Source organism: Coturnix japonica, chromosome 1 (assembly GCF_054131305.1).
Source record: "Coturnix japonica strain WE chromosome 1, WE-NBRP24, whole genome shotgun sequence".
In the NCBI taxonomy this organism is placed as follows: domain Eukaryota; kingdom Metazoa; phylum Chordata; class Aves; order Galliformes; family Phasianidae; genus Coturnix; species Coturnix japonica.
Genome location: NC_140663.1, coordinates 152,466,416 through 152,571,148, shown reverse-complemented (window position 1 = coordinate 152,571,148; position 104,733 = coordinate 152,466,416). Strand labels below are relative to the sequence as shown.

The following is a 104,733-nucleotide window of genomic DNA, read 5'->3' as shown; positions in this document are numbered from 1 at the left end:
TTTTGGCCTGGTCCAGCTTGCACTCTTCCAGGCAATGCCTCACCATGGTTAGCAGATGGTTAATTCACTGCCAGCAGTGGTTTGGGCTCAAGAGATTTCAGCTTGAGGAATACATGAGTCTATCCCGTATCATCCCAGCCACTAAGGCCTGACTGACAAAGCCCTAAATCAGATCATCTTTTAGCATCTCTTGCCTTGCCCTCCTCCTGGCTAGTAATGCCTCCTTTGAGGCCAGCTGTGAATTACTTGCCAGAGGGAAGTTCTTAAAAAGCTTTATGCTGGAGCAGCTCGCCTTATGTTCTCCATTAGGCAGTCTTTATTCCTCCCATGTCCAGCGTTACATCAGCAGAAGTTGGATTAGACGTGTATTTCCTAGCTAAACAATGACTAAAGGAAACACGATAACTATCTACAAGTACTTGGTGGGTGTAAACTTCAGTGAGGAAGAGGGATTGTTTAGTGTGGTTTTTATGGCCAAAAGCGATTAGATTAAACCAAACAAAGCAAAGCATATACTGAATGCCCTCTGTAATATCTTGTGGGCTGGAAGCACAGCTCCCAAGGGATGTGGCAGAAGCCATGTCTGGGTCACTGAGAACGCAGCAGGGAGCAGAGCAGTGTTTACTTTATTTGCATGGGAACTCCATCCCACGAACAGCCTGTCTACTCTCCCTTCCGTGCCCACACCCACGCTGCTGTGTCTACGTGAGCACACATCCAGCCCAAAGAGCGTCAGAGAAAGCTTGATTCAGCCCCTCCCCGCCACCACCCCACACCTGATCTGTCACCATATATTCTAGTGGTGTATGATGATAACCTAAACAATAAGGTTTTTTTTGCTGCTTATTGGTTCTGATCTTGAGACGTTTAAGCTTCACTTACACTTTCTATACTGATCAACAAGGGAGTTTTCCTCAGCACCACAGCACCCAGTTTAGCTCACCTCTACCCCTGGGTTATCACATACCTAACGGGATGCTAGCAGCATTCCTTTCAGATTATGCTCCTGTCGAGTGGTAGGACATTATATGGGACAAATAAACTTTGTACAAGGATGAACTAAAAGGAGTGTAAGGTCATGACAGAACAAGGGGAAATGAGTTCAAACTAAAAGATAGGAGATTTAGACTAGACATAAGGAATGCGTTTTTTACAATAAGGGTGGTGAGGCAATGGCGCAGGTTGCCCAGTGAGGCAGGTAGTGGATATCCTGTTCCTGGGGGCACCCAAGGTCAGGTGGGTTGGGGCTCTGAGCACCTGGTGGAGCTGTAGGTGTCCCTGTTCATTGTAGAGGAGTTGGACCTGATGTTCTTTAAAGGTCCCTCCCAATCCAAATGCTTCTATGATTCTTCTGAGAACACATGGGCAGTCCCTTATTAATCAGAGGGCAAAATAAGCTGCCTTTCACACACAGAAGCATGTCGTAATCCCAGCTACACATGCCTTTTTCCTCTGAGAACCAAGAGTAGAAGCCTGCGATCATATCTGACAGGAGTTTCTGAAGGAGAATGTGAGCTGACTTCAGCACCAAGAGCAAGTGACTCAATCACTGCTGAGTCTTTCAAAATCCTGCAGCCTCTTTGGGAAAAAGGAGCAAGCGTATACGTGATGTTCAATGAGTCAAGATGCTGTCCCTTGGCACGTCTGTTTCTCTGACTAATTACACAGACACAATAGCAAAGAAATTAGATAAGCCAGGTAAGGTCTGTTGTGGATGTCCTGGTTGTCTAGGAGACAAGAGCTTTATTTACCTGACGTGACTTGTGGGCAAGTGTAGAACAAGCATACCCTGTTCTTAAACAGCAGATTGCGTCCAAATTGCAGGTTATCTGTTCTGAAACACCACCACTTAATGCTTTATCTTTCCTTTTAATTGGTACATTAAATCCCACTTAGGACAAGTAGAAGAAGCGTCCTGCTACTGGCTGCCAGCAGAAAGAAAAGGAGGACGGATGCGTCCTCCCATGGCACTTTCAAAGAAGGCCCTGATCAGTTCATAAAAGGTCAGGAAGGGAGGGAGTGATTTAAAAGCCTTAAAAAAAAAAACAACAGACCAGACTGGAGTGCGTCATCTCAAGTTTTCTTCTCCCAGGGGAGTAATTCCTTAGATGTTTCGTGTGCCCCTCGCTGGTGTCTCTCTGTTCTGTTTTTCTATGGGGGCAATTGGTCTATTTTTGCATATTCTGAGCCTCCTCCCATCCCACAGCAGCAGAGTTACCAGACATCTGAGTACATGGGAGAGTTGAGTGGGGTTATCACCACCTTCCCTGAGCGTCCACAACCCAAAGCTAACACTACTTTGTTAGATGTACACATAGTAAACTACCCCACAGAGCTGTCATGGCACTATTGCAGAGCCCCTGCAGTGCTGTTACATCCTTCTCAAATTTGTCTGGCTTCAAGTGGCTCAGACTGTAACATATTTTCTACATTCTAATAGACATGGAATGTCAGTCTTCATGGCTTCATTAAAAATGTTATGCTTAAGGATAATTAGTATAGTTTCCCATTCTGAACAAGAACTTATTTCACATCAAAGACTGGCAGCAGGTCATGCTTGTGATAATGTTTATAAAAGATTAATTCTTTTTCCCAGACACCTGCTGTCTTCGCAGATCCCAGTGAAACCATGCACGCTTTATATGAGCAGTGAAGAGGAAGAAATAAGAACCACATGGTTTCTGTTGCTTCACATGACCGTACATATGGACTCTCGAAAGATGCTACCAGTGAGTGCTCCCAAAAGCCCTGATTCATGGATGTTTGGCCTATGTCACAACAAGCTGTGACTCCTGTCCATCTGTACTCCACATCCAGCTGTGATGTAGGCTGGCCTAGAAACTAGGGGCACTGCAGGGAAGTCCAATCTCCTTGGATTTTCACTGTTGGCACTGTAAACTTAGAAACTTTGGAGCACACAGGCTGTCTTCGAAGAATAGCTGAGATCCAGTATGAGAAACTCTGGCCACCAACCCCCTTGGAGGAGGCTCAACTGGTAAAGTTTATATAAGTCTCTTTAAAAATAGCATTTAATATAAAGTGTATGTTGTCATACCTTCTCTACTCTGTGTTGAGGACACTCTCCAGAAATGCAATATACACTAACACATGAATTCTGAGAAAGTCAGATTTCAGATATCAGATGTAGGCAGCTCTAGGCAGTAGTCAGAGTCTTATGGACAGTATTATGGATGCTGTCAACAGTACTGCCAGAAGTTTCACAGATATATCCAATGTAAATCATGGTGTTTTTTTCTAAGGTATGCTCTTTGCTCCCTGTTCCTGCCCAGACACACTCTCATGGAAGTGCTCTGGATTTCTCTTACAGTGTCCTTTAATAGGAAAAGCAATATGCAACCAAATAGATAAACTTGCTAAGCCAAAAAGTGTTTTTAGCATTTAATTAGACTCTCATTTCAAAAGTACATAACCTATAAGATGTCTGAGAACATGAATCCTCAAAAACACAATTTTCCATGGCAATTCTCTCTTCCCAAGGCAGGGACTCCTCTGTTATTGAGCAACCAGACCTCTGCTTGTCTGTTGTCTGTCTGAGGCTCTGTGAGACTTGCATATCAGTAAAGCTTCAGCCCTGTTCATGGAACCCCAGCACGGCTGAGGCTGGCAGGGCCCTCTGGGTCCCTCTGTTCCAGCTGCTGCTCCAGCAGGGACACCCCAGGGCCACATCCAGGTGGCTCTGGGAGATCCCCAAGGAGGAGACCTCACAGTCTCTGGGCAACCTCTGCCAGTCTTCATTACTGCAAGGCACAGAAGTGCTGGTGATCAGAGGGAACCTCCTGTCTGAGGTTCAGACTTTGGTCTGCACTGGAGACTGGAGAGATGCTCCTGAGATGGTGGAGGACCAGAACCAAGTCTCCTCCCATGGGGTGCGTGCTCATCCCTAGCCTCATCTGAAGGATGCAGGTAGACTCTCAGGTACATCTTCTTTCAGGCTCAGGAAATCTTCACAGCACTCAGCATCATGAATCCTCATTCCATGCCTTTGGCTTCCCCCTTCCTTCTCTTCTTCATCTTTGCACTATGAAATGCACATGTTGCAAGGTGTCTGCCTCATTGTTGTTTTTCCTTGCATGATGGCCTGAGAAAAGGAGTACCTCAGTACAAGAGACACATCTGTAAACCGGAGGAAAGTCAGAGCAATAATAACAAAAAAAGCAGTGCTCTTGGAAAAATCTGCAAGGCAGCAACTTAGAAGCCAGCTATTAGCATGCTAGGAAAGGTCTTGAGTGAAACAAACAAACAAAAAAAAAAATGAGCTTTTTAAGTATTTCTAAAACAGGCAAGTAAAAAGTAGTGTTGTCTGTATGTAGATAGCTTGTGTAAACAGCCTCTTCCTTCCCCACTTGGGGCTATGTCTCTGTAATTATGTATTATTTGCAGGAAGACAGTACAGTACAAAGTGTGAGGAGTGAATATGTTCCAAATGTGTCTGCACTCTGACCAAGAGGCTGTGATTTCAGGGAGAGGAGAACAAGCCTCTTCCTTTTGTTTACTCTCCTCCAGCTCTTTGTAACAACTGCAGTTTTAACTGGAAGTGACTCACCTGGCAAAGAAGATAAGAAACCCCAAAGTACCGCTGAACTAAAGCACAGTGCTGGAAACAATCCTCCAAATTTAAGGATTACAGTCCTTTTGAAACTGTAATGATATTCAGACCCTTCAGGCTTCCCTAATTAGCGAGAGGAAGAGCTATCGCTCTTCTCTAAACGTGGTGTCAGCATTTGTTACAAGCAACGAGAATAAATTATCCACAAACCTCCTGATGACCTATAAACCTGTAACTTGATATGACTCACCCAATTTTTATGCTGGAACAAGTGAATTTTTTTTTTCATAGATTTTTATAGTAGAGACTCTTTCATCTATAAGGCTCCACGTAACAAGATCCCATGGCTGGAGGCTGAAGCTAGCTCCATTTCAGTTAGAAGTGAGGTGTACAGCTTAACAGTCATTAATTAAGCATTGAAAGAACTCCTCAGGGAATGTGACGAATCCGCCACCTCTTGAAGTGTCTGAACTTTGGCTTTCCAAACCTCTTGTTACTCCTGAAATTCAAAGTGTGGCCTTTGATTTAGGAGTTATGGGGAAGGGCATTGCTGTGTTAGTTCTCAGTGACACCGAGAAGACCTTTTCAACACTGAAAGTCATTCTATTTTTTTTTCTTCTTTCAATTGCACAACATGAAAATCGTTCCTTCTTCTGGCAACAGCCAGTTAACTTCATCTGAAATCAAGAGGCCACCACCAATTTAGACCAGTAAATAAGGCCAGACTTCTGAAAATCAGCTAAATTTGCAGTTGCCTAATGGGCTGCAGTATAGCATTTCCATTCATCCTGCTGCCTGCTCCTGTTTCTTACCAGTGTCTCTCTTTCACTGTCACTCCTTCCATCACAGCAACGATACTCTATGAGTCACTCGTAATTCCAATGGATTTTAATAAAAACTTCCAAAATACCTTAAAATAAGGGGAAAAAAAAAAAAAAGCCTCCAAAGCCCCCAAATGTTTCCCCTTTTTGTACTTCACAGGAGACCTTCTCTGCCTTTCCCTTTTCATTTCCCGTCCACTCTTCCCCTGCAGGGTTATGCCAAGGTAGCTGCGAGGACGCCCAAGCTGACATACTCTGTTTGCATTCTTCAGCCTATTTGGGTTGGCCTCTCTTCTGTGTATGGGCTTGGCGATGTGAAAAAGTGACCTTGTGGCAAACTTGGGTGTGACCTTCTGAATCAACAACAGCTCCCAGTGTGACAGCCAGGGTTCCTACTCTTATTCCATGGAAAATGTGAGGCAGCTTATCCCATTTCCACCAACAAATAAACTGTTTTATGTTTATCTTACAGTAGGAGTATGTGTTTATAGTGTTATCACAGCGTGGCTAACGCCATGGTATTGCCACATCTTGTCTGCCTTCCTGATAGGTCGTTGCAGAAGCTTTATGTGTGTGCCCTGGCTTTGCTGATGGTGTTATTCTTTCACAGAGCCAGATCTTTGCCTTCCACCTTGGCATTCCTTCTACCGTAGAACCACAACAGTAACACACATTCCTGCCACTTCCATGGTTCCCATGGTTCCCACTCCTTTAGATCTGAAGAGGGGAAATGGTTTCAAACTGAAAAAGGGGATGTCTGGACTGGATATAAGGAAGAAGTTATTTAAATTAAGGATAGTGATGCACTGGCACAGGCTGCTCAAAGAGGTAGTGGATGCCCTGTCTCTGGAGACATTCAAGGTCAGGCTGGATGGTGCTCTAAGCAACCTGCTCTAACTGGATGTCCTTGTTTTTTGGCATTTGGGCTATATGGACTTTAAAGGTTCCTTTCAGCTCAAATGATTCTATGATTCTGTTTTCCTCAGCATTTCAGCACAACCTGAGGCTATGGTGCAACTCAAAATAGATAAGCAGTGGAAGAAGGTAATCCTCCATTTATGCCGCTAGCTGCCAAACCATCTCATAGCTCCACAGCTCTGCATTGGTGGCACTGGGTATTACAACAACTGCTTGGGTTGGGTGAGTCTGGTGTTTGGGGTGTCAGAGAGACTGTCCAAGACTGGAAAGATATTATGGGGAAGAGAGAGGGAGATGTACATTTCTGACTGAGCAGGACAATAGAGGATGTCCCACGTTGTGCCATATTTGCAGTGACTTTCCAAAATGAATAGACTTTCATCTATAAACAAAGAAAAACTTCATTTTTCCTCTGCTATTTGAAGTATTAAGTGGCATACATATCTATATGAAGAATAGTTACAGTTTTGTTTTTATTCTTTCTGAGGCTCTGGTAATTCTGACAGCCTGAGGTCAGCACACAGGTGCTGTGGTGGGCTGGTGCACATGGGTATGCACACAAACAGTTGCTTTGACTGCTCCTTCCCACTCTCCAATCCGCCTCCATACGCACACTGCTGCACTCCTGGGCTGAGCTGAGCAGCTGCGATGCGGCAGCTGTAGCACACACCTGCCCTTTGTCTGCAGCCCTGCTCCGTTACATGCCTTAAACTTTGCAAAATAGAGTAGCTATGATGTAATATAAATACATTTATTTCCTCTACCCGCTGTTGTGGATCAATCAGCAGCTTGAAACAGCAGGAGGGAAATGAAGTGTCAATGCAGGGGAAAAAAAATGCTGAAGGTGTAATTAACCAACTAAGCACCATTGGGACACACTGTCCCACTCAGTGGGCCTCCAGCTGCTTTGGGCCATAACCAAATCTATTAATAGACCGTGTTGAACAAGGCTACTCACACTTTGGAGCTCTTGTTCCTTGCCTGTAATTTCAATATGCATTTGGATATTTCTGAAGCCAAGTCTTCAGAAAGAAGATGAAAAGCCTGACTGATCCCTTCAGAGGAAATCCCACTCTTCATACCACACTCAAACTTGAAGACAGAAATAGTGCTGAGACATGAAACTGAGCCCTAGTATAGACAAACAGCTGTCCATAGAGCATCTGCCTTGCTGCAGGCTTGATGATGGACATAAGGGACAAAATGTGGGGCTGAAGGGGCAAAATTTGGCTTGTTGTCGCTATGGAAAAAGACCTGCTGCATTCCTGCAGCTGATCTAAGAGTATCCTACACCCTGAGGACAGGCATATGTCCACGTTACTTCCCAAACCATCTGTAGCGTTCTTGTTTCAGGATCCTCCTCCTGCAAAGCAGCATGCACACCTACATGAGAAACCATCTCTGTGACCCTCTTTTTATGAGGGCTGAAAGTGATAGGAAAAGAGGGAATGGTTTTAAACTGAGACAGGGGAGGTTTAGGTTAGATAGGAGGATTAGATTAGTTAGATTTAGGAGGCAGTTTTTTACTCAGAGGGTGGTGATGCACTGGAACAGGTTGCCCAAGGAGGTTGTGGATGCCCCATCCCTGGAGGCATTCAAGGCCAGGCTGGATGTGGCTCTGGGCAGCCTGGTCTGGTGGTTGGTGACCTTGCACATAGCAGGGGGTTGAAACTGGATAATCATTGGGTTCCTTTTTAACCCAGGCCATTCTATGATTCCATGATTCTATGATTCAGTGATTCTATGATGACTGTCTATAGCCCTACAGCAACAACCAGATAATTCCAAACATTTAAAAGTAAAGGTGATGATTTCTATCTGTCCCCATAGAGTCACAGTAGCGGGCAAATGTGTCAGATCAGACGTTCAGCAGGCTCAGAGAAGACAGATAGCTCCATGTATCAGGGCGCTGTGGACCCATTACTCCATGAGGATATCTGTGACACCCTTGGACTGCTCATGTCCCTTTCCCCTACCAAAGACTGATCTGTGGCTGAAATCAGAAGTGAGTACAGTGATTTTGTGATTAATTCACATCTTGCCTGGGACTGAGGAAGTGATTTGTGGTCCCCGAGGGCAGTGGTTGTTTTCTGAAGGACACGGCCCTGGAAAATTGAAGGCTGGTGAAAGCCTGCAGCGTCGCCTGAAACTTGGGAGGTGAAACCATGATTGGTGGGAAAAAGCAGCAGCTCTGCAGAAGAGAAATGCTCATGGGAAAGGGTGTACCAGGAGAGCTGCGGAGGAAGTGTGTGAGGGAGCAGCTGCAGAAACAGGCTGTAGGGAGGTGGCAAACACTTTGGGAATGAGCCCTGGAAAAGAGAAACAGGGAAAGAGGAAAAAATGCAGTGACAGGAGGAGAGATTAAACGAGGGCTGCCAATGGAAGCAGCCTGAGGATGAGCTGCATAGGGATAGGAGCACTTGGAGATGGTGCTATCCAGGTGCTTCAGTCACTGTGGGTTCAGACAATGTAAGGAGAACCTGAGCAAAGCCACTGGAGCTGCATGGGAAGCCTCTCCAAGCTCACCTCTCCTGGTGGGACTGTCAGGTCCACCACCAAATGACTTAACCCAGAACAGGGTCACCCTTGTGGTAGACACATGCTGGTAGTCCTGTAGGAAGCTCTTTTGGTGGTCAGTGGAGCAACAGAGCAAACAGCCTGCAATGACTCGGCCCACTTAAGAGCAGAGCTGCCTTCCCCAAGCATGTACCTCCTTGCTCTGACAACAGGAAGACCATAAAGCTGAGACAGCCTTAACTTAGGAATCTCAGCCAAAAGCTAGAGAGGATAAATCTTGATATTTGAATAGGTGGAGGATATATATGGAAAAGTTGGCACTGCACAGCATAGTCAAGGAGTGCCATAGTGAGAGCAGGTGAGTCATCTCAGGAGGCACCAGAGATGACTGTACAGTCATATATGCAATCAGCATCACTTATTGCACAATTAGAAGGGCACACAATGTGCTAGCCAGCGTGTTGGCTGTGGCTCCCCATATTATACACTTCAATTAAACTGTCTTGATACAGCTATCTTTTGCTATTAGTTATAAGGTAATGCTAGTGGGAAGTAGGGAATGACAAAATACTGCTGGAAAGCAATCAAGCTGTTAAACAAGCACTTAAATGCACATGTTAGTATTTCCCTTAGTGTGTTAATTCTATTTTACAATTTAGAAATAAACATACAGGTTTCGAGGAATACAAATAAACCAACGTCCAGAATTTTATTCATAAGATCTATCCAAAAAAATTCAACTATACTTAATATTTGTATACATTTCAGCAACTTCTTAGCTGTTGAAAACTTGTTTATTGCTAGTTTCCAGGGGTAAACATACTATTTTGGCACTGTCTGTTGAGGTTTTATGTTAAATTTGACACAGATGTTCTGTAGTCATTTTGAAGAGTAAAAATATTTCTGAAGGCAGTAATAAGGCCCAGTGAAAAAGTAATTGCAATCAAGTCAAGACTGGATTTAAAGGAAAGGCTTCCAACCTCTCCTCTCCTCTCCTCTCCTCTCCTCTCCTCTCCTCTCCTCTCCTCTCCTCTCCTCTCCTCTCCTCTCCTCTCCTCTCCTCTCCTCTCCTCTCCTCTCCTCTCCTCTCCTCTCCTCTCCTCTCCTCTCCTCTCCTCTCCTCTCCTCTCCTCTCCTCTCCTCTCCTCTCCTCTCCTCTCCTCTCCTCTCCTCTCCTCTCCTCTCCTCTCCTCTCCTCTCCTCTCCTCTCCTCTCCTCTCCTCTCCTCTCTTCCTGTCCAACCTTCTCCCCACTCCTTTACTTCATTTTTCAGTTGTTGGGATACTGCATGTTAAAAGGAACATCCAGCTCCACATGATCTGGCTCATGGGACATACAGATCCTTTATATTTAAAGCAAAACACTAACAGTGTTTCAATGGAGAGCATCATGGGTAAATGTCTTCTGTCATGACCTGTATTAATGGTACTAATATCCAGCTGTTAGCAGACTCCTCTTCCAATGAATGTTTTCTTTAAATGTATATTACAAATTTATTTTCACAGTGGCTTTCTTCTCTTTAACAAGATGTGACATATTGGCTCTGGTGTAGCACCAAGTTGTTTGTATAAAGCTTTGAAACATTTTTTTCTTCTGAATGCTGCTATGTAAGTACTGCATACATTGAATTGTACTGTTTTATTGTGCAACTAAAAGGTTTCCTGTTTTATGCTGTAATACAATTTGTTATTTTTCCAGCGCACACATTAGCCTGCATTCAGCTTCTGCACAAGGTAGAAGAACTCAAATTAAATTTACAAGCACACCTGAGCAAAGCTAGTTAGTTCTGGCCAGATCACGTTTCCATGATTAAATAATGCTGGCTATTATAACACATTGCAAGAAAATGCAGCTATAAATCCCTGTATGATTTTCCAATGCTTCATTGTGCCATAGAAATTCTACTAGACATTCCCCTAAGCAACAGGCTAGATGTGAGACTGAGCCACCCTGAGCAGATGTGTTAGCTGCTACATCTGATCAGATAAGAGTAGCAGTGCTGTACCCTTGTGAGTTTTCCCCTTAAGGTCCTTATGGTCCACAAAAACCAAACTGATCTTTGCTGCACTCCACTGCAGAGTTTATTAACTGAGGAAATTGGCTCTCCGAAAGATTTAGCAAATTGCTCAATGCCAGAGAGCAGATCTGCAGCAAGGAGAAAGAGCTAAGTGACTGTGCAGTAACCTTCAGTTATTGACATTTAATGTGTAACATTAACATTTAACGCAGTGTGCTGAAGGCAATGAAGTTCTGGGTAGTCACCCTGACAGAAGTAGATGGGCACTGATTTTGGAGAACAGCGCACTATGCGCTGATGGTGAGGCAAGCCCGTAGTTATCACAGTGCTCATTGCCACATAGTCTGGGGCACTTGCAAATGGATCCCTGAGATGGTGGAGCAAGGGACCATCTCCTGTTTTCCTGAACAGCTGCTTCAGGACAGGGGTGAGATAGCTGTGTCTCCACTACAAACCATGTGAGTGGTGAGTCTTGGTAGTGACAACTGCCCATCACTTAGGGGTCAGAGCTCAGGAGGTCATGGTCACACTGTTTTCATTTTGATGGTGATTATGGTGCCAGCGGCAAATGAGATGTTGGTGTGCACCCAGATGTGAACTGAAGATGCTCAAAGCATGGCCAGGACACGTCTGATGCAATGGAGACTAAACTCTGTATGGAGTTCAAGGTTTTTACAGGTGGCTCTGATGGTTTTACATTTCTTTATGATTTCTCGTTTCCAGTCACTTTCAATGTTGCCAAAATATGACCATTTGGAGTAAAGTTATACAATCCAGGTGTTTGCCTCAAGCTGAATTATTTTAGATGGAGTGGGGAGGAGAATTTCATTTAGAACTGTTCCTTGTGGCCAAGGTTAAGTCTGAAGGCTTACATTTAAAAAACGCTGTTACTTACCCACTGAAGCTCTCCAGTTCTCTGTCAGTGAAAAGATTGGTATGTGAGTGAAATGAAAACAGAGCAGCCAATGAATTAGCCTCTATGGAGACAACTCATATTGATGGCATGAGGGATGGATGACTTGAATGGGGTGAACTAGCACAGCATACCATAGTTGGAAGTAGGAAGATAGGCTGTACTGGAAGGGAATGAACTGCTGAGAATAGGGGAAGTTTATAGTGGCGTGAATACCAAGTGAAGCAGAAGAAGATTAGGACATGGGTAACCACTGAAAGGTTTTTGCATCCTAAAGAAAGCACGTGTTTATTGGTGGTTTATTCATGTATCCCAAAGTCCTTTGCACTAGAAAGTCACTACTAAGATGATGATCACCTACTCAGTGCATTATTTTCCAGTATATTCCTAATTTATACCACAGTCTTTGAATCATGAAGTATTTTCCCTATGGGGTTTTCTACAGCATTGCCAGTGCAATACAAGAGCTCCATAAGTATTAGCTGGTTCCATTCTGCAGCACTTGTGATGAGATACGATGATAAGGACCACCTCCTTTGGCAAACAGGCAGCTATGTCAGTGCTGCAGCTCTTCAGTTTGAACCCACCAGGACTTGATTTTTCAGTACACTCACTCTGTGATATGATGCAGCATCTCTTTCCCTGACTCACTGGAGTCTGAGAGCTCAGCACTTTTTCACATCAAACCACTGGTCTTGCAAATCAGGCAAGAAAATAAGAAGACACCGTTAAAAACCATCTGTGAAAAAGAGTGGCTGAAAGATCTCTTACAGCACTTAGGAGCAAGGGAGGAGACAGTGTCCAATATATCTTCTTACTCTCTCACTGTACTACTCCTCATTCACTTCTAGCTTTTGTGAAATGACAAAGTAGAGATCCCACCACAGAATGGGTCCAATTTGTGTACTGAAGGAGGGAGCTGTGTGGAAAAAGGCCGTCTGGTCGCACAGTTAAAACAGTCCACAAATGCTTGGGTAGAGAATTCAGGTAGGAAAGGCAATTTTAAGTCAGCATTTTCTAATGTTTGTTTTTGCTCTGCCAAGCTTGTTAGTACCCCTTCAAAGCAAGGTTCTGATTTGTTTTGGAATGAAATGTATTTGCTCTAACTCTTTATAAGGAAATAGCCTGCTCTTTCTTACAAAATATTTTTGCCAGTGGTAGGGTGCCCTTCCTGTGACTTTCCTCCCTGACTTGAGTTGAGCATCTGAAGATGATAAATGCACATCAAACTCAGCATTTCTTCCACCACCTACCTGCTTGACTCGCGTTTCATTAGAATTTCAGCAATGTGCTGGTTCATGGCAGATAACCTCCTCTCCCTTTCTGAGCTGTGAGCATCTGTGTGTGTTTGTGTGTGTGTAAGGGTGAGGGAACGGGTACATTTCTCATCTCCTCAGCGTTTATTGCATTCCTCTTTCTCTCCCTCCTCTGCAGCAATAAATCAATGCTACTTGTTATTGTCTGCTCCTTGGGCAATGTCTCAGGGTAAGGGGAGAGAGAGTCTCTCATGGTTGTATTGTTGGATGTTTTATCTAAAGCTAAAATGCAAATAAAATCAAATCACAGCCTTGTTTTCACAGATTCTGAGAGGAAGGACCCTATCCTGGCCATCTCAGCTGGATCACACATCACAGCTGATGCTTTGTCTCACATAGACTCCATTTGCTGACCCCGGCCTTAATCTGCCCACATAGGCAGGAGCAGGCAGCAAGGCAACATTTCTGCTTCCATCGTGGAAAGTTTAGGGCTTGTGGTGCTGCTGCCCAATTCCTGCATCCACAGGCTGGGGTGCTGGATGCCCTGTCCCCCTACACATGCTGAGATGTACCATTCTCCTACATATGCTGAGATACGCATGTGCTCCTTGAACTTCTGCAGTGGGTCAATAGCAAGCGAACCCCTAAAAATAGGTTGTGGATAGAGCAAAATATAGCCTGAGTATTGTTTACTCTGACAAGAGCAGAGGCACACACACTGCTGCCTGGAGAATCTGTAAATCAAGAGCAACATCACAGTGGGTCTGTGACTTGTAGCTACTCCCTGGAGAAGATCTGACCAGAAAACTCTTGTCTTCTGATTTGTTGCCTGCTCTCTCATCACAACACACTTCTTTGCTCTACACAGACTTCCTGATTTTCTACAAGAATAATAAAAAAAGAAAGTCTCTCCCATATCCCTGACCCTATGTGCAGGCATTAGATGCTCCCTCTCTCCCTGAAGTGACAGGCTGGAGAAATGCTCAGAAGGGTAAACAAGTGTAGTGGAGGAACAAGCAAGCAAGGCAGATGGGAACCTTTTGGAATAGAGGCATTTAACTAATCCAAGCTCAGGAACTTGAAATAAATACCTGTCCCACCTGCTTGAGATACAAGCAGGTTTAAAGCCAGGGCTTCATCTGGGATTTGTTCAGCCTTAACCCCTTCCAATGTTAACTGGGGTAACTCATCTGGAAACCCTCACGCAGCAGCTACTGAAGGCTTTTTGCAGGCAGATTCTCAGGCTCTGAAATACAGAAAATGGCCCCCCAACACATTAGCATGTTTCTATTGTGGCTTCATTGACATATTTTACATTTTCTTTCTTTAGTGGGAAATGGGGAAGAGTTGGACCCCCCAAGCAAGAAAAGTAATTTATCAACACAGTTTGTCAGCAGCGGCACTGGTAAAAGCATGCACACACATGTGTCTCTTCTTTCTCTGTGTCTTCTTTAAAATTTGCCTATTTTTTTATTAAAATGGCTGCCTCGAGCTACTGACAAACAGTGCCTGAAACATGAGATGTGCTGAGCATGAAAAGAAAGCAAACAACAACTTCTGTGCAAGCTCCAATTCATTCTGCTGATCTGATTTTGACTATTTCCTAGTGAAAGACTTTCCCCATTTTCTTGCTCTTGTTTTTGAGGTCATGATCATTGGACATGATGTGATTTTCAGACCCTTTGGGGAAGATGACACCCTTGAACTGGGGTATCCCTTCTCTGCTTGGGGAACTGCTGTGCTGCTCACAGCACCAGCACACTCAGCAGAGAGGCAACCCTGGCATGTACAAACATTCCACATCTTTCATGTGGCTTTCTGAGGCCCTCAAATGCATGTAAGGATAAGTAAATAAAAAATATTATATGTAGGAAGGGGAAAGTTCTGCCTCCGTGTGCTTGTTTGCTCCCCCTTCCTAGATAAAGAAGGTCCCTCCAGACTTCAGGCAGTTGTCGGGGGATGGACACATTAAGATGAGAGGTAATGGCCTCAGGTTGCATCAGGGGAGGTTCAGTTTGGAGATCAGGATAAGTTTCTTCTCAGAAAGAGTGGAGATACACCAGCAGAGGCTGCCCAGGGAAGTGATGGAGTCACCATCTCTGGAGGTGTTCAAGAATGGCGTGGATGTGGCACTGAGGGATGTGGTCAGTGGGTAAGGTGGAGATGGGCTGATGGTTGAACTAAATGATCTTAGTGGTCTTGTCCAACTTTACTGATTCTATGTTACAACAGACATCAGCTGGGTTTGCAAATACAACAGAGATTTAGGGGAAATCTCTGCTTCAAGTGTTCTCCTTGCCTTGCTGCAAGGCACAATGGAGGTGATGGAAAAGGAAGAGCTTAGTATAGAACTGGGGGAGGAGCAGCTTGGGGACAACGAGAATTAGCTTGGGAGCAGCTGGATTATGAAGACAATACGACTGCTCCATGAAGCTGAGGTCCTCAGAGTTCTGGCCTGTCCTACTGGTGCACCTGGGGCTCCCTTGGGTTTCTACATCTTTAAAACTTGCCCTGTGTGGGGAATTGGTGATTTCTCTTCCTGCTGAGCTCTGTACAGCAATTCAGCTTATCTCCAACTAAAGGAACCCACTGAGACAAATAGCTCTTAAAGAGAGAATGAATTATCCTCAGTCTTCCTGTCTTTTCACATCTCATTTTTCCACAACTCTCTTATTCGTTGATTATAATTGCCCCTTAATTACTCGTATGATTTCAATTACATAACAAGAAGGCTGTACAGTAGCTGCCAAAAGTATCTGTTAGGTTCTTCTTTTTTGATGATTAATTGAGTTTAAATAATTCTACAACTCTGTTTTCCATAGTCCTGAGAGAGCAGCGAGTTCATTCAATGCACGGACTTTCTCTGCTTGTTATCTACTTAATTTGGGTGCAGGTTTACCAGTTTCCTCTATGGAGATTACTATTTAGATCTGATAACGCTGACCAAGCATTCTTAATGTGGCCAGAAGGATTTCATCTCTTATGCAATTAAATACTGTAGGGATATCCAGTGGTGTGAATGCAGTCAACAGCCAAGAACAGACCATTCATCACTGTCACTAGCACTGTTTCTGCTTTATATACCAACTAGACACTGAACTGGAAGAAGTCCAAATATCCTTGTGGGGTTGAGATGAAGACAGGACCAGCCCTTCTCAAGGACTTTTATCATGTTCAAGACAGAGAGAGATCAGACCCTGGGTCATACTAAGAGAATTTGCTTGCATAAAGCAACAATTAAACAATGAGGATAAGTTCTAGGTGGAGGCTAAATGTTGTTTCTGAAAGAAAGCATGAATAATCCCATGTGAAGTTACTTTTATTTTTTTTTCCTGTACAAAATAGAGACAACAGCAATGAATAATCTTGCTGGAGATCCTCCCATACGTCAGTAGGGAGCTGGTATGGAGCTTTCTTTCCAGAAACGTCACACTGGATTCAGATGATTTTCTCCAAAAAGCAGGCTGACAGTGATGAGTGATAGAGATATTCAAGACAGACAAGGCTATCCATAGCTCAGAATAAGGCAGCAGGTGCAATTAACAAACCCTGTGATTGAACCTATGGGGATTCCTTCCAGGATGGCAAGTTTTTAAATAAGGCGTGTAAAAGTGAGAATGTTTGAATCACCATATGAGGAATCTTATTCTGTGTTAGATATTTTATCCTTGTTTTGCATTCATGCTTTTTTTTCTTCTCTTTTTCTTTTAAGTAATGTATGTTCCCATTGCTTGGTAAACACTAAGTTAAATCTCTTAAGTACGGCATAGCTCTTTTAAACTAAGTTTTGATCTTTTTGTTAATGTTATCCAGAAGCCTAAGAGGTACTAGAAGATACACAGCATAGGAGTCTGATTTGAACAGTCATGTAGCTTAACAGACATTTGTATGGAAACTTCACTTTTATCATTTTTGCTGTACCAAGAAATGGTGGGTGATTTACTCCATTAAAAAAATATATTATTCAATTTATGTCAGATTCTACTCCCACAGAAAGTGGAAATAAATGAAAAATGAAATGGATGGAATTTCTAAAACATATTTATTTTTAAATGACACATTCTTGAAAATGAAGCAATTGAATTGCCCAGGTCACTTTAACTTTCAAGAACTTGGATTTACTTCATCGTCTCACTCCATGACTAGAAGAGGAAGTTCTCCTGGTTCTGCAGCTCATTCTCATCTGAAAGCAAATAAGATATTCAACTGAACTGCATCCATCTGTCAAAAATCCATGGACATTTTATACGAACTGCAGATGAACATTCCCATGGATGTAGTGAAACAAACTGTATCAGTGCAGAGTGGTTTATCAGTTCAGATGCAGTTCCATGTGAAGTTTGCATTAGGATTTTCAGGTCAGGGAGCTTTCTAAAGATGTGTAATTGTGTTTGCACACCACTGAGCCTAAACTCATAAATTCTGAGGGGCTCAGTCTGGCTCCCTGCAGATCAGCACAAGTATCCCATGCCACACACTGGAGAACATGCTCTGGCTAGTGATTTGGCTGTTATTATTATCATCCAGAACATCTCTGTTGCCATAGCACAGATAATGTGGATGTTGCTAGAGTTGAAAAAGCAAGCAAACAGATTTGTTTCAAATAGTGTTTAAGCACACACATAGATTCTGCTTATTTGAACTTTTACAATTCAATGTTTTCGGCCTTTCCTCAAAAGATGTTAAATTAACATTCAGTGCATAGGACAGAGAACATTTTTGCATTATAGTTGAAATGCACTGATAAATAGTAGCAAATTTATACTCTAGCATGTGTTCATCACAGCTTTTTCAAGGCTTATATTTAAAATAAACAATATTGCCATTTAAAGAAATAAATTATTTCCACTTTCATCTTTTATCCTCAGGTAGGCTCTGTATTTGCAGAAATTCCTATAGCTCATGCTTTTCTACATCTGCCAATCTTTGTGCCACTGACAACTTTATTTCTGCCTCTTTTGGCTTTTGTGTTATCATGAAAAACTCTCTATGGACACAAGGAATATTAAATGGAAAATAAACAATATACCAAAGAACTGTCAAAAATTTCAGTGTCCAAATTTTCCACGCTTGCCCCTTTCAAGATTACGTGTTCATCACCAGACTCCATTTCTCTTTCACTAATGATCCTTTCCTTGAGGGAGTGTCTGATTATCTGACCTCTCTGACTTGTCCTCTCTTCTCCTTTTTCCCTTCACTGGCTAGAGGATTTGGGGATGGCCATAAATACTACAAAGGTCAATGGTTCCAGCTTTCCTTGGGAAGTGGAAACAAAAGCAAGCCCGCCCAATCATTCTGAACACTCTTTAAAGTCTTTAAGAAATAGTGGAAGGTACAAAGTGAAGTTTCATAACCTGTCTGAATCAGGATACCCTTCTTTGGCATATATCAGGAGAGGAAACGCAAAGTTTGGCCAATTTGAGTAGGACTTTGATGATAATTTGCCAAGAGAGAGAAGTTAAAGTAAGTGGTACAATATGAAATAACAGAAACTAAAATTAATGGAGCTGTAAATGGGATTGCACTGTGCGGGGCCCCAACATATGGTTCAAATTCAGCGCTTCCTCTGTATCTGACAGCATTCTTACAGCAAGAATGCTTCTGAAGAACCGCCGCTGCACCCACCATGAAAACACAGAGAAGAAAACCTCACCCCATGATGTCTCTTCACCATTCTTTCTCCTCCCATGGTGACTGTGGTTTTATTTGTGCTCGCAATGAAATGCAGGTCTGAGTTCACACTCATAAATGGATTTATCTTATTTACAGTATAAACTTCAAGACAAACAGTTGAAGGTCATTGTGTTATTATTGTATCATCATTGTATCATTATATCACAGAGTTCAGATATACTCCACAGCAAGAACCATCTGAAATGTAGACTGATAGTAGGCTGAATGTAGGCAGCCTGACAGATATTGGTGTCGAATCTATAGGAGGCACAAGCATACCTGAAGAGGCAAATGGAGCTCAACCATACTATTGCAAAACAATTCCATTGGCCAAGTTTAGGAACCTTAGCATACACTTGTTGACAATAAAAAAGACGGATACCTTAGCTCCGAATATAATCAACTGAAATCTAGTCGGTGCAGTCAACAGTGCCTGGATAGCTATTCATAGGAGTAAATGTAGAGATTCAACTCAGTTGATTCAACATAGGTATCAGTGTTCTTCTGCAATATCCTCCTGTATTTAAGGTATTTGCGCAAGACTGTCAGATACATTTTGACACTAATGGGAAATAAGTGGTCTCTAGAAGCATCAGCTAGATACCCATCAGGATACCATAGATAGATCTATGCTTTGGCAACCAAACCTCGAGGTGATCTGCAATCACAGGAACACACTCTGTGTGGACTTAACAACAAATACATCGAGATTAAAAGCAGCCCATCAGCAAAAGTCTCAACCTCAACTCTTCCGTGTTAGCTATGAAGAGTCTACAGCACACAGCATGAATGAAAAGCATATGAGTTTCAAAGTTCATGAGTTAACCTATTGCCAAGTTAATTCTTCACCATGTAGACTAGACTAAAGCTACAATTCTTCAGCCTATGCCAAACACAGACCAACATTTTGGCCTCATTCTAAGTAAGGAGAGTACATCACAATAACAGAAATCTGGAAGGAACTAGGCCGGATAGGAACTTCACTAAAATGAAGAATTCATGTCTATGTATTAATTCTACAATTTCCATAGCATATAATTATTACCATCAGAGTGAACAGTGAGCTATCCCCCTTCCTCAAGCCTGCAGTGAGCTGTGTTTAATTGTTGCCAGGGATCCCTGTAGCAGCATTACCCTGTTTAATATTACATGACATGAGAAAATTAAACGATCACTATCAAGTTAAGAGCCCTCAGTTGTTTCTTCTTTACTTTTGTAATTGCTGGTGTGATGAGAAAATAATTATGATGTTGAGTTTATTGCTATTCTCATTGTCCTCTGTTAGTGATTTTTGCTGTTCAGCTACGGACATGTCCAATTTGAATTGTCTATAATATTGTTGCCTTGGAAGGAAATTGAAAGGAAAGGGGAAGGGATAGGAAGTAGGAGAAATTAAAGGCTGATCTAAGATTAACATAGTGTTTACTTTGACTCTTGGCAAGGTCTGTTTGTAAAAGGAGACTCCCAAAGCAAAAATCATCTAGAGAGGTTTTGTTTAAAGTGACGCTGTCAGCTTAAATATAACACTTCAAGATCTTTTATAACTTTATGTTGTTATAAGTAACGCCCAAACGAATTATATCCTGTTAATACCATTGGAACACCTCAGATTATTACAGCTGACAGAGTAAAGAAAAATATTTTTCTCTAAGTTTTCATTTGTTTTCATTGCAGTTGATAGCTCTCTGTCCATGATCACTGAGATATATGGAAAGCCTATATACAAGAAGTGCCATGTAAAACATTGCCCAAATCTTCCATAGCTTTTTATTGATGTGAACTCACCAACAGATGAATTTTAATTTTTAATGTCATCACTTCTTTCTTCATGTGTTAGAGCTCTTTCCTGTTGCTTGTATGACTTTCTGACAGAGTAACAGGGAGAAAAAATAAAATAAAATAAAATACCATCAATGGATTTAGAAATATAATTTTTAAAACCAGAAGGGAAAACAGAACAACAGAAATCACCATCAGACCTCAGCGGGAACAGGTCTCCTAAGGGACCTTGCTTTCAGCCATACAAGAACAAGGATACCTACCTCCTTTAGAAGCCTGTGGGAGAGGGCTGATAAAGAGATCCTTTAACGGTGATGTTTAGGAGTCACTGGTGTCAACGCTAGGAAATCCTGGGAGAGAGAAAGAAACAAAACTGGTTATTCATTTCCTTTGTTCAGCTGCCTTCAGAGGTTTTGAAGGAGCTGAATACAAAGACACAATGGCATATGCCAACTGTTGACTCTATCAAATAATAAAGCAATCCCAGTGGATATTAAGAAGCGTGGAATCACTCTAATGAGTCTGGCAAAATCTCATTAGGATGAACAGCAGGTGATGACAAAATATTTGCTCTGTATGCAAATGACTTGTTTCCTTCTCTGTCTACACGCAGTTACATGAACACTCAGAGTAGGAGCTATTGGATAATTACCCACTGGGGTAAAGCCCTGCATATGCGGTGGATTTCAAATGCATCAGTAGCAAAACTGGGAAAAACGCTTGAGAAAAGAACTGTGTTTTAGAGAAAGAGCCACACTCAGTCTCCTACCCTGAATAAAAGGCAGTTTTTCTGGACTTCCAGACATTCCATCTGTCTTTTCAGTAATGCCTTCAAAGCAAGAAGAGAAGAACTGCAGGTTGTCCGAACTTCTCCAAGAGCTGCTGTCATAGGAGGCATGGTGTTTGTGGGGGGAATGGAAATGATGAAAAGAAAAGAAGGCCAAGGCAGTTCCAGCTGTCAGGTATGTTATGTGCACAGTCCTGAGTCTGGTCTGTCTTCCTAGTTCAGAGCAAGACTACTAATTAAACAGGAAATATTCATCTGCGAACTCAAATATTGCTTTTTGCATGCATAGTAAATCACTTTTGCCACCTTTTGCTGCCTTTGCAGGCTGTGCAGCCCTTCACATTCACTCAGTTCCTGGTGGTATTTCTGGCATAGCACTCGTCCATTCTCTCAAGTGCGCCATTAATAATTCTTCATACATTTGTTTTTAATCACATTGATATTTATTTATTGCCACAGTTCTGTTCCTACTCCTCATACGTGTCAGAAGCAAAATTCTTGCATGGAGGAGATGGAAATCCCCCAAGAGCCCCACTCTTCTGTGTGTGCCAGAGAAGAGGAGGACACAAGAATTGAGTCAAAGAACATTCCAGACTAAATAAATGAAGCCATGCAAATACAAATGTTCCTGTAGATATTCTCTCTAGAACCTGGCATTCAAATGCTTTTGTTATGCCTTCTCCCTGTAAATGTCTTTTGCACACACAAAAAAGAGTCTGGAATGTATTTAAAGCCTCCTTTATAAATAAAGAATAGGATCCCTAAGGTTGTGTATAACTCCCAACTTTGATAGGCAAAGGACTATTTCTGTGATGACCTCATGCTCTCGTTGGGCTCATCAGCTCTTACCCGAAGTCTTGCTTACCTGAAGTCAATATGCTATGGGCTGTCCATCAGAGAGGGAATTTAGTAACCTAACTGGAGGAAAGAGCCATGTAGTCAAGGGTGAAAACAAAACACCAAGGAGCAAAAAAATGTCTTTCTCACTATTCAGCAACCTCAGATCTTTTGGAGAGCAAGGACAGAATACTAATCTGACAAATTGCTCCCTCTATGAAAGAAAATAAACATTTCATTAGCAGAGCTTTGGTGGTCCAAGGATACTGAAAAAAACCTGTACCTGATTTTAATAATTCTGTTTATTTTAAATTACTATAATTATGGTTAAATTTTAAGAATATTAGGGTCTTTAGTCTGCAGATGTGCTTTACATCCCAGTGGCTTTTCAGATAAAGCCAATATGATAATTTCTTCTTCCATATGATTAGGAAGCCTGGAAGGGTCCCAGACCAGGTCAGCAGGGGAACTGAAATAAAGTCCCTCACCCTCCTGATTTCCAGATCAACACCTTGTGATCTGTCATTTTGGTTCATTGTGTCATTCCTGTGGATCTGGGACCTATGGATCTACTACAGATCTTTCTGTTACTGGACAATTTGTTATAACTGGGCAAACATCACCTGGACTAGCATGGGGAGTGTTTAAATCTCTGAGCATGTGGACTGGCAACGTAATATCTCATGATCCAGACCTCCAGTCTACAATCTGATGACTGGTGTATCCTACATGGTATTTGTCTTACATCTAATAATTGTATTAAATTGAGGTCTGCAGTTCAAAGCGCTGCCAAAATGACAGCGGGCCAAGAATTACATTAAGCATTAACATGCAGGCTCGGCAGGGCTTGCAGGGCAGTGAGGCTTGTTCTCACGCTTGGGTTACGCACACTGAGGTGCTGTGTTCCAACCCAAACCCACAGCAGAGTGGAGGGGCCACAGCCTTCTGTTTCTGCTTAGCAGGTTTTGCTGACCAGCCAAAAGCAGTGGAAATCCCAAGCCCTCAAAAAGCAGCAGCTCTTAAATAACTACACTTTTTGACTTTGTTTTGCTGTTGCTTTCATTTTCTTGCTTAGTTGGTTGGGAGAGAAGAACAACAATCGAGTGTTTTTCAGTGAAGCCAACTTCAATAAGAAATCTGGACAGCTGTGCCAGTGACCCATCTCAAGCTAAAATGTCCATATGATGGCAGGGGATGGCCTGTATCAGCTTACCAATACTGAAAAACATGTTGATCTGAGATAAAAAAATATTGTAGATCCCTTCAAAACACAGTATGGATAAGACTTCACCAGGTTTGGCCCCCAACACCCAAAACAGTCCACCACCACTATCCCAACAGCGCCTATGTCCTCAGACTCATCCTCTAACAGCATACCTCCAAACATGCAAAAAACATTTGGGGACCCTCTGTAAAAATCTAACTTGGGTGAGCAGAAGTGCAGCCATCAGGGCAACTCACGTATTTCCTACCAAAATAGACAACAAACTGTATTTCTCTCTCAGGATCACATGGAGACCACACAGGCTTCAGAAATAATCCAGGATCAAGTAGAATAGACAAGACAGGACAAGCCCAAAGCAGTATGGGCAGCAGTTTGCACTGCTTGTCCTTGGCAACCATTCTCGCCTTCTGTTTTTTAGCAATATAGATGATATCTTGCAGAGGCTAGGAGGACAGCTTACCCATGCAGAGGTATCTAGTGCTATCTGAGATGCCAAAACAAATACCACATGGCTTTCACCTGTTTCTCCCAAAGGGAAAGTTTGCACATAATACCTTATTAGTCTCTGACAGGATGCAGAGACCTCTCAGATACTCTCAGGGGTCCAAAACAGCATGGAAAGTCTGTATTTAAGAAACAAAATCCCCTGTGTGTCTGTGTTGCAAGGTGGTCCAGCTGCTCAAGCGCTAATCTGAATTTTTGCAGCATGAACTGAACTCTGAGCTTTCGTTTCTAGGTGAGTTTGCAGTTAACAGCAGCAAGCACAGTCTCATCAGTGCCTATAGAGCAGGCCTACCCTAAAGGAGTGATAAATACCTTTGGCTATTCTTGTTTCTCCTGTAGGCCAACTGCTTTCCTTTGTGAAGACCTTTGAGACCTAAGATAAGGCTAAAACATTGATCATAGTAAAACAACAACAAAATAAAGCTCTGTAGATGAGCATCTTCACCTACCAATAGAAAGATCCTATACATTCATGTCTTTCTACTCATAAAAAACATTCTTGTCAAAACCAGGGGAGGAGAGCACTACCCTTTGATTTCTTTGTTCTCAGCACCTTGCCTTTGAGGGCAAAGAGCACTTCTTCACTTTTTTCTCCCTCACAGTCCCATTTATGCTGAGTTTTGCCTTTCAAATATCTATCTGACGAATGTCCTTTTACTTGAAATATCTCAGAAGGCTAATTATTCTCCTTTCCCATTTTTCTCCTTCTTCTTTGAGTAATAATTCAAAGTGGCAACCACTAATTTGCATAAAATTAGGTCTGTGGAACATACAGTCATCTTGTTTTTCAGCCCTTGCTGAGGCACTTACGCCAGTAGCCTAATTACCCTTGGATACTCCCACTAATCATTGGAGGACAAGAACAGGCACTTCTGGGAGTTCTACTCAGTGCAAGTGAGTGGGCACTTAGGTTAAAACACACTCTATATGTGCTTTAGCCTGTCTGTTCCCAGGCCGGAGTCTACCCAAGGCCAAATGTACCAGGTGTGCTTTGCTCCATGATGCTGTTGCACCACAAGACCTTTATCCTCAGCAGATCCAGAACTCTAGATGAAACTGGACAACAGGTGACTTCATGTCCTATAAATGTGATTATTTTTTGGCACCTCCACTTTGTGAAACCTTGGGATTTTCAGAATTAAACTGTTCGCAATTTAGCTGAGGGAACATCTGTGGGTTATTTCTTTATCCACTGATTTCCAGAGTCTCCATAGAAGACAGAAATTTAGAGTTTGCTGTATACTTGTTATTACTTCACTACCACACAAAAGTCTTAGCAGCACTGGGAACAGTGTCTTACCAGGCTTTCTCATGTAAGAGAGCAGTATAACTCCAGGTCTTGTATATCTAAAGCTTATGCAAACTTCAACAAGATTTTTCTTCTATTAACTATAGAAGAACAAAGCATCTACTCTTTCATATAAAAAAACTCACCTATTCTAGGAATCCCAAGTCAAGGTTTTTTTCCTGTGAAAAAGAACTTTGTGGAAATGATAGCAGAATATCAGATTACTGACTGTGTAACAGTCCTCTCTTTGGCTTCTGTCTGCTTCTTAACAACATCTAGCGAAAAGCTGAATGCCTTCCAGAGACACCTTTAATTCAGATGTTAAGAATGTTTATGCCTCTCAAGTGGTCAAATTAAATTGTATTAAATGAACCGTATGGACTTGATGTAGGTTCTAAGGCCTTCTTTAAACTGTTGTGTGTTCGTGAAACAATTAAAGCTGAATAAACATTGCTAAAAGAACTTTAGAGCGGATTAGCTCAAATGTTTAACTAAACCAATTTCTGCCACGGTTGGTTTCCATGGGCACTCATTTGATCTGGCAGAAATGGTCTTTCCTTAAGCATTTAACCAAAGTCTGATTGTAAGAGCTGCCTTTGTTCTGTCGATAGAGGTGAACAATGATTTTGCTTTTCATGATCATTTATAATGGAACAGCTCTATGTCAGACCCCTTGAATAAGAGATGTCTAGCAGCCAAGGAAGGAACTAATCACTGATTTGGATACAATGATTGGAGTGCAAGCATGCAAGAAAGCTCTAAATTTGTTACTGATGGCAAAACGTTTGGCTGGCTCTTAACAAAAATAATTATCTGTACATCAACTGTTTTTACAGACCACAATAGTCTGGGCCTAAATATCTGAACTTAGACTTTAGACTTGTTCAATTAGTCATGACTGGACTCCTGAGCTCTCCAAGGGAACCCACTGACATTACACCAGGACTTGATGTCAATAGGAACAAGTAAGACATCCAGTCTGGTTGGCTGAACTTAACCAGCTCTCCACACAAACCCCTCACTCTCCTTCCTTCACTCTGCTCTCCAAAGTATTCAGGAAAGCCTTTGAGAGAGGAGTTAGGAGTGTGAATATAAGTGAAGGGGGAAAAACTGGCTGTGGCAAGGTTATCATATTCCTTCAGTGTAAATCACTTTCAGCCTGCATTCACTGACAGTGTAAGCCTGAAATCCAAGCTATAGCTGCAGCAGGACTTAATTGTTTTGTTTAGTCCTGACATAAGTTGTAATACCAATTGCGTATGGAGGAAATTTTTAAGGTGAGTTATCAAAAGCTACTTTTGAATGCAATGAAGAAAAAAAAAATAACAAAACATTTTCCCCAGCTTCCCACAGAGGTGCTCTATTTTAGATCTAGCTATAAACACCAGTGGAACTTGGCTGGAAACATATAGCATAAGATCAGCTAGGTCAAACTACAGGGCTGTCAATTGGACTACCACAGTCAAGACATGACTCTGTAGCCTCTGTAGAACTACTCAGAGATGTCATTATCTTTATTTATCTATGTAATAATGACTGTGTTTTTAATAGCTACTGCCACTAGCTGTGTGGAGGGTGACCTACTAAGCATAAACAGTAAATATTTATCCTACTGATCCATATCTTCTAATCCATCACCAGTCTTCGGCCCTGTGATCTGATACTCCTCTGTGACACCACCCTCACATACTACAGAAAGCAACAATTCCAAATGGTGATCTTTGCACTGTACTTAACAATATCGGGAAGTAATCATGGCTAATTGTTATGGCTGTAATTCCAAACCTGACAGCTGGCAGAGAATCAGAGGTCTCAGTCACATTTGCTGAATGTCTCCCTGATACATTCCCCCAGACACTTTATGGCAGCACTCTCCTTCGACTACTTGCATTTCTTTAGCACTCAGGTAGTTGCTGCCAAAGCTATCCTCCTCTAGGGTAATTATTTGCACAGTGTAATTTCTTGGCAGCACAGCTGGCAAATGTTGCTCTCACGCAGGCTAGACTAGATCTGTACAGAGAAGGGCTGACAAGGTAAAGATTTTAGGATCATCTAGAGTGAATGAATAAACACTGGTTATAAAGAACAAGCAGGTGCCATCTGCTCCCTCTCACATAACTCCTGTTGACTTCAGTGAGAGCGTACTGATTTTCACAGCCAGTTATTTATTTTCTGAAAGTTCTTTCTTTAGTATTAACAATGTCTCAAAATGACAATCCCAAAAGTCTGAGGCAGCTAGAGAACTGAAAATGTTAGTAATGGAGCATGGATCCATTCTCATGATGGTCAGCAGAACAGATCTGTTGGCACCTGAGCTAAGATGGGGGAGGTAGCATTTTCCAAATGGTTTTGAGAGTATAAGATCAATTTTTCTAATGACCAAAGGAGAACATGAGGGAGAATTGACATGTTGTGAAACAGCTTCTGGATCCACTGGCACATGGATTGGAATTGCGCTGAAGATTGTGAAATGCTTTTCACTTCACTAGCAAAGATTGAGAACCGTGTACACTCTGCCATATATTTTATCCTATTGTTCAAAATAGGACTATGACTTTGAGTCTAGAAGCAAAACTGAGAAGTGAGTCCATCTGTGAGTTCAGTACATTGTTGTAGACTTTCACATAGAACCTTTGGCCATTGTGGTTCTTATACCTCCTTTGGTGTATGCATGTGCTGGATAAATGTGGCTTGCCTCTAGATTTGTCCAGCTGCAGCCAGGGCACACGCACCTGATTGAGTTACCGTGCCTGAGTCATCAGGTCACAGCTCCCTGCATCCCAGCTAAGCAGTTGTAGCTGTCTGAACACTCAGTGCCTGAGGCATGAGTGAGGTAATTCAACAGCAGAAAAGTCTGACGGTAAGGCACTAGCACTTTGTCATGTGTAGGAGCCTTTGCACTAAAACCTGCATATCAGCCAGTAAAGTATACCTCCTTTCTGGTGTTTCTGTTGAAGCTGATGCTCTAAAATCAGTAGTGTGTACATGAGCATAGGAAAGGTCAAACTGGTGTAAGCAAACCAGCACGTAGACAACACTTACCTGAGAATTCAGGAGGGTGCATTTACCTTAGGTTAAGATGCCATCTTGGAGACCCAACTCTGTTCTAATGATTCTTTCTTATAGCCTACAACTGTTAACAAAAGAATTTAAAGTGTGCCTAGCTCTACAGTCTGACACTCTGGCATTCAAAACACAACTCACATGCTGGCTGACTGGTGTAAGCAGACCCGATGACTCTTACTTAATGCCATTGAAATGTAGCCTTTCCCTGGAGTTGTCCAAAGTTCCTTCTAAGTTAAAACTTAAAAGTTGCCCACTAAGAAGACAGAAAATCTTTTTTCCGCCTCACCACACTGCCTTAGATTTTCAAGAAACATGAAGATGTAGCACTGAAGGACATGGTTTATTGGGCATGGCAGTAGTGGTGGGTGGATGACTGGACTGGATGATCTTAGTGGTGTTTTCCAACCATAATGATTCTATGATTCTACATTTCTACTGCCATTCCTTCCTCCCCAGTTCAGTTCTGGGCATCAGTACGAAAAGGCGATTACAGTACAAGAGTACAACCAGCAGTACACTGTGGCGGGGTTGGGACAAGCTGAATTTGTGACTGCTCTCACAGGCTTAGGAGCATCTAAAATGCACAGCACGCCAAAAGAAAACCAATTTAACAATAAGCTCTTGAGATTTATGGCTTGTTATTTATTTATTTATTTTTCAGGAGCTTAGAGAAAGCGAGGAAGAAAGGAAAAACTTTGGATGCTCACAGTTCACCCGGCACTATTCAGCATCTTCACATGGCTGTGAAGAGCAAAGCACAGTGCACTGCTGTGCTGGACCAATGAGGCAGGGCTTTGCCAGTAAAAGTGAAAAAGAGTAGAAGACTTCAAGATAAATAAGACAGAAGGAAAAAGTAATGAAGGAATTAAACTGACCTTCTTTAGAAATGGGTGAGACGGGGTAAACAGGGAGAGATCTTGTTTTGCTTTCATCCTGGAAAAAATAACATTTCTTCCTTTCCAGTTCAGCACAGTTGAGTGATTTGGAAACAAATCTGTTTTCTCTGGAAAGATTTATTTGCCCAACAGACTTAGACTTTTTTTTCTTCTTCTTTTTTTTTTTTTTTTTCTTTTGGCAAAAAGCAATAGGTTGAAAGAACAAGGCTCGTCTTGTTAGCAGGTTTAAAGGGCTCAGTAATTAACTGGTACATTTGGAGGCACGGCATGCAGGATACTTGCTGCAACCTACTTTATTACAGTGCTGCGAAATGGGCAGAAGCTTTAAAGAACTTTATTTCTCAGGCAGTATCAGATAGCTGGATTATTCGGTTATGAAGTTAAGCCAAAGCATTTGCTGAGGTAAGGACACTCTGGTGTGACCCTTGAGAACACGCTTTAATCTGAGACATCCTTTCTCTCTCCCTCCCTTCCTTTCCCTCTTTTTTTCTGTCTTTTCTAGCTTGAAAACAAAGTGACATTGATTTAGTCTGGGGATAACATGCGCTTTTTCACATCGCTCCCTGCGCTACATAGTAGGTGCCTTCAAATCACAAATTGACATCCTGTGATCTGGGGAAGTCGGTCACAAGGGTCATTTATCCCTGAAGTCATCTCTTTTTGGTGTACAATGTGTAATAGAGTTATTCACAGTAAAAAACAACCCTCTCTTACTCCCTTATCCTTTTTCTGCCTCTTATTTCTTTTTCAAATTGGTATGATACTTCAGGCAATTGCTAGCTTGGCACAAACTTTTAAATGTTGGTGGCCCAAAATAGGGCTCTAATTCCATGCTGCAATGATTTAAATCCTGGCAACTTGACCTTGTGAAGCTCTAAAAATCTGCAGCTTGTTGTAACTTATAGCATGGAGAAGTACAGTCCTACAGTACAACTACTGGTAGCCTGGTCCTTGAATCTGGGAGCCAAAATAGATTCACTCCTGTCAGGAAATGCAAAGCTAGTAAATCTCTTCAAGCACTAAACAGACCCTTGGAGATGGTGACATTGCAGAACAGTACACAAACATTTCCCAGCCTTGTCGGGAGCCCTTCAAACTGAGAGCAAGATCTGACACTCAGTTATCAGTGTGCATTTGTTGCTATGTCACTTTCTTCCTTTCTCAGCAAATCACAGAATCATAGAATCATTTGAATTTGAGGGGACTCTTGAAGGTCAGCTAGTCCAGCTCTGCCATGCACAGGGACATCTACAGCTAGATCAGGTTGCTCAGAGCTCTATCCAGACTGACACTGAATGTCTCCAGGAATGGGGCATCTATTTTAGATCCTGACCTGCTTTTGTCAGGTAACTTCTTCCCGCTGGGAAAAGAAACGTCACAAACTTCTGCGAATAAATGTTTCTATATACATGTTTCTCCGGGAATAAACGTTTCTATTTACTTTGCAACTACGGTGTTGCTTAGTACATAAACTGAATGACATTTGTCCAGCAATCTCTGTCCTTCTTTCCATTTGAAAACAAAGTAATTGATTTTCAACTTAACCACCTTGGATGCAAATACTGATTTGCTGAAACACTGCTTCCTCCTGATTGCCTTGCTACCCTGGAGAAGGGCAGAAGCATCTGCAACCATTCAGTTTCTCCAGCAGCCTCTTCTTATGGCTGCTCTGGCATTAATACCTTGCGATAACTGGATGAGGCCATGGGCAGCTTGGCCTGGTGGTTAACAGTCCTGCCTTTGGCAGGGAGTTGTAATTGGATGAACTTGGAAGGTCCTTTCCAACCCAAGTTATTTTATGATTCTGTGATTATGGTGCTGCCTTTCTTCAGCTCCTCATATGATACCAGGTTGGTATAATAGTCTTATCTGCTACTTCTGACACAGAAGACTCAGCCTTGCAACTCAGCAGGATGAAGGAGGAAGATCCAGCTGTAATCAGTAGGAATTTGCTTGATGCTGTCCTTCATAGGAGAACAGAAGTGCAGAGGGAAAGGATGATACTGAAAAGATCAAATCAGATAGGGAGGAACGAGTTAATGAGCATGCTTCTCAAAAGAGATATTTATCCTGACATCTCAAGAGATGGGTGAAGGGCATATTGCCTTGTCAGTTAAACACAGCCGTTAGTTTTGAGCCCATAATAATTAGCCAGCTTAGAAAAACATGCAGCTCAGCAGTTCTAAAAGCGGACAACAGCTTCTGCCACTCCTCAGCACAGATATATTTGTCCACATCCTCTCCAAGTGACATGCTGGTACAGAGGCGGCTTGGTTGGTAGTTAAAAGAGAACCTAGGATTAAGTGAGGCCTCATCCAGTGTTTTTCTCACTTGCTACATCCAGGTCAGTCTAGGACAAACCACTGGGAAGGAGTGGAAAGCTTGCTGTATGCTGGGATCCTGCTTGAACAGCAGAGCACATCACAGCCGTGCTAACATCCAAGTCACTTCCCTTTTACTGCGCTGCCTTGCACCTGCATAAGCAACAGTCATGGTCCATAATCTCTGCAGAGTGTAACTGGAGCAGAAGGGAGGAGGGGAAAGCTTCATTTTGCCCTGTAGTGAAAAGGGCATGTGGGAAGAAATGGCAATATTAAACCAAGGGTGGAATAGACGAGATAAAGTCTCAACTTTGCTTTATATGGCTTTTAAAAAGATTCACTTTCCCTCCTGGCCCTTCAGTCCCTACACTACAATTCCCAGCTGCTAAGATTCAAATCAATAGAAATGAAGCTGCAATTCCAGAATTAATGCCTATTGTGGTGTGTAATCTTAGTCACTTCTCACAGAGTAAAACAAGAGGCATCTGTCTACCAGGACTCCAGACAGTCCCAGCTGAAGCATGACCTCCGCAGAGACCTCAGTCCCAGGAAAGAATCATATAATCATTAAGGTTGGAAAAGACCTCTAAGAACAACTTGGACAACCATTGAGCCATCCCCACCATGCTCACTAACCATGTCCCTCAGTGCCACATCTACACCAGTATTAAACACCTCCAGGGATGGTGACTCCATCACCTGTTCCAGTGCCTCACCACTAATTCTGAGAAGAGATTTTTCCTAATATTCAACCTTAACCTCCTCTGGTGCAACTTCAAGCTGTTGCTTAGCACTAACGCCTTAAGCCTTACCCACAGAAACTACATCCTTAAACTGAAATCATCTTTCTTGCATCATTGTTTTGCTGCCTCATAAGACCCTTCCATCACATCATGATTTTCATTTTTCCTTCTTTGCAATCCCAGACAAAGTGGTTGGGTGTTTTGGTCTCAAGAATCTCTCACAAATGTATGTTGACTCCAGTGCCTGGAGATGAGATCATGGTGCTTCTGTGTATCAGTGGACACCATATTAGAGAACAGAGAAAGATGTTCTTGTAATGCACATCTCTTGGTCTGTTCCTGTGTTAAAGGCACTTCCAGCACCTCATGGTCAATCTATCATCTGCTCAGTTTTCAGCAGTTAGGGATGAGGATCAAGCTCTGTACCCTAAAGGTTACACACCAGCTCTCCCCATTTCCTCCTGCTTGGAGACATCCATGTGTCTGGGGCAAGCATGCATCTGCACTGCCAATGATGCCCAGTTCAGACTGTTCTCCAGTCTGAAGCAGCTGAACCCCTGTTCTACCTGGATCTTGCAAGAAGGAGCCTGCCGTTCCTCTCACTTTCTTTTACCAGTGTGTTTAAATATCTATACTCCAAAAGTATGCAAAACAGAACCATTTGACTTGTTGTCCACAATGAATGCAATTCATAACTTTACAACAGAAATTTACAATCCCCTTTCGTGTATAAAAAGTTTCCTGTCATGGTTTTGCATCTACTCTATAGCTCAGCTCTGGATGGAAACACTTGGTGTAATCTCTTTAGAGATAAATAAGCCTTCTGCTGAAAGTTAAATGATGCCATTATTTTCTGCATGTTTATAGACATTATCCTGTCTCGCTCCCATGCCTGGATCCAAGACAGCCTGAATCTTTGTTTTCCATTTCTGAAAGCTCTGGAGGACAGAATGAACACAAGCATGCAGGAGGGGCACAGCAAGGCGAGCCAGCGCTGGGTTCATGCACAAACGTGCCTGCTCTGCAGAGCCAAGTGGCAGATGCTGGACACCCCAGCTGTTTCCTTGGCCAGAAGAGTGTTTAGTCTAGGATCCATCTCCGGGCTGCAGTGGGGCTGGGAAAGGGGAATGCCACAGCATTGAAAGAGGCATGGGGAGCAGGACCCAGACTTGTGGTTTAACTTGGCAGGTGGCTCAGTACCACATAGTTGTTTGCTCACTGCCCCCTTCTCAATGGGATGGGGGAGATAATAAAAAACAATATAGAACTTATGGATGGAGATAAAACTGTTTTGTAGGAGAGAAAAGGATAATAGCTATGACTATACATATAAATGCATATAACAAATGATGAACAAGTAATTGATTGCCTACCACCCCCCAGCCAATGCCCAGCTCACCCCCTGATTGGAGGAAGAGAGAGAAACTAACTTCCATCCCCTTCAAAACTCTTTCTATTTGATATCATATGGTATGGAATATCCCTTTGGCCAGTTTAAGCCAGCTGTTCTAGTTATATTCCCTCCTAGCTCCTTGAGCCCTTCACTGAGAATGGCCTCGTCTCTGTACAACACTGCTTAGCAGCAACTGTAAATATTGGAGTGTTATCAATATTGTTTTTCTCCTAGAATCAAAAACACATCATCATATCAGATACTGTGAAGAAAACAATTCCAACCCGGTTAAAACTAAGACAGTACTCACCCTTTATTCCATACCATTTGCATAATGTTCAAGTGCCACAATTTCTACATTCTAACTAATTACCATCGGCTATCTTTTAAAAACTTGTATATATACATATAGTTTAGGGACAATCCATTTAAATTGTCCATGGTATTCATTTAGTTCATAACTTTAACCTCCATCTATCCTTCAGTGCAGGAAGGTGATTTAAATTGTTCTCTTTCAGCATCAGATCACTCAAGTAAGCAGGAGTTTGAATAAAATAAATGCCTTGGATATGTGAAAGAGAAATCAGTGAGGAAAGTTGAAAGACAGGAAATCATTGTGACGAGAGGAAATGTGGCATCTTTGCTGGAGTGGGAATGGGAATGAGAATGGAAAGGGGAAGAAGAGGAAATAACAGAAAGGGGAAGGGAAATTGAAAAGTAAAGAAAAAGGCGAAGGAAAAATAGAAGGAGCAAAGATGGGTCTATGGAGAAAATAATAACAGCACTGTAGTTGTCTGGGTTGCGGCTATCCTGCAAATTCTCATTCTAGTAAAATGCTGTTTGTGAAGGCAGCACAACCTTTTGTTTATGGGAGCTCTGTGAAGGATTTTCTCCATACTGTTTTCCCTCCAAGATTTGACACAAACTTGGTCTTTGCTGTGTTGGATACCGTAGGGAAGCAGAAGTCCTTTAAAACCGAGGAGCCTAATATTCTAATCAGCTGGAATTCAATGAAGTGTATCAACCTTATTTCACAGGCAGAGACTTCAGTCACAGGGAGACACTAAGTGACATGTTGGAGTCATAGGCAATGGGAATTGCAGACCAGCAGTCTAAGGAAAAAGCTGCGTTCCTACTGTAGTGATACAAACCATTTGGACAAAAATGCATGCATATGCTTAAAAACTGGAATAATTTGAACTCTAGGAATAAAGAAGTCTTAATAAGCACCAGCTTTAGTTTTGTAGTGTAAAGAATTGCTGCCATTGCTTCTGTGTTGCTGAAGAGATTAGCAGGGTATTTATTGCCTTTTACATTCATACTCTGGCTACAGTATCCTGGTGTGTAATGTCAGACCTGGGCAGTTTCATTGCTCTGTGTCAGGCAGCAGGAAAGGAAAGCAGCACAATAACAGCATAGCACTGAGAGCAGTTACATGTGCTTAAGTAACCATCTGGGAAATGGAAAAGGCTGCTCCAGCCAATTAGAAGTATTAGACCAAGCCTCTATTTAAGTTACAGAGAAGGTTTGTAAACTGTCCAGGCTTTTGGGGTTTGGGTTTCCCCCCATTCCTTGTATTAACGGCTTGCTAGGAACTAGACAGCCACAAACTCACAGCCATGTTTTTCATCATCTTCCAGCAAACAGAGAGAATTTGGCAAATGCTGGGGGCAAATCCAGAGCTGGATTCCAGCTGCTGAATGGCTAAGCCCCTGTACACACTCCTGCTCAGCAGGGCAGACCATTCCCACCTCAAACCAAGCTGAGACTCATGCGTCAGAGCTATACTGAGAAGCAGAGAATGGGAAATGGCACCATCAGCAAAGTGCTTGGCAAAGGGATGCTTCCCAACCTCCTCTGCAAAAACAGGGAAGCAGATGTGATTCTTCCTCCCCCGTGATGCTGTTTAACAAGCGGAGGAGCTGGGGCTGGTTTAGCTTCACTTTCTGCCAGCTGCACCATCCCTGGGGTGCAGGCAATGCCAACAGCCAAGCAGCAGCACTTCCTGTGCCCTGGGAGAAAGGAGAGCCAAGATGATCATGAGATGTGGCCATGGGGATAGGACTTCTCAAGTTTATGAAGTTGGCTCAGGCACTGAATACTTGGAGGGCATCCAATCTTTCCTGCCACCTCAATGATCCCAAGGAGGAGCGATGGTCACTTATGAGTGATAAGGGAGGTCCTGATGCTGGCGGTGGCCAGGATGATGGTCCTCATAAACCTGGAGCAGAGACATACGCTGTCACTGTAGTGCTGCTTTAACACATAACATTACAGAAGGAAGAAAACAGTTCTGTAGATAAATTTCAAACCTATTTTGGCCTTTTAGAAAGTGCAGATAAAGTTTAAGCACAGCCTCCACCTGCAAAACTAATTTAACAACATATCTGCACGACATTTTGTGGAAACCCGATGGCTTGTGTTGCCCAGCACTCAGAGGAGTGCATTTTTGACCTCCTTAAAAGCAGTTACCTCATTTCTGGGTATTTAGGTAGTCGGAAGCACCAGCTGGGCCTAAACAAACATCCTTTACCCTAACAAGGAAAGTTATTGTCTAGTTTTTCAGGACACAGTTTTCTGTAGTATGCAATGACTCTAATGTCTATTAATTATTTCTAAATGGTTTAAGCATTATCTGCCTTTGGGTAAATTCTTTCTCTGTAGCGTAATCTAACCTGTGGGAGAGGAGAGAAAAAACAACAGTGCTTTGCAATTTCACCTCCACAAACATAACAGATTTTTCTTTTAATCATTATCACCTTCACCATCACACACCGAATGCTTAAGGACTTGGAAAAGGTTAGCAGGATGATTTCCCGGACTCCATCTCACATGTCACTGACTCACAGGATTTAAGGACCATCAATGCATGTGAGCCTTTTGGGTTTCATCTCCCCCACCAGCAGCAACAAGAAGGGAACATGCCTGTTTGCACTTCACCTTTACAGCAATTAAACTGTTGTTATTCTCAAGGTTGCGATCACAAGGTAATGAGTTAAATGAGATTGTACTTCAGGAAGCTGACATAAATGTCTCATGAACAGACAATCTGGAAACCTTAGACGTATCTACTTATGTAGAGTCGGCAGTTTTGTTTTAAAGAAGAAAAATACCTCCAGGCCTCTAGTTATGTTGTGTAACTGTAGGTTTTACTTGTGCTCTCTTTGCTTCATTTCGTCAGAGTTAAGCCCAGACACTATATTTTTTTACTCTTGTGTGTCTCCATTAGTTGAACTGCTCATCTTCACTGCCGAAAGAGATAGAAGTATAACTACAAGTAAAACAATTTGGGATTATCTTTCTTCTCTATTACTACACCTTCCTTGCAACCGCAACAGATAAACTATTCACTTTGAAAGGACAAGATGACGGGAGAAGGCAATATGGAGGACCAAAGAAAACGTGCAACCCACAAATTGGCTTCCAAACAGAAAACTAAGCTCTTCTCATGGGTACACCGATGAAAACAAACTGAGCTTGATTTCTCAGTATTCAGCAGCTTTGTGTCCCTCAGGTACAGTTAGGTGGACAGAATCAGTAATGTAAATGTTACGTTGTTGATTCCAGAGGAGAGATTCCCTGTTTACTTCTGTCAGTGTTTATTAATACTTTGCTTAAGAGAGAAGCAGGTCAGTGTTATGGAAGATAGCATTTAAAATATCAGAATAGTGTCTTCCAGTCTACTTAAGCCAAAGGAGTTTCCACTTTTCATGGCAGTTTTCTCTTGAAATAGCATAGCTACAAAGGTTCCCTTATGTGACCATAAAGCACCAAGCATGTCTGTCAGCACTCAATAAATTCAAATTAATAATTAGTCCTCAAAGGATTACATACTGCTTCCAAGATACCTCAGCATGTGGGCAGGAGAATGGTCTCCCCACAAAGAATGAGCAAGTTCTTTGCTTAATGGGACTGCTATAAATGAAGCTGTTTTCTCCTATGAAAGACTGGATTTATAACTTAATGTGTTCACCCAGAAGTCAAGTTTGCCCCCTCCCCCCAAAAGAAAGAAAGAAGAAAGAATAAAAAATTCCCCTATGCAGTGTTTGCAGCATATAGCAAAACTGGGAGTCACGTGGAATACAAACAGGCTTCATCTCTTCTCTCTTTCACCTATTATCACTTGAGTAAGGAGGACTACAAAGGCCTGAGTCAACTCTGACTCATCTTCTGGGTCCTGAGAAAGAGTTCACCCCCATCAGCGATCCACGCACATTGTACAGACACATGCTGCAGCTTGGGAAGGGCAGCTTCTTGGGGAGTTGCCTCACAATTGCTCAAGGAGTGACATGGATCCACCACCTCACTCCACTTGCTTAGCTCAGCCAACTCCCTGACTAGTCTTCCCTCTTCCCTTCTAGCTCTCCTGAGGCTAATTCATGCCCCCTTCCAGTCCTGGCAGGACTGATGGGATCACACATCATTACGGCACAGCTTGAATGACTCCAGATCCACCAATTTGGCCTAAGATGGATTAGAAACAAGATCATTTTCTACTTATCCATCCTCAGTCCACCATGCAAAAGACCTGACGTGAAAGACCGTGTCCCTGGGGTATTTATGTCTCTGTCACTGTGTGTTGAGTGTTTGTGTGAGTTAATGCGGATGAGTTTGACTGGACATCTCCAAAAACATGTATGCTTCAAACACATAAGGACATAGCATTAGTCTAGCCTAAAGCATACCTCTCCTTTCCAGCCAGTCTCAAGGCTTTCATTCCCCTTGGGGTAATGGGTTCCTCTTGACAGAGTGGTTACTGCAGCCAGAAAACATACACAGCATTTCCTCCTGAGCCTTAGGAGGCAGTGACATGGCTTGATAGAAACCATGCAGGATGGGCCACACAGGCCAACATGGAACCACAGAGACAGCTATGGCATGTGGCAGTCTGACTCCCATGTCTAGTCAGGTATTGACATCATGTGAGGGACATCACACATCACTCCCTGCATGTCAGAAATGTAACCTTCCCTACAGACAAGACAACCCTCTAGGATACTGTCAGGATCCGAACCCTTACCTTGCAGAAGCAGTCATCCCATCCTAAACTCTACAGAATCATAAAGTTTCACAACCAGATATCTGACTAGAAAATAACATGTAATCCAGTAATCATCTGTCAGGGCTACAAGGCTGCCAGAGCAAGTGCAGACCCTGCTAAAGCATGTTTGCTCGGTCAGTATCTTTGCGTGTTTCTCAGTTCATGTTTCCAAGTGTGGCCTCCGGCCAAATCCCATCTGAGTGCAAGGACGTGACTCAGAAAAGGTGTTTCCAAGAAGGAAGTTGAGCATATGCTACAAAGGATTTAGGGCATGTTCAAAAAGGTACCCTAGTCTTAGAGGCTGCAGGGAGCTGGAAGTGTGAGTGGTGTTATCTACCTCATGGGGTAGGTAGATCCAACAGGTTTTGGAGGCCCCCAAGGAAAAGGAGAACAGGCAAGATTTCTTCATGTCAAGTTCCTAGTTTCACAGAAAACACAGTCATTAAATTTTTGTTAGAATAACTTTGCATAAGCATTTGGGAATATCTTAGTCCTTTGATGAAGGTGGTACGTGGGACCAGAATAAAACTATTTATATCTAGTGGATGTAACCTAAGCCCATGGAGATAAAACTGAACTAGTCTTGACCCCATTAACAATTTTACTATGGCATTATGGTATTTGGGATAGCCTGAAGAAGCCATTGAAGAAGATGAGAGTGTAATTTGTTTTTAAGGCTCTGCTATGTTCAGGAGAGAGTATAAGATTCTGGCAGACTTGAACTTAACCTAAGAATTCACACGAGGCTGAGGCTGAGAAAATGTGCTCCTGCACTGGGAATGGGAATCTGCTTAGACAAAAAGACTGTGTGACAGCGCTTACCTCATCTTCCAGCCATGTTTGCAGAGAACCATTCTTCTTTGGTATTATAGCTTTTATTACAGCATCTCACCACCTGTGCTTATCTCAAACCTGCATTTCCCAGGTCAGATCAGATGTTCCTACAGTCTGCCTGCAATGTTCAAATGATCATAGAAAAAAGAAACATAAAATCATGGTTTGGTTTGGAAGGATCATTTAGTTCCAAACTCCCTGCTGTAGGCAGGGACACCTCCCTCTAGACCAGGTTGCTCACAGCCCCATCCAGCCTGGCTTTGAATGTTTCCAGGGAGGGGGGCAACCACAGCATCTCTGGGCAACCTGTTCCAGTGTCTCACCACCTTCACAGTAAAGAATTTCTTCCTAATGTTTTGTCTAAATCTACCCTCTTCCAGTTTAAAACTATTTCCCTTCATCCTGTCACTACCTGCCCTTATAAAAAGTCTCTCCCCAACTTTCCTGTAGGCCCTCTTCAGGTACTGGAAGGCCACTAGAAGGTCCCCCCTACAGCCTTCTCCAGGTTGAACAGCCCCATCTCACTCAGCCTGTCCTCATAGTGGAGGTGCCCTCTGATCATCTTTGTAGCCCTCCTCTGGACTCGCTCCAATAGTTCCATGTCTTTCTTATGTTGGGGGCCCCAGAACTGGATTGCAACAGCTCATTGGAGTATAGGAACAGGATACAATTAAAAAATAAACCAAGATTATTAGACATGTATTTTCAGGCATCTCCTGGAGCAACAACTAGGAGAAACAAACACACCTGAATTTGATGCTTTTGCCAAGTCTGGATTCACTCTTGAACTTCAAGTATTGTTATCCTCAGCAGGAGTTTGTTCTGCCAGCTCTACAAAATTAAGCAACATCATTAGAAATCAGAGAGTCTTGACCTAAACTGCAACCTTCCGCAAAGATACAGAACTACACCACCAAACCCTAATCTTATTAGTGAGATCTAGCATCTCCTTGCAATAATGAACCAGAGAAATATGAACGAGAGGAAGTCCTGCTGGCAATGGCACCACACAACAGCCCTGGCTGGGGTGAGGCTACCACAGCTTCAGTGTTTGGGAGAGCAGGTGTGTTCTGAGCTGTGTTAAGAATCAGGATGTTTGTCAAATCTCAACTGGAGGAATGCTCTGTGTATGGGGAGTGCCACAGAAGAAGTCACAAAGTTCAGTCACAAACCAAAAATAGACTGAAAGGCAAAGGGAAATTAAACAATTGAAGCTGGTGCAGCGTTAGGGTTCACTGCCTGCAGCCCTGGTGAAGAGTGATGTCAGGGCATACCAAGGCACAGAGGCAAGAACCATGTCACCTGGCTATCTACAACAGACTTACTCAGATACGAAGTAATCACTGTTACTTCTCTATTGAGTCAGTGAACGGGAATATGTGGCAAATTTTGAAAGTATTTCAGACAATATGTACCACTTATTGTTGCACTTTTGTGATGATTCTGGGAGATCTAGGGTGCCCAGATGTAGATGTCTATATTTCTTCAGAGGAATCTGGCCCAGAGAAACTCTGAATGAGAAAATGTTGATGTCACTCTTAAAATGTTCTTCTCTGTATCTTCCTTGTTCTTTATGGGCAAGGAGGATGTTTTTCCTGAATTCCAAGCTCTCCAGGTGTCCGCATCTCATGGAACCAAACTTCTGATGGAAGACTGAAAGCATCTATCTCACCATTCCTGGAGGTGTTCAAGAGCTGAATGGATGTGACACTGAAGGACATGGATTAGTCAGCATGGTGGGGATGGGCTGATGGTTGCACTAGATGGTCTTAGAGGTAACTATTCTATGATTCTATGATCTCAATAGCTCCATCACAGTGGGATAATCCAGACTGTCATGCTATCAAGCTTCTTTTTAAAGGTTTGCAATGCACATGGATAGCTGCTTGAGGGGGTCTTTTGGGGGAGAGTAGGGAGTAGAGAAGGGAGTCATGGGAGCAGATGGAAAAGGGAAAAGGAAAAGGGCAAGACAGAAGGAACTAGAGAAACAAGAGGGAGAGGAGGTGTTGTCACCTACCTCCTGCTCTTGGTCTGCTTCAAGAGATGCTTCACAGATGTTTTTGGCTCAGGCCATCTACCTCATCTCCATTACATAATGGGAAGGTTGCTGACAAGCAGCATATTTCACAGCGCTTTGTTCATGTCCGTGTTTACCACTCACCCTCTGCGACTCCTACAATCTCCCCAGGAGTCTTAGTCAGCAATCTAACAAAGTTCAGTGCAGCTGGAGAATAAAGCTGAAAGTTTTCCTTTGCTCCTTGCTGCTACTCCAAGTTTCTCATCCTGCCCCGTCTCAACTCTCTCCTCACCTGGTGTTTTCTCCCTGCTGACTCCTCAGCCAGCTTTGTTGCAATCCTTGAGAGCACCGGATGCTGTTTTAAAAACACACCCTCAGGACCTCATAGGTGTTTACTCCTTTCTGCTAAAAAGAAGATTTGTGGGGAATGACGTGTCCCTTGCACAGTTCAGAGGCAGGGCATTTCCCACATCATAAAAGAGTGGACTGAAGCCGCAGAACCTGAAACGTCATTTCAGAATGTTGTTGTTTGAGAGAGAATTTCTCATTGCTGTTAAAAATCCAAAAACACAAGGCTACTCAAAAAGCCAAAAATAAAATCCCCTGGCAATTTGTGTATGCTTCAAAATGTCGATGGCTTTTTAGAAACCCTTTTTAGACCTATGAGACTCTGTGCCAAACTAAGATTCAGCAGTAAAAACAAACAGATAGTGGAATAAACACTGTGATGACAAAAAAAAAAAAAAAAAAAAAAGGAGGAATTGTTGCAATAACATACTTTTCCGGGAAAATTAACCATAACAACAGTGCTGGTGAATCATTAGAGTTTTCTGAACCATAACAGCTCCTGCTTATAAACATGATTGTGAAATCTTACAGTATTATTATTTCCACAGTAGCACTGGCAGTAGCTCTTTAAAGGTTTTCTGGCTTAGAGAGAAATTTCTCATAAACACACTGAGATTTTTCTGTGCTTCTCAGCAAACTACACTGAATCAATGGCAATTATCTGGCCTAATCATTTACAAATCTTTAAAGGTCTTCTTCCAGTTTCATCACGTGCAAATACATACAAGCTATGAGGCTGCTCAGAAGAAAATAAAGAGTTAGTATGCTTGTAAGAAGAGGACAGACTCATAACTCAGATTGGTGCATGTGAAGAGGGAGAAACCTTTTCTTAATGCATTGCCTTCAGTTTCAAACAGTGTAGATCACATATAAGAGATTTTGGTTTAAAGGAGGATTTCAGCCTTTCCTCCAAAATCTCACCAAACCCTAGATGAAGTCAGTTTTATAGTCTGAAATCACAGAATCACCCAGGTTCCACTGTAACCCTTCTGGGGAACCACCAGAACCAGGTGGTGTTACCAAACTGTGGTTCCATGTCTACATTATGATGTAGGCATCGAAGCAGAGACACCGATGCTCATTTGGGGAACGAGGATGAGGTTCACCACTGTGTTTCAGCTGTGTTCACAAATTACACTATCTGAATATGGCACCTAACCTGCAGTGCAAATCCAGGCTGTGCCGGTGATTACCATCATGGAGCAGTAGCTTTCATGGATTAAATTGTGGTGATGTGAGAACCCCCAGCTCAGTTTTCACCTACACGCCCTGCTGCAGCTGGTGGTAGGCAGCATTCCTGCAGACAATTTCAGCAGAAAAGACTGGATAAAATGTGAAGGATTAACTGTTCTCACTTAGCCTTTGACGTATTCCCTCTGCATCACGGCTTTTGGCACATCCGTGCTTCTATGAGCAGTGGTGAAAAGTATTCTTCTAATGTGATATCCATTGGGAACTGTGCCTGTGATCACACTTAAACACATACACAATCACTGATTCAGAGTGATTTTCCCTGTAAACAGCAGCACAATTTCAGTGGATTCTTAAGAGCCACTTGCTCCTACAATACAGTGTTAACTCCAGAGTCATGCTGACCCTCGCTATGACTATCCAGTAGCTTACTGACCTGACTGGTGGAACTGATGGAAACCTGTAAGAGTATAACTAAGACACCATGATTCCTGTTAGTGGAGTCAAGACCCTTTAGTAAAATTAAATACATCGGAAGATGGAAGCGGATAAGTCCTTCTTACCCAATAAAGAGCAGATGGTGGTAGTGGTTTGGATGGTGACCTGGCCAATGAGGGATTGAGAAGGAATTTCTTCCAGTAGCTCTCAATGTTCCTGGAAAATGAATCTTGGGAAATTGTGGGCATGATGTCTCTACTGGAGGAAATACTACTTCCTTCAAGAGAAGACTCAGACCTACCTTCTGGAATAGTGTAAGCTTGCCCTGAAATTTGCCCAATTAGATTTCCTTGTCAAACATTTCTCTGGTTATGACAGACAAATGAGGAAAAAAGGTGGCTATCATACAGACAACAGCAGATGTGACATCCTCACATGACTTCCAGCAATCTGGAAAAGAACATATAGTAATAGTTTACATAGGTATGAGAAAATCTTAAAGGGATGGAAGAGTATTGACTAAATGCCTTGCATGCCCGCCACAAGAATCAGATAACTGGCATATCTATCTGGTATTTCAAGGAAGCTAGACAAGGTTCTGAATGTATAATTGCCCTACCATTGACAATGACTGTATGAATGTTCTGTTCATGGCATACATGGTCACAGAGTCACAGATGCAGTCATCCAGGCACAGGGATGTGTCCACACATGAGCTGGATTCAGAAGAGATGGAATGTGTAGCAGTGTCCATTTGTGTAGATGAAAATAACATGGATATGCTTGTCAGCCTATAGAAGCACGGATGAGAGACGGTTGTCTCTCTGAGTTGACTGCAAAGGGGCCTACTGAACTAGATTAGATTATACAGTGACTGTTCAAAAGCTAAGGCCTTACAAATTGTATCCTATACATGAATGACTACATGGATAAGGAAAATATGAAAATGGTCTCTTCAACACAGCTGATAATGATATAATAAAATCCAGAGGATGAAAGCAGAAGCAAAGCAGATTCAGACTAAGAGTGAGGAGCATTTTTTAACCACTGAGATAATTAACCATTGGAAACACTTACCCAGGGTTGTGGTTGATTCTTCCATCACTGACAGTTTCCAAACTGAGACTGGACTGCTTTTCGGAAAGAGATATTCTTTGCTCCAAGCAAGAGTGGAAGCAGGAAATTCTTTTGCAGAGGCCCAGTAGAGTTTAGGCTAGAAGTTACTGAAAAATAGGTAGAACAGGCCTGGAGGCTCAAAAAGAAGTATTTGTATTACAGAAATATGCTTACTTTGCATACACTGTCGTTATTGCAAAGATGAAATGCTTGGAATCATCTCTCTTGTACATTCACCAAATGCTTGGACCCCAACTCCAAGCAGAGTTCAGTTTCCTTTGGGGCTTGTGTCAGCATATTGCTGAAACGATATTATCTTGAGCTTCAGTTTCTAAAGGTAGCTTAAATGATCAGAGAATCATAGAATCGTTTGATTTGGAAGAGAGATTTAAAGGTCTAGTCTAGCTCCCCTGCAATGAACAGGGACACCCACAGTGTCTGCTCAGAGCCCCATTCAGCCTGATCCTGAATGTCTCCAGAAAAAGGGCATTCACCACCTCTCTGGGCAACCTGTTCCAGTGTCTCACCATTCTTACTGTATATAAGGAAGAGGTTTTCTACATTGTAAATCTCCCCTCTTTTAGTTTGATACCATTTCCCTTCATCCTATCACAACAGACTGTGCTAAAGAGTCTGTCATGTTCCTCTTACTGCCCCCCTTTAGATACTGAAAGGCTGCTCTCAGGTCTTCCTTCTGTTCTCCAGACTGAACAGCCCCATCTCTCTCAGCCTGTCCTCATAGAGGAGGTGCTCCATTCCTTGGATCATTTTTGTGACCCCCCTCTGGATGCACTCCAACAGCTCCATGTCTCTCTTGTACTGAGGACTCCACATCTGGACACAGTACTCCAGGTGAGGTCTCACCAATGCAGAGCAGAGGGGCAGGATCACCTCCCTCACCCTGCTGGCCACATTGCTTTTGAAGCAGCCCAGGATACTACCCTCTCTCTGTCTTGTGATTACTGCAGGGGTTGTCACATCCCAGGTGCACTTAGCATTGAAAAACCTCATGAGGTTCATCCGGGTCTACTGCTTGAGCCTGTTTAGATCTCTCTGAATGGCATCCCATCCCTCGGGTGTGTGAGCTGCACCACACAGCTTGGTGTCATCAGCAAACTTGCTGAGTGTGCACTCAATCCCACTGTTGATGTCACTGATGAAGTTACTAAAGAGCACTGGTTCCAGTACAGACCCCTGAGGGGCACCACTTGTCACTGATCTCTACCTGGACACTGAGACATTGTTATTCATCTCAAACACAAACACAGTTTCACTTCAGTTGCATAATGATGATCTTATGAACATGCTTTGCAATTACTTCCATGCATAACAGAGGAACTTACTGATATCTGATGGCTCAGGCTGAATGTGTTCTTTGACTTCCCATATTGCAGCAGGAATCTAGAGAGATCTATAGTGCGAATGTATTCAGAACTGTTCTGCTTCTTTAATGCATTGATATTTTTGTGTTTTCTTGTAGCTCATTAACAAAACCAAAGAATTCATAAGAAGAATGTAGTCAGCAAAAGGTAATATCATCCCCCCTGCTGTTTTTAAACCCCATTATTTCCAGATGTGTGCTGAAAAGGAATTGTAAAGAAATAAGTAATTGTCAATTTGAGAATTATTTTAGCTGGTACTTGTAAGGGAAGAGGATAATCAAAAACCTTAGAGCAAAAGAGCAAAACAATTCAGACAAAAGCTCAAATCCTTGTTCTAGTTATTTATTGAAAGGTAGTTCCTCACAGTTGCAGTTAATCTCACAGCTAAATCAGTAACTGCTGTTACTGATAGGCATTAGTTCATTCTGAGACTTCCACTGTTAGGTAACGTTCAACTCACTTCAGGATCTGCATCCTAATTTGAGATTTCAGCTGACACCTGAATTAATAACACAAAATAAAGTTTATTAGTAGAGATACTTTAGCTGTGATGATTTGAAAACGCAGATCTATGCAGTTCATAAAAAGTGGTTACATTTTTGTTAAGCCAGTTTCCTTTTTGAAAGACCTATTTCATTCAAAATTCCTTCTTTTGGTATGAAATTGAATGAGGTTTAATTTCCCTTAGACTAATCACCTTGTGCACTGTAACAGCTGAATTCGGCTCATACTTTATTGTATCATCTCTGCATATATCATCATAAGTTGTAATCATCTACACACACAAGAAAACCAGAGTTATGTTTATGCATGTTCCCCTGCTGCTATGGTATATATAAAATAAGAAGAGGTGAACCTACAGGCACCTCAGATATTCTGCTGTTTGTAAAGCAAGGAGTGCCTGAAAGCTCAGAGCCCATTTAGTTGGGATCTACAAATTACCCTACACTTCACTAAACAGAGTGCTGCTATTCCAAGAAGTGTCAGAAAAATCCTTTGTTTTTAAAGGAAATAAACCAAAGCAGCTATATCAATAAGTGGAGTTAATTGTTAAAGCCAAATAACATCAGAGAGCTTAAAGAATGACAGATACCCCAGGAAGGGAGGCTTTGCCTTGCTTGAGTGGACACACACTGTAAACAGTAAGACATCAAAGAGTGATTTAATGCTAAGATCTCTGGGCTTCTTTACCAAGTTCTCTGTTTATATTACTTTTCATATAAGCAGACTCATCTGAGCATTTCCAGTATCGCAGCTAAGATCCAGCCCCCGAAAACAACTAAACATGTAGGTCACTTTATGCTGCAAGATTCACTGACCTGGATCAGCGGAATGAGAGGACACATTCAATTTATTCTCTCAGAAACCAAGCCACATCTTGTCAGCACAGAGAGGCTCTAGACTATAGAATCATAGAATCACAGAATCACCAAGGTTGGAAAAGATTTCCCAGATCATCCAATCCAATCTCCTATCACCAATATTCCCCCACTAAACCATGTCCTTCAGTACAACATCTACATGGTTCTCAAACACTTAGCTGCCTCCCTGGGCAGCCTGTTCCAATACTTCACCACTCCTTCAGAGACAAATTTTTTTCTAATGTCAAACTTGAACCTCCCCTGGTGCAACTTGAGGCCATTCCCTCTTGTGCTATCTCTGTTACCTGGGAGAAGAGGCTGACCCCCCCCCCCCCCCCCCCCCCACAGCCTCCATTCAGGCAGCTGTAGAGAGTGATAAGGTCTCTCCTGGGTCCCCTCTTCTCCACACTAAACAATCCCAGTTCCCAAACTTCTCATAAGATCTGTATAGTTGTATGTAGGTAGCAAATTCAAGCTTGTCCCACTTTTTCCCATGTATTTGTATTCCGGTGTCACAACAAATATAGTCAAATCTTAGTTCGTTTATGGGAATTATTCTACAGGCAACTTTTCTCCTGCTGGGAATGATGCATCAGAACAAAGCAACTGGAAAAACTGAAACCTCAGGCACAGAGGATTGGTCAAGGATTAGTCAAGGATTGGTGCTACAGTCAGGACAAGTGTTTAGTCACCCTGACACAGCCCACTGAGCCCTTGACCAATAAGTTCCAGCCTTTCTTGTTGTCCTCACTAAGGAGTACAAATATATATGAGAAATTCAAGTTCTCCTGTGGAAGATGTCTGAGTCAAGCGCTTGCCACATGGCTGTCACACCCACTGGTGTTTACTCAATTAACAACTCTTCAGTATATTGCGTGGATTACAGAAATGCTGTAGCTTTAGATGGGTTGGAAAAAGCATCATATTGCTCTAAAGTAATGGACTGTAATCCTTCCAGCGGACACAGTGGTCTCATGATCGATCCCTTCATACTGTAGGTTTGTGGTCTTTGCCCACAGAAATATTTCTGACGGAATATGTGATGATCCTTGGCCAGGTCTATATAATAATTTTCTTTCCCATCAGAAAGTTTGACTAGTAAGGGATTTACTTTCTATGTGAAATAACCATTCTGGTTTCCTTCTTTCTCCTAAGCTTGAGAAAATCTATCAGGGTTTGATTGCACATATTTTGAGAAAATTACCTCACTTGCCAATTTAAGAAGCTTTTTTTATTTTAAATCTGAAAGCTTAGACACATGAAGGGCATGAAGTTGCATCCTTTTAGAAGATCTGGAAAGAAGACTTAGATTTGTTTGGACTTCTGGAAATTTCATCCCACTCTTTTCCATGCACACCAGGATTCATGAACGATGTTGCAACCAATGCAGATATTACTTACAGGAAAACTGGAAAATCCCCAAGCTTCTCCCCTCATTCATGACCATTATTCTGTGATGGCAACAAATTCAAGAGGCTACTGAAGTAATTTAACATTGAAAAAACACAATCTGCATTCCTAGTATCTGTATATGTATGTATGTATGCATGTATGCATGTGTGTACCTATCTACCTATGTATTACACATATTCTGTAATATCATATCACCACAGGTTTATTTATTTTATTACGCTAAGTACACCCAAATAAAAAAGCAAGAAGGACGTAGGAGAAGGAAGTATTGATATCTCTTCTGAAATGAAGCAAAGAAAGATTGACTGCTTTTTTTCCAAGCCATCTCTGAGAACTATCTTACTTAGATGCCTCAGTGACTGCGATGCTTAAACTCGAAAGAGGAATGAGTTTCTGAGCATGTAATGAGTCAGCTCCCACCTTCTTGTCCTACTGGTAGAGACAGGTAGTAAAGGATCATAGCAAAGGATAACATCACTTGCCAAAACAAGAATAAAGAAATGAATACTGATTTATATGTCTTTAGCCAAAAAAAACAACAACAATAAAACAAACAAATCAAACTAAACAAAACAACTTCATATTTCTGTGACTGCTGAGCCTTTGAGTTCAACAGAGAGAGGAGAATTAAAAGCAAGTTGAGTGATCTGTCTCAGGTATGCTATCAGAAAAGTGTCATGTACATGGGCTATGAGCTCTTTTGAACAGTTACCAACCTGTGAACAATTTTCAGCAAGAGTCCTCCAGCCCTACAGAGGGGCTGGCAAAACAGGAGGTGATTAGAAGGCAGAGTACAGAGAGATCTGAAATGCCAGTTGCCAGCTGCCTCATTAGCAATGAGGGTCAATGAAGATGATGAGGTGATCAGAACGTATCTCATAAAAGGAGGGACTGAGCTGTGACTGCTCAGCCTGAGGAAGGGATGGTTCAAGGGGATCTTATCCTTGTGGATGAATACCTAATGGCAGGATTGAAGTATAGGCTCTTTTCAGTAATATCCAGTGACAGGACAAGAGATTATGAGTACCAACTGAAATACAGGAAATTCCCATGGATAATATTATTATTTTTTTTAACTATGAAAGTGGTTGGACTCTGGTACAAGTTGCTCAATGAGGTCATGGTGTTTCCAGCCTTGGAGGTATTTAGAACCCAAGTGGACATGGCCTTGGGCAACCTGCTGTACGTGGCTCTGAGCAGGGGTGCATGCCAGCCTCAGCTGTTCTGTGATCCCGTGAAGTGGAGCCAGTGCTCAGCTTGTTCCCCCTGCGCTATACAGACAGGAGAGTCTTCCTTCCCTCAAGTCAGAAGGTCACAACACCCATGGGAGTGTCTACCAAGGGGCCTCATCCTTCTCCACCACTGCAGAGCAAATGCACAGCCACATTTCCTGGCTGTCTGTAATGTGGTTTCCCCAGCAATAGTGTTGGTTAAGGGGAAAGGAGAGGGAAATGTGGCCTCCCATCCCTCTTGTTGTGTTTTGAATGCAAAAGCATGCCCCAGGATGCTCTGAGAAATGCAGCAGCAATGACATAGCTTCACTCCTTACAGCACTGCCATGCTGCCTTTTATTAGCTCCAATGAAACACAGTGTAAATAAGACAGAAACAAGAAGGATCAGCACCCAGCTAGTTAATGATGTTTTGAGTGCAATGAAAACTCATCAAAAAGACGTGGGAGTATAAGAGGAAGGAACTGCCCTTTCAGAGATGTTATAAATGGCCTTACATGCATACAAGTGTCTGTGCACTTTAGAGTGGTAAAAAGCAACCCGTTAGAAACAACTGCTCATCGACGTGGGCGTGATGCAAAAAAATGTCTCGCTCAGATTTCCTAAAAGGCTGCTTCAACACAATTTGCTGGCTTTCCTGCTTTGCAATTTTCCATTCTACATCTTGTTAGCTAAGGGGGATTAATGAGAACAGCCTGTAGCCAGCTACACTGCCTTTCTGGCAGAGTTTTGTGAGGAAGCTGTAGAGATCAGTAAAGAGAGCTGAAAGCATGGGTGGCCACGAGCTGCCTTATTTTTCCCTGTTTGTGTAAAGGAAGCAAAAAGTACAGCAGCCAGCCCTGTTGGACAGGGGAGATATTTCACTAGAAATAACAGATGGTTTCAGGCTCATATCTTTCTTGCAGAAAACAGTGCTCAGGTGTCTTGAAAAACTGATGATTCAAACTAAATTGTTTCTTTATCTTTGGTACACTGAGGTAAAGTTCAAAGCATAGAAAGAGAAAGCTTGGGCCTTGTTTGTTTGTTTGTGTTATTACATGTACCCCTTATTTTGGAGGACAGTGGATAACAGAAAGTTCAAGGTCTCTGATAGAGACTTTGGTTTGGCTGCAAGCTTCCAGGAGCATGGCAGTGACTGCTGGCTGGGGAAGAATTGCTCCTTGCATTTAGGAAAGATTACTCTGAGTGAAGCCCAAACAGCCATATTGTTAGAAAGGACTTCCTTGGATGCTTCATCTCTGGAGGTTTTCAGGATCAGGCTGGATGGGGCCCTGGGCAACCTGGTCTCACACAGAATCACAGAATCACAGAATGACAGAATGAGCTGGGTTGGAAGGGACCTCAAGGATCACGTAGTTCCAACCCCCCTGCCTGGCAGGGCCACCAAACATACGCCCTTACTAGATCAGGTTGCCCAGGGCCCTGTCCAACCTGGACAGTGTCTCCTACTGGATCTGAACACTGGTGGCCCTGGCTGTGTCAGGGGGATTGGAACTTGAAGATGCTTGGGGTCCCTTCCAAGCCAAGCCATTCTATGATTCTATGATTCCTATTTTAGGCAGTGTGCGTCAGTGCACAGCCCATGTGAATGATGAGTATGTGAATTGCTATCAGGAGCACAAGGCCAAGCCCAAGAGAATGAAGTCTGTCCTTGCTGACTTGTCACACATTTTGGGATAGTCAGGAGCAGGTGCATGTTACAGTGGCACTCGGAATGGTCATTTTGCCACCCACGATCTTAACGTCTGTCTGGTGACATGTCCTTATGCCCTTCTGGTAATGGAGGTGGTGATGCACCCCAGGAAGACCTCGCAGTGGTGGTCCAGCCCTGTCTGTTCTCCATCCCTTCCAACCACATGGGGCAGCTCTTGTCACCTCATTAGTCATCATACAGAGCAGAGGGTGGAAAACCAAAATAACTCGTTTCATGTGATTGCTACTATCATTTAGGTAAGGCCCAGTGTTCAAACCCAAGGCAGACCCAGAGATCACAGCATCCAGTGGGAGAAGGATGGAAGGAGAGGGCAGCTTGTGAGGTACACCCCCCTTTTCCTCATCTTCCTTGGGGTTTTGCACACTGAAAGCCTTGCTTTCATTCATGGCATACTGCACAGATGTAGCAGTGAGGAGAAAAGCAGCCCTCTGGCATTTCCTGCTGATGGCTAACATCAGATGACTTGCAGTCACCCCTCCTTCTGCTCTCAGCCCTTGTGGATACTTACTCATGCTGCCTGTTCCCTGAGCTTACTCCATAGGCATAACTGGAGTGGTTTGCAGATGGAGACACTGGGAAACAGCAAGAACCTCTTCCCCAGCACTATCAACCCTGCCAGATCTCTAAGATTTGGTGATAACATCACTGCCTGCCTTGTCTGCCTGTTCCTAGATGTAGTTTTCCTTCCTATCAATCTAATAGTCACCACATGTAACTCATACAGCTTGTTGAGAGTTATATTGATTTTTTTTTTTCAATAATTGAAAAATATAATTGATTTGATTCATGGATTTATTTGATAGGGCTTTGCAAGGGTCTGTCCTAAATCACATCCATTCAGTACCTTTATTAATAAAATAGATAAGAGATCAGAAAGAATGTGTTAACTTTGGAGACTTAAGTGATGGCAAATGTTTTGAAGGAAAGAGTTAAAACCCAAAATAACCTTAAAAAAACTGGTCTTAAACTAAAAATCCAAATAGTATTCAGCAGGTACAGAAGGTAGCACACTCAGGCTGAGATAATCACCTTTATGACAACATGGTCATATAGCTTCCCTGACTATAGAAGGGAAAATGAGTTAACAGCAGTTCTAACGAAGAAATAAAGATAACACTGGATTACTAGCTGACCATGAGTCAAAAAGATTATGCTGCTCCTGCAAAAAAAAATAAAAGAAAATCTGGCATCATACTGATATAGCCTGAGGGGAATATACCTAGCAAAGTGCATTAAATAATCCTTTAGAAGCTCCCTGACAAAGCATCATCTGGAATACCTGGGCATTATATTTTCAGAAATCCCGGAAAAGAACTAAGTGGAATAGACTAAATAGTCTTAAAATACTGCTGAGAAAAAGATATCATCACTCTATTCTCCTCCTGCATTTGGAGAAGAAAGGAGATGCTCAAAACCAGCTCTGCAAAAAATGTGATGAATTGTGAGTGGGAGATCTGGGGAGGCCCAGGAGCATGTGCTGCTGGAGATCTTTAAGAACAGGTCAGGCATGCATCTGTCCGTGAGAAATGATTCTGAGAAGGAGGGTCCTGCTGTGAGCTAAGTAGCCTTCTTCGTGCCTTGAGGCCCCTCCCAGCAATCCAGCTTGCTTCCTGCCCAGACGTCAACCTACATCCTCTGCTATTACCCCTATCCTGCTGGTCTGACCTCAGCCCAGGCTCACCCATCCGCTCGCAGGAGCACATTTGTCAGCTTCCAGTGGATCACTGACAACCATCTTTATTTCTGTCTCTTATTTTTTCCCACCTCCTTTTCCCCATTGCCTTTTTCCCTTCCTTTCCCCCAGATTTTTCCCTCTTCCCACTCACCGAGATCCTTCATCCTGCCCCAGGCCCTGACACCAGCCTTGTCCCTCTCTGCTGGCTGATCAGCCTGGAGATGGTGAATGTCACTGTTCATGGTAGTGCTCACACCAAGGAGATGGATGAAAAATCTCTGCTACCAGGTCTCTGTGTTGTTGCTCCAGAGTTTGTCTGGAGCAAACTCTTCGGCAGGGTCTACTGTGATAGAACAAAGGAAAATGGTTTCAAAAAGAGGGAAGATTTAGATTGGAGATCAAGAAGAAATTTTTTTTATGATAACAGTGGCGAGGCACTGGAACATATTGGCCAGAGAGGTGGTGGATGCTCCATCCCTGGAGACACTCACAATCAGGCTGGATGGGGACCTAAGCACCAGATCTAGCTGTGCATGTCTCTGCTCATTGCAGGGAACTCGGACCAGATGGCTTTTAAAGGTCCCTTCAAACTCAAGCCATTCTGTGGTTCTGTGGTTCTATGATTCTGTGAATCTCTGGTCTGCTGACCTGGGTATTCACCACTGATGGGTTTACACTTGCTAAAGGGTTGGTTGTTATTTTTCCCATCTTCTGATGACATTCTTTTGCTTGTTTTTGAAGAGGGTTTTGCTTTGAGCTTGATGACCAGGCAAGACAGACTGAATGATTTAACCCAATCTCATTATTATTTGTCTCATCTTTTATGACTTTTCTTTGCTTTCATTCTTAAGCTTTTCACATGTGCCTCCAGCTCAGCCCAAACCCAAATGACTTCAATTCTGAGAAGTGTTTTTGAGCACACAGTGCCTAAGGAGTGGGTTTAAAATTAAGCCAAATGAGCGAACATGTCCATAAAAGGAGTTCTCAGTGGGCCAAGGCTGTGTGTAGAACTGCAAATCCACTCTGGGATTTTGATTCCAGTAACAAACTCAGCTGAGATTTGCTCTCGCAGTTTACTCTATCCTCCAAAAGAATCCTATGGAGAGCATGATGCAGCAGTAACCATAGCAGCCAGCACACGAAGAGTCCATTAAGTGATTGCAGTCCTGTCTCAAAGTGAATTAACAGGCTGCAGGCGAACTTTTGCACCTCCAAAAATGTCTCTTGAGACAAATATGTTGTTGTGTGCAATGGAACAAGAAAATGCCAATGGGTTGCTCTGATTTGCCGCTGCATTGTTATCCTTAATTATGTCTGTGCTGATTTTTGAAAAGCATCGCACACGCTTTTCCTTTTTCCTGTCAGGTGGTTTTTGTTTGTATGTGTGTTTTGTTAAAAGGATGAGACAGAGTACCCCAGTCGATAACTAGTGAAATGTGCTTCAGGCCTCTCTGCACCTCACCACAATTGGATTGTCAACCATCCCAAGAGAGATGCCATTATCTGTGTGGGCGTGGAGAGTGATCTATCACTATTAATCATTTATATTAGAGTCGCAGGTAGTGCTTCAAACTTATCACCACCTCATCACAATGGCTGTTTTTCACACATGGGATGTTGAAGGTCTTCTTGTATACTGAGTACAGAAGGAGTATATAAATGGAGTTGGAAGGTAGAAGGAGGATTATAACATTACAGGACTTTAGAAATATATAAGCATATCTTTGAAATCAGCCTTGCTTTCCTCAGTGAGCAGTACCTAATAGCTATGAGAAGCCAAGTAGGTTTTCCCACTCTCCTCATTCCTCTGTTACACCCTCAGTGGTTTTTCCTTTACTTGGAGAGGGTCATTTCAGTTCAGACCTGTGGGGGAAACCAAATTTGCCATGAAAATGATGCTTCTCCCCCCATCTTGTAAGGCTGAGGCCAGTTTGGAAGCAAGGAAGTTGGTTGCCCTTCTGTAGCTTGGGTGGCCTTGGGAATGCTCTGCTGTATAGAGTCCTAGAATGGCTTGGGTTGGAAAGGACCTTAAAGACCATCTAGTTTTAGCCCCTCTGACTCGGGCAGGGTTGCCACTCATTAGATCAGGCTTGGATCCTAACTCAGATATCAAAAGCAATGTGCATGACAACATTGATCTATCTCCACTGCTCATGTTGAGACCCTGGAAGCACAAGAAAACACTCTCTTTTCAGTATCCTCTCAACAGCACAGCTCCTTAGGTAACCCCCTTAGACAGAGGGGTGGCTGTCCTTCCAGAATGTGTCAGGGAGGAACTTGGTCTTGCACACAAACTCCTCATGCAGACCTTGCATGATTTCTTCCATTTATCTCAGTACCTCAAATGAAAAGCGCAACCACAAATACTGACATCTTGTCCCACTGAGGATGTTTTTGGGCTTGCAAAAGCAGAAGTCCCAGGTTAAAATATCAGAGTGGCTTTTTAACTTCACCTTGATGCTCTTCCATAAAGTCATTTACAGTCTTTGAACCCCTCCACACTTTGACAAGCATAAAAGCCACATGAAGAGTCATTAAAAACTTCCTATGAAGGAAGGCAATGAGAAAGTTATACCGTTTGGGAAAAAAAAGAACAAACAAACAAACAAAGTCCTCCAGCCTTCCAGAGAATTCGAGTTGAGCTTGACCTCTGTGAGGTATCATTCAGTTCCTGTTTGCTACCAAAGTACAATGAGGTTTATAGTCTGGCCCCACCTTTTAGTGTCTGGGTCTAAAAATACAGCAATGAACTTGTGACACAAAGGTCGTATCCCCCAGAGAAGCACAATTCAGATTTAGCTGCAAAGCACAAATTCACCACTGTATGAGGCAGAATGAATTCTAAGTAGGTGGATGGAGGGTTTTTTTGTTCCTTTCTCCGTCTTTCTATTTTTAGGTTGCCAGACTTGGTAGGATTACATTAGGATTAGGCCTGACTTACGCAGCTGTTTGTTTTAAACGATCGTGACTATAACCATTTTAAGGCTGTTGTCACCATGGTTACCCTGATGCTGTTCTCTGAGATGTCTGAGCCAAGACACAGCTGAGAGGGAGCAGGGGGCTACCTTGGTGGGAAAATGCATGGATGTATAATGCATAAAGCTGCTTCTTTCCTTAAAAGAGCTGAAACTCCCATAAACGAAAAAAGGATGTGAAAGCTTGCATTTAGCCTATGCTCACATGCCACCATGTTGACAACCTATTGAAGCTGTGAAGGGTCTGGAGCAAAAGCCTTATGGGGAGCAGCTGAGGGAACTGGGATTGTTTAGTTTGGGGAAGAGGAGGCTCAGGGGAGACCTCATTGTTCTCTACAACTGCTTGAAAGGAGGTTGTTGTGGGGTGGGGTTTGGCCTCCTCTCCCAGGTTATAGCAATAAGACAAGAGGTAGTGGCCTCAAGTTGTGCTCAGGGAGGTGCAGATTGGATATTAGGAAAAGTCAGTGGTGAGGCAGTGGCACATGCTGCCCAGGGAGGTGATGGATTCACCATCCATGGAGAACTGTGTGCATGTGGCACTGAAGGACATGGTGAATGGGCATGGTGGGAATGGGCTGATGGTTGGACTAGCGATCTTTTCCAACCCTAATGATTCTATGTTTCTATGATTCTGATGGTCCTCAGACAGCTCTTTAAATAAGGAAAATCTTAGGTGATGGTGAGGGAAGTGGGGGTGATGGACAAATGACATTCGGGGAATCAAATCAAGGCCTTCACTTCAATACCACCTGAAAACTTACTTTTAAACATAATGCTGCTTATTACTGTGCTTTCATTTCTTCTGTGAAACCTACCACTCATGTCTGGTGGGAGTTAGACCAGACGCATTCTCTGTTTCTCAGCAACAGGCTGGTTAACGCTGACATTTGCTCATCTCTGTCTCACTTGTTTCATCTTCATTTTCCAAAGTTTGTTGATGTATTCTTTTCCTGTTTGTTGTTGTTGTAGTTTTTGAAGAATTTCATCTTCCCATTCACCTTAAGTTCTTTTTTTTCCTTGTTATTCCTTATGCGGTTATATCATTAGTGATTAATAGCTGGATGTAATTTGCGGATTATATGGCATCTTTCAGAAAGTAGGGTTGTTTATTAGTTACACTTGTCCAAGAATCAGAGTCTCTTTCAAATCTCATCTCACTCCATGAGTCCCCTGGGAGGTGTCTGAGTATGAGCCCTCCATTTGTGTACACAAGAGCAGCTCTACATCACAGAATCACATTATAGCCTGGGTTGGAAGGGACCTCAAGGATCCTGGATCTTCAGCTCCCCCCAGTACAGGTGGGACCACCAACCTCCACATTTAATACTAGATGTAGTAGTAGGCTGTCCAGGGCCCCTGCCTGGCCTTGAACACCTCCATGGACGGTGCATCCACAACCATTCTGGGCAGCTTGTTCCAGCACCTCACCACTCTCATAGTAAAGAACTTCCCCCTGACATCCAACCTATATCTTCCCTTCTTCAACTTAAAGACAGTCAAACCTCCTAAAAAGACATCTTGGATTGTCCCCCAGACCATTGCACAAGAAGCTGTAGGAGAAAACATTTACAACTAGGAGACACAAAGACTGCTGCACAAGGAAGGGATCATTACTCTGCCCACTCTGCCTCTTGCCAACCAGAAGATTCCTGCAGTAGACATCTTACTGTAGGTCCAATCTGCAACCCTGCTCAGTTCTGGAAGATCCCTGGGTATGATAAAAATGGAGTGCCTGGCATATGGCAGTAGAGATGGTATGGCTGGATAACAAAAATTATGGCTGGATAGCAAAGAGGTTGCACAGTATGGTTGGTTAGCAAAAAGAGTATAAGAATTAGAGGAGCCAAGAGAAACAGCAATGTGCCTGTAGGGATTTTTGCATGGTGCTGATTTGCAATACACCTGGTGTTAGCCACTGCAGGTGCAAAATGCTCCCATTGTGTTCACACAGCTTAGTGAGGAGAAAGTTATAGGTCTGAACAAAAGTGTACCAAAGCCAGCATGTGTGTGAGACATATGTGAATATCAGAGGTGTTTATTTCCAGTCACTTATATGTGTAAAAAAACAGCTTATTCCCAGAGATAATTTCTCAGAACAGCCCAGACTCCTTTCCAGCCAATGTGGGTAATGCAGTACTTTAAAGCAGATGATGGTCTCACGTGCTTCAGTATATTCCAGAAGCAGTGTGAAGGGCACAGTCTAAGTGACAACTATTTCAGTGTTCAGATACATCACACAGGCCACAGGAACCTTTTCAGTCACTGGTTAAACAAAGATCCTCTCTGTTCCAGAAGGCTCATGAAGACATCTAAATAGTTTGAGCCAGCATGAGCCAGCAGTGTGCACTTGCAGCCTGGAATGCCAGCTCTATCGCAGTCTGCATCAAAAGAGGGTTGGTCAGCAGGGCAAGGGAGGGGATTGTCTGTAGTACTGCATCCAGACCTGGGGCCCCCAGCATAGGAGGCATGCAGAGATGCTGGTGTGGCTCCAGAGAAGGGCTGTGAAGATGATCAGAGGGCTGGAGAACCTCTTCTGAAGAAAGGCTGAGGGAGCTTGTTCAGTCTGGAGAAGAGAAGGCTCTGGGGAGACCTCATTGTGGCTTTCTAGTACTTGAGAGCAGCTTATAAGCAGGAAAGGGAGCAACTTTTTGTATGGGCTGATAGTGATAGGACAAAGGGCTTTAAACTAAAAGAGGAGAGATGTAGGTTAGATGTTAGGAAGAACTCTTTACTCAGAGGGCAGTGAGACACTGGTACAGGCTGCCTAGAGAAGCTGTGGGTGCCCCATCTCTGGAGGCATTCAAGGCCAGGTTGGATGGGGCTCTGGGCAGCCTGAGCTGCTGGCTGGCAATTCTGCCCACAGCAGGGAGATTGGAACTAGATGATCTTCAAGGTCCATTAAATCCAAGTCATTCTATGATTCTGTGATTCGATGATTTCATCCATGTTAGCTTCCACCAACCTACCAGTACTTTGTGATTCCTATTAGCAAAGCTGAGGGTGAGAAGAATGCCAACTGGAGAAGGGCAAACGTGGCCTTAGAATATGGGCAGCTACTTTCTGGGACTGGTGCTATGAAAACCTGATGAGGAGCACGGGGCAGGTACTGAGGATGAAGTTGGCCTTTGGTATGATTAAACTGGGTATACTCAGCAGTGGTACTGCTGTAACACGACTCTCAAATATTTGCCTGCATACAAACCTAAAGTTGTTTCTCTGCCTTGAAACACCATGTACCCTTTACATTAGCTTTCTTGTATACCTTTGCAGAACTGTAGCCCAGAAGGCCAGCCATATCCTGGGTTGCATCAATAGTAGTGTGACCAGCAGCAGGTCAAGGTGATTCTGCCCTTCTATTCTGCTCTCATGAGACCCCACCTGCAGAAGGCTCCTAGGAGATCTTATAGTGACCTTCCAGTACCTGAAAAGGGCTTACCGGAAAGCTGAGGAGGAACTTTTTATAAGGGCAGGTAGTGACAGGATGAGGGGAAATGGTTTTAAATTGGATTTAGACAAAATATTAGGAAGAAATTCTTGACTGTGGAGATGATGAGACACTGGAACAGGTTGCCCAGTGAGGCTGTGGATGCCCCTCCCTGGAAGCATTCAGGGCCAGGCTGGATGGGGCTGTGAGCAACCTGGTCTGGAGGGAGGTGTCCCTGCCTATAGCAGGGTGTTGGAACTACATGATCTGAAGAGTCTCTTTCAACCTAAACCATTCTATGGTTCTATGATTCTACAAACTTGTGGTTTATAGAACAAGATTTGAATTGTTGAGCGTACGTTGATTTTGCTCTTCTACTTCAGCCTTGCCATTCTTCCTCACAGAAACCCCAAAGGCTGTTTAAAACAAAAAATCTAACCCTCTGTAAAATGTGGTCTGCAAAGGGAGTGCAAAAGCGACAGGATTTGCTTGCAAATAGAATCCCAATCCAAAAATTCAGTAGATGTTGTATTTTTCTATAGAGAGGTCCAGCAGCATGTTTGAACAGCTGCTGCTGTTACACTTTTGCCAAGTAAGTTTAAAAAAGCCACCTTCTAACTGCCATTTTCACAAATATAAAAGATTTACTTCAGTGCTAACCTGAAATCTTCTTGTGGCTACCTTGAGAGTTACTTTCAAAGTATTCAAAACCTTTGAGCAGCATTTGCAGTCATTCTGCTTGTCATGGGTTTATACCTTTCCTTTTCATTTTTTTTCCTTGCATGTTTATCCTGAGGTAATACAGATTGTAAATATGGTAGTGATGTATGGTCTGCATTTCCATGTGTATATATCCAAGAATTTTGTTTCAGAATTGTTTTTGTTTCTTGGTTTGTTTCTTGAAGCTCACATCAAATAAATATTTCATTTATTAGATTTTTTTGTTGTCATTCTTTAGAATTTACTGTGAAATTACACATTTCAGAACTACAGATGTAAACGAAGAATATCTGCCGCAAAACTGGGCACAGGGTGAGCTTAATTCCATGTAACTGAACAGCACCAGATGGACTTGGTACATACTCATGGTTAAGAAAGATCTGTTCAGGAGTATCTTACCAAAGACATGTCCTTTGTGTGCTATGGGCAGAAAGGGCTTAATTCCGCAGTACAGGAAGCGTGAGGGCCTTAACACTGGCAGTGGAGACAGAGGGTGCAAGAAGACATGCCCCTAGGCTTTCTTCCATTGTGTCACTCAAGCCATTCCCTTAGGGAGCAAAGTTTATTCTTACATTTTCTGAATGCTAATAACATTGCACTTTCTGTTTGCCTTCAGACTCTTCCATTACCAGTTGCAGTGCCAGAGTATAGGGCAGGGACCCGGTGGGAGGAAGTGAGGCTACAGCTGGAGGCATTAGAAAGCATATTGCTTTAGCACTTTGATGCTGAATAAGATAAGTTATGGCATCTTTGGTTTGATTCCAAATTACAATGGAGAAGGCAGCCTGTCTTCATGTAGCAAAGATTTTTCTTTTGACTCCATCCTGAGTAAACATCAAGTAAACATTTTTTTCCAGGTATATCTATAGTCTATTGATTTCCTTCCAGAGGAAAATAACACAAATGCAGAAGAAGAACAGCACACCTAAGCAGAGTTTGAGATTTTTTTAACTCTGCATACTCCATGAGTGAGAAGGTTGCTCCATGTGATCCAGCACAGATCTTTTTTCATCATCTTATAGCTGCTTTGGAGACTGGCATTTTATTTCATGTGTTTACCTGCTGTTAAAGAGTTCAAGCAGCCTGAACACGGGTCAGGTAGCATTCAGACACGACAGGGCTCTTTCTGTGCTCTGGCAATCATCTACATATGCTTTGAACAAATGGTATGCACAGTCTCCTTCAGTTTCACATCAGATGTGGAACTGCATTCATAGTGTGTGCTGACAGCTATCGGTCCTCTCTGGAGGGGCTGAGATGTTTTGCTCATCCTCCTGTGTGGAAAATGGAATGAGCAGGAGAATAAAGGGCTGGAAGGCATTTCTGAGAACATATAGTCAATGTGGTTTAGATCGGAATCAGAGGAGAAACTTATTTTGGCAGCAAATATCCCACTTACTTTATAAATAGCTGTTTAGATTGCAAAATAGTCTTCATAAGTAATACTGCTGATTTGGCCTTGGTGAGAGACAAAACGTGATATTCAGAATGGAAGAGAATAAAATAAATGTTCCCTTGATGGAGTTGACATGACCTTGGCCCCAGATGGCATTTTCTGCTTTAGGACCCACCAAACTAGCTTACCATGTGGTCAAGATTACATTAAAGATTTCTACAGTCCCAGTGTGTACAGTAAGACGTTCCCCCCTCCAAGGGAAGTAGCTCATCCTTTGGAGGTGTTTGTATCATTATTACCATGGCAACTAGAAAAGATGAAAGTCTGAACCCGAAAAAAGAACTGTCAGCTGAGCTACGGATGGGCAGTCAGATTGTAAAACCATGCACAGACTGTTAAAGGAAATGACTGTTATGCATTAAACAAACCCAGTCAAGTTCCTGGTGCTGTAGTCTAAAAATAACACCGCATCTTCATTAAGTGCAATGGCTTTTATAAACCCCTGTTAAGGCAGATATCAAGAATGGGGAATACTCACACTGTCTGGGATGAGGCTTATTCATCCTGACTCCAGAGAAACCTGTCCTATAGCACAGACTGCTTCCAAAGAAGACCTTTTGTGGGAAGCTGGTGTCCTTCCCACCAGCTTTTGACATGGGTTTTATGAAACTTGGCTTCGAACAGCTATGACACTCAACTTGGCAGAGCTGAGCTGTAAAAGTGAGACTTCAAACAGATCCTAAAATCTGAACCCATGGGAGATTTCAGACCTGGATACAGTATTTTGGATCTGACTCCAGTAGAATTGGTTGAAACTCTGTTTTCTAATTTGGTTTGGAAGAAACCCTTTAGTCAGCCAGGATAACGGTGTCATCTCACATGGACAGTATATATGCCATGCTACCTAAACTGGAAAAAAAATTAGTAGAATTCTGCAGAAATTATTTTCAGGAGAAGGAATAAATCTATAGTTTCCACTGATTAGAACAGGCACTTGGTTATTAAAAAGTAGCTAGAAAAGTTACAAATTTCCCATACAAATATTCCATTAAGGCATGATTTGGCCTTACATTTGAACTGTAAGTCCTGGTCTAAAATTAAACTCACTCTGGCTCAAAATGATGCCTCCCCACTTGTTCCCAGCTTCCACTGTAAATGAGTCTGGCAGAAGTAGTAACATGAAGTTAGTTCTCAAATCCAGTTGCAAACCCAAGCACAGAAAAAATTCACCTCTTTCACCATCATATTTGAAGTAAGAGGATTTGTTTGAATTGCTGTGAAATATTGTTTCGTCTCATAAATGGAAGGCTGTGTAGAACAGGCCCTTTTATTATTAAACAGAATAAATTCAGTAAGACTCTTTCAGGTCTTCCCCCTTACTTATTTATCATAGGCTAATAGGGAGCATTCTTTCCCCTTGGTGAATTTAGGGATTAGATAAATAGAGCTCAATGCCATGAAGTCAGATGAGGACTCGCTCGTTAAACATTAACAAGCACCCAGCATTTTCAAGCGTCTGCTCATCGATATCTTTGTGGCAGGGTGCAGGGCTTGTTTTTGCATGTTTTTAGTGCACTGTGTTGAGTAAACACGACTGTGTGTGATTACTGGGATAAGACTCATCTAGCTCTATGGGAGACAGGCTTCCTTGCTAGCAAAAGCAGGCTGTTGTTGTCGTGTCTCACCACCTCTCACAGCCTTCCTAGTACCTTGCTTCTGTGTGCTTATAGCCTGTCTGAATCAGCTGATTGTTTGCTTCAGAACTCAGAAGTGCAGGTTCTCTCTCACTCTGTTGGCAGATGACAGCTTTTTAATGGAGTAAAGGCAGCAAGGAGCCCTAGTAAATCCAAGGTTCATTAGGGAACTCTGTAGGGAAGAAATAGAAGATAGGCACTCCTGTGGCTGCAGCTGCCTCCAGATCACTAATATTTTTCCCATGATGGAAGGAAAAGTGGAAGGAAGAACAGAAAGATCCAAAGAACAGTGAGATTAACCACACTTTCTTCACCACTTATGCCCTTCCCATCAATATATCTGATGCGCATGAATCTAACTCTGGGAATAGAGGAGAGATGGTCCAAACATCAACTGCAAAATCTGCAGTGCAGAGAAAGAGAGAAAACAGGAGGTAATGACACATTCTTGCTTGGGTTACAGGGTGATGCTTGTGTTTAGGGTGCATTTGTCCCTCCTTTCACAAGTGTGGCTTGGTTTGCAGGACTTGCAGAAAATTTGACACTTGTGAAAATGAAAGGATGCTGGAGGAGGACTTGTCTGCATAGACAAATGAAGATAGTCACTTGCTCATTCTGCCCAGTCTCACCAGCACAAGTCCACTCCAGGGTGGTGGGTGCATACATACACATTATATGATGGTAAAATCATGAGGAGCACTCATCCTTCCACTGGGTTAAGGGAATAGCAATTGTTCAAGTATCTGCACCAATTTTGTAGACATCACTTGGGCCAGTACCCATTCTTAATGGCCTTTTGTCCTTTATCTTCATGCTTCACACACAGATGGCCTGGTGTCTTCCCACAGAGCAGAAGCTTCTGTCCTCACACACAATCCATAAAAAAGAGACAGTAAAAAAAGGAACAAATTGTGTCAGAAAAACTGAAAGCTTAACAGGAGCACAAAGGAGGCAAAAGTCTCTATATTTGCATTTATTTTCACTAGTTCTCAGATTTACAGGAGATTCAGCAAAATGTAATTTGATAGTAAGCCCAACTAGTTACAGTATCCAAGGAGAGTGAAAATCCCCTCAAATTGGATGAAACTTGATGCTGCCAGCATACTGCTGAATCCCCTCCAGTGCATTTCCAAATCACATTCCTCCTTTACACTGCTGAGCGCTGCCCAAAGAATCAACAGTAAATCAAGTAACCTGCAATATACTACTTTTTTATGATGCATCTATAAATTTCATGGAACTATGGATTTCTTCTTATGAAATTTAATTTGAGTCACTTGGGGAAACATTTCCATATTGAAAGGAACTCCTGGCTTTCATTGTACTTATCCTTTTCTTTTTCTGAATTACAAATGATTTGATTTAAAGGGACATAGGCCAGGCAAAGCTTGCCTGTGCTGTCTGTAGGACCCATTTCCACTTGGCACGATGAAACAGGGCAGCTGTTGAGCGGAGCAGTTTCACCTCTGCCAGTCACTTGGGGATGGGAATAGGGCTTATGATTGGTGCTGGCTTTTTGTCTCCTCATTCTTTGTGTCAGCAAGAGGACAAGGCATGAGAGTGGCTATCATTTCCAGCATGACTGAGTCAGGGACAAAGCTGTTGCTCATCTGCCTCGTGCACAAGTGCTCTGAGCCAGCACCAATTTCTACACTGATGTTCTGGGATTTCTGTGAACAGCACTTCTTGAAGTAAGTATGAGTGAAAAAATGGGTGCCCAGCATAAATTAGGCAAAGCCTTCATGATACCGAAGCTGGCTGGAAATGACATTCAGAAAATAAGACTGTTCCACTTGCTGTCCAGGTGCAATTTGGTACAAAGCTCTGTTCCCATGGTGTTCTGCAACACAGTCTCAGGTGCAAATGGGTCACATTTTGCTCCTGGTAAAGCAGAGAGAAGAGACCAGTGCAGCAGCTTATGGCTCATAAACTAATACTAAATGACCTGTGAAAAGTAGTTAGGAAATGCAACTGTTAAGAACAGCAGACTTCAGTAAGCACAGATGCAACAGAAAATGTTAAGAGGGCAAATAATTAGAAATGGCTGAAAGCATCAGGGTTAGGGAATGGAAAGGGTGTATAAGGGAGGAGGTGAGACTGAGGCTTATACTTGAAAGCCTCTGCAAGTGAAGAACTGGAACAGGTCGCCCAGAGAGGTGCCCTGACCCTGGAGACATTCAAAGTTAGGCTGGACCAGCCTTGGAACAACCTGATGTAGTTCTGTTGTACCTGTGCATTGCAGGGGAGTTGGACTAGATGCCCTTTACAGGTCCCTTCCAAATCCAATGATTCTATGATTCTATAATTCAGGAAGTAAATTCAGAAAGCATCCTTCAGTAGTTAGGGCTAGTCATCAATGCAGATTCTTTTTTTTTTAAAACAAAACAAGAAAGATCATATTAGGTTCTTGAAAGGTATCACTGTGTACAGGTGTAAAATGGAGAACACGCTGACCTGAGCTGGTTTTCCAGTCCCAAGAGGTGTAGGCATTGAGGTTGCTGACATGACTGAAGCAGAGCCCATGGGAGCTTAAGGCAAAGATGAGGGAGATCAGAGAGAGTTGTGTTGGGCAGGATTATCTGTTCCTCTCTCACAGTGCAGAGACCAAACCCACCAAACTAAGTTGCTTACTGGTGCATCAGCAGAGCAGGAACACACAATACAATTCAGGGATATCCCTAACGAAGAAACCAGTCTGAATTCCCTGCTACCACTTTTCTACCTGAAGCTCTAAGAAAGAGTATCAGCAAGAAACGTGTTCAGAAGGAAAAGGGTAAAGTAATACAACCATCTCCTTTCATTGGTTTTTCTGATGTTGCAGCAGCATCACAAGCAAGAAGAGTGTTGCCTCTGGCCTTTTCTCCTTCTGTTATCAGAGTCATCCACTCAATTAAGTTTCTGATGCCATGCTTTCTAGACTCCCACCATCCTCACACACTCGTAGCATCTTTAATGTTACTCGTTATTCCATATTACCTAGTGGTTTGTTACAACTGCCTAACCAGATGGGTTTATCCCAAGAAACAGGTGATCTTCTCTCATGAGCATTCCAGGAACAGCTCGTACATCGTCAGTGATAAACATCTTGATGTCCTGGAGCACTTGACCCAGAAAACATCTTGAGATCAATTCTAGTGCTGCATATCCTGGTTTCCATGAAATAATGGCATGCATCCACATACCTGAAAGTACATTCCACTACCTCAATGGTCTTTTTATTTTCCAAGAAAAGCATGCATAGTTTTATTCAATTCACTGTTTGCATTTCCAGTTTTTTATTATTACCCTTTAAAAATCTAGTTAGAAATGAGAAATATGGTTCCTATGGAGCAGATATGGATTTGCCAGTACAATCTCAATTTGCTTAGTTTTGGAAATCTGGAATTATTTGCTAAGTAAAGAGGGCTTTGCTGTTACATGATACATTAAATATTCCCTTAAGAAATCCTTTAATCAAGGAAATGCTTTATTTCAGGGTGGAACTGCTCTGTGGGCTAAATCATCATACATGTTAACTGGAGTTTAAAGTGTCAGAGGTCTGAAACACATAGGACATCATTTACAACTGGTAAAGTTGGCGTATAGTTTCCTCGAGGTCATAAATTATCCAACTACCCACCCACCATCTGCACATTTATTGCTTGTGTGTCGCTTGAATAGCTTTTGAATGTAGTTCAGCTTAAATAAAATCAGCAATGGGCAAAACCAGATGAATTTAAATTGGCTGTTCGGTCCAAAATTGTAACGGGATTTTAAAAAGGCTTTGGCTAATGACTTTACACAGCCTTGTTTCTCAGTCTCCTACTGAACGCCGCATTTTCTCATTGGAATCACAGGTCATCCCCAAATGATGGAATCACTTAGCTAATTTGGTGCCTTTCCAGTCTGCAGGTGATTGAGAGCTGCCTCAGTGCTGAAGGCCTTAAATAATACAGCTGCAGGCTCCCAGACCCCAACAGCAGAGCTGGTCCTTTCTGCAAGTCACCACTGAGAACCCAGCGGTATAAGGAAGTCAGGATAAGACCCTGAGGTCCACAGCAGTTTATTTCACAGGAAGCCTGCTTCTAAACTGTAAGAAAGCAAGACTGGGGCTATTTGTTTTCAGCGCCTTCCCCTGAGGAATTTAATGTGCATTCACTTCTGACTGCTTCGGAACCACACAGGCGTTATGAGCAATTCCAAGTGCCTTTCCCTCAGCCGCCTTTAATTATTTTCTAGCATGCATGCTCCAGCACCCTGTACAACTCCCACACTGCTGTACTGCAACAACATCCACACATAGCTGACTCCACAGAAGTCCCTCATGTCTTCCCATCGTGCAGCTCTCCCAGCACTCAAAGATCTGACAAGATCAAGGTGCCAGGCCATACTTCTCTCAGGCTGACACTACCACCTTCCACCCCCACCAAGCAAATTTTAGGCATCAATACCTCTGCCTGTGCTTTCTGTGTGCAACAATCTGCATGCACATCCCAGTGCTGGATGGTGGATGATTTGTGAGGTGACTGTTACACTGTGGATAGGTTGGTCAGCGGCTCAGGGCTTCCCCACACAGCATGTGAATCATACCCTCAGGCCTGATCTGCCAGGATGCCAACTTCAGATTAGCAGGATACACATACATTACACTGATATTTGTTTTAGATGCCTGAAGCATGCTCAGAAATGCAGTTAGCCACTTGAACCTGCCCAGATCCTCTTTAGAGACATCACTAAAATAATTGCACCTCCTTAAGGTGCTTTCATGCAACAGTAAGAACCCTCCAGGTCAGGGTTCCCTGGGGTGCTCAAATCTTTCCTCACTGCTGAGGAACATTTAAGGGATTTAAAATGGGATTTGGATATCAGTGGGAATCTCTGTCCCTTGCTGCACCCTTACAGAGCCTGCTGTAAGGCAGACTGGAAGCAGCAAAGGGCTTTTGTAATAAGAAAACCCTTTTCCTTCCCGTTGTTTATAGCCCCATATGGTATCCTGTGGTAATTCTTCCCCTTGGGTAGTTGGATACATGTACTAGAATTACATAAAAGAGATGACACATTTTCAAAATGCAGAAACTTTTGCTTCAGTGAAAGAAAAATTGACAGCTGATGCTGCAAACTTCACCCCCCAAATGCCGGTAATTTTTGTCCATCTTTATAATAGATAGGCAGGGTGCCACCAGCAAAGAACTATCTGTTCTGCACAATTAAGTCCTTTACTTTATAGAGACTGACAAGGAGCTTTGTGAAGTGCCAGAATAATAACTCCTGGGAGAATCAAAACAGGGACACGGAAACACTTGTAAAGCAGTTGAGAAGTCTGCAGCTGTGAGTTACTTTTGGGTGGATGGATGGATAGATAAATCAATAGGCACATAAACAACAACAGACAAAGACACACAGTTCACTGAAGTTTATAGTTCTCCAGAAAGGTAAATCTTGCACAGCAGCTCTGAGTTTTCACACAGCAGTACGTTGCATTGTTATTTGCTATCTGTTGTGGCAGGTGTATCAATCCTAAACACAGCAGTACTTTACAGCATACAATAGAGCCACAGAGTTGGAGTTTGTCATCCTACTCATCTTCTTCATTTGGTGGGGCTGGTTCTTGGCAACCATTCCTTGCTGGTCACCCCAAGTCTGATCCCGTGTACTTAGGTGCTTCCTCCTATTGGATTATCAGAATGTAATTTCCAGTGTTCATTCTACCTCAAACACATTTGCCAAGTAGATAAAAGTTATCCACATCGATTTATGTAAGATAGATCAGCCACAAAGGATCAAGTAACTCTATAAAGGTCACTTAGAAAGCTTTTTACTCAGCCAGAAAGTAAACCTTGATCTCTCGGGCTCTGTTTAAGTTGGCCAGTGGGATGGTGTGTGGGATACTCTGGGATCACATTCCATCAAAAGCACAGATGAGAGACTTTGCAAAATATGCTAGGGCTTCTCTCCAGCCCACACACTTTCGGGGGACATGGGACCCTGGGGTTGTAGGTGACACATGCCAGTGTCTCATTTCAATGTGGCGTGGGAGCACACACCTCAGGAATGCTCCTGGGTACCACCACCACATGCATTGCTTAAACTCCTTTCCAACATCATTTGTCCTCCCTCACATTCATTTCAGTCATAACGTCCCATCAGGACAGGAATATAATCTTTTACTGGTTTGATTTTCTATTAAACAAAAGAACACTGTGGTGCTTGTCCTATTCCTAAAGCTAAAGATCCATGGGTTAATGTGTAACTAGTATATTCCCGAAGTATTTAAGTTTCTGTTTCCTTTTTCTTTGCCAAGGTAATGAGGTGTTTGATGAAGGGAGTTCAGCTGCAGATCTGCAAATGTTCATTCTGTAGGCTCAAGAGAAACCACAACAGGCTCTCGCATTTAATACTCTGATAAATTGGGCACTTCTGCACCTTATATCAGGCAGTGACACAATGCAGCCTTGTTAATCCAAATAGAAACTACTCCTTTGGTAATGGAGTCTAGGTCTGTTTCAGCAAAATTAGATTTGCATCACTAATTCAAAATACCATAAAAATCTGAAGGATGCTCTGGTTATCTGCTCATCTGTTCAGATAAGTGAAGCATAAAGCCTCAACAATGCGAGAGGTAATGGAACAAGCTGATGCCAGCATACAGCACTGGTTAGTTAGATTAAATAAGCATATCTATTGATGATTGTCTTCTGAGAAACACATCAAGGAATGTATTAAAACAGCTCAGGATCACTGATGGGTTTTTGCTATCTACTGCCTTGTCGCACATTGCTGATAAGTCCAAGGCCATCCTTCTTTTCCAAGACTTTGAACAATGTAATTAAGGTTTCTTGGAAATAAATCAATACTCAGTATCACCTCTGAATAGCGTGCTGGCCAGACAATCTGCCTTCCTTATTGAGACGTGGCTGAGAGTCACTGGTGTCAGAGTTTAAGCTCTCACCTTCTGTGTTTTTTTGCTGGGAGGTTTTCTGGTGGCAGTTAAAGCCTCAGCCCTTTCTCTCACAGTCTACAGCCTTTGCACTGCAGCACTCAGACACTCACTCCACTCTGGAGGATGGCTGTGATTGACTCTGATTTCATTAACCCTTTGCAAGTCTGGGTGGAAAGTGTAAGGCAGCAGATTGACTGCAGTTTTCAGACCGCCTTCAAGTGCAGCTCGTTACACTTTGCCTTTCCTTCATCTTCAGTTCCTCGGTAGTAAGCACAGAGGATGAGAAAGCAATAGACTTTCAAGCAGCATTACTCAACGGGGAGGGGGAAGGCACTCTGTGGAATTCTAGAGAGTTATTATCCAGAGACAGTTACGTCTCTGCTTTCAGCTGTCTCTGGTAATGGTAACATCTCTCTTTCAGGCAACAGGGTGGGAAGCCATATTAGTGAAAATTATTTACCTTTTTCAAACATGATTAATTCAGAGTCTGGGAAAGCTTAGGTAAATTCTCTGGAGGCTTGAAACTGTTTAGTCTGAATTTTAAGAGAAACGAAATTGCACTTTTGAGCAGTTAGGTCATAAGTAAGCCCTAGGACTCATACTTCAGCTTTGAAATGATGTCAAAATAGGAGGCTTTACTAAAGCTTCCGGAGTCTGGAGTTTCTGTTAAAAAAAAATAAGAAACCACAGGGGCTTCGATACTGAGGTAATTCATCTGTCTGTGCTTCCTGACCCTTTTCTTTTAGTGAGGGACAGGAAAGGCCAAATTCTTGATGGTTTCTGTTTGAAGTTTCCTTGGGAAGAACCCTCAGTAAAGACAAGAGCATCCACCAGAGAGTGGCAGCTCCACTGTGCCACATGTGCGGGACAGCCAGATTCATCCCAGGTGTATCTCTGGGCAGTGGAACATCTCAGTCTCCCTATGCTTCTATACCACTGAACAGAGCTCCTTGGTCTTTCCTACCAGTGAGACCTGGTCTGGGAGCCCAGGAACCCCTCTGCCCCTTCATGTCCTTGATTTCAAGAAATATCATACACAAAACTGGTTCAGACAAGCCTCAACCAGTGTCACTTTGTCTTCCCAGGAAATGAGGATGTGGAGAACTCTCCACCATCAGGTGATGATATTGTTGATAAAAGCTTCTTCAACAGTACTATGGTAAGGGCATAGAGGAAGATGGTATTTTTGGGGGTTGTACTCTGCTAAAAGAGGAAGAAAGGGTTGGTTCAGGTACTTGATGTTAAGAATTAAATTTCTTCTGTAGTGAAATCTTCTGGCAGCTTACTGACAGATTGATCTGAACTGTTTCAGCTGGGATAGACTAGATCTGAAATATATCTTGAGGTAGAATGGAGGAAAATAATCATTCTGATGACATAATGGAGGAAAATCAGGGTCAGCCAGACAATGTGGTGATCACTGACACACAGAGGCTATCCATAATATCTTTTGGTCACATTCAACAAAGTGCTGTATACAGTCAGATTGCTTTCCTCTGTGCACCCAGAGAACAGTGGTAAAGCACTGAGATATTAATCTGCACTCTCATATGGGTGGACTAAGAAAGATGCTCTCCAAAGAAGCAAACTTTAAGTTACTTTAGTGCAACTCATTGGGTGGGCCTGCACTAGGTTTCAAATAATGTCTTTGTCCACATTCTTGGATGAACTGCCACTTCGCCTCTGACACTCAGAGAAATTCCCTAAAAGTTTGGCATTCATTTTTAAGAACACAGTGGCTTACACTCTCTACAGTGGCTGTAGAGAGTGAGAGACCTCCAGATGGCATTCTCCATTGTCATCTTCATAGAATCAGAGAATCAAAGAATCATAGAATCATAGAATAGAATCATAGATAGAATCATAGAATGACCTGGGTTGAAAAGGACCAGATGATCATGTAGTTTCAACCTCCCTGCTACATGCAAGGTCACCAACCACCAGACCAGGCTGCCCAGAGCCACATCCATCCTCCTCAACTGACCAAGGCAAAGGCTACATGCCATTTCTCCCTTCATGTCCCACTGTAGCGTGGGGCTTTGATGGAGAAAAATGCACTTACTTCACATCCTCATCTTTTTCTGTAAAACAAGATGCAACACGTATGTATTGTAGTAGATAGAAGTACCTAAATTAAATAGAGGAACCTCAGATAGATAGGTTTTAAAACTGTGAAAGATGCTCTGTACTCTCATTGCTGTGATGCCTAACAGAAACTATAAAAGCTCCGCACAGGGGTCTCAGCCTTCTGAGAAACACATCTCCCCTCCTGTGGCAAAGGAGATTTGAGGAGCTGGTGAGCGTGAACTGGAATTTTCCATTGAAATATGGCATGAAAGCCTTTCTTTAAGAAGTTAAATGGATAAAAACAGTGCATGAAATTGAAGTTGATAATTAGCAAGTCAGCCCCAGTAAGGAGCTCATAACCGCTTTGACCTTCGGGCTTTGTGCAAGGGCTGAAAGGGGAAGCACATCTCCCCAGCAGTGCAGCACAACAGTCCATAAGGTATTACCTGAGGAAATGGCAGCACAGGGACTTAAGCCTTTAGGAAAAAGATAAAAAGAAAAAAATCACGGATCAAAGGTAACGTCAAAAGAGATTGGTCCTAATCTTCCTGCCAGAAAATTAACCTGAAGAGCTAATTCTCTGAGTTGCTCACTGTCTTGTCAGCAGTCCCAGCACTACACCTGTCCCTCCAAGTGTTGCCACAGGTGAGGTGAGATTTTCCTAGTTTTCCTTGGCTGGAAAAATAGCACTGATCTATATTTTATGTTCTGAATCTCACAGCCTTACAAGCACAAATACTTTTCCGGCCACTACTGATATTTAATACTTCTCTAAGCAGTTATTGCTTCCCTTGCATGTGGCCTTGGCCCACACATACAGCCATCAGTGGAAAGCCTTACAGAAGGCTTTTGCTATATCTTCTGGTGATGGACTGGAGCCCAGCAGGAGAAAGACCTTTGTACCACATTCACCAGGTCACCCATATACTCTGGCACCTGAGCCAGGGACTTGCATTTTTCGAGTATTTCCTTTGATCTCATGTCACATATAGATAAAAACACCTTCTAGTATCTGGGTATTTTCCCTCCATGCAATTGCATGTTCTAATACAGCCACTTCCTAGTCCTTTCTTTGTTAAACTAACCAAATATGAGCTCTCTCAGCCATTTGCAGGCAGATTTCCCAATTCTTAAGTCATTTTTTGTTGCTTTATTGTCTTCTCCCTTTTGACATCCACTCTGAAATTACATCTGCCAGCACTAGATATACTTTCTCCAGGGGGAAATCATGTTCCTTACTCATCGCCCACCTGTTTATACAAGTAAGAATTATGTTTTTAGCTCTCCTTACCACACACTGGCAATGGGAACTCATCTCAGCCTCCAAGAGATAGTTCTCTGTTTCTTAGGTGGGGCCCATGTTACTTGTAGCTTAGCTTTTGCTCCTGGCTTCAGTTTCAGTGCTTATTGTTTTAGGAAACCTGGTGTATCGGGAGAGCCAGATTTCCGTAGATTAATATCCTGTAATCTACCTTTACACCAAATTCTGTGCCAGCCATTAATTTCGTCTACAGAGATTTCATAGCTGTTTCTAGCCTGGCCTCAAGAGTCTCAATTTAAGGTCTAACGCCTGGAAACATCTTTCATCTCTTTTTTGCTATGAAATCATTCAGGAACCACTATCACAACTTAAATTCACCCACTAAGATTTGGTAGCAAAGATTTTAGGATGGCTTTGTGGTGACATGCCATTAAGTCAAACAGTATGCAACATGAGCCAAGGTGGATTTTCTTTTCTCCTGCAGTGTAATATGAGGGTATGATGGCTAAGCAAGAGAAAAAGAGAAGGACAAAAGCCTGAATTGATAGCCAAGCCTAGAGCTGCTTGCATGCTTCAGTTGTACTGTAATCTGCACCCCCACCCTTGTAACGCAATGAATAAGGGAGGCAGGGACACTTTTAAAATAACTTTCACTGCAGTCACAGTTACGATGTGTACTTGTAGAATCACTCATCAGCTATGATTACCACTACCCAGCCAGGTCACAGGCGATAAGCAGGATATAAAACTGCACAAAGCAAAGGCAGGACAAAGGTGAGCAGCTCTCACAAGGTAGTGCTTGTGCTGGCAAGGGGATGTGTGTGGAGAGATGAATTTGGGTCACAGGAAGAAAACTGGGGAAGTGACACCACCTTTGGTTGAATAAAGTCTAATGTGCTCTCAGACATCCTAGTCATCTGTCTTTAACTAGGCTAAAAATCTCTTCCTTACAGCTGAGATACTGCACTTAAAATTTCACTGATGTCTTTTATAATAGAATACTTCCTTTTCAATACTTTGTTGGATGTATCGTTCAGTAATTCTAAAATCACATTTGTCTTTTTCATGGCTTCTTCACTTCAGTGGTTTCTAATTAGCAGTTTGTTTGTTTGTTTGTTTGGTTTTCCCTTAGCTGTTCACTTCAGAAAGGTTCTAAGCAGAAACCCCTCTTACTGGAGCCTAAGTATTCTTGAATTCTTTCCTATTTCAATAAAACACTACGATTCCCCTCCGCATTGGCAAAGTTATTTAAATCACCAGCCAAATCAGAGAGAGTGCCTTCCTTATAATACCTCTACTTTCAATGCTAACCCAATTTTCATCTTATTGTTATCCACTTCTTTATAACATTTTGTCTGCTAATTCCCTGCTTCAAGTCACATAATTGCCCATGTAGCTCTCTCTCGAATATCCCACTTAAGTTCAGATAGGTATTGTTGACTTAATTTTCTTTGTCTCAGGAAAAGAAATATCCTATCAAGGAGAGGCCAGTTTAGGCTGGTAAGATGCATTTATATAATTTACTTGTTATCCACATCTATTTACTTCATTCTAAGACCTGCAGCAGATGAAGATCAGATTAACAAGCCTACAGCTTCCCATTGTGTTTTTCACAATTCTAAAACATTGGTATTAACTTTGTTGTTCTCCATTTGTTTAATATCACCTCTAAGCTGGAAATTTTATTGATAGGTTTTACTATCCCTGGTGTAATTTGTCAATTCTTTCAAAGCCCTGTGATGGGGATTATCTGTTTATCATTTCAAAAGCATCTGAGTTCCATGTAGATAACTTCATTTTCATTAACCACTGCCTTTCTTCCTGCATACTTGAAAACAGAGGCAACTCATTTGCTTAGCTTTGGAAACAAAGTTATTTCAGTATCTTGAATTTCCATCCCTTCGTGCTCAACTTCCTTATTTCTTCATTTTGATACACCCAACAAACTCTTCATCTTTTTTTCCCCACTAATTTTGAACTACAACTTCAGTAAAAATTCATCCCAAACACATTCACATCAACTGTCTTTGTAAATAAGTTCCTACAGTTCATCAAAGTTTTCTCATTTGAAATTAAAAGGAAACAAACTAACAAAAACAACCCAAAATCTTACTTTCCATCTTACCTGTGTCCATACTGCCTTTTTGCTGAAATATATCTGACTCACAATCCATCATTCACAAATATTTGTCATGACCAGCTGTTTTATAATAGTCCAAGATCCCATATGAAAGCTCCATTCCTCCTTTCTTCTTGATCTTCCTCCTCTTCTCATTAACTCCCCCATAGAAATATCTTCTTGCTGGAAGCATCTGATTTCAGCAGCAGGGATTCCTTGCCCACTTCATGGGTGTTCTTAACCACCCCCTCAGAATCCTCTGTTGTAAAGTAAGAACGACACTGACATTCAGCTCTAGGCATGGGTTATTTAGGTGCCTATAAGATGCACATATGAGCTAGAAACTGAGTGCCACAGCTCCTGCTGTCATCAGTGCAGCAACCACATGTAGTTGCCTGGTGTAATTCATCTGAATAGCTCTTCACTCTCCTACTCTGATTCTGTGATGCCCATTAGGATTCTACCTACTTCCAAAATGCTTTTCCAAAAAGATGTGGCTGTCTTGTAGATCCTGTGTTGTATCTGCAAGCTCACCGCAGATGTCTCAGTTGACCTCTGGCAACATATATGGTATCAGGTGCCTACACTTAAGCAACTGAATCAAGCTCCAACTATCCACTGGCAGCTTTGTAATTTTGTTTTTAGGAAGACATGTACATTCACATGCCAAAATTATTACATCTGGAGCAGATTTCCACCTCCAATTAAAAAGTATGATTCCAGAAGTAATCATAGTTCCTCACTGGATAGTAGCAACTCAAATTGAAACTTGCTATATGAAGCATAGTAGGTATTTCAAGTGTGAAGTATAATAAATTCTAGCAAAGGTGCACATGTATTTACTTGTCAAGTATTCTGGCTTAATAGAATAATGGAGTCACAGAATGGTTTGGGTTGGAAGAGACCTTTAAAGACTGTCTATTGCAACCCCCTCCCACAGGAAGGGACACCTTTCACTACACTGAGCTTCTCTGTGTGGCCACAAAAAACAAACAAACACAACAAAAAAAAAACCCCAAAACAAACCATAAACAAACAAACAAACAATGAGAGACAATAAAACAGAGAGATTAACTGGTTCTTTGCTTCTTTTGTCCTGAATCTAAGGCAAGAGTTTTATCAGGGGAAATATATCAAGTGAGCCCATCAGAGAATATCAACAGCACGTTCTTACCTTGGAATGAAAAGCAGACTGAAAATCATAATTGTATAGAAAGATGTGCTAGCCTGTATGGGATCAGCTGTGTGATGACATTTGAGAAGACATATGGAAAGACCATCTGAGATCTGATGACTCACTTTTATACAGGCCCCAGGTGTGCTGGCCTCACCCCATGTTAGGATATATTCTGCATCCAAGTAATAATATAGCATGTAGCTGACTCCATCGAGCCCTGATGTGATGTTCCCACTCTTAGCTTGGACAAGAGGTCCCTTCATAGAGACACAGAGCCTGACACAGAAAAAGTATAAAGTGGGTGACCTTTTCCCCTGCTTCCCCCACAACATTTGTCATTGAATTTAATCAGACAGACGCTGTTCAGTAAAGCTGTCTAGTCAGAAGAGTTTTGCAAAGGTTTTAGCCTATGGTAGAGCTTGTATGAAACTAGAAGTTAGACCAGTCTCAAGGTTGAAAATCATTTTTGCCTGGAGATTTAGGACTGTCATAGTTCAGCCACGGTGGAAAAGAGCTCAAACACCATCAAGTGCCCTATAATGGAATTCTTCTGGTCTGTGCACAAAGACAAAAACAAGACTGAAGAAAAAGTGGCTCAGAACAACATGTCCCTTGAGAGAGATCTCATAGACTCATAGAGTGGCTTGAATTGGAAGAGGCATTAAGGATCATTTAGTTCCAGTCCCCAAGTCGTGGGCAGGGTTCCCAGTCACTAAATGAGGCACAATATCAGGTTGCCCATGGCCTTGTCCAACCTGGCCTTTAACACCTCCAGGGATGGGTTGTTCTTAGAAACTGATGTTTTCCACATAAGAATGTTCTTTCACTCACCATCAGCTTTTTATTTTTTTTTCTGCGAAGAAAAAAGAAACAAAGAGTAAGACTGGAAGTGTCTTTCATGCACGCAGTCATGAGCAGACTGCAAGAGAAAAGTGAAGCACAAGAAGACATACCAATGGAAAAAGCAACATTAACGGTTGGATGAAAGAACAGAGAAATAGAATCAAAGTATTTATGAGAACAGTGGGTAAAGCACTTAATGAACCGACTTCGCTGAATCCTGCTAGGGAGCTGGGTATGGTGAAGAGACACTCATTTAAGAAAGGAGTAGCAGACCTTAGTTTGTTTGATATGAAGTCTTGAAAGGCTGTATATCTGATGTCTATGCATTTCTAGCCAGTGAGGATGAAGAGGGGACAAAAATGATAGGGATGGTGGGGGCTGGGGAGAGAAGAGATGAACCACTATTGAGAATCCTGCCATAAGAACAAGTAGGTCAATAAAAAGCAGACAGGAAATTAAAGAGATATTTTTGCTCATTACAGCCATGATGTTTTTAGATGAGAATGGCAGACTACAGAAAATCCCACTGACATTTTAAAACAGAGACTGACCATCTTAGGAAAGGTAACATAGGAAGTGATGGCATAAGGTTCACCTTTTATAACCACTAATTTTAGTAGGGTGTGTTTTAAGCCCTCATGTCTGTCCCTATCTCAGCAGAATGAAGGTGAGATGAAGCCTTTTTCTCATGCCTGCTTTGTAAAAGGAAACAGCATGGAATCTGACCAGGCTGGCAACTAGCAGCACTGCTGGCACCTTCCCTCTCACTGACAGAGCAAAAAGAAAATCATGAACAGCATCACTGACAACACATCAGGCCACAGACTAATGTTTATTTGCTTTTTCCATTTGCAGCACTCAATAAGGAATGTTAATGGAAAGTTGTTTAAGCTCAACAGGCAAAAGCTAAACTCATGAATAAGAGGTCTTGGAACATTTCAGTTTGAAATTTCCTTCTCGTTCTCCTCAACCCATCCACCCCACCCCCTCTTTCCTATTAAACTGAAGTCCATTTCCCTAATGAAGTCCAAGGCTTTTAAATCTAGCCTAACTTTCACGATTGCTATCTTTTCCTGAATAAACAAAATACCTTATGCCTCCTGCTGGAGTCACAGACTTCTCTTATTTGCAGGGGAGAGTGGTAGCAACATTTTAAACACTGCTTCATGAACAAAGGCAAAGGAAAGTTGAAAACTGTGAGAACCAGAAAACTGCTCAGCCCTCATTCTTTACTGGGAACCACCATGATAATGAAACCTGATGTACTGCACTGCCTTCCTTGATCAGCTCCTGATTGCAGGGCTGCACAAAAAGGAGCTCAACAAAGGGGAAACGGGACCTATCCATAGACCCAAGGACTGATCTTGCAAATCTGGAGGCACATAAAGAGTGTGCAGCACTTGTGTCAGCTCAGGCAGCTCCTGGGGGCTTCATCCAGAATCAGGTCCTAAGTACTTCTACCAATTACAAAGAGATAACCCACTCAGATAGCTGTGAGCCCTGGGCAATACAGTGAACTTGTCCCACAAGTAGCAATGGGAATGTGACTCTGACAGATAAAACATCCCAGCGCTGCTGTAAGAAAAACTGCTATTTCTCACTGGGTATTGCCGTGACACCAAATGCTCCCTAGAGATTAGCCCCATATTCATGAGCCACTGGAAAAGGTCCTTCTTTCTTCTCTATTCTAAGGCATTGTGTTCCTAAGGAAAAGTGCAAGTCTGGAGAGAGAGGCTGTTAACCTGGCTGCCATCTGAGGTGGCTTAACTACACCAGCACCCTCCCTTTGACACACTGCAGCCCTGAGCTCTCTACCTCCCTGATACACATGCCTGCAGCCCCTTGAAGAACACAGGAAATTCTGAGAGCCACAGCTACTAACTGAAATGCCTCCTTTGGCCTATAAAATCAAAACAAAAACAGCAAAAGAAATCCATGCTGAGACACGGGAGTTTAATGTGCCTTTCTAGCCACACATGTTTCCAATGTGTTTTATAACAGCCACAACAAAACACAATTACTCAGTGCAGGCAGTTGTGCTTCTGGATGGTTCAGAAAAGCCCAGACTTGCCAGGGCTGAGCAGGCAGAGGCTGAAGGCAGGACTTCTCTCCCACTTCTCATCTGTCACCATGCGTTGTCACTGAGATGGAGCCAGACAAAGAGGGCAAGGCTCAGATGTGGCAGTGTAGCTGCACACTTGATATGGCTTATCTCCTTGGCTATACTTAAAGACTTGGGCATTGCCCTTTACTTCAATATGTAAGTGTTGCATTAGCCACCCTATATCCTGAGAAGTTCACCCATCAGTAAAATTTGTCACATTGTTTTTTCTGCTTACTTGGTGGTGAAAAACTAGTTACAGTCAACTTTCACTTCCAGATGAGACCTGTGCTTTCAAGTGTAACTTAGTGTTACCCAGCCACTCTGCAGCTCTGTCATCTTAAAAGCTCATTTGGTCACATCATTCAGCATCTGAATTCAAGTCAGTTCTGAGTAATAATAATCATTCATTTCATTGATTTCTGTTGCATTCCTACTCACAGTAAATGATAAGGCAGCACTGTCTCATGGATTCAGGTTGAGACTCCAGCCTTAACAATGATGGAATGGACTCATGAGGGTGGATAGTGGTCAGAGACAACAACATACCAATTAGGAAGCCCTGCACTTCATCCACTGCTGGCAAGAGGAAAGGGTAATTACTGAAAAATAAAGCAAACTTTTTCTGGTTCAAGAGGGTAAGCTGGGAAACAAGCAAGATAAGGCTGTGGTCTGCAATGCTGCAAGTCTAAGGATGGATAAGGAACCATCTGGTATAATCTGTCACCCACAGGCAAATCATATTGTACAGCTGAAAACTCTTGACCAAAATAAATGGACCACTGCATATCTTTTAATAAGACTTTTCTGGTTCTGACATTGAAACCAACAGGTGCCCAGGAGCCGCAGATGCTCACACCCACTTACTCCAAGATAGCATGTGTTCCAGTGATGAAATGCACTGCAGTGAGAGTGAGATGCAATGACTGAAGGCAGTACTGAACTTCCTGCAGTGTTTCTGTTGCCTTTGAAGTAGACAAGACTGGTTACTTTCTGCAGATGTGGATTTGAAACCTACTCTCCACAGCTGTGTTTAGGTGTGGAGTTTCACTGTGAGCATCCATGAATTGCAAAAGGTCTTGGGGAAATGTCCAAAAGCTTTGGGGATAAGACTGGTCACTGGAGACACATAGGCAGGCAGCTGGCATCTCTCAGTGTTTGTCAGGACAGCTATACTAGAGAAAAGCTCATTAACTGTCAGTGGTGGATGTAAGCAGGCAAGACCTTCACAAAGGCTTTAATACAGACCTTACGTATAGCTTAAAGCCTGGAACACGCACTTCATACCTTCATTCATTCCACTGAATCAAAGTTAAAGGTCCATTAATACTTAGAGTTCTATAGCAGTTGAAATCATCAAAGACTATTGCAGGAGTTCCCTGTATCCTACACAATCCCTTGTGAGATAGGAAGGAGGAAACACTATCTATCTCTGAATAAATAAAAGACTTGAAGCACTAAGGTGCTAAAATCATTCAGTTAATTGCATGTCACCTGTCTATAGGAGAGCCAGCAAATGTCTCATCTCCTGTCTCCAAGGCAGGTTCCTTATCCACATAACAATTCATCTCCTGGGTTAAAGAAACTGCACCATAAGCAGAGGAAAAACAATCCTAACCAACACTTAATGAACTGACAAATGGAGATTAGGTTTTCAGGTCACTGTACTAAATATTGCCACTGAACAGCATTAGATTTGCATAGTTGGGGTTGCTAAGAATAAATCATCTTAAGTTCTTCATATTTTTGGCCAGGACAAATACACGAGAAGTACAGTACAGACAGGTGCATGGGGTCACAAGAAAATGTCTTTTTAGAGGGGATGGTTCTCCCCTGGTTTGCCCTTTGAGCACAAGTTGCTACTCACACTGTGGCCATAAGTAGGAGAAATTGATGGGTTATACTGCTTCGCTACAATCCTATTTATTAATAGTAAAGTTATAGAAAGCCTTGCAGATTTGCTCTCCTGAACTGGCAATTCTCTGTTTTGTTCTTACTTTAACTTTTATAGAACTGTAAGTTAGCTTTCTGAACAAGGTCTGCTCCCAATCTCTCATCTGGGAATGTGATGAACAGAGCACTCATTCATCCCAGGCAGATGTACCATAGCTGGGATGGGGAAGCTCTACTCTCATGGGTTACATAATGCAGAACAACTTGATTTGACATGTATTGATGTGTTCCTGCCAAAAGAGGTGGAAAGGGGCTAAGACTGGGCTGAAGTTTAGCTGGCTGGGATTGCAACGTCAGTACAACAGCAGGCTGAGTCTGTGCACAAACAACACAGGTATGAACTGTTGGATTCTTCGGGTGCGTTTCCATGTGCATTGCTTTCATTCCCCATGCCTGAAAATAAGAGCATTTTTATTTAGATGCGTTCTCACATACTTAGAAAGTCGTGCCTATCTTGAAGATGTCATGCACTTGATGAGCTAACACATGGCATCATGCAGAGTAGCTGTCTGTAAAATTGCTATAGAGAGAGGAAAGCAGCCAGTCTTCTACTTTTACATGATTACTCATTTCATTGGAGTCTTATTACTTGAAATGTAATATGTTATTTGCTAACATATGCCTATTTCTCTGTCCCTGGGGATTTGGATGCTCTCTCCCACTGTCTTGCTGGAGAGCTGTGCACTTTCCTGGCTAGTGCAGGTCACTGGAAAATTTTTCTGCCAAACAAATCCTCTTCCTCCTCCTCATTCCTAAAGCAGTCTCTGCTTTCACACAGGACAGCCCTCTTATTCTTTCCAAATGCCCAGATAAGTAAGCTTCAGCACAAAGATGGGTAACCAGTGTTAGGGTTAAGGATTACAACAGCAAGGCAATGGGGAATAGCTTACTGTTTGCCAGCTTACTCAGACACATTCTCACCAACCTTAACAGGAGCCTAAGACATAGCAAGATACTTGTGCTTATTTGCAGAGCCTAAATCCAGGAAAAACACTGAAAAAACCTAGAGATAAGGAATGAAGACAGAAAGTGCAAACACTTAGTGAATTATCTTGAGATCAGCCCCTACAAGACTCATGTCACTCTCACTATCACCTAATGAGCTGATCATCCACACTTAGGGATCCACTTTTTAACTAAGCTTTATGTCTTTAATGCTCTTTTCCAAACGAAAACCTCAGTTCATTTGCTTCCTTCTCCTTGTGTCCCCTGGGCTTCTCTTCAGGTTCAAGTTACCCTTCACTCTCGGGACTATCAGTATTAATTTACCCAGGAAACATTTTCCACACTCCTGCCCCAAGGCTAGTGTCTGCCTTTGGCTTTCCAGAGATGCTGATGACTCTTTTGGTGAGCAAAGGCTGTTCTCTCCCATTCTGGTAGCAAACAGATATCACTGATAATGACTTGGCTGAGCAAGTCATTAGCCTTCGTTCGGGTAAAATACTTTCCCATCAGGTGAAGCAATATTCCAGGCTCATTGTGAAGCCTTTCTATTCAATAAATAAAATATCTTCTACAAAACACATCCTGACAATCATAATCTATACAGAAAACAGAGACTGCTTCTATGGCTATGTCACTTTACTAGCCCCAGACACAACAATAATTGTTATTATGGGGTGCTAAGGGTGATACAATTCTCATCCATGATGTGATTGGTCTTATTTAGGCCAGGAAATTTAGGGGATTTTTGAGTCTGACCCATCTCACTGCTGGAAGTCATTAGCATCTCTGAATGCTGGCTAAGCATCAGCTGACACTGGAGTTGCTTGCTCCTAGATGAGTTTATTTTTCTTTAGAGAAACTGTTTTAGAAGCCAAGCAAACCATACAGGAGCTGGATGAGATATAGCTTGCCTTCATTAATGAGGTATGGTGCTGGTTTCACACTCTGGAGCTGGTGCTGAGAGTAAATCTAAGACATCCTGCAGCCATGTAAGTTTGAAAAATCTTGTATCTGTGGTTCTGGAGGACATCACTGACGTGAGCAGAAAGATCTCATTCTTGCTCAGGATATTTCAACTACACTTGCCTCCTTTGATGTGTAAACACAACAGTCCATCAGGGGCTTTGAGCAACCTGGTCTAGAGGGAGGTATCCCTGCCTATAGCAGGGGGTTGGAACTAGGTGATCTTAAAGGTCCCTTCCAACCCCAACCATTCCATGATTCTATGATTCTATGATAAGCTTCAGTCCTGTGAGCTAAACGTTCATACATATGGAGCATGGGTTCATCTAACACGAATGTGGTCCTTAAAGTCAGGTGCCTGCCTCCTTCCATGCCAACATCTATGATAGATCCTGACAGGAGGTGTATAGTCTACTGATCCTAGATACAACTTCAAGACACTATGAAGTACCATAGGGAGGTCTCTGTGGGATGTAGAAGCCGCCTCATGTACACGGTTAGAGTGGAAAAGACTCACAGAGTAGGGTGTCCTGAGGGGGGATCACAACCCAACATGCCATACTTGCTAAGACGGCCATTACCATTTTATGCTACATTATATTGATTGTATCCCTCCCTCTCTGTTACGGTTGTGGGTTTTGTTTTTTTTTAATTGTTATTTCTTATTTTTTTAACCAGGTTCTGAGAGCTGTGGCATTCACTGTGGATCTGCCAAGAAAAACAGCAGGTCCCTGGAACAGCATCTCCGCTGCATGACAAAGTAGTTGCAAAGAGAAATTCCCCATGAGCATGTTCCAGTGCTCATTGGCTATGCTGGCTGCTCGAGCTTATGTGCTGAAGTTACTGAGGGCAGCAAGGCAGGGATTTTCCAAAGAGCAACCAAGGAATTAAATGCCTAGATTCCTTTTGCATTCCACAGGTGTTCTGCATTGAGTTGTGCCCTAGGTTCATTTTCCAGCTCAACTCTGGTGCTGGAATAGATGCCCACTTGGCAGCCAGCTGGAGGCCAAAAGCCACCTTAGCAAGGTTTATCGGAGAGGAGGCCAGGGCTTTAGCACAGAACTATCTCAGGAATCTCAGCATTGTTACCACAAACCTATGATGTTTGAGTTTTGATTTTGAAAACACATTCTTCTTACTCTGAAGAACCAACAGATGAATAATGCAGTTCTACATCTCCCAGGGGTAAGCCAACAGCTACAATAACTAAAGAGTGCCTCTTGGTCATATTCTTCACGTGTCAGCATGACAAAAGCTTGACTTTGGAATTCATAGTTGAAAGAATGAAAATGACTCCTGATGGTCTCTCGGTTATAAACACTGTCCTTATCACTGTGAAGTAAAGAAAACAGTGGCAATGAGTGCTGTGCATACCTTGTGGTTGTTGGAGGCACTTTTAGTGGGCTCCTGAAGCACTGCAGTCTCACCTCACCTCTCACCTAGCTTGCTGATCTGCATCCAGTAGCAAGCACCAAGCTCAGGGCGTTTGTGGGCTGTTGTTCTACCCAATGCTGAAGAAGAAGCTTCTTCTTCTTCAATGCTGAAGACTGAATCAGACATTTGAGAAGACCCCAAATAATGTGAAATCTGACAGTTTGACATATCATCCACGGCTCAGTAGCTATGGCCATACAACTCACCTCTGATCTGGGGGATAGGCAGGTAGCATATACATTGCAATGGTTTGCATTTGTTATTCGAGGAAAAAATGCATTGAGCAGGGTAATGGACATGCAAGCAGGAGAGGGCAATCACCTTAGAGGAATCAGCTCCCCTACCAACCATCTGACATACTTTAGATCTTTAGATAAGACTAAGTGTGTGGCTTTCTCTATCACCTGGAAGAAAACTCAGTGGTGACTCTGAAGATAAACGCCTGCACTGCAAACTTCAGAAACCAGGTGAGATGCGAGCAAATACTCAGATATTGGATACAGCTGTCACCAGATTCACTCACATTATTCATAACCATAACTCATGTTTTGATTAAAGAATTAAAGTCACAACGTAGTGCTCAAAGCTTACTTTTCTCTGACCAATGCAACAAATTGCTTCTTTGCAAATGAACAGAAAACACCAACACACAGAATGTAAAGATTTTTATTTAATCATGATTATTAACAACTATGAACATTTCCTAATATTTTGACTACTGTATTCTTTTTCCTAGATACCGAATAGTTTTCCATACAAGAAGTCATAACATTAGAAGTCCAGTGCTAAAAACCTCATGAAAAACTCAAAAGTAAATAATGTTAAAATAGAAGGAAAATCGCTGTGAAATCAACATAGGGGAAATTAAGGTCTGTGTGCCAACTCTGCAGACTCTCGATCCTGCTGGTAAAGAGGATGTAATCCAACCTCCTTTCATTTCTAGGGGGGAGGGGAGAAGAAATTAAAATAAAAATAAATCAGTCTTCAAATTTAATTTGCCTTAAATTTGCCATAAAACACTGAAAAGCACAAGCTTCTCAATTTACACAGTCTCATAACTGCAGGCATTTCTAATATCATTTCTACCCTTTATTCAGTGGTGACAAGTCCTGAGGGACAAAAGGAGAGGGATGAAGCAGTAACTACTGGCACATTCTCTAGCCTAATTATCAGTTAATCAACCTCAGTGGGTCAAAAAAAGAAAAGGATAAATGTCAATCAATTTTCTCCTCTTTGCTCACTCCCAGAAAGTCCCCTTATTTAAAGCATTTTAAAAACCACTTGTAGGACTCTGAAGACCAGGGAGGTGATCAACCCCCTGTATTCAGCTCTGATGAGGCTGCACTTCAAGTACAGTGCTTAGTTTTTGTGCCACTCACTACAAGAAAGACACTGAGATCCTGGGATCCTGGAGTGTATCCAGAGAAGTGCAACAAAGCTGTGAGGGGTCTGGAACAGAAGTATTATGGGGAGCATCTGAGAGAACTGGGATTGTTCACTCTGGAGGAGACTCAGGGGAGATTGCTCTCTACAATGACCTGAAAGGAGACTCCTCTCCTATGTAACAGTGATAGGATGAGAGGTAATGGCTTTAAGTTGTGTCAGGGGAGATTCACATTGGATATCAGGAATATTTTTTTCTCAGAAGGAGTAGTAATGCATTAGAACAGGCTGCCCAGGGATGTGGTGGATTCACCATCCCTGGAGGTGTTTAAGGAAAGGGTAGATGTAGTACCGAGGCACATGATTTATTGAGAAATATTGGTGGTGGGTGGGTGGTTGGATTACCTGATCTTAGTGGTCTTTTCTATCCTTAATGATTCTATGATTCTATGATTGATCTTGTGGTTGGCCACATTGCCCATGGCAGGGGGTTGGAATTTTGAGGTCCCTTCTAACCCAAACCATTCTGTGATTCTATGAAGTAATCACAAAGTCATGCTTATCCTGGAGACAGGGCTCTGTCACATCCCTAAACCCTATGGCTTAACCAGAGGGTAAGAGTAACCACTTTTTTCTTGAGCAGAGAACAGGAATACTCATCCTGATTTGGGCTTAACACCTCAGAAAGTGCAGAGGTCAGGATAGATGATGGCAAGTACAGAAGAAAAAAAATACGATTAATTTCTGAATTTATGGAATGTGTAATATACAGCAAAGTAAATAGCACCATTCTGAAAAAAACACCTTCAAGCATCTTAAAGTGTAAGATGGAACACAAAATTATGGTATTTGTTTTGCCAGTCATCTCACACATACAGACAGCACACTGCTGTTGTGAAATACCCACATGAGACCTGGAGCTCCCTTTGGAAAAGCACTACGTTGATCCAATATCCTCACAGACAGGATCAAAAACAGTGGTTTGTTGGGAAGACTTGGCAGACCAGAACATGTTTACAGTTCAGGGCCTTTTGCGTACAGATTTGGGCAGTCCTGCCAGGATTCCAAAACTCCTGCAATGGCAACTTGGTTTTGAGGAATAAATGGGGACTTAGTTTGCTGCTAGGTTTGCTGAATGATATTTGCTTCTATTTGTGATTTTAAGAGATTCCCCTCACGCCATGCTAAGCACTGTGATTGGTTTTGCTTATAAACAGTCCTCTTTTACAGGGAAGGCTGTGGTTCATTCTAACTGACTAACTTCCTTGTAGACTGGAAATATATACTGTTTACCTCAACATCTACACTGCCTGAGTGCACTGGTAAAATGGCAGCCATTGCTCAGCCCAAATAAATCTTCATCATCGAGCTCCTTCAAGCTTTAATATCAAGCCCCTGTAATTGTGCCTGCAGAGAAGAGGGGTGTGGAGAGAGGAATGATGCGTTATAACTTGTTTCAGTGGCTGGCAATCACCCCTCTGAAAGATAATTTCCTCCGATAAAATCTCTGCCAGGCAAGATAGACCTGCAGGGAAGAGTTTGGTTTTGAGAATTTAAATTGTTTCTTTACAACCATCAACTGCAGCTTGCTGGAGAGACTGAGTGGAGGGTGTTAAAACCATTATTGTGTGGCAGGTAGTCTGTATTTTATCTGTTGTTCTTTTAAGATGAAGTCTCTGACAGAGTGGCATAATCTGGAGTGCTGAAGAGTCAGGATGAGGTACAGTCCCTACCTGGACACTGGCTTCCTGCCCAAGGACACACAGGCAGAGAATCAAGTCTTCCACCAAGAAGTGTGGAAAAAAGGACCTTCCTGCTCTGCCTTAATCCTGATGTTTCAGAAAGAAGTAACACAGCGGTTGCTGACCCTCTTAGAGATCCTGAACCAAACACTCCTGAAGCCCAACACACCAGCAAGTGCATGAATGGAATTTCAAGATAGTAACTACAAGAGTATGTAGAACTTCTGTGAGTTCATTAAATTGCTACAGACATGGCCAAACAACTCCAGGAAACCTCTAAAATGAGATAGTAAATTAGAGCATAAAACTTATTCCAAAGAAAACCCTTTACCAAGCCCGTTCAGTTACTCTGTGGATCTGTCTCATGAGTATTTGGATGACTGGGACAGTGCCCACCAGAATCATTAATTGCATCAAATCCAGGTGCTCACTGGAAGCCAACATTTAACCATGCAAATGAATGTTTCTGTGTTCAAGGTAAACTCCAGAAGCTATGCACGTGCATTAGCAACTGCTTTGTGCCTGCAATGCCTCTTTCCTTTCTCCAAAACAAGTTTTTGCATGTGCATCACATTGTGCTTGTTTATGAAATTTTCATTTGTAAATATTTACTTTGTATTTTAATGATGTCTATTAACATCCCTCAAGAAAGATGCTGCTGTTGCAGCAACTGGTTCAACACTGGCAAAGACTGAGGCTGAGATTTAACAGATACTTCTCTGCAGTGAATGCCAACTTCAACTATTCCTACCCCCTACTTCTTCTTGAAATATCTGCATTAATACTATCATCTTATCATTTCCTTTTCATCTGTAGCCAAGTAAATATCTTCAATTACACTCAAATAGTGTGGATGGCGCCCTGCATGGCGGCCTGAAATTGAATCACATCTCAACAACTTCATTTTTCATTTCACTGTATCATAATTATCACAAATTACTCAATGTAGAAATGGGTGTAGCTTGAGTTTAGATGACTTCTCATATTCATGCAGTGAATGCAGTAGTAGCAAAGATAATAAAACACTTTATCCCCTCAGACATTTAAAAAGAGAAACCTTTCAAAAATTATTTCTAAGGGCAATGGTCTTAGCAGTCAATCCAATAACCCAGAGGTTATTTTGTTGTACCAGTAGCCAAAATGCCCCCAGCTTGTCAATTCATCTTTCTTGATGGATCGACAAAACACAGAAGGATCCACATTTTCCTGAGGTTCCCTTTGAAGTAACAAATGGCCAGGGCCAGCTCCAGCTATGCCAGATGGTGATACACAGAGATATTCATCCATGGCTGGTTATCAGCAGGTACACTGATGCCCTGCATAGGCCTGCTACTGTGAGCAGGTCAAATCTGGAGCAATTACATGTTGATAGCCCATTTGTTGAGAAATGCAGGCAGACACAGCTGTGTCCCACAGGCTGTTGCAAGTGTTTCACTCACCATCCAAGTGGGAGACATCCAAAGAGCTCAGCACTTCATCTACTGTACCCATGACTGACAGTGTCCAACAGTCTCCAAGTGTGTGTAAACAGGGCTTATATTCCTCAGTTAGGGAGAAGTCAAACTGATGTTACTGCTCTCCTTCCATTAAGGACCTCTTGTGTTTGTCCCATGAGTTGTCAGTGGTGTGATAAAAGCCACAGTACTTGGCTTGTCACCAAACTGTCCTTAATATGGCCTGCCCTTCTGCTCAATGACATGAGAACTTTGGTTAGTAGAGCAGCAGAGTGGGAAACGAACACATATAGTGTAGTTCTTATTACACTAATGCCAGCTCCTATTTGAAGTCCCACCCCACAGGGGCTAGTGGAATGACTCATTCCAGTTTGCTACCCAAAGGTATTTAAAGAAGCTGCTGCGACACAACACACTGTCATCTCCTCAGAAGCCAATTTGCTCACCACCTTGTGGTGGGTCAAAGGCTTCCCAAGTAGATTAATTTCTAGCCTTAAGATATTGTCTCAGCAAGCTCTCCCCAGTGCAGAAAGCACTTTCATCAGACACTTTTACTGCTGGAAGTAACCAGAGATGATTGCTTTCGGGGACATTCTATGAGGGTGGCTGTCTGTTGAAACAGGTTGATGTATGAGTGGAAGGTTATTTGTAAGGCTTGAGGTTAACTGCATTGCTGTTTTTCAGAAGGATGATATCTCTAAAAGTCTGCTCCTGGCTTTGGTTTCATTGTTTTGATATTTTAAGTAATGCCAATGGCTCTCAAGAGAGAGAGAGGATGGACTTAGTTATCCCTGTTGTTCAGTGCTACTAATAAATACCAAATGGCAGCTAGACTGGAAGATACCTTGCCCTCCTCCAGACTGCGACATCCCCCAGAGGACACCACCACTGGCCATTAATGAGGAAATATCAGTCACTGCCAAAAAGAGTTTGTTCCAGCCATCCTCTGCTTCCTTATGTGAATGCAGAATACTTGGGTAGCCAGCAGTGAGCAGGGATGGTAGGGATCACGGTCCTGCAAGGGAGCTCTGAGATGGCTGATGCTGCTGCAGTTACTACACTGTGCTCAGTGCTGTGATTTCTGAGCAAGAAGGGAGTGCAGGAATGGGCGAACAAAAACAAGCTGATCTTCAGTAGGATATGCATGACCATGCGGCATGTTTGGTGAGTCAGAGCAATTCCTAGAAAGAATAAAAAGAGTAAAAATCTACTGACAGGATGCCTTAATTAGGCAGTTTTGGTTTCCTCATGCAGAAGGCAATTAAGGCAGTGCTGGGAAAGGCTGTTCTGGCATCTCTGGGAAATCAGAGGGAACAAAGGAAAGCAGCTCTCTCCCCTGTCACTCTGCGTATCCTCAGCATTGCTCCCCTGATGTCAGAAACAAAAACAGTGCTCACAGGTGCTGAGCTGCCTGGAGTTGTAGGCTCAGCCTGATCTGTTTGCTGGCTAGCAGGCAGGCTGACACAGGCTGGCGTGCTCCAGGGGTTTGGTGTGAGCCATCACCCTGCCAGCATCTCCTCCCACCATCCTGGCGGGGCAGATCCACATGTAGAGAATGGCCAGGAGCGTGACTTACCTCTATCACCCATCCTCAATCACAGGGCTGGACACACATGCCTTGTGAATGGGGAAATAAAAAGAGCAGAGGTAGGTTCCCTGCTTCACGCTGCCCACCAGCCCCCTCTCCATCTTCCCAGTGCTGGGAAGTAGGAGATAACGTCACTCTGTGTCTGCTGCTCCTGCTGACAGCAGATAGCCAAGGGCAGGCTGCTTTGCCCTGCACACGTGGCTGCGTGCGTGCAGCTCTTTGTGCTCAGTCTTGAGTGTCAGAGCTGACAGCTCCAACTGAGCCTGTGGGAGTTCCTCCGGTGGCCGCTGTGGCTTTGAGCATGAAAAGATTGGGATCTAATGGCTAACAGAAAGATCATTTCCCCTACTTTATTAAATGCTCCCAACCCAGCACATGAAGAAGGGGAGCTGCTGCAGCTTAGTTCACTCTGAAAATAAAACTCACTACTGAAACAATACCCTATGTGGTTTGGGATTTCAGCTCACAGACCACCAGCCAGTTGCTCTTCCATGGTGAAAAAGAAGGAAGGACTGAAAGAAAACTTCAGGGTTTCATCAAAACGGACTGAAAACTGCCTCAGTCTTTGTGCTCTTCATCACTCGAGAATCTACTGTGTGCCAGTGCTTGATAAGGGATTTGAAGTAATTCAGGGCATTTCCTTGTCCTCTGAAAGGCAGGATGGGATGTTCTGTAGCCTCCTAAAAAGAGGCAAAATATTCAAAGAATTTGAAAGCAACATTAAACTTTCAGACCAACTGTCCATACAGGACTTACTGTTTCTGCTTGGCCTTTGGTCATAACATCACTAGCTCCAGAAGCACAGATTCCTCCCACCACTTTGACACCGCGTAGCTTTGGGGAAGCTGGCTCCCATCTCTCTGCTTCCTTCTCTCCCAGGCACATATTGTCTCATCTCTGTTGACCCTGAGTTGTCCTGGGTGGAGCCCATGTTAACACAGCCTCCAAAACAGTGCTTCTTGGTACTACATGTTATAATTAATAATTATTATAAATATGACTCAGAGAGAACAAAGTCAGAAGAGATCTTGAGAGGTCACCTGGATGACTTGTTTATTCCACGGTCAATCAACAAATTCAAGTACTGATCTATTCTGCTCTGGACCTCTGCCATCTCCTGCTCTGATACAACCACTTAAGCTACTCAGTTTCTCCTGATAGCCTATTTCCTGTCTATGCTATCTTAACCATAAGAAAGCTTTCCACAGTACCTAGGAAAAATCTCTTTTGAGACTTTAGACTGGATATCAGGAAGAAGTTTTTTATGTTAAGGGTAGTGAGGCATTGGAACAGGTTGCCCAGAGATGTGGTTGATACTCCGTCCCTGGAGACATTCAAGGTCAGGCTGGATGGGCCTCTGAGCAACTTGATCTAGCTGTAGATGCTCTGTTCATTGCAGGGGAGTTGGATAAGATAACCTTTATGGGTCCCTTCCAACTCAAACGATTTTATTATTCTATAACTGTAGTCCCACCTATCTTGTCTTGTCCTGTAAGGACATGGAGAGCAAACACTTCACTTGGGTAGCAGTCTTTGTTCTATTTGAAACAACCACAGTCATTACTCCTCCATGTTCTTTTCTTCCAGATACTGAACAAACAGAGACTTCGGCCCTTCCTCACAGGTACTGGTGCCCAAAGCAGCAAAGTCATGATGATTTCTGCCATACTAAAGTAGTGACTGGGAATCTGTGAATACTTATATAAGTAGCCAGAGAATTATCCTACAGTGAAATACCCAACTTGGCAAGCAGAAGTGACCGAACACATCACTTCCCCATACTTGCTGATATCTCTACCATTGTCTGACTCCACATATGCCGGCAACCTGAAGTGAAACACAACCACTTCAGACCTCACAGAACTCTCTTGCAGAGGTATGCAAATCTGCTGGTCTACCTTGCTTTACTTAGCAGCAGCTGAATGTGGGTGTAATAGCTGGTGAGGAGAGATGAGGGTACAGCAGCCGCTCTGCACCTGGATGGATAGCAGCTGTCAACTGTGCCACCTGGGGCCAGCTGGTGGGCTGGGATGGAGGCTGGTCTGAAGGGCAAGGAAGGAGCAACACAAGGAGGAAAACTGCCATGGAAAGCAATGGGAGGAGCTGCACAATGTCTTTGTAGGCCATTAGGATGTGAAAGGCACTGAGAACTTCCCTGGCTCTCTAACACAGCTTGGTGGGATGCAAGGCCTCTTTTTACTCCAGCTCCTGAAATGAGTGCTGCTCATTCTGCTTTCTTATGCCAGCTCTGAAGCAGCAATGGAGCCATGGAGTGTCACACCAAGGACCATGACAATACTCAGTGATTTCCATCTCCTACCTTCCCTGACAGCATAGTCTCTGTGCCTGGTGAGGTTGTGTGAGAAATTAGGAGTGAAGCAAAACAGCCCTGTTGCCAATTCAGGGGAACCAAAGCCAAAGATAAGAGAACGTAAATGGCATTGTTAGAATGCCCTTTACTTTCTTTACCCCAAGATCCAGGAGCTACAGAATGTGGTGGCATCAGACCCAGCACCTGGAAAGCTTTGACAGGGCTTGGTCATCTCCTTAACACCAGCAATATCCAAGGGGATCCTGGGGCTCAGGACACATTCTAAGCCACCTGTAGGACTCTCTCCCCTTGTCTTAAATTATTTCAGGATCGTGTCCTTATATCCAGCAGCACATAGAGTCAAAGTGCTCTCTAATGAATTGCAAGACACACTCCCCTTTGCTGGTATTTACTCTCTCTTGAAGAACTGAGTTGTGCTTAGCATAATCAACATGAGTTCAAATAGAAAGCCTTTTTATATCCTACATTTTGTAATTCTTATCTAAGCATTACATCTATCACAGCATGGGTAGAACTGCAAAATCATGTGTTAAGCAGAAGCCTTTCTGGATGAGCAGTTTAAGAGTCTCTGATTCTCCTCAGACCCATGATTGCTTCTGACCTTTTCTCCATGTGACTTCAGCTTACATGGGATTCTCAGGTCGATGAATCTGTGCTCTCAGAGAAGCTCCAGATGGAAGGCTGTTTGTTTTCACCTTCCTCTGAATGTCCTGTCAAGCAGTTTGCTGCTACTCCAAACCCAGACAAACAAGATAACTACACGCGCAAATCCTGTTTGTGCTGTTGGGCTTCTTTACTCTAAATATAGCTGGGTGGAGGAACCCTGACTGATAAGGAGGTGCAGCCCTCTGCATATCTACTCAGTGGCCTTGGCCCCTTTGGGGCAAGAAGCTCTTTTCTTTGAGTTGCCCCCCCCAGATTCACATTTTAGGGGTTTGAAAGCTGAGCAAGCAGCTGAAGTTGTTGAAGACAAATGAAAGAAGGAGGAATCCACATTCATCCCACTGCTCTTTTGAGGATGGGGTGACTCACTCTTGGGGTTTTTTCTGTTTTGGTGATGTAGTGGTGGGTCCCCCCTGAGCAGGGGCAGTTTCCATTTCTCCTGTTGGCAACCGTCCTGCAGAGCCAGGCTCTTTAGCTGCAAATTCTCCTCTCACTCACTCCATCTTAAACCTGGAGCCACTCCATGAAACTCAAAGGCTTGTTTTCACTGGAGCATTCCAGCTGTTTCACACAAGCCCTCTGTCAAGAGGCTGGCAAAGCTGAATTCATAGCAACCTGCCTCCAGGCTGACCTGCTACACACTTGTGTAACTTTGACCAAATCAAACGTGTTCCCATGATCTTTTATTTTTCACACCTTTTTTTTTTTTTTTCCTTTACTTATCTTGAAGGGTTCCCTGGTGGAGTTGGTTATTTCACTTTCGCAAGCAGCTTGGGCACGAGTATATTCTTGGACTGGAAATCCCTCTTCAACTCCTTCTTGCTAGAGGTTATTAATTAGGGTTTTGTTGTTGTTGTTGTCATTTGTTGTTGCTTTTGTTTTTAATTTATTTGCATTTGCTCTGTATATTTTGACTCTGTCTCAGTGAGGGGAACAGTGGCTTGAGGTGGCCGAATTATTGCGTCTCTCTAGGTCTCCTTCAAAGAATGATTCCATGTAAATCCATGTAAAGCCATGCACACGGTCCAACTGTGCAAGAATGGAAATCCTGTTTAGGGCTCAGATAGACTCTTTTTGTAACGTCCTTTCTGGGAGATCTTGGAGGAGATTGTTACAATGGCCAGATTCTTTCCTTTTCACAAACATGCCATATCTTGGCTCCATTTCCTCCCTTGCTTATCACTATTTTGTTAGCTTGAAGATAACTTCCAGGCGATCTGCTCTCACCTAAAAGTCTGATCAAAGCAAATTCCCTGTTTTTTAAGAAGTAACAGGGGAAAGGGTGGGTGTCTTTTTTGTCTCGTAACAGTTTATTTTCATCTGAATGTTTTCTGCTTTTGTAATTCATAAGCAATCGTGTTTTTAGAAGGCTTGCCAGTTATGATAGGTTTCCTTGACTTTACTGTAACAGACAAGGCTAAACACAGCTGTCTGGTGCCTGCAATCCTTAGGAGTCCTGCAGGACCCAAGTAAAAATAAACTGAACTTTAGACATAGTCAAGACAGGGGCTTTTTTTCAGCCAAATCCTTTGTAAATAGGCAAAAAGTCAAAGTAGATAGAGGGGGACAAATTCATGTCTGGGATCACTACAGTAGCTTTGCTGGAATTTTGTTCACAACATTCAGTTTCTGCAGTTTGTCCTCTGAAGAAATCCTTTTACTAGGAACAGACAGTAAGTAAATCAGAAACTAAGGCTCAGCCCATCTACTTTTATATTCATGAAAATGAATAGGGAAGAACTACTAACAGAGATAGCATGCATCTAACTGTCAATATAAGATTGCCTTTGATGAGTTTTCATTAACTCCCAGAGCAGAAACAAAATATTATAGGATAATATGTGCCAAAACACTTTGGAATATTCAGAAAGCATATGAAGATGAATGCTTGTGAGAAAGATATAAAAACCATCCTGCATCTTTGATTTTCATTGGACATTTTGATTGTTCATCCAATTTTCAAAGAAGGAGGATTCAGCTGTGCTGAGTCATAAGCTGGAAGGGCATCCCAAACGTTGATTACTATCCCAGCATGACACCAATTGAAAGCACATCCAAAACTCCAGCAAGTCAAAATGCCCTACTTCTCCTCATAGCTAGGTTATGGAGGGCTATTATCATTTATCACCCATTTTTAGATTTAATTTGCAACACAGAAGGAGAGACTTTCCTCCAGATGGTAGTTTAGAAAAGGAGCTTAATGTGGATGCTCTACAGTTGTGTCTATATTACTGCACCTGGGAACATTTCCAAGTTCTTCATCTGGATGCACGCTCCAGATGTCTCCTTGTACAGGTGCTCACCAAACTGTGATTTTCTGTCACCCAGCTTTCCAGAGAAATGCAACCCAAATCAGATAATTGAAACAACATACTACAAAAAGGACCCCAAGTGAGAGCAGAGGGTGAATCTCATCAGAACATAGCATCCCATGGACAGGTATGGCCTCTGGGCTAGTCTCTGGAATCAGAGAATCATAGAATTCTTAGAGTTGGAAGAGACAGGGAAGGTTTAACTGAGACAGGGGAAGTTTAGGTTAGATATTAGGAGGAAGTTTTTCATACAGAGGGTTGTGATGCACTGAAACAGGTTGCCCAAGGAGGCTGTGGATGCCCCATCCCTGGAGGCATTTAAGGCCAGGCTGGATGTGGCTCTGGGCAGCCTGGTCTGGTGGTTGGTGGCCCTGCACATAGCAGGGGGTTGAAACTGAATGATCATTGTGGTTCTTTTCAACCCAGGCTGTTCTATATTTCTATGACTCTATGATTCTATGACCTTTAAATGTCATCTAGTCCAACTCCCGTAGTGAACAGGGACATACACAACTACATCAGGTCACTCAGGGTCTGATCCAGCCTCTAAAAGCCTCTCCTTCTTATCTAGTGGGAAAGGTAATTTTGAGAGTGTTATACTCCTACGAGGCTGGATATTAGGAAAAAAGTTTCTTCTCAGAAAGTGGTGATTCATTTGAACAGTCTGCCCATGTTGATGGTGAATTCAGTGTCATTGGAAGTGCTGAAGAAAAGGGTAAGTGACATGTTTTAGAGCGGTCGTAGGCAAGGGTTGATGGCTGAACTAGGTGATTTTAGTGGTCTTTCCAACCTTAATGATTCTATGATTCCACCTACTGATGTAAATACCCACTCTGTGCAGTCCTTTGGCATGAGTGTAAATGAACATCTGGGACCCTGAAAGGGGCCCTAGAACAGTCCTAACAAATGTGTCACTTTAACCCTGTGTGAAGGTGGGGGTGACAGCTGCAGAAAAGCATTGCAACAGCATGACATATTGGGAATGAAGTCAGAGACATTAAAGAAAGACAGATGATGAATTGGAAAAGCTCTAGGAACTCTTCCAAGCACCAACCTCTTATTTTATTTTCAAATGTACCACATCATAGGAAAGAAGCATGGCTCTGTAACGTTTCTCCTGGAGGAACTGGAATTAAATGTTATTCTTAGGAATAGTATATGCAGGTGTTCACCAGATATTAACAAATGTTACACTATTAATTACAAGAGTGGTAGGTTCTATAGCAAACACTTCATCTTCTGATTCATACAGCGCCTGTCCTGTTGCCTCTCCACCGTTTAAAAAATGAACGTGTCAGTAATGCAAAAAACACACTAAGCAGAACTTTTACAAATGGATATTCTCCTACAATAACAGCACACACCGTACGTGTGCTTCTCCTTACAGCTCCCAGATGCCTTGGGGGAATCCCAGACTGGAAGCAGAAATAAACCAGTGTGATTGAGGTGATCAGAACCAGGCTTGATTTGTAAATTACTGAACACTCAAAGCAATAACTGCAGCAAAAATTAGGAGAAATCTGCAGGATGAATTATGTTCCCACACACCGGTCCATGAATCGCCCTGAACTACATAAAGAGGACTGGTTAAATTCATCAGAGGAACTGGTCTCTACATACAGAACTCAGCGACCTCTCATCACAAACAGCAGAACAGGTTGTTGCCATTGTCTAAATGCACACACACACTCACCACACACTTACTTCTCACAAATGAAAGCCACATTCCTCATAAATAGTGGAATTTAGGGGGGGGACGGTTGGGGTGGGGAGGGGGCATATTATACCTACCTTCAATGCTGTTGTGTTGCTTTTAAAGTCAGATGGATTCAGCAGAAAATACTGTGGCAATATTCTGAAGGGCCCCACTCTGTTTCTATAAAGTGTTTCTTCATTAAAAATGTATTACAAAACTCTGAGATCTGAAGTGCATATCAATATTATAGTAGGCACTTGAGGTTTACATTCCTCAGATTGATCTTGCTCCTGTATGAAGTCTGCTTCAGTAAATGCCAGCTGGGTTTTTTTTGTTGTTGTTTGTGGTGGTGGTTCGTTGGTTGTTTTTTAAAATTGCTGTGCCCATGTTGAAATAATCTATTTAAGAATATTGCAGTGTAAGCAATGCTCTTCTTCTGTAGGAACAGATCTGTTTTCTAATGCAGGGGAGAAAAAAAAACAAAGCTTGACGTTATTGTTCCGTTTTCGAAGATGTATCTTTAATCAATAGATTTCTCTGATTCACTACTGGTTTGACAACACTGAAACTAGAGGAGCTGTGCCTTCTTCTGTCTGAGTTGATTTTGTTCCTATATATAAATATGAATAAGAAGAGTATCTGCAACTACTCCAGATACACTGACATGACAAGGGCTATCAGTCCTCACGCTTCAGGGTACATAATCTGATAACCAGCTGATGTAAGGGAGAAATATCCCCCACTGGTACAATATTGACTAATTGGATTCATTATAAGCCTTTTATGTCTTTCTCTAAAACCCCTTGCATTAGGCACAAGATGGACCAGCAGCCTGTTCTGGCAAAGCAATTCCTGTGTATATAATCCACATAACAGTTGGCAGTGGGTGATGTGGCACCTGAAAGGGCCACTGAATTAGCAGCATACCAGCTGGAAGGGACTCTGCCTGTATCCCCATGGTGGCAAAGAGCCCCAGATGAGGCCTCAGTCAAGAGGCAGAGAAGAAGTCTATGGTTTATCTGATCTGTGGTGTTCAAAACTAAAGTGTATGTTATCTGACCTGAGATCCAGTCAAGGACAAGAAAGAGGGAAGGGAAGGGAAGGGAAGGGAAGGGAAGGGAAGGGAAGGGAAGGGAAGGGAAGGGAAGGGAAGGGAAGGGAAGGGAAGGGAAGGGAAGGGAAGGGAAGGGAAGGGAAGGGAAGGGAAGGGAAGGGAAGGGAAGGGAAGGGAAGGGAAGGGAAGGGAAGGGAAGGGAAGGAAGAGGAGAAATAGAGCAACGTACCATAGAAAACTATAGCATAGCATTGAACAGATCTGAAGGCTGTGTACGGGAACAAGAATCCTGAAACTGGAGCTAAGCCAGTGCTGGTCTGTGAAGTGCTGGCTCATCAGATGCCAACCTATCTCCTTTATTTCCACCTTGGAGGAGAACAGATGTCTGGGTTGGAGTGAAATAAAACCTAAAAGCAGAAATTGATGGCCAATTTTATCCAAAGAACAATAAAATCCCTCATCATGTTCCAGAAAGTCAAAGTGCATTAATACTTCTCAAATGGTACTTCCCACAGAAGCAAAAGCTACATTAGCTTGTTAGCCACAAGGTGATTGTGTGGCTATCAAAGAAAGGGAAGAGGGCTCTGCATGATGCAGTTAGGAAGGTTGCTTGGAGAACAGCTACAATGGGGGGATAAGTCCATACTCTCAAAAGACACGTTCTTCAGACTATAAAAATGAGAAGGGAAAGCAGGATGCTTTAACTCCCCATCTTGCTGCGTCACAGTACGTTTTCCATCCAAGGCTGTGTTTGCAAATATGTCACACTTCAACGACACTTGAGGCTCAAAATGGAGCAATCTTGTTTATCTGGCTGCTTTCCAGGTTAGCTGGAGACTTCTGGGCTGTGTGCTGACAACAGTTTACTCAATTAAAAGAAATGGTACCCTCATCCTGTCTCTGGGAGAAGAGAAGGTTGCAATGCAGCATCCTCGTGTCTCTTTATGTGAGAAACACAAGTACTTAGACAAATAAAAATAGCACACTTGGTTTCCCTTTACTCTTATCATTCCCAGTGAATGTATTAGCTGGAATGAATATTTTATCTACTTGAAGTTCCCAGTGGATAAACATATCTGTCATGAATCATATACACAGACTGTCCCATAACCATCAAAATAAACATCCCTGCCTCAGTTTATCTCTGAGAAACAACCCTCTTGACACTGCAATGCAAGGCAATATTTAGGTAGTGAAGCTAGCCCCACACAACTGGGAGTTCTTGCATGCTGTTCTTTCCTCATTTGAGCTGGGGAGTATTCTGGGATGTTTTGTGGAAATCCTACTAAAAAAAGTGTGTGTGTGGAAGGGGAGCGGGGTGGTCTTGTTTGTTCTCAAGTCCATTTCTCATCTGCCAAAAGATAGACAGCAATGGAGCTGCTGGATTTTGGGCATATCTCTCAGTGAAGAACATGAGCCAGAAAGTCCAACATGTCTGTATCCTAACTGCAGCAAACCAACATAGCAAAAAACAAATGGGTCTTCTACCAGTTCACTGCCTTCTTCTGGATCTCTAAGAAGTGCATTGGCAAATCTGTGGCTGTCAGGCATTTGGAGATCATATTTTTATGTTCATCTTGTAGCAGTGTGAAGCATGTTCAACTAACAGATTGGGATAAATTGGTGTTTGTACATCTGGGGCTCATATTCTACTCAATACTTTCATTTTTGCTGGCATGGGCTAGGATGTATGAGTATCAGAAGAGAATCAGGGTGAAAGGAATTGGCCTGCACTCAGAACACACCTTCTGAAACCACCTCAGTAATCTGCTTTCTTTCAGGTCTGCCTCAAGATATGCTTCAGCACTCACAGCCCTTGAGCAACTTTACCAACACATGGTAGACTGAAGGGGCAGCCATGGTGTTCATTTACAGACAAATCCATGCAGGTGGCCTATGGAGGATGCAAGATGGTAGCTACCGTCAGTGGAGGTGAAAGGGCCACACAGAAGGTCTGTGGCCCTCCAGGAGCCATGACACAGGGGCAAAAGAGGGCATGGCACCTAGGGGCATGGAGGCTACATCACGGATATGGCTAATGTTGACAGAGATGAGTAATTACTGACTCACCAGCTTTTGTTGTTTTTCAGCTTATTATGGGAAGTCTGACAGACACAGGTCCAGCCTTTCTCCAAAGGGACTGGAAACCAGCAAGGTGTTGGCTCATTTAGTTTCACTCCTGTGATCCTCCACTCAAATGGAAAGGGACCACCAGGAAAGGAATAGAGTTCACGGTTTCCATGGTGTCAAAGCTGACAGTTCTGCATTTCACCCAATTTCTGGTTCAAAGGGAGATTCTGTTTCAAAAACCTTAGTTCTTAGGCACAAGAAAGCGAGGTTTGGGACTTTAAAATATACATATATATATATGTAGTGAAAATGATGCTGGTACAATCCAGCTCAGCTTTGGAAAGGATGTGGAGGAAGAAGAGGATGAAGGGAAAGGACAATTAATTTATAATCTAGTTTTTAGCAAGGTGTAAATTTACCACCCAGACTCCCACCCATTATACCACAGACAGGAAACCAGCCGGTTGAGGGGGCAGTGAGTTTGTTGTTCCTCCTTGCACAATGACTATGTGTGTTATTTATTTCACAGGCCGAGCCATGACTGGTATAATTTTTAATCTGTCTCTTGCCTTTTTATGTTTTCAGATCAGCTACACATTTCATCAGCCTCCTGCCCACCAGCAATCATAAAATATGAGCCTTTGTGGGAAAGCAGAGACGTAGAAAGAGTTTCTTATGAAACCGTGGCTGGGATTGTTCCAGACACCTCAGGCCAGCTGCTCTCCAGGCAGCAGCTTTGTGATACAAGGGACAGTAAACATCAGCTTTGAAAAGTCAGGCAGTTGGGCCTTTTGGCTTCCAGCCCACAGAACAAGTTCTCCTGACTACTGAGGCATGGCTAGAAAAATAAAAGGGCTCTTTAGCGCTGATATCTTTGGACGCTGCTGTGCAATATGGCTGGAATGGATCCAGCATATTCCTACCTGCTTTGCATCTCGGGCTATAAAGCAAATCCAAACACATCACTCCTTTCCTTGTGCTCAGTTTTCATTAAAATATCTGCTGCTATTAATTCTGTTCTGTCCAACCTTGAACAATGCAGTGTCACCGGGCTGCTGCATTGCCTGTGGTGACTAGAAATAGCTTGTATCACTGGCAGAGTGGCAGAGATGGCAAAATTATCTTTTTTTCCCATTCCGCAATGCAGAATCTGTACTATTTGCATGGATTGTACCTACAGAAGTTCTGCTCATTACACATTCCTCATGACTGCTTGTAATGTCAGTCAGGTCAGAAGAAGGCAGTACTCACCAGCAAGGTGTTTTATATCGAGGAGGCCACACTTTGTTTTACTCTTGAGAACCCTTCAGAAAAGGCACAGATGAAGATAAAAAGGTGGTCAACTTCTGTGAATGGAGAGACTGAATGGGCTGGGATTCTTCAGTCTGGGAAAGAAAATTAGGTGAAATCTAAAATCACGTATCTTTTTAGGTAGGTCAAGATGTGTGAGATGACCCACTGCAGGGGACAGTGAATGAGATGATCAGGCAGAGCATTACAAGCAAACTAAAGGGGAACACTCTTCCACACAGCAGGGAGAGTCACAACCATATTTTTCTCCCTGCCATAACCTTTTGGAATGTCAAAAGTACAAACAGACAAAACAGTGAACACTGGGACAGAAAGGTCAAGGTGGACTCACCTTGGAGAATAGCCTGGCCACAATGGACAGCTCCAGAAATCCCTGAAGTACAGATTTTATCAGAAATTAGTTAGGTACCTTCTTGTCCTCTTTCTTTTCTGCTTTTTCAGCAGCTGCTACTGATAACTAAGGATACTGCCTTGATGAGCTTTTGATTTGACTCAGTGCAGCCACTCTCATATGATTTAACAGTCTGGCTCTGCTTTGGAATGATTCCAGCATCTTCAATGAATTTGAAACAGCAATGATTTCCTACATGTTTGACAATTCCTGCTTTTGTTTCCATTGCAGCATTTCCTATGGCTGCTCTTTGCTTCTGAACTTTTCCTCTGAGTTCACGTCTTGGTTCTCTCTGTAGTGCTTACTGTTACATGAAGACAAACAGCAATAACAATGATAGAACATAATCTCTGATAGCGTTTTATTAAATTGCCACAACAAATAGTGCTAAAAAGGAGGTAAAAACTCAGAAATCATGGTGGTTTATCTGGAAAAGGGAGGGCCCATGAGTGCCTATAGTGCCCAACCCATGCACCACTCCCAGACTGGGCACAGGTCTCCTTCTTTTCCACTCCTCTGTTCAGGTCTCTGATGAAAGGAAATTCGAATGTGAGTGTCCTACAAGATCTTCATGCTTCTGTTCTCAGCGAGCAGGAGAACGGCCTTTTTCTTCCACCCAGCCCCTCACAGTTGCAAATACCATAAACTCTTTGGGGCAGGTGCTGTCTTGTCCCTCTGAACTGATACTGTTTACCCTAATGTAATGTAGGCCTCTCATCCAACCTAAAGAACAATAGCCTCCTGTCTATATCAAAAGTGTCTCCACCCTCTACTATGATAAGAGTTAATATCATTCTCCATAACCACAAAAAGCAACGATCTGGCTTAGGATGGAGGTGAAAAACTCACTGCAGACCAGCTCTGGCCCTTCTGGATGGATGAAACAAAATGCCCACCCTCTGTATTGCTTCAGTTAAAGGCACTGTGTAGCACTGGACACCTGAGCTGTGACATGCATAACAGCAGTGAGACCTTCCTGGTGGTCAGGATCCCACTGCCAGCTCTCCTGGGCTTCTCCTCCCTCTTGAGGAAATGATCTAGCAAAACAGAGCAGGGATGCTAAGCACTGTGTTATTGCCTGTTGGAAAGAATAATCTGTCAAGGCTAATGCAGTCCACGGACCTGATGTTAAGTGGTATCCTGTACAATTTATCAAGGACTACATTATGAGCCCAGTCCTCCATCTGTTTCCTGAGAATGTGTTGGAGAGTTCTTCCTCTCTGCTACTGTCCTGCTTTAAAAACAAGTCATGTAATTGTAAGGAGAGTATTTGCAAAGCTGGAGCAGCAATTAAGCCATGGCTCCTGATCTCACCTTGACTTGCTCTTTCACAATAGCCTTTTCTTGTGATATTTGGCACTGAGAGAAAGAACTATTTATTGAGAACTGCCGATGGGCTGGCTCAAAAGAGACAACTCCTGTTTTAATTTCCCAAAAGCAGGGCCATCAAAAGGTCAAAGAAAA

The 104,733-nt window shown here is 42.7% G+C and overlaps 2 long non-coding RNA genes across 7 annotated transcripts; both read right to left on the bottom strand.

Moving 5' to 3' along the window:
- Window positions 1-3,390: 3,390 nt before the first annotated feature.
- LOC107308120 (uncharacterized) lies at window positions 3,391-40,282 on the bottom strand. Of its 6 annotated transcripts, none has more exons than XR_014948661.1 (5): window positions 29,044-29,161; window positions 28,145-28,235; window positions 20,725-20,811; window positions 20,468-20,547; window positions 4,009-4,099 (listed from the first exon to the last, which is right to left on the bottom strand). It is a non-coding gene; the product is annotated as an uncharacterized LOC107308120 (long non-coding RNA). The 6 variants fall into 6 exon arrangements; XR_004305939.2 differs by lacking the exon at window positions 4,009-4,099 and adding an exon at window positions 17,035-17,192; XR_014948665.1 differs by lacking the exon at window positions 28,145-28,235 and having other exon boundaries at window positions 3,391-4,099; window positions 29,044-29,152.
- A 3,092-nt stretch (window positions 40,283-43,374) lies between these two features.
- On the bottom strand, window positions 43,375-103,763 carry LOC107308242 (uncharacterized). Its single transcript, XR_001552705.3, has 6 exons — window positions 103,210-103,763; window positions 102,819-102,952; window positions 99,727-99,904; window positions 98,539-98,900; window positions 44,468-44,613; window positions 43,375-43,840 (listed from the first exon to the last, which is right to left on the bottom strand). It is a non-coding gene; the product is annotated as an uncharacterized LOC107308242 (long non-coding RNA).
- Window positions 103,764-104,733: the final 970 nt, after the last annotated feature.